This window comes from Peromyscus californicus, unplaced genomic scaffold, assembly GCF_007827085.1.
Source record: "Peromyscus californicus insignis strain IS unplaced genomic scaffold, ASM782708v3 Scaffold_7__1_contigs__length_154581171, whole genome shotgun sequence".
Lineage (NCBI taxonomy): Eukaryota > Metazoa > Chordata > Mammalia > Rodentia > Cricetidae > Peromyscus > Peromyscus californicus.
In genome coordinates this window covers 54,583,558-54,727,736 of record NW_026294595.1, presented here as the reverse complement: position 1 = coordinate 54,727,736, position 144,179 = coordinate 54,583,558, and the positions used below count along the sequence as shown (strand labels likewise).

The 144,179-nt window shown below is 42.1% G+C and overlaps 1 protein-coding gene across 4 annotated transcripts; it reads left to right on the top strand.

Annotated features, from left to right (window-relative positions):
* The first annotated feature begins 43,285 nt into the window (after positions 1-43,285).
* On the top strand, positions 43,286-142,312 carry Sestd1 (SEC14 and spectrin domain containing 1). Of its 4 annotated transcripts, none has more exons than XM_052723010.1 (18): positions 43,286-43,386; positions 82,254-82,333; positions 85,356-85,464; positions 93,076-93,166; positions 96,055-96,168; positions 101,439-101,552; positions 103,036-103,133; positions 105,798-105,853; positions 108,527-108,738; positions 115,599-115,721; positions 123,034-123,228; positions 123,702-123,816; positions 126,057-126,216; positions 130,238-130,319; positions 131,039-131,161; positions 131,859-132,050; positions 134,874-134,995; positions 136,288-142,312. In XM_052723010.1, the coding sequence occupies exons 2-18, from the start codon at positions 82,279-82,281 to the stop codon at positions 136,415-136,417; spliced, it is 2,091 nt and encodes a 696-aa protein (XP_052578970.1). In that variant the 5' UTR covers positions 43,286-43,386; positions 82,254-82,278; the 3' UTR covers positions 136,418-142,312. The 4 variants fall into 4 exon arrangements, with proteins under 4 accessions (XP_052578970.1, XP_052578972.1, XP_052578971.1 ...); XM_052723012.1 differs by lacking the exon at positions 43,286-43,386 and adding an exon at positions 43,683-44,799; XM_052723011.1 differs by lacking the exon at positions 43,286-43,386 and adding an exon at positions 45,226-46,014.
* The last annotated feature ends 1,867 nt before the right edge of the window (positions 142,313-144,179 follow it).

The following is a 144,179-nucleotide window of genomic DNA, read 5'->3' as shown; positions in this document are numbered from 1 at the left end:
TTGATAAAGGCATCCCCATCCCATTTAGTTCTGAGTGCTCCAAAGTCTCTCCCCTCTCCATGTGGCTCAGTCGTGAATCTCTGTGTTGGTTCCCATCTACTGTAAGAATAAGCTTCTCTGATGAGGACGGAGTGACTCACTGATACATGGGTGTAGCACTATGTTATTGGAAGTCATTTTATTGATATTCTCCTTTAGCATAATAATAGTATTAAGCTTTCCCCTAGTCCTGTGACCTATCTAGTCTTGGGTTTTTGCAACTTTAACAGTGTGAGTTATGGGTTCCATCTCATGGAGTGGGCCTTAAATTCAATTTTAAAAAGTGATTGGTTACTCCCTTAACGTTTATACCTCTACTGCACCAGTGTATTTTCAGGTCTGTCAGGGTTGTACATCACAGGGTTTGTAGCTGGGGGATATTGATGGATACTTTTCTCCTCTGGTAGCATACAGAGTTCTTTCCAGCATCATGAATGCTAATCAGTAGGGGTGAAACTTCTAGTTGGGCACTAGCTCGATTTCTTGAGGTTGATGATATAAGTAAGTGGTATTTTCAACAATGGGGACTTACCATCAGGGTTTTTTAGACTAACTGGTAGCCTTTCCAATAGGCTATTGGTTTGTATAGGTTGTGATGTTTGGGGGTGGGGGGTGGGGCTCTGTGGGACTCCTTTGGCTAGTGATTCAACAAGGTATAACCCACTGCTGGCACTGGAAGTTTGTTTTACATAAGTGATCTTAAAATGAAGTTACATTGTCATTTCAATGGAAGAAGAAAACACTAATTATAAATAGCTGTGGAATTGAGCCAACACACCATTTTCATTTTGGAGCACATAGGTTTACATTGTATAGCAGTATCTTCCAAATTGAAACATGCCCAGGGAAAGGGGGGCACTTGTGAGATGCAGGAAATAAACAATTTCATATATCTGGGAAAGCTGAAACTTAAAAGCTTCATGAGGGACCCTCCCTTGGGTTAGAGAAGCAGTAACTAAATACAAGGGGAGGAGACTCTGACCAGCAAAGCTGCCAAGAGGAGATTCTTGGACCTGTCCAGATGACTGTAGCCCTGCCTTCGGGAGGCAGCTGCCACGTGTTATCATCCATGTTGGAGCTTTTCAGTGATGCAGCTGCTTTTGAGTCATCTCTGCTCTTGTAAATAGCCTCTCACCCATACTCTTCCTAGTAACCCCCAAAGTCCCACTCTTCCAAAACCTTTGACTTTACTATGAGGCCTCAACCCTACCTAAGGAACTACAGGCAGCTAAGGAATGCTGAGAGCAGGGGGAAAATAGTCTTCCCTAGCAGGAACACACCAATTGGTTATCCAATACCAAATAGTAAGCCCTGAAAGCATACAAGTAATATTATACAGACTGAGCAGGGTCTATTTATGTATTTAGAAACAGATATGTATATATACATACAGATATGTATATAACAAAAATTAATGAAAAAAAGAGTCTAGGAATTTGAAAGAGAAGAGTATTTGGGATGGTTTGGAGAGAAGAAAGGATGAATTATATTATACTTAAAAAAAATAAATTATAAAAAAAGAATATCAAAGAACCTGGGAGAAGGAGGGTCTCATTGCTCCACTGAATTGGATTTGGTACAATTGTTACTTTGGTCTCTCATGGAGATATATGACCAATCAGTCCTCCTCTCTCTCCTGATATACCTTTATTGGACTACATAATGACGTTTCTAATTACCTTCAGAATGCCTTCCACAGGTGGCTCAGCTTACCTTCATTTCTACTGCTTTCGGCCACACTACTCTTTGAAGACTGTTCTTGGGTCAGGCACTTACGATACTTATTGGTCCAACCAGCTATGACAAGGAGAATATGGAGACCAGTGACCTCAAGGGTATTTCCCCTGAGCTCAAAGTTAGAGATAGGGCAGCTTCCTCCAAATACAGTTTAAGGGAAGGCTGAATACAATGCTTAATTGGTATAATACCAGCCCCTGAACTGCAAAAGCCTGAGTAGGGCTTATGAGATGAAGCAACAAACATTTTTTGCCTTGTAGAGAATAGGTCCTGTTTGGACCAGCACAAGAATTCATCACAGGAAAGACAAGCGTCTGCTGGTGCAGCCGACCCTGACAGTTGGCACATTCCTAGTAGACTCACAGTTTTAAGGACCCAGGAAAAGCTGCTCTAGGACCCCATCTTCTTTCCTGCTCCCGTCCTCCTCTTCTCTCTCTCTTTTGCCCACTTATTTCCCATTTTTTCCTTCTTCCTACTGTACTTAGAACAGTACTTGACAGTATCTTATTTAAAGATTTTATACACTTGCATATTCCCCTTCTTACAGTTATCAAATTTTGTTTACAACTTTTTTCATTATTGGGCAATATTTTTTCTCCCCCCCCTTTTTCTTTCTAACCACACTTTTTTTTCTCATTTCATTTATAACAGTCTTGTCTCTTCTTCTTTTGCTTTTATTATTTTATTAACCCTGCTTCACATCTGCTTCCCATCTGTTCCCCTCTTTCCCTTACCCCCTTCTGTGATCTCATTCATTTACTGTTTCTCATTAAATCTGAATAATTTTTAACTTCACATAACACATTATATTAATTTTGCCATTTTCTGCTGTATAGCTATTGGTGATGTGTTTGTGGGATTTATTTGATTTTAAATGTGTTTCTATATCGTGTTTGGCTTGGTGGGGGTGTTAGCACAGCACTTTGTCTTCTCCTTTTCAGTGGTACTGTGGGTTGAGTCCTTAAGCATAGGCTGCTCATTAGGAAGAGGATATCCAAGCCAACAGATGCACGCATTGCAATGACAAACCCACAAAACCTGTGAAAAGGCTAGGGTACTGTGAGTCCTCCAAATGACCGTAACTCTTCAACCACTGAACTCAAGGATACTGGCTCCAAGACAGATAAATTGTGAGAGGCAAATTTCAAAGGGTTACTAGTGAACATGATCAGTGACCTGGAGGGGACTACAGGCAAGCAGATGATGATGTAAGGAAGTTAAGCTAGGATCCAAAGGGGAATGCCACCAAAGCAGATGAAATATATATTCCAAAGAAAAATGACAACAACAACAAAACTGGAAATTCTAGAAAAGCTGGATAAATTCCTAGACTCATAAGATCTACCAAAATTGAATCCATAGGACACTGAAAAATGTAAATAGAAACAGAAGAGACATCAAGATTTAAACAGTGACAGAGACTCCAAACAAAGAAAATCCCAGAACAGACAGATTCATAGCCAAATTATTTCAGACCTTTAAAGAAGAGCTAACATCGATGCTCCTCAAATTATTCCACAAAATAGAAAGGGAAGGAACACCACCAAACTCATTCTATGAAGTCAGTATTACCTTGGTACCTGTATTAGTCAGGGTTCTCCAGAATAACAGAATTTGTAGAATAAATGGGGGAGAGAGAGAGGTGTGTGTGGGGGGGTGTCCAACAATTCAGCAATGGCTGGTTATGACAGGAAAGTTCAAGAATTTAGTACGAGGCTGGATATCTCAGATGGTCTTCAGTATCTGGAATGCCAAAGAAGTAGGCTCTAATGCCAGTGAAGGAATGGACTTGCTAGCAAAGTAAGAGCAAGCAGACAAAGGGAAAATGCGTCCTCTGCCACGTCCAGCAGGTGTTCTCCAGATTGGAGCTGGATTAACAATCTGGATTAAAGGTGTGTCTTCCCGCCTCAAGGATCTGGATGAGAAGTAGATCTTCCCATTCCAAGTTAAGCAGAAATCCTTCACAGGTGCACCCTCTATTTGTTGGTTTTAGTTAATTGCCAGATGTAGTCAAGTTACAACCAAGAATAGCCATCACAATACCCAAACCAGACAAATACACAAACAACAAAACTACAAACAAATTCTCTGTTTCTTATAGATGCAAAAATTTTCAATGAAATACTCAAATAGAACTTGGCAATAAATTATGATCACCCACCTTGACCAAGTTTATTTATTCTAGGAATACAAGGATGGCTCAGCATATGCACATCAACAAATCTAATATAGCACATAAATAGACCCAGCCACAGAAAAATCAGAATGGTCTCAACAGATGCAGAAAAGACAATCAATGACATTCAGCACCCCTTCAAATAAAAGCTCTGGAGAAGTGAAGGCTAGAAGGAACATACCCCAACATTATAGAGTCTGTATGTGCCATTCCTAATGCCAGCACTGTTCTGAATGGGGAAAAAACTGAAATCACTCCCTCTAAAATCAGAAGCAAGAGAAGGGCACTCACTCCACTCTTACCCAATATAATTCTCACTGTCTTAGAGAAAGGAGGCAAGAGAAAAAAATAGAGGGGTATACATAAGAAAATAAGAAAACCCATCCTTTTGTGTAGATAACATGATCTTATGCTTAAGAGGCCCTGACGACTCCACCAGAAATTACCTAGATCTAACATTCACAGCAAAGTAGCAAGTCATAAAATTAATATGCAAAAATTAGCAGCTTTCCTTCATACCAATAGCAAACTTGCTAGAAAGAAATCATTTAAAAATTCCCATTGACAATTGCTTCAAACAACAACAAAAGCCCTAAAAACAAACTTAACCAAGAAGATGAAATATATTTACATCAAAATCTTTAAAACTCAAAGAAATTGAAGAAAATATTAGATGAAGGGAAGATCCATGCTCATATATAGCAGCTACTATAGAAATTGGAGTGGAGATTTCTCCCCCCAAAACAAAAAACAGAATAAGAAACCCTAAAAACAGAACTACCATGCAGTCCAGCTAAGTCAACATACCGTAGAGACATCTGCAGATCCATATCTGCTGTTGCATTGTTCACAATAGCCAAGATATGGACCCACCATAGATGTCCATGAACATAAAAATGGATAAAGAAAATGTGGTTCATATAGACAAAGGAATTTTATTCTGCTGTAAAGAAGAATGAAAGTACATTCACAGGGAAATGGATGAAATTAGATATCATGTTTGGCGAAATCAGCTAAACTAAGATAGACAATATCACATATTCCCTTATTTGCAGAGTCTGTACTTTAAATATATTTATATATTTGTGTATAACACATAGAAGTAGAGCGCTGGAAGAAAAAATCTAAAGAGAGGATTAAGGAAACAAGCAAAGGCAAGGGGAATAAAAAGACAAAGTATTATGTGTTTTCATTGCTGTGGGATAATGCTTTGTACACTGGTTTAATAAAATACTGTTGACCAGTAGCCAGGCAGGAAGTATAGGTGGGGCGAGCAGACAAGGAGGTTTCTGGGAAAGAAAGAGCGGAGTCAGGACTTACCAGCCAGACACAGAGGAAGCAAGATGACAGGCAGAACTGAGAAAAGGTACCAAGCCACCTGGCTAAATATAGATAAGAATTATGGGTTAATTTAAGTGTAAGTGCTAGTCAGTATTAAGCCTGAGCTAATGGCCAAACAGTTATAATTAATATAAGCTTCTGAGTGATTATTTTATAAGAGAGCCATGGGACTGTGGGGGCCTAGAGGGACAGGAGAAACCTTCAGACTACATTTCATATATGAAAAAATACATTTGCTGCACCCAGCCTGCAGAGCCTGCACCAGGGCCTCTGCACTTATATTATGGCCTCCAGTTTGGTGTTTTTATGGGATTCCTGAGTGAATGAATGGGTCTCCAGTTCTTGGGGATTTTCTTATGCTATTTTCCTTCTGTTTACTTGTTTGTCCAACTTTGATATGATAGATTTTGTTTCATCTTATTGTATTTTTTATATTAAAAAAATGAATGAATGAATGGATGGATGGATGGATGGATGGATGAAAGAACACCTAGCTGGAAAAGGGAAAATAAATGTTCTCTAATGGAGTGACACTGGATATATCAACTGCTCCAGAACAGGCCTCATGTTTAGGAGTAGTCAATCAACATATAATGGACTCTGTAGGGTTTGTTGTTGTTGTTGTTTTTGTGTGTGTTTGTGTGTGTGGCTTTTATTTGGTTACAGCTTGATGGTTTTGTTCATTTGTTTTTTGTTTACTTTTGGGGGTATTTTTTTCTAGTTGTAAGGGTTGTTGTATTGGTTTTTGTTTGTCTTCTGAGAAAGAACTTCTGAGAAAGTTGAGTGGGTGGGGAGGGGGAGAGGATCTGGAAGGACTTGGGGGAGGGGAAGAAAATTGTCAAAATATATTTAAGTTTAAATATTGCTTTAAACAATAAAAATTTAATAGAAGAGGAAAATACATGTGCATATACACACATAACTGAGAGGAGGAGGGGAGGAATGGGGGAGAGCATTGGTGGGTGCAAATAGGAACAATGATGTCTGAGTATAAACACTGCTGTGATGAAACATTAATTTATACATGGAGAGAATCTATTTTAGAATAAAAAACTAAAATAAAGAGTAGGCCATCTTATTTTATAGGTCTTTTATTGATGATGAAACCTGTACACACATTGAACATCAAAACAGGCAGAGATGAACTGCTCTCCATGATAAAAACAGAAATGCATATAGATTTGGGGGATTTAGGAAGGATAACCCAAAAGACAGAGGGACTTGAAAAACCAGAAGTAAAATCAGGATCTAGGTGTCTTTTGTTCCAATTTAACATATTATTTTCCTTTGGTTTATTTTCTTGGATTTTTGAGACAGGATTTCTTTCTGCAGCTTTGGAGCCTGTCCTGGAACTCACTCTGTAGCCCAGGCTGGCCTCCAACTCACAGAGATCTACCTGACTCTGCCTCTCAAGTGCTGGGATTAAAGGCATGTGCCACCTCTGCCCGGCTTTTTTTCTTCCAACTTTTCCTCTCATATACGTGCGTGCGTGTGTGTGTGTGTGTGTGTGTGTGTGTGTGTGTGTGTGTGTGGTGCCTATGTATATGCATGTTCACACGTGTAAGGGTGCACATATGTGCAGTTGTGTGTAGAGTTCCAAGGTTTACATTGGGAGTCTTCCTCCATTGTTACCCATCTTACTCTTTGCATCAGGGTGTATCAGTTGAGCTCAGATCTCACTGATAGGACTATTCTAGCTAGACAGCTTGCTCTGGGGCACAGGTATTACAAGAGATCTACCCCCAGGAATTCTGGGGCTCTGACCTTCAGTCCTCACATTTGCACGTTTTACCCAATGAACATTTTCCTCAGCCCTTTCTTGGTTTTTCTATGTAGTTGGAAAACGACGGTATCACAATAACTTCTGGTTGTCCTCTAAGTTTCAACCTTTTGGTGGTGAGAAGGCCCTGATTTTTATCTGCATGAATGAATACATGATTGGAGACTCAGACGGACATACTCAGCTTCCACTGCAGCTAGAATGCAGTTCAGAGGAATCTAAGCAGAAGGGTCATGTGTCATCTCTGCGAATCAGTCCTCAGATATAACACATGCACACTTGGCCTTTGTCCTTCTTCTCTGTTTATCCTGCTGCCTGGAGCCCAAAACGTTCTGGAGTCATCTCTTAGGTTGAGTCCTTCCAAAGTTCAACACTAAAGTATAATGTCTGTTTTGTTACTGCCCCAGCCCTGATCTGCCTAATGGACTTATGTTTGATGGAGAAATAAGCTTCTGTCCATTTTAACACTGTTTGTTATTTAGAAGTTTTTCTCACATATATTTTAACTTAATCTTAGGTATATAGGCTTGTGAACTTTGCTGTAGTTCAGCCTTTTCACTTAACACAGTATCATCTTTTATCCCTAGATAATCATTGTAGCCATAATTTATTTATTTATTGCTTTTACATCTGAACCACAGTTTCCCCTCCCTCCTCTTCTCCCAGTTCCTCCCCACCCCCCCCAACCCACTCCTCCTCTGTTTCTCTTCAGAAAAGAGCAGACCCCCCCATGGATACCGGCCAGCCATGGTATATCAAGTTGCATTGAGAGTAGGCACCTCCTCTTCTTTTAAGGCTGGAGGAGGCAACCTGGTAGAAGGAAAGAGTTCCAAAAGCCAGTAAAAAGAGTTGGAGACAATCCTGCTCCCACTGTTAGGAGTCCCACAAGAGAACCAAGCGACACAACTGTAACATATATGCAGTCTCTGTGAGCCCCTATTAAGCCCAGGTTAGTTGATTCTATGGGTTTTCTCTGGCTCCTACAATCAATCCTTCCTCTTCCTGTTCCACAGGATTCCCTGAGCTCCGCCTAACATTTGGCTGTGGGTCTCTGCAGCTGTTTCCATCAGTTGCTGGATAAAGGCTCCCTGGTGACAATTAGGTATAGCCATAATTTTTAATGACTGTTTACAGCTTCATCTCATAAATATGCTATAATGTATATAAACAACTTCTAATTATTTAATGTTTTGCTTAATATTGATTCATTTATTTAGCTCTAAAAGCATTTTACATTTAATATGACTATCACTACTTGAAAAAGTGTATCAAGACAATTAATATCCATTTGTGATGACACTATTCAATAAGCTTTGTACCCCTTTCTAATACTGACTTTATCTTATTTAATATTCTTATAGAGTTGATTTATGAGTTACTTACTGTATTCAACGAACTTACCTATTATTATGCCAGTACTCAATTTATTTTACTTATGATACCCATGAAATGACCCTAAGAGCAAATACATTAAAATATTTATAACTCTATTGTTAAACTCTGACCAGTCTATTTTACCCAGGCATTTCATAACTACAGATTCCTTTCTAGAGTTGGGTCTGTCTTTCAAAAGCAATGCCCAAAAACAATGATGCGTTGCTTTCTCTCTAACTGGTAGTTATGTCAAAGCCCCATCAAATGCATTGTTTCATTTGAATCCTGAATTGTACTGTTATGACATCATTCAGAATAGCCACATTCAGCTTCTTAGTCTCCCCAAATTGAAAACCAGAGGATTAAAAAAAAAAAATTAGACTTCGTTGTACTGAAATCATTCCGCAGTACTCTCAAGGAGACAGCTGTCAACTCCGCTGGCTACAGCCCCAGTGTTGGCTTGCGATTATGGACAGGGTTCTGCAGTCAGGTCAGAACCGTTAGCCTCATGCTAACTGTGGTTGCAGCTGTCTCCAGTCACGCTGAGCATGGTCCAGCACCACCATCCATCAGAGCACCGCTCCGTGCCTGCTTTAAAAGCAAATCCCTATAAAGTAGGACAAGTAATTGAGGCTTCGTAATCTTTCAGCATGGGGCCTCAACTCTCCTCTTAACTCAATGGGATGTGCTTGGAGAGAGGCGAGAAGTGTTTGGAGGAATAATAAATCATGAGAGAGACAGTCTACAGAGGTTTAGCTTTTGCTTCTGACAACAGAGTGATACACCACCCTCAGAGTTCAACGAGCTCTTCGCAACAGAAGTTCTTCTGTCCTTCAGTTGTTTCTCTACCAATGAGGTATGGTTCAAGTGTGATTGGACAAAAATGCAAGCAATTTATAAGATAATGTATTTTTTTAGGGAAGCTTGGGTGCCAACTAGACCAGCTGGATGTTTTCCGCGTCTAAGTCATAGCCATACAAATGTGCTGTATAATGTTATCAAGGGGATGCGAAATGGAAGTCTTCTAAGGTGAGGTATATAGATAGCCTTTATAAATTCCATACAAGCTAACTTTTGTATCAAGGCAATGCAAGACAGAAAAGGGAATTAAAGGAAATAAAGACAGGATTGGAAAGAAGTCATCAAGGGCACTTTTGAGGTCTGAAACAGCTCCGGTCAAGCTGGCTCAGACAAGGAATTTCCCTGAGAAAACAGTTAGACACACAGCAGAAAGGTCACTGGAAATGACTTTCCCAGTTTGGTGCCGTCAGAACACATGGCCACAAACAGAGATACATGTGCTGGAAACATGCTGTCCGTGCTCCTTGGTTAGGGAAATGCTGCTAAGTACATTGCTACACTACGGGACTTCTCTGAGCCTTGAGTAGAGCAAACAGATTGGTTGTCTCTAAGGAAGGATCTAGAATGCAGCAGTTTCTCAAACATATTTAGCACCTCGTGGGGGAACCTATTTCCATCTCCTAGAATATCTGTTTGGAGGAGAGCTCAGAAGTGTGTGGTTACTCTGACTTTGAGGGTGGGGTAGAATGCATGCCGGGAGGGTGAGCCAATGCTTTCTGTTCCAGTGCTCTTCAGGCAGGAAGCTTAGGTCTGGACTGTGGTGCCTCCATGAGATATTAACTGTTTGTGAGAAACTGCAATAGCTTTTTAACATCCAAAGAGAAAAACTCATCTGGAAACAGGAGAAAGAACTGAGAATTCCATTATAAAGTTGTTAATTCATTCCATTTGTAAAATCGTCGCATTTTTAAACTTAAAAGAAGCCCGCTTTAGCCAGTTCTCGGACTTTACAGATGAGGAAATTGAGTGGTTTGCCCAAGGTCACCCAATTAGTGAGAAATCTAATGCAAGACAAGACCTGCTTGTGATAACAATCCTATCCCATTCTCATAATCCCCACACAACGGGACAGTTATTTCTTTTTTAAACACATAAAAGGAAAACATGAACGGTCTTCCTTCACTTACCCCTTCACCTCACACTCCTCTCAGAGATGACAGTTTTACGTTGCTTTTTATTTTGTGAGGAAATCCGTACTATTCAGATTTTGTTCAATACTCTATTATTTCCCTCTCAATTTATTAAGCACTTAGCAAGTCCTGTCTGTGTGCTGGCATTATGAATCTGAGTCTGTTTCCAAAGTGCTCAGTGTGGTGAGGGAGGGAGCAGGGTCTGTGACGGGTGTCATGCCACAACTAGATAAGGAACACAGGAGCCCTGTGGCTTGAACTGTGAGAAATCAGGGGATGAAGGGCTGTGGTTCCTAGAAGGCATAAAACCTTAAATAAGAGACTTTTTAAAAGAAATTTATTATTATTTATGTGTGTATGTCTATGTGTGGGTACACCACTTGTGTGCCCCCTAAGAGTGGAAAAGGGGGTCAGATCCCCTGCAGCTGTAATTACAGGTGATTCTTAGCAGCCCATGGGTGCTGGGAATCAAACTCGTGTCCTCTGAAGAGCAGCAAGTGCTCTTAACCACTGAGCCATCTCTCTGGATCCTCAAACAAAAATCTTAAACTAAAGGGGAGTAGACAAATAACAGTCTGTGGTTGTAAGAGCCCCAAGCAGAAGCATAAAGCAACCATGTGTGGTAGAAGCAAGGCAGGGAAACATGTCTGGAGGCACAGCCATCAGCTTTACTGTATCTTGGTGAAGGCATGGGTCCCACATATTTAAAAAAAAGATCCAACTGGAAGTAATTGGAGACAGGAACAGAATGAAAGAAGAGAGGCTATGGAGATGGTCCAAGGAGAATATGAGGAGAACCTGAAATACAATATGGGAGCAGGAAAGGGTCCAGAAGGTCAAGAGCTCACAAAGAACAGGAACAAAAGCAAGGAGCCTCTCCTCAGGAGGCAGATGACCAGCCCAGCACAGGAGGTGAAAGCAGCAGGGGAGACTAGATTGGTAGGAGGAATGTTTTGGAGGTGATTTTATAGGAATTGCTATTGGACTAGGGGGTATGGGCATAGATGAGGTGAAGAACTGATGTTGACTTCAGATTTCTGAGTACATGATGGCATCCTGTTCTGAGCTGTAGAGATGTGGGAGGCACAAGAGTAGCAGGAAAGACATTTCAGACTTGGTAAGGGTGACATTCAAGAGACTAGCAAGTTGACCATTGGAGATACAAGTGTCAGGAGCGGAGAGACGGGGATGGAAACGTTCCTATGGAAAGCCTCAACATATAGCACAGCTAGTATATTTAAGGCATGGGACACACATGCTTTCCTCTCTTCAAAGGATACACAGAAATAGAGAGAAAGAGAGAGAGAGAAAGAGAGAGAGAGAAGAGAGAGAGAGAGGAGAGAGAGAGAGAGAGAGAGAGAGAGAGAGAGAGAGAGAGAGAGAGAGAGAGAGAGAGAGAGAGAGAGAGAGCTCTAAGTACTTGCTACTGAGGGCAGGAAAGGAAGACAGCCAGCAAGGAGACCCAAGAATGGTCCACGATATCGACTTCAAAGGAAAGCTGAAGGTCTACTGGATATATGGCCTAGCAACTTAGAAACGAGAAAGAAATTAGGGATTACAGAAAACGGAGATTATAAAACACAGACGACAGAAGTGGTATGAAGAGCAGCAGTGGGGAAGCCCAGAGGGGGATGGAGTCGCAGGAAACTAGGCAAGAAGGTCAGGATGTTTCGAACGTTTTCTCCTACAAAGCCCATCTTAAGTGGTATGTCATCCCATCCATGCTGCCCTGGATGCTAAGGTTTCTGCTGGGGGTCCAGCATGTTTGCCTTTGTACATCGGTTGATCTCAGAGGTCTTGACTACCGAGGCTTGGCTTTTCCCGTCTTTGTGGGGTCTGAATATTGTACTCCTCCTCCGATCCTCCCTCCCTGACAGCTTTCGTGCACTTGATTAATCTACTGGTAACACTTGATTCATTTGGTTTTTCACTTCCAACAACCCCATTTCATTAATGTTGCTCACTCGCTCTCCTGTGTGGCTGACTTCCTTATGTGCATCCTGAAGTGATTTCCTTGCCTCATTCATCTACTTGTTGACTGTTGTTGACTATTTTTAGTAGCGGCATTGGATCTCTGTCCGCCATGTCTACTATTGGAGGACCTTTGGATTCAGTACTTGAGAGTTATGAGCTCTTGGATGCATCCTGTTGTGTGTTTCTCAGAGTTCTATGTTGTGAGTAGCACACCTGTGGTGTAGATATCTGTTCAGCTTTAATTGGACATCTTCTTAATGAGCAGCAAACTCTTGAGGGCTCTGTCCCCAGTGCCACTCCAAAAAGAGAAAACAACCACAGTGATAACAACAACTAGAACGAGATAAAGAAATAGACAAAATAAAGACAATGAATATACCACCAATTACTATAGAACAACACGAAGAAAAAACAATTTAGAGTATTATAAGGGCCGCTCTCCTTTGTCAAATTGACTGCAGCTGGAATTAACTAAATCCAAGCACTTAGGTGCACCTGTGTGGCTTTTTTTTTTCTTAATTAAATCATTTGAAATGGGAAGACTCACTTTTAATGTGGATCTTTTGAGATGGGAAAATTCATCGCTAATTTGGGTCACACCTTCTGCTGGTAGCCTGTATAAAAGACATGGAAGAAGGAAGCTTGCTCATTCTTTGCCTGCTTCTTCTCACTCTTTCTGTCAAGTCCATTCCTTCCCTCGCATTAGAGCCGACTTCTTCAGGATTTTGGTGTATACTGAAGACCACCTGAGACATCCAGCTTCATGGACTGAACAACCACTGGAGTCTTGAACTTTTCCTTGCTAGACAGTCATTGTTGGACATTGGACAGGCAGTATCACAGCCTGTAAGCCACTCTAATAAGTCATATATATATATATATATATATATATATATATATATATATACATACATACATATATATTTCATACTATAAATTCTATTCTAGAGAACCATGACTAATACAACTATGCTATGAAATAAAAAATTTAGTCCAAAAGTATTAGATGAATAAAATAAAGAGAACATGGAAAGGAGAAATAAGGTTAAATAAAAGGAAGGAAAGAGCCGGGCGGCGGCGGTGCACGCCTTTAATCCCAGCACTCGGGAGGCAGAGCCAGGCGGATCTCTGTGAGTTCGAGGCCAGCCTGGGCTACCAAGTGAGTTCCAGGACAGGCGCAAAGCTACACAGAGAAATCCTGTCTCGAAAAACCAAAAAAAAAAAGGAAGGAAAGAGAAGAAGAAATGGAAAAAATGTTATGAAGCAGGAAAGTCATTAAAAAAATCTGGTTGTCTTATAAAAATGCATAAAATTATTAAATAGATTAATTAGATAAATATAAGAAACAGAATTAAAAAATTAAAAGATAAAATCATTTTTACCAGAATAAAGTTGGTTTTCTTTAAGACTTGCTCCTGTTACACTGATCTTACCTCAGTGGACGGCCCACACCCAGGACTATATGTGCAACACAAATTAGAGCCTGTGAGTTCTTTAAAAGAGAGGGGAGAGAGAGAGAGAGAGAGAGAGAGAGAGAGAGAGAGAGAGACAGAGAAACACAAAGTTGGGGATGGGGTAAAGATGTGGGAGGAGTTAGGGGAAGAGTCTGGCTGAATATAATCACTGTACATTGTATGAAGTTCTCAAAGATTTAATAAACTATTATAAAATAGCAATTTCAAAAGTACTATTACATGTACTAAAAAGGGAGACATGCAGGGATAAAGACAAAGAAAAGCGAATAAGGAAAGTCACATTTAGCAGTTTCTTCCTGGGTTCTCCACAACTGGACTCTGACAGATGGGGCATGGCTGGAAGGCTAAGTGAATTTGGAGGCTTGCTTTTCTTCTATTTAGCTAGCGCTGGGTTTCTCTGATGCCCGACAGAGCTCAGTCTTCAGCTCACTAGCTTCCGTTCTTGGCATTCTAGGATCTTCTGCTGGCCACACTTGGCTCTGAAGTCCCAAACTCCATTGACACGCCCCCAAGTTTGCAACTCCTGAGGTGACTAGTGTGCAAACAGAAGGTGCCTCCAGGATATGTTGAGTGGACAAGCAAACCCAGCATTGTTACCTGTGATGATGGACTGGTCTTCACCTTTTAAAGCCAGCTCTGGATGGAGGAGGAAACTGTGGACGGCAGATCCTCAGATGGAGCTTTGAAGTTCTCAGGCCTGGCAGCAGCAGACTTTGCAGCAGGTAGGTGTTTCCAGAGGTTGGGCTACTTGTTGACCTCAGGCTCAGCACTGTCAGACTCAGCAGGTAGCCTCAGGTGACGCATCTACCATGAAGGACAGGGTTCTCACCTACATTACCAGCCAAGAGCCCCAGCAGAAGCACTCAACTCTTTCCCTTTCCATGTCCACCTTCCACATCTGTCTCGTACTCAGAGACTGTGGTAGTTTGACCCCAGGCTCAATGACTTGGATAGCTCAGTCTTAACTAAAATGCTCTCTCTCATGAAAGCACTTCATGACAACCCTCTGAGTCATGAGGAATATAAATAGACATCCTCTCCACTTCTAACTCATCATGGCAGAGGAGTCACCAGCTCACTAAAACCCCTGGCTGGATTTGAATCTCCCAAGGACTGTGCACTGGTGGGTAGCACTGCTGATCTTCTGACTTGTCTTCTGGAGAGGCTACTGTGTACCATTCCTTCCTCATCACCCCTCTGCTAGTTAGTTGTCCATGGTTCAGTCTGTACCTGCTTCCTCCTTTCCACAGGGTTGCCCTTCTCTGTCTCTGTACTCTTCAGCTGTCCTGTGATTTCTGATGCTCTTCCAATCCCTTCTCTCTGGAACAGAGACAATTCTTTGTCTTCTTAATGGCTTTTATTCACCATGTAACACATAGGCATCTTCTAATTGCTATTATACCTCATAATTCAACAGTGTAACTTATTGATGAGTTTATTAACCTGCATTATGGTCTTGAAGGTAGCAAGAACAAGTGAATGCCTGAAATCTGTGTCAGAAGGATGTGTGTGTGTGTGTGTGTGTGTGTGTGTGTGTGTGTGTGTGTGTGTGTGACCTTATCCTAACCAGAATGTATCTGGTTTATCTTAAGCTATATCAGAGTCAGGCACATTCCTGACCCCAGGGTCCAGCTGTAAGCTCCACATATCACTCTAATGGTTTTGTCTATTTATAGTTTGCTGGGAAACTAAGTGGGAAAAACTGGCTAGGGTTATTCTGGTATAGTCATGGCAGTTGTAGCACGGGCAACTCAAGATGACTGGAGTCATGTCAAGCTGAATCCAAGGATGCTCATAACAGAGAAATGCATCAAAGGGAAGGGCTTGTACAGAGATCTAAAAATGGGAACTTACCTGATGCATTTGAGGTCCAGCAGGGACCAAGGCAGAATGGGTGAGATGGAATAAAAGCAGATGACAAAGAGCCATTCAGGCCATTGTATTTAAAACCTTGATGTGTATTTAGTGAGATGGACAGTGATGGTCATGTCTCATTTCTCTTTTTTTTTTTTTTTTTTAAAGCCAATGCTGCTGTGTAGAGAATGGACTATCAGGAACATGGGGAAGGGAGTGAGCAATAAGGAACCCCCATCATGACCCAGAAAAGACATGATGAGGCTCAGACCAGGGCCACAGTTATAAGAATGGAGATAAGTAGAAACTGTCAAGATATCTTCTGATATCATATATTCATCAATCATGCATGGGGTATCTACTGTTTGCCAAGTTGTATTATAATTTCTAGTAGGTGGAAATGGTTAGTGTCATGACTACATTATGCCAGCAATAGAGGTATACATTTTTATGTTTTTGCACACTGTCAGAATTTATTGGATAATAATAAATCTACAGGCTCTGTCAACTTCACTGGCTTCAGCTCACCAGCAGTACTGGTTTCTCTCGGTAGATATAGCCACTGACAACCACAGTTCTTTTATTCCAGTTGTAGTTACCAATTTTAACTAACACATCACACACACATAGAGTTGTGTGACTTTTCCTAGGGAGGTGTGAACAAATGTCTCTTCACCCCAAAGAGGCACAGACAGAGACGTAAGAAACTGTTCGGTGTATCTTAGTTACTGTTCTATTGCTCTGCAGAGACAGCATGGCTAACTAAGCCGCTCTTGTAAAAGGAAGCATTTACTTGGAGGCTTGCTTACAGTCTCACCATTATCATCATGGTGAGGAGCAGAAAGCTATGGTGCTGAAGCAGTTGTTGAGAGCTTTACATCCTGATCCACAGGCAGAGAGAAAGGCACTGGGTGCAGCCTGGGCTTTTGGAACCTCAAAACCCACCCCAAGCAACATACCTCCTCCAACAAGGCCACACCTACCCCAACAAGGCCACACCTCCCAATCCTTCCCAACAGTCCCCATCACCTGGGGACTAAAAGTACAAATATATGAGCTTGGGGGGTGAGGAGGGGCATTCTCATTCAAACCACCACACCACACACGTCTAACTTTGTGAACTAGGGAGGTTACTGGGGTCACAAAAGCCCACCCCTGCATGGGTGATGATTCATGAAGGCTACATCCCCGGAGCTTCCTGCTTGACTTGCAGGCATCATGCATGGCTCCGACTTGGCCAATCGAAAGCTTCTCCTTATCACAACAATTTTACTGCTTACATAGCATTGTGCGGAGGGTGGGGCTTTGTGAATCTTGTAACTTTTCATAGCACCATAAGGCTTGTAAATTTTGTTTTATTTCCTGGACCCCTGTTTTCTTTACTTCAGGAATCTAATGACCGTCCCTCCTCCTCCCTCCCTCCAGAAGGGACTGTTTCAACTGGGAGACTTGCTTTTTCTCCCATTTAGGTTAGTGCTGAGTTTTTCTGACGCCTGATAGCGCTCAGCCTTCAGTTCAATAGTCTCCAGAGTTTGTGTTCAAGGATCCTCTACTAACCACACTTAGCTCTGAAGCCCCAAACTCCACTGGCACACCCCTGTGTTTGCAAACCTTGGGGTGACTAGTGTTCAAACAGAGGGGTACCTTCTAAATGTGGAGCTACACAACACACACAAATATGGGCAGGTGTGTGTATGCCACAGAGTCGAAGCAGCAGTGTTCAGAAGGCTGAAACTTGGTGAAGGCCAGAGCAAGCCAGAGCTCATGCTGATAGAGGACACTGAAGTGTCTTTGGGAGTGACAGGGTTGTCTCTGCTCTTAGATTAGTTTTGGTTTTGGGGTGCGGTGGAACTCTAAAGTCCTGGGAAAGTCAACAGTCCCCAAAGCAACCCTGAGACAGTGGCTTTAGGGTCCTTGGGAATTTGAAATATGAAATTCATGGACCACAGAGAGGGTTTTAGATGGAACTTAAGAGGGAGGGAGGAGGAGAGAAAGGAAGAGAGATTAGGGTGGGAGGGAGGGAGAGGGAGGGAGGGAGGGAGGGGGAGAGAGAGAGAGAGAGAGAGAGAGAGAGAGAGAGAGAGAGAGAGAGAGAGAACTGTATCAATAGGAATCCTAGGAAATAGGACACCTTCAAGCTGCTAGTCTAAAGACATTGTGAAGGATTTCTGGCAGAAACCAGGCTAAGGCATGAGAAGGGGATGAGCCGCTGAGTCCAACTGGCCAGTGAATGAGTGTCCATGGCTCCGGTTCCAGTCATGTTCTCACATAACAACCTGTAGCATGAATTCTAAGTGGTCTTAATAACAAAAACCCAGAGTCAGATATCAGAGTGAAAGCTGATAGATCAGAGAGGCAGAGCAGCCAGCCACTAGAAAGACTTCTTACCTCTAGAAATCCTCAGACTGAAAGGGCCGAGCTCCTGTCTCAACCCCACCTTATCACTTCCTCTCTCCACCCAGTCATATCACTTCCTGTTTCCTCCTCCCAAGTGTTGAGATTAAAGACTTATGCCTCCCAAGTACTGGGATCAAAGGCATGAGATCCCAAGTGCTGGGATTGAAGGTGTGTGCCACCACTGCCTGGCCTCTCTAGTGGCTAGCTCCGCCCTCTGATATCCAGGCAAGATTTGTTAGAGCACAAACAAAATATTACCACATAAACCTCCAGAGAGGGGCTCCTTAGCATAAGAAATGACAAAACTCTCTTTTGGCATTCCTGACTCCAAAAAAGACATTCACCCAACTGCTGTCTTGGGGGGGAGGGGTTTCCCCTACCTTACGTGACCATTTTCTACCTCCTGTTCTCATCAATACAAATGCAAAGAGACTCACTGCAGCTGGTAGCACAAGATTTTAATCAAGAAACCAGTAAGAGCTGTTGGAAGTGTGTAAAGCTCTCAAGGGGAGTACAGGGCTGGCTTAAGGAAATGCATAGTTGGTCCAAGGCACAAAGGGCAGTTCACATGGGGGAATCATACTGAGCTAAGTCTCAGGGGCCACGGTATGATAACTGGTTGCCTGCCAATTCCATGATAAATGCATTGGCTGCTCTGCTGGAGGGCCAGTGGGTGACGCCATAACTCAACAATATAAAGGGCCCCTTTGTGTGTATGATTAACAGGGAGGGTCATATCACTATCTGAAGTGTTCTGGTGTGTTCAACAAGTTCATGGGCATGATCTTTTTTTTTTTTTCTGGTATGTTTTTGACATGCTCAAATACCCATGCATTATGAGCTTAATTTGGTAAGTTTGTAGGTGGTAGTTGCATAATTAACTTTAGTTGCATAACTAAGCTAGTTACACATCTGTATGTTGGTTTGTAGGGGATAGATAGTGATTATTTATTTGCACAAAGAAGACTTGGCACCATTTTTTCCCTAAGCATTTTCATCTAAAACGTAGCAAACAGGTGTTCTGTAAGACAGAGTCATCAAGGCAAGGCATTGATTGAAAGTTTTGTGTTTGAAAGTCTTTGTTCATGCGTGATAAGCATTTTCAAATTCTTATACAATAGGAGTGATTTGGAGTGGAACATAGTCTCCACAGGTCAGATTCTAGACAGGAAACTTATTCCAAAAGGGTGGATATAGAAATAGGAGAGAAATGAGAAATACTGATTTGCAAGGAGGAGAGTATAAGAAAGATGTATATGGAGGTGGTGAAATGTAAAATTGTTACACAGTGATAAGTTGAATTAATTAGAAGTCTGTTTCAATAAGTGTATTGATCAGGCAAGGAAGGATATTGTTCTCTTCAGAGAATCTGATACTACCTATTCCCACTTGTACCTCAGCATCATTTTTTTTTTTCCATTCCAAGTAAAACGACGTGCTCTTCCCCCATTTCATATACCTAAGACTTCTGGTTTCAGTGTGGGGGTCATTTCAAAACCCCTGGGAAGGGAAGGGCTGAAGTGGAACACAGAGAGGACATGAAGAGGGAAGTGTGGAGAAGGAAGGGACCAAGCGTGCTTGCAGACACACCTCCCACAGACGCTGGGCCAGCATGCACAGATGAGCCAACAAAAATGAAACTGCATTTCAATCAGAGACTAAAGGGGAAGTGATGCATCTGTTATAACGAAGGCTAACAACTGCCACATTTGAAATGTGCAGAGCGCTAATCTGCCCGTGCTGCCATTACAGAGTGCCATAGGATGGTGGCTTGAACCCCAGATCTCCCATTCCCACAGTTTTGGAGGCCAGAAGTGAGAGGAGGTATTATAGAGTTAAGTTTTTCCTGAGCCTCTCTTGGCTTACAAGAGGTCTGCTTGCTCACTGTATCCTTAGTTCCTCTCTATGTAGAGTCCCTGGGCTTACTATGTATTAGATTAGGGTCTTCCCTATGACATTGTTTAAGCACCCCCCTTAAAGCTCCAATCATTAAATACTGTCATATCTTGAGAACTTCAAGGTCTAAGTTGCAGAAGAGTAAGGATTGCACAGCCCATGTGGTACCTGGAAGGACTATGAGAATGTCACCTGAAATCTGGGAGAATCCCTTTGGGGAATCTCCACATTACCCAGGAAATCAAGGTCCCTTCTTGGGGTTTTTAGTCTTGTTAATGTAAGAACTTAACAACAAATCTAATAGGAAACTTGTAGACAATTTTATTAGGAGTTTAAAAGAAAGATTCCCAAATAGGCAAGCTCTAAATCTCAGCTGCTGCTGGAGGAGGGAGATGGAAAAGAGCAGGAGAGAACTCCATATCCTTTGATTGAGGCTGGCATGAAGGTCAGCCCCAGCAGACAAGCAGCCAGGAGGGAAGCTTTTGAGGAAGAGTGAAGCCCAAAGGGTTAGGGAGAGCATATTTAGAAAAGAGAAAGATCCTGGTGGGGCATGGTGGTGCACACCTTAATACCAGTACTGTGAGGCAGAGACAAATGGACCTCTGAGAGTTCAAGGCTAACTTAGTCTACATACCAAGTTCCAGGTCAGCCAGGACTACATTGAGAGACCCTGTCACACACAGGAAGGAAGGAAGGAAGGAAGGAAGGAAGGAAGGAAGGAAGGAAGGAAGGGAGGGAGGGAGGGAGGGAGGGAGGGAGGGAGGGAGGGAGGGAGGAAGGGAGTGAGTTATGATTTTTCTTTAAAAAGCTGCATGGCTGCAACTCTGTAAGGGATTTCCCTGGGGTCAGGCATTCTGAGAAGGAAAAGTACATTATTGAATTAAACAGAGAATTATTTCTCCCAGCTCTTTAACCTGGTTTATGGTGGGTCTGCTTATCCAAAGTGTCATGTCTCTACATACACCAGAGATTTCATTGACCAGAAGGAAGAAGTTTTCCCTTAATGCTACTGTGATGAGAAAGACAGACAGAGGGATGAGAAATTCAAGGACAGCACAGGCTTTTTTCAGGAAAAGCATGCCTGTGGAGAGACCTGTAGCTCATTGCCTGCTTCCAAGCTGGGAGTTATAGGGCAGAAAAGGGGAAGAGGGAAGGGAGCTAAAATCTTTCCTGTTTGGGTCTGTGGTTAGCCATTCCTAGGGGTGGCTTGGGAAACAATGTGACTGGTGAGCTGAAGCATGTCAGGTGATCAATGAACTGTAGCTGGAGTTTTCTCCAGTCCTGCCTGGCCCAGGTCAGAACAAATCTCTCTCACCCGCCAGTCCTGCAGCCGCTCAGACCCACACAGAGACTTATATTGCTTATAAATTGTATGGCTGTGGCAGGCTTCTTGTTATCTAGTTCTTCTATCTTAAATTAACCCATTTCTATAAATCTATACCTTGCCACATGGCTCATGGCTTACCAGTATCTTACATGTTGGAACTCATGGTGGCGGCTGGCAGCGTCTCCTGACTCAGCCGTCCTGTTCCCAGAATTCTCTTCTCTCTTTGTCCCACCTATACTTCCTGCCTGGCTACTGATCAATCAGTATTTTATTTATTAACCAATCAGAGCAACACATTTAACATACAGAACATCCCACAGCAATGAACATCCCCTGTGATCAGCCCTTGCTGGTGGTCAGTGGGGGTAGAGAGCAAGAATCTAGAAAAACCGGTTACTTCAGCTCTGGGAATCAAGTTACTTTAGGGGAATTGTCACTGTTTAACCAAAATGGAGAACGATCACAAATTGACGTGAGCATAGCTAATAATACCTACCCAATTAATGTTTTTATATTTATTTATTTATTTATTTATTTATTTATTTATTTATTTATTTATTTATTTATTTTGTGCTCACGTGTGTATGTATGTGTGTACACATATTTGTAGACCACAGCATGTGTGGAGTTCAGAGTACAACTTGTGGAAGTCAGTTCTCTCCTTCTAGCATTGTGGGCTTTGGAAGGTCAAACTTAGGTTGTCAGTCTCCAACATCGTCGATGACAAATTCCTTTACCTTCTAAGTCAAACTCTCTGACCTGAATATATCCCAGCACTCGGGTAGCAGAGGCAGGCGGATCTCTGAGTTTGAGGCCAGCCTGGTCTACAGAGCTAGTTCCAGGACAGCCAGGGCTACACAGAGAAACCTTGTCTGGAAAAAAAAAAATCCAAAAATCCAAAAAACAAAAAACAAAAACAAAAAAGGAAACAAAACAAAAAACTTTACAGAGTCCTAGAGTCCATGTTGGAGTCTAACTTACAACTTAAAAAATAATACCAACAAACTAACAAAGCATGAAAGTAAAATATTGCAATTTTAATAAAATTGCAGCAATGATACAATAAACTTTTGGGCCATTGCCTTTTAAATATTAGGAAACAAAATAAGCCGGGAACAGTGAGCCTTTGGGTCTTGAGCTGTAACCAGAGGCTTTGCAGGTAAAGTCCTTGGGTTAATTAGCTCCCTCCATGGTTCTGTAAACAGACCAAAGATACAGCTAGAATCTGAACTCTGTCATATTGTACAGGAATCTATGTATAAATCATGGAAAGCTTATGCATAATTCCTCTCATGATGCAAGGTGTTCATGCATGCTAAGCACGCACTCCACTACTGGGCTTCTCCCAGCACTAACTCTAGCTCTCTGAGATAAACCATTTCAGAAATAAAATGAAAGGAACCTTTTCTACACCTTTGATTTAAAATTTTTTTCCACGTTTGAGAATAGTTGTCTGTTCACATTAAAGATTAGGTGATGAAAGGGGCTGGAGGGATGTTAATTATCAACAAAAACCCAAAGCAGTAAAGTGCATTTAAGATTCTGGAAGAGACTGTTTCACATTTCTTATCAAATTTTACTCACTGTAGAGCCCAGGGAACTTCAGTTTGGGCTAAGTTCTTAGGAATAGGAGTCAAAAATCTATGACATTTCATGGAATGTAAATGTTTGTTTGAATATTATACTTCCTAAAAAATCTTTCTTTCATGTACAAATAAATATTTATCTCCTCAAAATGGTAACTTTCTCTTCCCCTCCCCCTACTGAAGGAAATATGGACCAGAGGATAACAAAAATCTCGTAATCTGATTTCACACCTTCAGGAATTTCAGTCTCATCCCTGTCATCTGCTACTGCTTATTATTTAGGATATGATGCTATCTTTTATTAATTTCATGATGGGCAGTGCTGTCAATCAATGCGATTATCCCAGTTTTTGCAAGTTGTGTGTTCTAAATAAGTAATTTGCTATTTCACATAATTTAAAAATGATATGCTATTACCAATAGCCACCAAGTAGAACGGCTTCATTTTAAATCCCTTTTGCAGCAGTTTATTGAAGATTTGAGGGTCTTTTGCAAGCAAATGTGTGTGTGTGTGTGATCAATTTGACCTTTTACAAGCATAATTACCAAATAACTAACAATGATAAGTGGTTGTAATCTGAGTTACTTTAATCATTAGAAGTCACCATATTTTTTTTTTTTACTAACCCTCAACTATATGCATATTCTATAACATATTAGATAGGCTTATTTAGGGGCTGAAAAGATGGCTCAGTGGTTTAGAGCACTTGTTACTCTTGCAGAAGACCTTGGTTCAACTCTCAGCACCCACGTGGTAACTCCACTTCAACGATATTCAATGCCTTCTTCTGACCTCTGTGGACACTAGACACATACATACATAGAGGCAAAACATTCATTCTGTAAGATAAAATAAATATTTTGGGAAAAAGATATACCTATTTGTTTATTTCATCCCTTTAACACATACTAACCTGGTGTCTAGTATGTACCAAGAACTGTCATCATGGGATATGCGTTCCTAACTGAAATAAAGCAATACTACAATGTATGTGAATATGTTACAAACCACTGAAAATAATAAAACTGTAAGATGAATTGCTAAAAGGTCTTATTAATAAAAAAACCCCAGAGCCAGATACTGGGGTGAAAGCAGAGAGACCAGAGGAATAGGACAGCCACAGCCAACCTCACCTCACCAACTCCTCAGCCTCCAAAGAGACCTACTTCCTGTATACCCACACCTATATGCCTTTCCATCCCTGCCATCTCACTTCCCCTATCTGCCCAGCTATATCACTTCCTCTTCCTGCCCAGCTGTCACTTCCTGTCTGTCTGTACAGACCTCCAGACCTTTATGGTTAACTAGTGTTAGAATTTAAGGCATGTGCCACCATGCCTGGCTCTGTTCCCAGTGTGGCCTTGAACTCACAGAGATCAAGATGGATCTCTACCTCCCAAATGCTATGATTAAAGGCCTGTGTTAAGATTGCCTGACTTCTATGTTTAATATAGTGGCTGGCTTTTTCCTCTGATCCTCAGATAAGCTTTATTAGGGTGGACAATATATTGGGGGACACAATATATCACCACATAAAACTAAGAAAGGAATTAAAAAATATGTTTGCAGGCAAAAGGGTGCAGTTTTTTAAAGGATGGTCAATGAAGACAACATCTAAACAAGTCTTGAAGGAGGTAAGGGAAAGAAATATGAATGTCTAAGGAGACTGAGATGACCACCATTTTAGCTTGTTTAGGGCTCTGGGAGTTTTCTAGAATGAAAGACTTTTAGTGCTTATCACAAGCAGGCCAAAACAGATAGATACATAATCACTTTAGGAGCATTTAAGAGAGAAACCCCAAAGAAGAAAGAGCCTGAGTTAGGAGCCTGGGGTCAGGAACTAGGGAGGATGCCAGTGGACCTAAAGGGAGAGGTCAGAGGCTGGAAGAAAAGTCACATTGTGCAGGCCTTGTCATGCATGTGTTGGAAGTCCACCTAGATCCTGTCCTGGGACTGACGCAGACACTCCCAGCTGCTGGCACAAAGTGTCTTTCAATGGTACTTGTTCTTGGCTGGGAAACCCTCTCTTCCAGGGTACATCTCTTTCAAACAGCAGCCGTGACCAATGGCTGGTTAATTCGGAACTACAAAGGCCTTGTCCCCACCCTTATTTTGCTTCCCTTACAACTGATTGAGGCCTCATTTGTAACTGACTGCATTTCAGCTTTTCTCTCTGCAGCACATTTTTGTAGGTAGATCTCTCAAGAGCACGCCCTGGTCCAGATGCAGCCATCAACCTTAATGTCTGTGTCTAGGGAACTCGGCAAAAATGGCCTGGAAGGGAATTTTGAGAGAGATGATGTATCGGACCTTTGATGAGTTCTGAAGACACTGAACCCTGTAATAGATTTTTTTTCTCTCATAGGAAAACGTTAGTTTTATCCTAGTCCCCTTCAGGATATTTTTCTGAGCCTCACTACAATTATTGTACAGGAAGGAGAGAAACGGGCAGTAACCCAGCTGGAAAGTTTAGGTCTGCTGATTCGTTGGCATTTCCCCCTTGTGCCTGAAAATGTGGGCAGGTAGACAAAGCCTTCGGCTGATGCAGCCAAGTTCTTGTGTTCCTGGATCGGTTGCGTCATACATCAGATTCCTTTGTGTTGCTGGGACTTCAGTTGTTTTCTATCAAGTAGCTACATCAAACAACAGCCAGCAAGAACGGTTTCCTTCCATTCATCTACAAGCCACGTTTTTGAAAATGTTCAATCAAAAATGGCTTACCCCGGCCTACCTCAGAGCTTCATTTCCTGTAGAACCAGCACTTGTAGGGAGTGGCTGGCAAGAGGGCCGAAGGAATGGCAAATGAGAGAACGGTCGTCTAGTGCTTTCTAGTCTTCCATCCCAGCTCAAATATCCAACTGTCTGGGAGATGATCAGCTGCAGTGACCATGTCAAGCATTTTCATATTTGGGGCTTTGGTGAGGACTGTTCAGGCAGACAGTAGACTCCAAATTCATGATCCCTGGAGAAGAATGAACAGGAAGGCATTAAGTGAGTGGCTGCACCCTCCTCTTGTGTGTGGCAGAAGGCATCCTTTATCCCTTGGTTCTTATAACAAAGCCTCATAACGTAAAAGCCTCCCTGATGTACAGGGTGGTTTTTCAAATATATATATATATATATAAATTCTTCTTTTTTTTGTGGTTTTTCGAGACAGGGTTTCTCTGTGTAGCTTTGCACCTTTCCTGGAACTTGCTTTGTAGACCAGGCTAGCCTCGAACTCACAGAGATCCACCTGCCTCTGTCTCCTGAGTGCTGGGATTAAAGGCGTGCGCCACCACCGCCCGACATGAATTCTTATATGGTGAAAATTTTCTAGAAATTAGAAGTTAATTGCGTTTATTGTTTGTGTGTACAAGATTAGCTGTGCACACTGAGAAAAAAATCCTTGTACTTTACAATGTGTTTATAAAGCCACGGGAAATATACTGCTGTGAGAATAAGCAGATAGATCTGAATTTATTGTCAATCTAAAGTCAGTCCACGTGTAGATAACATTTCTAGACCCTGGAAGGAGTCAACCCTATAAAATAATGAGATTCAAAAGGAGAAACCAGTTTGAAAATTTTCTTTCACTTAATTTTTATAAATGGACAGTGGTATGGACCCAATTCTGGGACTCACTAAACAGTTTCATATATTTTAATAGGTAACTCAATCTTCACAGCAGTGACATGTTATCTATTAGATGTGGCTGGGAGCTGAGCTGTCTCTCAGAGTACTGCTCATATGCATTAGTGATGTGAGCCAAACTTGAGAACTAGAAAGAACCAGAGGCTATTTCTCACTTATTTTTAACAAGAAATAAACTCTATACACATTCAAAGTTTTGAAATGCATTGATGCAATACATATGTAAAGGGCTTTTGTTCTTTTAAAATTCAAATACAGCCGGGCGGTGGTGGCTCATGCCTTTAATCCCAGCACTCGGGAGGCAGAGCCAGGCGGATCTCTGTGAGTTCGAGGCCAGCCTGGACTACCAAGTGAGTTCCAGGAAAGGCGCAAAGCTACACAGAGAAACCCTGTCTTGAAAAACCAAAAAATAAAAAAATAAAAAAATAAAAAAAAAATTCAAATACAGCTATACACTCCCAAACACACCAGCTAACAGACCCTGTGATGTGCAGAGCTTGGTGTATTTGGGATGTTCTGTTTTCACTGATGAATGAGTGAAGCTAAATGAATGACCAGTGAACCTGAAAACAACAGAGGATTATCTTCTGTTGCCATATGTCAAAGAAGCTTAAAAAATACATTAAAGCCCATAGTGCCCACCAATGATGAGCATGAGCAGGTTTGGATTTCTATTGTCATAGTTCAATTCCACATGTCCACAATTTTATAATAGAAATCTGAGCTCAGCAAGCAAAATCAGATATTATTTAAATAATCATACTCTTTTCATTAGAATGAAAATCAAAATAATTGCTAAATATTAGAGTTTCACATTACTTTGTCAATACAAAACAGCTGGGTGTGGTGATACAATCTGTAATCCCAGCACTCAGGAGGCAGAGGCAGGTGGAACTCCGTGAGTTTGAGGCCAGCCTGATCTACAGAATGCGTTCCAATATAGCCAAGGCTGTGTAGAGAGACCCATTCTAAAAACACTAAAAAAATAAATGCTAATAATTAAATTCGTCATTTTCCTTTTATTTCAGAAATTAAGATATCCTTTTAGCTACCAAATTCAGATGATTCTCTGTCCATGGTCTCCTGTATCTGGGTTATCATCAGACAGGTTCCATTTTGTCTTCCTTATCTGGACTCTTTTCAACCAACTCTTTTCTATTTTACTGTATGTTCTTTAGGAAATAAGAAGTTGTATTAGAGTTTCTTTACCAAAACTTAGCTATTAACGAACCATGCTACCTACCACGTGCACCAACTTAACCTTCACACATGCATGCACACTTGCACACACGTATATGTACAATCTTTGTGTGTAACAACTTAACCCTCACAAAAATCCTTCTTATACAGCTGAGAACATGATACAGGGAAATGAAAAATCTCACTTAAGCTTGTGGGTCAGCCAGCTTCTCCTAATCAGTTTGTCCCGAAGTCCCAGTGAATGACTCTGTCTCGACAAACAAGGAAGATGGTTACTAAGGAGTGACACCTGCAAGTGGCCTCCATACTTATGCATACACATGTTCCCACATATTAACACACAGGCATGCACGCGCACACACACACATCACACAAAATCTTGAGTACAACCATACTGTTAATAGTTATACATGTTACACAAAATATGTTTACATAAAGAGCACCCATATTTAAAAATTCTTAAGTATTTGCATAGACCCAGTCTTGGGGTGTAAACACACTGACCCCAAAGAGCCAAAGACTGTGACAAATCTCTCTATTTGAAGGAATAAATGTTAGTTTAACACCACAGAGAAATAGACTGGGAACCAGAAACAGAGCACGACAATGTCAGTACCATTAAAAGAGACAAGTTTTGAGAGGTAAATCAAGGGTCCCCAAACCAGAAACAATTACATTCAGCTATTGAACAGCATAAAGCTTCACATGTCAATATCTGCAAGTGAGCACGGCTGACAAAAAGAAAATCGATATTCTTGGTATGTAGGGAGCTGACACCCATCAAGGGAAAAGCAACATTCTAATAGAAAAGCTATGAAAGCACCGGAAAGACATTAAGAAAATGAAATCCAAATAAAAATGTCAATAAATGCATTCATTTCTAATTCACAAAATGCAAATTAGGAGGAAGAAATCTTTGCCTATTCATTTAGAAAATATTTCCTTTTAAATACAGTTGTAAGTGCTAATGGGAATATCAGTTGGAACAGAGTATTTGTAAAGTAGTTTGTGCACATAAAGAGATTTGTAACTGTTCTTAAATTTGACATCGCAATCTCACCTCTAAGAGTATTTATTTAGGAAATAACCAAAACCACAAAGTATTATACACAAATGTGTTTATTACAGCATAATATCTGAGAGAAAAATGAGTCAACTGTAATATTCACCAATATTTAAAAATTGCAGTTCATTTATAAAACACTGTATGGTCATTAAAATTTATATGCAAAGATTATTTGTATGCAGAAAAGTGTTCGTGGAACACAATCAAATGTTAAAAGCAAGATACAACATTCTATCTAAGGCATGAGACAATTTTCTAAAAATGGGCCTGTATTCACAGCTCATGTTTTTTTATATATCTGCAAGATGAGATTCCTGGTGGATTTTATTCTTTATATTTAGAAGGTCTTTGGAAGCGTCTGCAATGAAAAGCTAAGAATCTTACAGTGAGGATCAATATTATAAAAGCAACGAAAGGAAGAACATCAAAAGAAATGCACATTCACCTGTTGGAGTCGACACTTTTGGGGACAGCCACCTTGATTATAGGACAGCACACACCTAGCCCCCTTCCTCTGCCTGCTATGTCATTTGCCTCCTAAAAGGACCATCATTCATTCACTTCACCATCTCTCATACCTGACTGTTCTCTTCTTTCTTTTTTTTTTTTTTTTTTTTTTGGTTTTTCGAGACAGGGTTTCTCTGTGTAGCTTTGCGCCTTTCCTGGTACTCGCTTTGGAGACCAAGCTGGCCTCGAACTCACAGAGATCCGCCTGCCTCTGCCTCCCGAGTGCTGGGATTAAAGGCGTGCGCCACCACCGCCCGGCCGACTGTTCTCTTCTTAATTCACCTAACTCTCTCTCTTTTTCTTCCTTTCTTTCTTTCTCTCTTTCTTTCTTTCTTTCTTCCTTCCTTCCTTCCTTCCTTCCTTCCTTCCTTCCTTCCTTCCTTCCTTCCTTTCTTTCTTTCTTTCTTTCTTTCTTTCTTTCTTTCTTTCTTTCTTTCTTTCTTTTATAATTCAAAACCTAAAGCTGTCTAGATGGTCTTCCTTCAGCGGTACCTCAAACTCAGTCTCTGTCTTCTTACTAGAGTATTGACTGTACCCAGGCATGGTGATTCATGTCTGTAATTCTAGCACTTGGGAAGCTGAGGCAGGGAGGTTTCCAACTGGAAGCCAGCCTGAACTACACAGTAAGTTCAAGGCCAGCTTTGGATACATCCCATAAAATAAGAGGGGGGGGGGAATGGTTATTTCTAAACTTGAAAGAAACATAGAAGAAGAAGAAGAAGAAGAAGAAGAAGAAGAAGAAGAAGAAGAAGAAGAAGAAGAAGAAGAAGAAGAAGGAAGTGACATCTTGATTTGCACTTGTAATGATTACTCTCAATTGTCACCTTGATGGAATCTAGTATCATCTAGGAGACAATCTGCAGGCATGCCTACGAAAGCTTGCCTTGATTGGGTTAGTTGGCATGGGAAGACTCACCTACTATGGGTCACACCATTTTCTGGACTGAGACTCTAGAGTTAATAAAACAAGTAAAAGAAAACTAGGCCCAGGCACCGCTGACCCTCTGTCTCTCTGCTTCCTGACAACAGGTGCAATGTGGCCATCCAGTTTCCTGCTTCTGCCACCATGCCTTCCCCATCGTGACGGAATGTGTCTACTCACACTGCGAGACAATTGCTTCTTGTCAGGTATTTTGTCTGGCAATGGAAACAGTAACTGACGTAGTTCTATGGAGATAAAATCCAAAGCCCTCTCAAGGGACTGCAAGCCTCCCATGACTCCACATTGTATTTATTTCATTCTAGCTTTAGTGGCTGTCTTGGTTCTGTTGGCCTTATGGAACTGTTCCTGAGGTCCTCACTACACCAATTGTGGTATTCCCCTCTGATCATATCCTCCTCTGTGTCAAATGATGTCATGGTCCACTTCATCTAGTGGGTCAACATACAACCTCTTTCCAGGAAAACTCAAGTGCAAGAGCTTTGTAGAAGCAATGACTCCTCACTTTCCCATAGTGTTCTGGTCCCTATGGTATACATGTTTTCATTGCTAAGTAGACTACAAACATCTAGAGCTCAGGGAATATAGCTTAACTTTTGATCTCCACTTATTTTAGAGAATAATAAAAATCTAATAAATGTTTGTTGACTATGGGGGCAAAGGAATGAATGGTATCTCAACTTGCTTTCTATTGCTGTGATTAAACACCATGACCAAAAGCAACTTGGGGATGAAATGGTTTGTTTGGCTTGCAGACTACAGTCCATCATCAGGGGAGGCTGAATCAGGAACTCAAGGCAGGAATCTGAATGCAGAAACTGGAGCAGAGACCATGGAGGAGTGTTGCTTCCTGTCTTGCTCAGTCTGCTTTCTTATACCACCGTAGACCACCCGCCCAGGGCTAGCACTGTTTCCAGTGAGCTAGGCTCCTTCAGAATTAATTATTAATTAAGAAAATGTCCTACAGACTTGCTACAGGCCAATCTGGTAGACACATTTTCTCAGTTGAGGTTTCTTCTTCTCAGTGATCCCAGCTTGTGTCAAGTTCACACAAGAAAAAGCCAACCAGCACAAAGGCTAGCCACATCAAGTCCAATATGTAGAGAAGAGAGGGAGAAATCTCACTGCCTGTGATAATTAAATTGCTATCTTTAAAAAGAACCACTTCAGTTGAGGTAGTAGGAGTAGATGGTTGGAGAACAAATAATCATTTCCAGTCGGGATATTGCTCCACCCCAGTCTAAGGAAACTGTCACTGAATTGAGGGAGAAAAGAACATCTTAGCTTGAAAGAAGAAAAATAAAAAGTCAAAGAAACCAAATACGTTTGTAAACACAGAGGAAAAATAGCACCCATAGGACAAATTTGATGTCATATGATAAGACTGGTTTAGTCCTTTTTCAGCTTACAGACATTTCAATGGTCTCTGGGCTTACACATTAAGTTTATGTTATTAACTAAGATGAAAAACTGTTACTGGCTCTGCCATTTTTCCAACCCCCCTTTGTGTGTCCCTCAAAGAACATAGTTATCGGAATAACCTAAGATTGGTCTCAGGGTCAGTGTGCAGAAGCCTCAGGCAGTTTTATCCTTTGCTTGCATGATTGGCATTAGCCATGTGGAGCAAATGTCTTTTCCCTGTCTCATTCTGATTATCTTCCCTGGCTACTTTCAACTTTTTGATTTTTACATGTTTTATCTGCTTATTTTGTGTTGCATATTGTGTAATATTCTTCTGCTCTGTTTTCCAATTTGTTAATATTTATGTTTAGCTGTCCCCAGAATGTTTTAGACATATGTTTTTTATAATCTATACACTTCTAATTTTTAGTTTCTAAAAGCTTTGTCTAGACTGTTTTCAAATGTGCCACATCTTAGAGGGACACCTCATTGGTTGCTCATTTTTCATGTTTCCACCTTTTACTTATTTCAATGTTTTGTAAGAGTTACTTCACGTTCTTTGCATGATAACTACAATATTGGAAATTCCTGTTGGATTAAATCTAATGTTTATTTTGATTCCCTCATGCATTGCTTGCTGATTAGAAACCATGTTTAGTTGACATTAGTCTTTATGAATCCTAGAGAACTGTACTGAGGATGTGTTTTTCCAAATCCTTGCCTCTGTGTAGAGCAATGCTCTCTGGGACTTCTGTGGCCCATTTCTAAGTCTGGGGCTTTATGGGGTACCTGCTTTCCATTAATCCCCACCAGGCTCCTTTTTGGGGTGCAAATCAGTCTACCCTGGTAGATTGTGTCCCTTCTTCAGTTTTTCCTACAGTTTGTATGATCTTAGAAGCATGTGAAATTTTTTGTTTTGGAGCGAAAGAGATTTTCTTGTGTTTCCTTTCCAATCCTTCTCTCTTCTCCTATTTCATCATAATTATGCTTCCTAACTTTGCCAAGAAGGTTTATGTTGTTACTTGCAATGTTCCTTCTCAGTCTCAAAGTACTTGCTGTCATGGTTAATTCCATCTATGTATGTATGTATGTATGTATGTATGTATGTATGTATGTATGTATCTATCTATCTATCTATCTATCTATCTATCTATCTATCTATCTGTCTACCTACCTACTTACCTACCTACCTACCTATCTATCTAAACAGGATGTCTCTACATAACTGTCCTGGAACTCACTATGTAGACCAGGCTGGCTTCCACCTCACAGACATCCACCTACCTCTGCGTCATAAATGCTGGGATTAAAGGCATGTGTTACCATGCCTGGCTGGTGATGGTTATTTTAAGCATCAAACTTGCCTGGCTTATGGTTGCCTGCTAGTTAGTCTTTTTTTTTTTTTCTAGATGTTTCTGTAAGAGTGGACTTTGAGTAAAGCAGACTGAGTGGGCTTCACCCAATTAATGGAAGACTTGAATGGCATAGAAGTCTGTCTTCAGTAAGCAAGAAAGAATTCAGAAGGCTTAAACTCACTATGGCCTCTTCATGGCTGTCTACAACAGCTCGCTCGCCCATCTGCATGTGTTGGTCTTCTCAGCTGCCGTAACCACAGAAGCCAGTCCTTACAATCAACTTGTTTCTCTGCAAAGCCCGGACCATCTGCTCCTTGTGTTAGCAGTGTTTTACGGTGCTGGTCACCGCTTCTTTTGGAAGACACTTTGTTTTGTGGTGTTCCGGGAGTATTCTCCAACCTCATTGGCTGCTGCTTCTCAGTCTCACTTTCTCTCCTCATCTTCTCAGTCACCAAGTCCCAGAGCTGAGTGCTTGGACCGTTCTCAGCTCTTGTTGCTGAATCTCATGATGTTAACATTGCTTACTCACTGATAGACCAAAAAATTCCAGTGACTGTTCCTAGTCCCAACCTCTTATCTTTAGATTCATACAGACAGCTGTATGCATGTTCTCTGGTATGCATGTCAAAGCTAACATTTCTGAAACAAAGCCACCGAATTCTGTCTCTCCCCTAGACTGAATGCCCTCACCATCTTCTCCATAGAGAGTTGGATACTACTATTCTAAATGCTTAGGCCCCAAACACTGCCCTTATCTCTAGGTTTTTTCTTTTCTTTCCTCTTCTCTTCTTCTTTCTTTCCTTCCTTCCTTCCTTCCTTCCTTCCTTCCTTCCTTCCTTCCTTCTCTCTCTCTCTCTCTCTCTCTCTCTCTCTCTCTCTCTCTCTCTCTCTCCTTTCTTTATCTCTTTTTTCCTCCACATCCTATATACAGGCTGTCAGGAAATCCTGATACTTTTTCTTTGACATAAAACCAGAGTCTGACCACTTCCTGCCACCCTTGTTGCTACTGCAAAGGCCAAGTGTGTTCAAGTTTGTCTTGAGTAGTAGCTCTCCCTTCTCATCTTTCCCCTGTTTCTGGGCTTCTACTCCAATGACATTTATTCTGACTGTACAGAATGGTCTCTAAGACGATAAACCCACCCATCACCCCTCTACCTCCGACTAGTCGGTTTTTGACTTGCCCAGAGGTGAGGACTCTGTTTATAATTGTCCATGAGGCCATTTCCTGTCTATTTTCCTTCCTCCCACTTCCTCTACCTGCTGCCCTGGGGTGGTGTTCTCTCTGCTCTTATGGTTTATGGCTGTGGTTATGGTTGTATTCTTCCCACAGATGAATGTTCTCAGTGCACAGCCCTCACTGTCTCCAGGCTTTGTTCAATGCCTCCTTTTTGGGGGAAACTTCCCAGATCATAGCATCTTATCTTTCATTCTCTATCTGGTCCTCCTCTGGTTTTCTTCACAGCATTCTTATAATTGGCCATTTGAGTTTTTGAAAATGTATTTTCTGTTTCCCCCTCACCACAGTGCGAGTTCTTGATGTCGGGTTTTTAATTTCAGTTTGTGTGGTATTCTCAATCCTGAACACAATTCACCAACAATGAGCACTCCATAAATACATGTTGAAGAAATGAAAAAAGATAGCTATGAATATTCATTACTATAGTAAAGAAAGAGACATTCTCTCTGATTGTTTGGGAGTTATAATTTGTGCAATAAATTTAGAGATTATACGTCTTCCCATAAGCTATCAACCTGTCACTCACAGCATATGCATTTAGTCCCTAAATCTTCTTTGATTTCAGTCATTTGAATAACATGCCTGGGTTCTGCAGGTTGTTTTCAAGCCTGGATCAAAAGCACTTCTCATTTTGATCATCCCTGTAAGGGTTCTTCATTCAGCCCCAGCAAGAACACTCAGCATTCTCCCTGAGATACCGCTGTCTTCACTGCTTCCCAGCCTCTCTATCCATGCTCTATTTTTCTCAGTCTAGATATCTCTGACTCTTTCTTTTTTATTCAGTTGAAGTTCAGAGCCGCTGCAAACCTTCCACCAGACACCTGGCAGTGACTCATGTCTGGGTCCTGGGAACACTTTGTGTGGAGTTGAGTTACAACTCCAGCATGTATCATGTTGCACTCGGTGTGTGTTTGGGCTGCTGTCTCTCAGTCAGACAGAGAGCAAAGTCATGCCATCCTCATTTCTGTTCCCAGGTTTCCAAAACATCGGAGCACTCTATTTTCAGTCGCATGAACAAAGACATCTTTGAATTTACTTTCCTTATGCTTCTTTCTCGCATGCATTTTCCTAAATGCAGTTGGTTTGACCAGAACATAGAATCTTGGGATAGCTGTAGAGGTGAACACATCTTTCTTTTTTTTTGAACACATTCTTCTTGGAAGGAGGTAGAGGACAGTATTTTCAGACAAGACCTCTAAGCTAAGCAACAGCAACAGATCTCACCCTACATTTGGTGCTATAGTTTATATAGAGAAGTCTAGATAAAGAAAATGCAAGATTTTAAATTGGACATGGTTGTCTGCAGTTCCAGCTCTAGGGAGGCTGAGGTGGAAAAATTATGATGAGTCAAGGCGAGGCTGGGCTGTGTAATAAGATCCTGTCTTGAGAATTTTTTTCTTCATCATTGTGAATGATGATAGGATATATTGTTGGTGTTTTTGAAAAGTTTTTTTTTATATTAAAAGTTAAGGTTTACAATAAAACGGTTAAGTAGAGTGCATGTAGTAGCTCCTGTTTTATGTGTTCCCAAAGAAAAGCACTCTTTCTTCTTTCTTTCTCCAAATTGAACACAGCATCCACAAGGCATGAACCTAATTTGTGTTTTGATTACACTGATGCACAGTGCCAGAATCAAGTAACCCCACACCCTAAGAAGTGGCTCTAACCCAGGATGACACAATCTGTATTTGTCCCATTGCCAACTTAAAAAAGAAAGAAATGGCTTAAAGGCCCTTTGTTACATAATAATGTTGTATTCAGAGGGAGAGGGAAAGTTAGACTAATACAAAAGGCAATTCTTCCCATTTTCCACTTTATCCAACCCACCAAATCAATTCTTCGTGTCTGTATTGACAGCACTTCCCGCGACTTCTCTCCATGCCATAGAACTTCCCATGGGCTGCCATTCAGCTGCTGGCCACGGTTTTATGCACCTCTCCAGGGCAGCTGGAAAGAGCCGACACATGGGAAGAAGCCTGCTGATGGGTGGAGATTATTTCCAAATGTGTTTTGACCCTGTTTTACTAAAAAAAAAAGGGGGGGTGGGGAGGGGAACCCCACAGAATTATAAAAACAAAACAAAAACAAAAGAAAGAAAGGAAGGAAGAAAGGAAGAAGGAAGGAAGGAAGGGGAGAAAAGAAAAGATAGATAAACAAAAGAGTCATTTCTGACCACCAGAGAATTAAAGTAAAAGGGGCCATTTGAGGCCCCAGCCTCAGGCTTTCCCAGTCCGGAGCAGAACACAAGGGTTTGAGCTCTGCAGCAAATATTCTTGACCTTTCTATGCAGGCTGAGGGCTGTAACACATTAGGAAAACAAGAGGGACCCAACTGTGTGATGTGGACTAAGCTCGTCTTTAACCTTCCTTCCTCATGTACTAACAGCTAAGACCTGGCCCTACACTGAATTAGCATGTGCCAGAAGTGTAACTTGAAGAACACCTTTCCAATGAGACAATGTTTCACTATGCACATTGATGATCAAGTCTTCCACATCTTCAGTGGTGAATAAAACATGTTTAAAATTTTTAGACATATTTCAAAAACTAAAAGCAGTCTGATGCAGTATGATGAGGTAAAAAGGTGCTTTTTTTTCTTTTTACAATTGTCAGAAGCTGATATAAGGTGTTTTTTTTTTCTAGAGTAGGGTTTTAAGAGTGCATCAGCAAATCAGAAAAACAAGTACTTACGTACAGGATCTTAATATAAAATAATAAGACTGGAAATGATTTACATTATCAGTCTAGTAGTTGATTGAATATCTGAAATATTTCACACAAATCATCTGCTTAGTGATGTCTGCATAGAGAAGCACACATCTGGCCCTGGCAGGGTACTTGTCTGGTAACTCTTTCTCTCTTTATGGAAATATTCCTAGCTCCTCAGGGCTAAATTTCCTTGCATGGTGAGAGATATTTTCTCCACCCTCCCCAAGCCATTTTTGTTCTACCAGCCACAGTGTTTGGCCATTCACCAAAACAATATATCAGCGACTTCACAAGCCAGAGGGTAAGCATCAGTTGGTCCTCGGAGCTTGGCCCTTGATATCTAAAACAGGCTGCTTTGCTAGAGGACAGACGGACAGACAGACTGCAGACACATCTGAGGGGACAGACTTGACAGAAGCAGTGAGAGACAGGGTGACTTTTCTCGAGTCTCCGAGATCACCAGAGATGCATTTCTTCCCTTAGGGCTCTGAGTTGCCCCATGATTATTCTAGAACTCCTTCATCCTTCTACTTGAATCCAGTGTAAACCAGTTTGTCACATGTGGAATTTGAACTCAGAGACAGCCATTTCAACATACACTGAACACTTAGTACTTATTGGAAGAAATTCTACGGGGGATGAGAGATGTACCACCATTGGCCTCATTCATTTGCTATAGCCTACTATTCAATTAATGCATTATATGTTGTCAGAAGTCTTTGTAACAATTTACTTGAACATTTGGATCATCATTTGGCATCCTTTGTTAATGTACAGCTAAAGCTTATATTAATTGAGAGTGAAGGGAAATTATTCATTGAAATTACAGGTTTTTCCTGTCTGAAATAATTGATGACTAAGGGGGATACTTTGTATTATGCCTAAGTTATTAACATGTGCTTACATACATCTAGATGAAAACACACATATCTCTATACTTCCTGTTCAGATCAAAGTAGCAGGAGGTCTGGATTCTAGGCTGTGATATTTTGTTCACTGACTCTGGAGTTGGGTTTGTTGCTTAACCTCTCTGTGTTCCATGAAAAACAGGACATTGGAATAGAGGAGGTTTCCAGCTATAAAAAAAATCCTATGACCTCATGACTAGAAAAATAAGTCAGTTTAGTTTTAAAATGTTTTGATGATTAGCAACAGCAACACCAGATATTACTTTTTACTGTTTCATTTGGCTTGTTTATAAAACAAAACAAAACAAAATAAAGCCAGTTGACACACGTAGAGACAAGCTTACATTGGTCTTAGGAAAACTTCCGTGGGGTGAAGGTCTCCAGTCATTGGTTTACATGATGAGGCCAGAAGAGGGTAAAACAAGCCAACGAGCTCCTCCAACTTAAAAGTTAGATTCACAGAGATTCGGCATTATGAAAGAATATTTAAAAAGATGACCTGATTTTTATACCTGTCTCATTGAATGAGAGAAATTCTGATCTGGATATTAAAATGTCAAACCTAAAAATGATAAAATTAGACACTCCATCATTTTTGTAAAGCTATTAAACATTTTTCTTTAAAAAATTTAATGATATATTAAATGTGCACTATTACAATTTATGCCATCTAGTTCAGCAATTTTCTTTTCCTTTCCTTTTCTTCAGAACTGAGGAATTGAGTCTAGGACTTTAGGTAATTGAAGCTAGCCAAGTGCTCTACAACTGAGTAGCATGCTCATTCCTGCTTGGACAGTTCCCAAATTTTGATTTTTACTTGTTAAAAAAGTTCCTAAGGTTCTGTTTTTTGTTTGTCCCTAAAGGCCAGTTATAGGAATCAGGCCTTAAGTCCAGTGCACAGCGGGACCTCCCTCATAGCTTGTTTGGTTCTTGTTTAGTTTGTGTGAAGAAGGCTCAGAGCCAGGCTTTGGATGCTCAGTCCCATATTTCCTGACATCTGCTCCCATGGCACCTGCCTCGTGAGGACTCCCCAACTGCCTGGATCCCTCTGTTTCTACCCTGTCTCCATGTTTATCTTATCTTTATCCCAGGCCCTCCCAAGCACATAGTGTCTCCTCCTCCACCGTGGAACCTTCTCAGTGAGTTCTTCCCTGGCCTAGTTATAACAAATGTACTCCACTCCCTGTATTTTTTATTTGTTACATTGCTTATCCACCATGCATAGTCTTCTGATATGTCATGTGCTTTTCTTACTTATTGTGCTTATGGTCTGTACCCCCACTGAAAACATGATTCCCAAAGCAAAGTTTTTGTTGTGTCTGTACTGTAACCCCAGTATCTAAGGCAAAGTGGGTGCCTAATAAATAGTGTGGATGAGTGAGAACAGACGCTCTCTGCTTAGTCACACTGTGGCTGACCTTAACTCCTGTCCAATAGTGCTAAGTCAGGGCTCTTCGTGATCCTGGCTACTCTCGTTTTTGTTTTTGTTTTGTTTTTCAAGACAAGGTTTCTCTGTGTAGCTTTGGAGCCTGTCCTGGAACTCGCTCTGTAGACCTGTAGACCAGGCTGGCCTCGAACTCACAGGGATCCACCTGCCTCTGCCTCCCTAGTGCTGGGATTAAAGGCGTGCGCCACCACTGCCCAGGAATCTTGGCTACCTTTGTATCTCTTTTTCCATTAATCTTCGCCAGCTGATTGCTTGATTGGACCAACTTTTTTTGGACTAAACTTTTCCCCCCAGGTCATTTTTTGAAAAAGTGTGACCTGCCTCCTCATTACACCCAGGAGAAATCAGTAATAATTAGGGAACACACATATAGCCCAAGAATACTTCCTGGGCACATCCCTTCAGCAAGGGCTAGCTATGGGAAGTATAATTTCTCCAGAAAGTCAGTTTTAGTGCTAGTGGTGTAAGGGGTGTTTTGAAAACTGCCTGTAGCCAGGTTTCTCCGGTCCCCACCAGCCCCACAGCCGCTTATATAATCACTTAGAGGCTTAATATTAACTGTAAATTATATGGTCTATGGAAGGCCTCTTGCTAGCTAGCTCTTATATCTTAAATTAACCCATTTCTGTTAATCTATGTTTTGCCATGTGTTCCTGGGCTTACCGGTCCACTGGCATGTTTTTCCTTAGGTGGCAGGCTGGCATCTCTCTAGACTCTGTCTTTCTCTTATCTGTCTCTCTCCTTGGATTTCCTGCCTGTCTCTAAGCTTCCTTGCCACAGGCCAATGCAGCTTTATTTATTAACTAATGGGAACAACATATATTCACAGTGTATAGAAAGACATCCCCCAGCAACTGCCCAATGCTCCAAAGCTCCAGTAAAAAGGCATTAATAATAATAGTCTGCCTTACCTTGATGAATTCTAAAGAGACCCAAACATACCATGCATGGAACATTCTCATAAAAAGTGGTTTCTGACATTAGTTTGTTAGAAAAAGGAAACAAGATGAGTTTAAGAATCCACATCCTTTAAAATGATATTTAAATGCAGCTTTAAGAAGCCCCAGGGAAATTGTACAGGAAAACATGAAATTTAGAAACGTTTTACTTAAAGTGCCCTTCGGATTCTTTGTCCCTAACCTTGAATGTTCTTCTCCTTGCACACTGCTATCTACTTGGCAGGGGCTCTTCGTGCAGAACATCTAAAATGATATTTAAGAAGCACGAATGTAAAGATCTCCTCAGAGCTACAAAATGCAGTTTGGAGAAGATATGTTTTTAACCACTGTGTCTGTGGTAAAGACCTAAAAAGATTTGGGAATAATTTTGCTTCTTTTTAGTTGATGATACCTTGATATGTATGGATAGCACAGGGAGGTAGCAAAGCAGTCATGTGATGTCAAGCCTGGTTTTGAAATGCCATCATTCACAGGCGGAACTGGAGGTTCTGTTTTGGGCACAATTTAAGAGGCACTAACTAGATGGAGAAGGTGGGTGCAGTGTGAAAAAGGGGCACAGATGAAGGAGAACATGCTGTGATTGCTGTTAGCAAATGTTCCCAAGGCTACATGCAGAAGAACCTGGATAGTCTGTTCCCAGAAACATACTTTAGTTCTAGATTCAGGTTTGTGGACACTTTGATACACTTCATTTCATATTTTATCAGAATGACTTATAGTGCAATCATTGTTATTACTACTCCCTTTTAGGGCAGTCATCCTGGTAGCGTTTGTGCTTGTCCAAGGTCACAGAGCTAGGCAATTATAGATCTAGGAGCTGCCTACTCTACTTAGAACTAGAGTTAAGGCAGGTGATGTTTCTACCAATACCATTGTCTACCCACTACATTAATAGAAACACACAGTTCAGTTATACAGAGGGGGTGGCAGGACCTTTCAGAGAAAAATGACACTGGGTAGTGAGGGATGGTGACTGGGAACTCAAGCAAGGGATGGATACTTGTTTTGCAAGGGTCACTATAGTAATCGCCCCCCCCCACCCCCGTTACACACACACACACACACACACACACACACACACACACACACACACTCTCCAAGTGCTAATACAGAACCAAAAGAACTCCGGATGTGGGGCCTACTCAAAAGAAATGATGGAGCTAAGCTCATTTTATCCGCCACTGAGAGGTGCAGCATCTTCAGCCTGTAAATTCATAGTCTGGTATCTTTCATTTGGTTTTGTTCATTTCTCTTGTCCCTTATCAAGTAACTGGGTGATACAGCACGGAAGGGATGGGTAGGTAAAGTGTGCATGCAAAAGTCAGGGTGGTGTTGTAAGTGACAACACGTTCTTCTGTTATTAGGGTAAGCAAAGACTGTGAGCGGAGAAAACAGGTTTTAAAATGGTAAGCAGAGAGTCCCACGTAGTAAAGGGAGGAAAACCATCACACTGGAGTGCTGATTTTGTTGTAGTTCCTCTTCTTTAAATGGATTGATGCTTAGTACTTTTTTGTTGACTAGAAAATGACTTAACCTCAACAGTTAAAGGAGAACTTTCCTCGTGTTGTGCACTGTGTTATGTTCTGAGGAATGCGAAACGAGGGAGGTCAAATCTCCGTCCTTTTAGGGATCACATGATCCAGGAAGTAAAGACCACCAAAGAAAGAAATGCGAAAAGTGCTAAGGATAACCATAGGAATCAGGGGCTCTGTGAAAGTAGAGAGGAAAGAAGGTCTAATTTAGTGTGTGGGGTGAGGATTTGGGCTGGTGAAAGGATGGCTTGTGAGCCAGTGCTGGGAAGAGGAAGCCATGTGTTGTCTTTGGGGACAGTAGGCATTCACCTGGTTAAGCAAGGGGTAGGTTCCAAGCGGGAGGGACTACGGGAGCACAGCCTCCGAGCCTGTGGACTCTGTGTGGTGTGTGGATATGGAAGGAGATGGCACTTGAGTTGAAGAGGGAGAGGAATCAGATTCTAAAAGGGTTTGTCTACTGCCACACGCAACCTCTGAGGATTTTAGAGGCAGAAGTAGCAATGCTGGGCTCCGTTTTTTGGAAGGTTTGTTGGCAGTTGCATGGGACTCAGGCAGAAGAGAATCTGGAAAGCCGTGTGGCCCTCAGAGTGCTAAAAAGCAGGACTTCTTAAACCAAGTAGCAATAGATACAGATTGGCCCCCTAGAATTAAGCGGAAGGAATCTCTCTCGGATTTTCAGCCAGAGAGCTTAAATAGAGGAAAGTTGGGTGTCTATTTGGAATGGAAAGAGTTTCTCAACTGAGCAGGGTGATACTGGAGTGACAGTGTAGTTCTATGGAAGGCCTGGAATTGGGACCATGTGGCCATTGTGGTTTTGTGTGGATGACTCTTACGAATTGAATTCAGGAAATGACCTAAAAGTGACTTGTGCAATAAAATAAGAAAGAAGACTCTGAAGCAATCCTCATCAGAAAGCCCCATTTGTGAATTTTGGATCATCCAATTGAAAGATCCCCAGAGCCAAACAAAAGTCTGGAATCCCACCCAGCCCTTCCTGCCTGCAAACCCTTTTCCCTCCGGCTTCCCACCTTGGGTACATGGGACCACAGGCATCCCAGCACAAAGGGGTCACCTTAGACCAAGGGGGACCTCGGAGACCCCGGGAGTGGGGAGGTGGATGAAGCAGGAGGAAACAAACAAGGTGTCAGGGTCACTCCAGCTCCAGCCATACTTCCTGACCCCCGTCCCGGGGGCCGCTTCCACCACCCACGCGCTCGGGCTCCTCCCGGTGGGGACCACCGGACGTCAATCCCGGGCGCCCCGCCCCCTTCCGTGCCGGGCGGGGTCTCCGCGCCTCGGCCACCGGCGCACGCGAGGTCGCGCGGACGGGGCCGGGCCGCGGGTGCCGGGAGGTGGCCGGGCCACCCGCGCCGCCGCCCCCCAGCCTGACGCACGGAGGGCCGGGCAGCGATTTGCCGCGGGCCCGCCGCCCGGGCCGCTCCGCCCCCGGCCCGCCTCCCTCCCCGCCTCGCCCAGCTCTCCGCCCGCCGCGCCGGCGTCCCCGCGTCGTCCCCAGCGCCCGCCAGCCCGGCCCGCGCCAGCCAGGTGAGTGCGGCCGCGCGGGGCGGGGGGCGCAGGCCACGCGGGGCTGGGACGCGCGGGGCGCGGGCGGGAGGGCGGGCGCGGTCCCCCCCCCCCCCATTCTACGCCGCCGGCTGCTCCGCGCCCGCCGCAGACAAAGCGCCCGAGGTGCGAGCCCCGCGGGCCCTCCCCGCTCCCGCCGCCTCGGCCTCGGCCCGCACCCGTTGCGCCCGCGTCCTGGCGGGGTCCCCGGGCCCCGAATCCAGCAACAGGTTTGAGTGTCAGCCTGGATTCACGGGGTCCCCTCCTTCCTCGCGTGCGGGCATCCCGGGCAAGCCCCTGCGTCTCTGCGTCCTGGCCCGCTCCTTTGTGTGCGCTGGTGGCCGCCGGTGCGGGACGCGGGCTGCAGGGCCCGAGCTCAGGGGTCGTCCGGAGGACTCGGCTTCCTCGGGGCCTGCGGGCGGGTCACAGCCCTCCAAGCCCTAGATGGCCACAAAGGGAGGCCCGAGGTACTTGGCCAGGGTGCGGGGACAGTGTCCGCTAGAAGGAAGGCGAGCCGCAGTCTGCCTAGCTCTGGAGGGGATGGTGGGATTCACCCTGCCTGCGGCAGGGGCATGCAGACACTGACAACCCCGTGGCTCTCTGAGCTTTGACATCCTCTCACACATGGCCCTCACCCAGAGAAGTTGGGAGTGCTGCTGTGGGAATAACTAGGCAGCTGCTGTTTGACAGGTCCTAGCTGTCTTCAGGTTTTGTCTGTAATCCAGCATAACCCACCATGCCTGCTAGCAGTATGACAAGCCCTCACATTAAAATTGACACTCAGGGTACCCTCATGTTGGAAAATCCATGTGGTTTTCTTTGGTCGGATCAATTTTATTTTCTTAGTGGGATGGATTTACCCCCATCCAGGAAGAAATCTCAATAAAGAACAATTTATCTTTGTTTACAAACCTTGGGTCTTGTCACACCTCGCTGGTTTCATTGGTATGCTATTTTAGTATAACAATACTAAATAGAAGGAAAATATCTTCCTTTTGCTTTAGGCAATAAAATACTTTCTTTGTTCTAGCACCAGGAAGCCTTTATGCATAATACTTCTTGTGGACAGAACTTGGTGGCTGCTTTTACCCTATGACAACAAAAACTCCAAAGGAATTGCAGAGCATTTACACTTCTCTATGGATTGTTTTTATATCCCGAATTCCAGGAAATCATTTTGCTGAATATGTATTCAGACATTCCAGATGAAATTGAACCTTAAAAACTGGCCCTACTCTATGCATTTAAAGAGTTTGCCCGCATTTTAACCACCGTGGATGAGCACTGGAATAGTCCATGGAAGAGAATAGGATGCAATGACGGACCCAGCAATCTGAAAGCAGAATGCAGAACGTTATAATGAGGACAGAAAAGTTGGGTCTGCCTGGGTTTCAGGTGATTGGCAGGTGCCTAAAGGTGTTTTTAAACAGGCATTCTTACTGATGATGTATCTGAAAAGTCAGAAAAAAAAAAAATCACATTTTGATGTATGTATATGTATCCTATAAGGATTCCCTTAGAACAAACACAGTCTCTAAAGTTTATTCTTTTTAAGGAATGAGATTATAGCAGATTAATCTGCTTTGTACAGTGTCTTTGGAATAAGTTCACTTTATTAAAAACACCATTTGTGTGTAATATCTAACTTCAAAAAGCTTCTTCAGCTCTTGCAGGCAAACAGGAGTCATCTCTTGGGGGAAAGTAGGCCGTTTACTTAGTGTTCTCCTTAGCTTTTGTCAACTAGACTGAAACTAGAATTTCCTGGGAAGAGGGAATCTCAGTTAAGGACTTAACTTCCATCAGATTGGTCTACTGTAGGTGAGTCTGTGGGGGCTTTTTTTGATTGGACTGATGCTGTTGCCGGGCTGGTGGTCTTGGCTTATATAATAAGAAAGCAAACTGAGCAAGCCATGGAAGCAAGCCAGTAAGCAGCACTCCTCCATGGCCTCTGCTTCAGCTCCTGCCTTGAGTTCCTGCCCTGGCTTCCCTGATGATGGATTCACACCATGAAATTCACTCTTACAGTGTACAGTTTTGTAGTTTTTGTATATTCACAAGATTGTGTAAACATCACAGCTAATTCTAGGCAAGCACTACTATTCCATGTCTCTGTGGATTTGCCTTTTCTGGACATGCCTTAGGTGGAATTATGCGCTGTGTGGTCCTCAGTCCTTTCACTTAACATCATCAGTGTTCATCCATATTATAGTATGTACCATTTTTATGGGAGAATAATATTCCATTGTGTGGATATACCACAGTTTATTAATTCAGCTGCTGCACATTTGGGTTACTTTCACTGTTTTGTATAATGCTTCAGTGCATAGTCATTTTCAAATATTTTATCAACATATTTTTGTTTCTCTTGGGACTATACTTCTGTGTGGAATTTCTGGTCACATGGTGACCATAGCATTTTGAAGGACCGTTCCCAGAGCTGCTATATATTGGCATTCTTATCATCAATGTATGAAGGTTCTATTTTCTTCTATTAATTTGTTTTTGATGTGGTCTAGGTGATGACACTCAGAGTCTTGCACATGGAGGAACCTTACCAGCTGAGCTGTACCCCCACATACCCGAGGGTCCCCCTGTTCTGTATCTTCCCTGGTAAAGATTGTCTTTTTGATGAGTCCTGTCAATCCTAGTAGTTGCCAAGTGATGTGTTTTTTATTTTCATTTTACCTTTTTATGTTTCTATGGTGTTTGTGTATTTTCTTTGGAGAAATGTTTATAGCTTATGTCTTCACAGGTATTTCCATATTGGATCTCCAAATCATGCTAGAAGGTAGATTTTATGTAGTTTACTGGTAGGTGCAGAAAGATTCTATGCTTTGCTTGTTTTTAAACTTTACGGTTAGAGACGGGGTCTGAATGTGGACTTGTGTCTTTTGACTTCACTTCCTGCATTCTTCTACTTGGTGAGGCATGCAGAAATTACACTTTGCTTGGTTAATGAATGACAAAGTTGGGGGGAAAATTAAACCAGATAAAAGGAAGCAAGTGTATGAGCATACTGCTGCTGTGTTACCAGATTTTGTCATGCTTTTAAGAATAAATTGTTTTCTCCCATCCTAATAGAGGGAAGGTATGGTTTCCTTATCTCAGGTGGGGAAACAGAGTCGTGGTTGTATCTAGTATCTGCTTCTTCATGCCTGCCTGATCCTAGAGCCCTGTGTTCACTCTCTCAGCCAGTGTGGCTTCTATTTTCCTATTAATTTGTACCTCCAGGGCTAAGGTAATTGAACAGTTTTGTACAAAAAATAATGATGTTTCTGTGGGTCAAACTGGAATTCAGTTTTGTATTGGAGGGTACAGTTTCGCTTTGAAGTTTTAGTTCTTAGTCCAACTTTTCTGCACCCCTTAAAATTCTAATGTGTGGGGATGCCCAGCTCCTTAGAATCTAGGCAGGAACCATATATTATTCATTCTTCGTGGCAAATCCATTGGCAGTGTACCTGACACATAATCAGGGACTAATATTTGTCAAATGATTATAAATACATTTAGTCATTGGAAAAATGATAATATTTTTGAAGTATAAGATTTTGAAAATCTGGAGTGGATACAAATTAGAAGTTGACTGAACTCTCTCGTGTCTTACAGAAGTATCTGGTCTGTTTAAGAACATGGCGACTAGCATGCTTGTTTTCCAACTTAACTCAGTAGACATATGTAGTAGTTGGACCCTGGGTGTCTGTTGAATGAATGAAGAAAAGAATTAGAGTTGGTTATACTAACTAGAGCAGCTCTAGGAAAAGAATAGTTGGGTTCTGCTTTTAATTTGTATTTTTATTTATCAGACATGGAGCATGCTAATTATAAACCCAAAAGGATCATGGGAATATAGATTAGAAGCTGAATGTCTCTCCCTTCTCTTCCTGTCTCTTTACCCCTTTACCCTGCAGTCACATGTGTCTCAAGCAGTGTCTGTTAACAGTGGCACTCACATTTCTGTACCTCTGTCTTTGTACTTGTGTGTGTGTGTAAACACATGTCCACATGACCCACTACACATATATGTAACCTTGCATTCACAGGCAGCTTTTATTTCACAGATGGGATGATAGTACATGTATATTTTTGCTTTTCACATAAACATATCAAGACTTCTGCACTGTAGTCACACATGATAAGCATAGTAATAAGCATTGTACTCCCTTTTCAGTTTATCCTTGCCTGGTTTTGGTGTCCAGATTAAACAGAGCCTTCAGAGATTAGTGGGATGCCTTCCCTGTTTCTGAGCTCTGGGATAGATACAGATGCCTGTCTTGTCAGTATGTGTTAGCTATCACCTGATATCCACCTGCGTGGGACGGAGCACTCTGAGGTGACCTTTCTGATTTCCCCCCATTCGTTTTGGACTATCAGATTCCAGCATTTGCTTCCTGTTACACTTTATGAGTTAATGAAGGTAGATAATTAACTAAGTTAGCATATGTAGGGTTAGCGTGGCTGTCCTCACAGAGGTTAACATGAAGTCCTACATGCCTGTTTCCTGGCTGTGAATCATAGGCAGGCTTCTTTCTCCTCCAGAATCCCACTGTCTTATACAGTTCAGTACTTTCTACTCACAGGGTCTGACCATCTTAAATGAGACATGAGGTCATCTATGAGAAAGCCAAGTAGTTGCATGTAATACAAATTAAAAAGACTGCATAGTTTAGTTGCTAGAGTGCTTGCCTAACATGCTTCATGCCCCTGGTTCAAGCCCCAGTAGTACATAAATCAGGAGTGGTAGCACATGCCTGTAATACCAACACTTGGAGGTAGAGGCATAAAGTTCAGAAGTTCTGTCCTTAGCTGGAGAGGGAGTTTGAGGCTAGCCTGGCATACATGAAACCCTGTCTCAGACTTAAGGGGATAGAGTGATGGCACTTGGCTGGTTTCCAGAGTTAGAAGGAGTTATAAAAACTCCTAGGCTATTTAGGCTTTACTTTTGGCAGACAGTTCTTTCCCAACTCTGAGTCTTCTGAGGCAGGGTAGTAGGGGAAATGGTAGAGTGCACAGGCCTCTACTGTGGGTTAGCCTTGTGTTGTCTATTATCTGTTACCTGTTAGCTACTTGATTTCAGACAAGTGAGTGACATGTTGGCATTTGAATACTTTCTTTTGTCTTTCTTTTTTATCCCCAGTAGTTAGTGACAGACATTCAGGTCACTTGGATGAGTAAGATGAACCGTAGGCCTAAGTCAGAGTTGTAGTCCATATCACATTTGCTAACCATGGATACCTTGGATATGTCACCTACCTTCTCAAATCCTTACGAGCAGGAGAGCTGGTCTCTTCCTCACCTGTCAGTTCCTAGCCAGGTCTTGTCATTCATTACAGCTGTGCCCTCTGGGGGCGGGGAAAGAGGGAGTTAAGTGTGGAGTGTCCTGGAAACTGAAATACTGATGTACAAAAAGCCCATCCAGGGTCGAAGGAGACTACTTATTTATTAATGATTTCCACGAATAAAATACGGATAGAGGATTGTTAATGTGTCCTAATGTCTGTGCTTAGGAGCGGTCTTTTTTTTTTAATACTTTGTTTTGCTCATGATGGTTTTACCTACATAATTTATTACTTAGTACTCATTCCATTTTCCGCTGTGCCCAGGTAGGGGGGCTGGGGTAGAGATCCTAAAGGGAAACACAGTGTTCTCTGACAGTGGGCTGTGCATGTATTCGTGTTAAGACCCGGACAGGACAATTCCTGACAGCTGAGGATTTGCAGAAAGTGTAGCTCCTTGGAAAGACGTGGAGACAGTCTGCCTGAGACTTCCCATCTTCCCTGCACTTGCAGAGTCATTTAGAAAGGAGCCTGATCTTGTCAGCTGCTGTGTAAAGAGCTATTGATTCTATTCTTGAAAGATGGTAATATTGTTTTTCCTTTAATAGGGATTGCTAGAGCGTTTGCTTCTCTTTCAGTTTCATTGATTGGATATCTTGGCAAGCTTTGAGTTAGGGATATGCAAAACTAAAAATGGTATTGGAAGATCACAAATGAAATTGATGCCCAATAATCCCACAAAAGGACTCCTCCATGGGAAACTCCGTGGAGGCTGCAGCTAACGTCTGCTTAATGGGGGTGGAAACTGCAGTGTTTAGGTTAGAGAGAACTTTTGCCAGGGAGAGCTCAGATTGCGTCATGTAGACTTTCACTTACATTGAGGGAAGAGTTCATTGTCATCCTCCTCCTCCTCATGGTGGTGGTGGTGGTGGTGGTGGTGGTGGTGGTGGTGGTGGTGGTGGTGGTGGTAGTGGTAGTCGTCATCGTTGTCTTCCTCTTCCTCTTCTTGTAGAATGAAAAACCCATTGGAACTATGGGTAGGCATTAGAAGAGGTGAATCTTGTCTTCATAGAGCTTATTATTTAATTGGGAGGCAAGGAATGAAGATGCTAAGTATAAAGACAGGGCTGTCAAGCTTGTGTCTGTTCTTTGTAAAACCAGTGCTTTGGTAAAGTGTCAGCAGTCCCCTGAGGAACACTGACAGGAACAGTGCCACCCTTTGAAGAGGTGGTTGTGTGTCTTGGTTGTTTTATAGATGTTGCTTTGCTTTATGTAATAAGTCTCTTTCAAGAATTATTCTGTGTGGACTGGGTATCCAAACTGGCTCTGAAAGCCAAAGCTGGATTTGAAACCCACCCCGGGTGGCCCGGTAGGTCTTAATGCTGGACAACTTCTAGCCTTTGTCTCAGCACCAGCCTAGGTTCTTTGCTTTACATTTTTAATAGTTTATATAGTCTTACGTCCTTAGTCCTTTTCTGAGCAGAATGTGGTATAAATACATACACACGAACTCCATGGAGGAGGACAGGAAGGCAGATAGACTCGTATAGCAAGGGCCAGATATGGTGAATAGGTTTTGTTTCATGGGCCAATGTGGTGGGAACACTACTGTGGTCACTGAGCAGGGCTGTGGTCATGGGTGGGAGCCCTGGCATCGTGAGCCTTGGTACTTGCTGTCCCTGGTGTAGATAAGATACACAGCATGCTAAAAACACCATAGGTGGGTGGCTTTTAAGTTTAGATTTTTCAGGGAGAGAGGCCAGTTTGAAGAAGCAGGGGACAACATGCTGGATTGGCAAGCAGCCCCACCCAGCCAGGATCCATGTACATTTAAGGAGACGCAATGTTGGTGGGAAAGACTCACCAGATAGCGGAGGAAAGTGGAGGGTTTCTTTTCATTTCTGAATTTGGATTTCTAATCTCTCCCACTCCCTACATTATTTTCACAGTTTGTCTTAGTGCAAGTCCTTTTTATTATAAAAAGCTAATTGTGATTTCAATAGGTAATACGGCCTACATTTCAGTTTATAAGAGGCAAGCAGGCATGTGTAGAAGACTTACTTTTGTTCTCCTTCCTTGAATCCTTTCCTTTGTGAAGTGGCCGGTCTTAGGTTCATGTGCCCTTCCAGAAGTATCTGTTTTATATCCATGTGCTTTCTTATCCTTTTGACATAAAGGACACCTCAGTCCCTGTGCCCACACTCTCTTCCAGGACAGTGTGCACACTCTCTGACCTTGACTTCTTTTTCTCTCATGCCAGGACATGAAGAGCCTTGTTCTCCTCCCCCTTCCCTCTCCTCTCCTCTCCCCTCTTCTAGCACTCCCTCCTCCCTCCCTCTCCCCCTTTCTCCCCTCTCCCTCCTCACTCCTCCCTTCCCTTCTCCTCTCCTCTCTCCTTTCTTTTGCTAACAAGGTCTCCTGTAGCCCAGGCTTGTCTGGAACTCTGTGTAGCTGAAGATGACATTAAACTCCTAATCCCCCTGCCTCCACCCCCAAGGACTAAGATTAAGTGTATGAGCCACAGCACTTGGATTATTTATTTGTTTTTTTGAGACAGACCTTGCCATTTGCCCAGGCTGCCTTTGAGCTACACTGGGTCCTCTCTTAGCATCTTCTTAGAGAGGGGTGGGGGAGAGAAAGAAAGAGAAAGAGAGAGAGACAGAGAGAAATTGATTGATTGATATTATTATGTTTGCTGCTGGAGATCAAACTCAGCACCTCATGCAGGACAAGTGTATGCCTAGCCTCACGTGGGTGAGTGCCCTGACACTGAGCCTATCCGTAGCCTCTTGTTCTGGAATAGTTTTAGATGTATTATACAAGGTATCCCTCTCATGCACCTCACCTAGTTCCAGTTTCCTCCGACTTTATCTTAGAATAGCAGATTAGTCAAAACCAAACATCATCGGCATGTAACCAGTGACTAAATGACTCAACTTCAGGGTTTATCTGGACATCATCTGTTTTTCTACTTATTGTCGCCTTTCTGTTCAAGGACCCCTTAGAATACTAATAAAGTAGTAATTGCATTACTACTTTTCTCTCAGCTCAGCCTTGTGTTTTTGGATGACCCTAAGAGTTTTGAGAAGTACCAGTGAAATAATTCTATTAGAATACCCCAGAATGTGTGTGTGTGTGTGTGTGTGTGTGTGTGTGTGTGTGTGTGTGTGTGTGTGATATTTCCCTCACGACCACAGCAGTGCTGTGGGTATGTCCTGCTATTTCTGTAGTCCAGCCTGCCGCTTGTTTTCTGTAAGCCTGCCATGTAACAGGCACTCGGTGATTGAGGAAGTTATAGTGGTTAAGACTGGGTTCTGGAGCTTGATCACCTCTGTCCAAACCCTAGCTCTGCCCCACAATGTCATCTTGGGTTTCTTTTCCCTGGAAAAAGAGTTGTGGGAGGATTAAATGAGAAAATGTGTGAGATGCCTAGGGAAGCATCTGGTGTGATTCTGATGCTAGATGCATGCTTATTATTATTAAACTTTTACTGTTTTGGTTGTTAGAATGATACTGTTATCATTCCTGTTTTGTTATTTCACAGATAATGGAGAGGGAAGGTGTATGTCAGAGTAGTTCTAGAAACTGGAACTTAGGTCTCTACTAGTCACTTTAGAGGAGGAGCGCTGATAGAGTGAAGATATGGATTCCAAGGGGATTTGTTAGATTGCTTGACAGGATGCGGTCTGGGCAGCCCAGCAGTGGCTGTCTCATAGTCATTCAGTACATGACATGGATGGCTGAGCAGTCCATTCTAGCACTTGAGCCTGGAGGCTTCCTAGAGAGCTGCTGGTCCTCAGTCTGTGTTGGAATCCCAAAGAAGTTGGTTCTAATAGCGTGAAAGCAATGCCACAGCAACAGGACAGATGAACTTGTCACCAAGAGTGAGATGAGAGCAAGCAGGCAAAGAGCAGTGTCCTTCCGGATCCTTCTCCAGGATGTGCTGCCTGGAGTTAGGTTGGGTCCCTTACAGCATTGTGGAGGTGGCTTGTGGTGCAGTTGATTCTAGATATAGTCAAGTAGACAACTGAGATTAGCCACTAGGAGATTCTTGGCACTTGCAGTTCTAATCTCTGGAGATAATTGCCGAGTTTCCCTTCATGGAAGTAGTAGTTTGAATATTGGCTAGGGGTATCTGAGAAGAGTGGTGTTACTGTGCTAATTTTATAAACAAATTATTTGATCTTTGTCCGTCTGTTGGTCACTTCTTTTGTTATGAATTAGTTTTAACATCTCTTCAAAGTGAAGTATTTTAGAGTTTAGAATTTGCTTATGCCTATAATCCTAGCACTTGGAAGACTGAGGCAGGAGGATTGCCACTGAGTTCAAGGGAAGCCAGAGAGGCATATCGAGTTACAGTTACAGGCTGGCCTGGGCTATTTAGTGAGACCCTGTCTTGGACAAACAAGCCATCAAACAAGCATAAGCTTTGGTTCAGATGTTGACTTTTCAGAACTCATTTGTTCCTCGTTAGCTGGGAAGTGACAGGAAACTGTTGAGGTGAGGAATAGCTTGGGAAAGACTAAAATACTGTAGTTGCAGGGCAGACCAGCTGAACATTGGGATTCCAAATTGCCAGCCTCCTGACCTGGCCAGCTTGGTGACTGGGGATGCTTAGAGTTTTAGGAGGAGCGGCCCCGCTGCTTTGCAGCTTTGTGATGATTGACCACGAAGGAAGGTGCCCAGAGAGGGCTGGGAGCTCAGAACACATCAGCCCGATGTAATTCATAACATGCAGATTTATTTTGCATAATAATCAGGCATGAAATAAAAGCCATTTGCATATATAACCATGATTAGCAGTAACAGCCACTTGTAGAAGTTTGCCTTCTCTGTCGTGTGCTCCAGCATGTCTGACCACTGCCAGTCAGTTGGGGCTGATACTTCTACTGTCCAGTAGCGTCATCACTAACCTGCCTTCCTCCCCTACTTCCCATTTCTTAAAAACCAGAGCAGAGCCTGCTTGCCCAGCTTGCTGTAGTTCGGGTGTCTGCTTTTGTTTCCTTCTGCAGCCCTGGGCATTCTGGGCGAAGCTTGGATCTAACATATTTGTTAAAGGCCCATGTGTCAGAAGCTGGAGCCTGGCCTGGTGGTATTGACAGGTGGTGGAAACCTTAAGAGCTGGGGCTGGTGGTGGGTTCTTTGGGTCATTGGAGGCAAGTCCCAAAGGGGTCTGGGAACTCTCTTTTTCTGCCTGGTGTTAAGGGGAACAACTCGACTCTGCTTACCTGCCATAATGCCCCACCCCACCCACTGTACCTCCAAGTAGTAGCGCTTCAGTAGTGGGCTCCAGCCTCCAGCCTAACACAGACGAGCCTTTTCTCCTGACAACCTGCTGCCCCTAGGGTTTGTTAGAGAGATGGGCAGCTGGTTAGTTCTCAGCTGGCTGGGGTTAGCATGATCAGGCCTTTGCTGTTTCTGTGTTTTTTTGTGTGTTGGAGAGTCTGTGAGGTAAGCCTAGCACATTATGTGTGCCTCCTACTTGATCCTCACAGGATGGACACTCCAGCACTCTGGAACACATTATTGGCACTTAGGTGACGGTGTAGTTACAAACGTGGCCACCATGCTGAGGAAAGGAAAGGGATGGTAGACTAGGAGGGGAGGTAAACACTTCAGTGGAATCTGAGTCTGTTCTGAAGCCGAGTGACTCAGCCAAAGGGAAACACCCGTTGCCGTCAAGCCCGGCTGAATCCAAGAGTCAGAATTTCTCTTAGTTGCCTTAAAATACAGTTCAATCCCGTTTAAGTCTTTTTGTCCCAATTTGAGAGGACAGACTACAGGCTACTGGGGGCTGGCGATACCATCAACACGGATGCCCTAGAGCACTTAGGAGACAAGAGTAAGCTTTAATGGCAGCTGAGGGGACCAGCGCAGAGTTTACAAATGTTGGTGGGGCTTGGATTGTCTTTATCCAGACAAGAGCTTCCGTGTTAACTATCTCCTCTCTGTGGGAAAGGTGGCAAAGCCCCTTCAGGATCTGGGTTTGTAGCAAGGAGGAAGGTACTATCAGTGCTTGGTGATTTAGGATTTGTATCCCACTTACATCCTAAATACTAGAACTACCAGGTTAGAAACGGGGCTGGAGGGTGTGATAGGCCCTGGGGCAGCTGAGTTAAGTAGATGAGAGAGAGCACTTGGCTTCTGTTCTGTACACACAGTTTCTGTTACAATGTCCTTTGGGTGAGTGTTTTTGTACCTTGGGACTATTCAAGTTCAGCAGTTACTCATATGTTAGTGTGAGTCATCTTCGCAGATATTTGTTTTTTTTTTCTTTTTTTTCCTAATACTTCCTTGAGATCAGATATTTTAGAAAAAAGAATGTTGGTAGGACAGAAACTTTCATAATTTACATCTGTTTTTATTTGTTCAGGCTGCTATTTTTATCTAGTTTGTTTGTTCAGGCTATATGCTGGATGCGTTATAAGCAATACAGGTTTATTTTGGATGCTTCTAAAGGTAGGAAGGTCTGAGATAAGGCAGTGTCACATTTGGTTTCTGATGGGATTTGTAGATGGCCATCTCTTTGTCGTGGCCTTGCCTGGAGGAAGGCAGGAAGAGGCTTTTTGGGATCTCTCATGTTTTGTGGCGTTGAGAACTGAACTCAGGATCTCATACACACAAGACCAGGTGCCTTACCTCCACACTCTATGCTTGCCCTTCTTTGCATTTTAAAACGTGAGATAGTCTCAGTAAGTTGCCTAGGCTGGCCTTGAGCTTGCTTTGCAGCCCAAGTAGGCATTAAAGTCGAGGTCTTCCTGTCTTTGCTTCCTCTGTGCTTGGGCGCAGGTCGTGTGATTTGGACATCTCTCCCAGGGGGGTGCTAGTCCTGTCCTCACAACCTAGTCAACTCCAAGAGGCCCATCGCCCAGGACCCTCACTTTGAGGGTTAGGACTTTTGAGGGACCCTAGCATTCCCTGTATAGCACATCTGTTGTGTAGGCTGGTGCCAGGCCCTGCAGCTGCTTTGGTGACATTTGAGTGCCAAGCTCAGGCTGATGAGGGAAGCATTAGTAACACACCCACCTGTGTGTGTTCATTACTCTATCAGGCGATTCAGTGATTCAAGTCATAGAAGAACTGAAATGGCAGTGCTAAGGATTGAACTCAGGGCTTTGTGCATGAAAATATGTGTTCTGCCTCTTAACAGCACTTCTAACACCACAAAGAAACTTAAAAAAAAAAAAAAGACAAAAACCCTGATCTTATCCTATTCAATATAAACAATGCCTACCTAACCAGCAAGAAATACTTGCTGAAATGAGGTTTATAATGGGAGCCCAGTTCTTACATCACACATAAGCTCAGAGTTGGAGCGAGGCCGACTGCAGGGTAGGTTCCCAGTGAATTGTACCTTCACCCCCCTTTGGTCACCGTCTTCCTGAGAATTATTTGAAAACTGCTCCTTGGCTTTGAAACAGTTGAAAATGTATCTCCCTTTCATCTTTGTTACTGATTTCTGGCTTGTTACATTGTGATCAGAGAGTACATTCAGTCTGATGTCAGTTGTTTTATGGTTCCTGAGGCTTGCTCTATTGCCTGGGGTCGTCTTGGGATGTCGTCCATGGACATTTTGAAAGATATGCACAGAGGTACATTCTGCTATTTGATATACTGTCCCATACATGTTGGTTAGGAATTGTTGGTTGATCCGGGACTGTTGGGCTCTATATTGTTTGTTGTTGGTTTTCTGTTTATGAACTTTTGAGGGGCCAGGGGCAGGGTGACAGAGGGTGGGGGGAGGAAGAGTGAGGGGGAAGAAATGGGGTACAGGAGGGGAGGAAGAAAGGGAGGGAGGCTGACAGTTGAGTGTCCAGCTGTGACTGTGGGCTACCTTCTCGGTTCTGTTTTTCCTGAGTTTTCCAGCTTTGCTGTTTGTCGGACACACGTTCGGGTGTGCTGTTTCTTAATGGAGTAGCCCTCATTCGGTGATGGACTTCTCTGTCTGATGGTCCCATTGCTCTGAAGTCAGCTTTCGACGTTGTTAGAGCTTGTCCTGTATTCCTTTGGCTTCTATTTACATGATTAATCATTTTATCTTCTTTTACTTTCGGCCTGCCTCTGTAGTTACTCTGTGGTGAGCTTGAGTTGGGGTAGGTGGTGTGTGTTCTAATCTCGTTTATTCAGGAGGCTGAGGCAGAATCAGTTTGAGGTGTGCCTGAGCTGCAGAGTAAGTTCCAGGCCAACTTAGATCTTGTCTCAAACTAAGAAGAAGAAAGAAATGAGGCTTGCTTCTAGGTCAGTGATAGAGTGATTGCCTAGTGTGCCTGAGGCCCTGGATTCAATCCCCAGTTCCATAAATTGTGATGGTTGTTACAGGCAGCGTACAGTTGGGTCATGTTTCTTGAATATAGTCTCAGTATATTTGGATTATTTACACCTAGTGTATTTGCTGTTAGGGCGGAAGTCTGTATTGTTGGTTTGTTTGTTTTGTTTTCTGTTCCTAGTTGGTGCAGAGAGGCCGAAGCTGGAGCTCAGCTCAGGTCTTTTCATCCAGACCTGGACTCCGGCCCATGGAATGGTGATGCCCCACATTGAAGGGTGTTTTCTACCTCAGTAAACCTAATCTAGAAATTTCCCTCATAGACATGCCCAGAGATTTTGTCTCTCAGGTGATTCTAGATGTAGTCAGTGTTCATCGTCAGAGCATGAACTTCCTGTAGCCCACTGTCACTGTTGACCGGTGTGGTGAGATACGAAGCCTTACCCGCGTCGTCCTCTCTCGGCCTTTGCTGTCTTCTGACAGAACTCCCGGCAGCCCGAACGACTGAGGGGAGGAAAGACGCCTCCATGCTCACGGTTTCAGATTCTCCTCCATGTGGCAGGCAGAGCTTGGAGGAGATCCAGGTGTCAGGGGCATCCCACAGCAGCTCTTCACATCATCGTGGGGACCAGGAGACAGAGCGGCAGGACCTGGAGGCTGGACTCGATGTCCTACTTCTACCAGCAAAGTCCTGCCTCCTCAAGAGAGCCCTCCCCAACCAATAGCACCCTATGCTTTAAAATATTTCCCGTGCGCAGACCACTCTGCTTTAATTGTCAAACACAAGGACAGAAAAAGTGTATTCACCAATGTTTTTGCTCATCACATTGTTTCCTCATAAGGTACGGTTCCCTCTTTGGTTAACACAAATTTCTTTGACCCATTCTTTTAAACTATGTCTGTTGTTGACACATTTCTTCAGCTTCCTTTCATCTCTGAATCTCTTAATTTTTCCCTTGAGCTCAACGTATTTTTTGTTGAGTATAGGTGTTTGGGTTGACAACCTGTTTTTTTTTTTTCTTCAGCATTTAAATCATATTGTGCTGCTGGCTCCTTCTGCCTACATGGTGTCTGAAGAGAGGCCTGCTGTCACTTGAATTGTTTTTCAGAACACCGGGGAAGATCCCATTTTTCTCTGAATGCGTTCTTTGTCCTTGGTTTTCAGAAGATTGATTATGCTGTGGCGTGAGGCAGATGTTTTGGGTTCTGTCCTCTTTAGGTTTCACTTAACTTCTTGAACCTGTGCGTGTGTATCTGTCTCTTGCCAAATGGAAAGCCTTGTGATTTCTCCTAGTACATTTTTACCCGACCTTCCCTTTCCCTCACTCCTGGGAGCAGGCTGACGTGGGCGATTTTTGTTTTGGCCCCTTGGATCCTTAGAGATCGGCTCTTCTGTTTTCTCCCTGTTGTGTGCGGTGCCCTACCCTCTCACTGAGATCAGTCTCACCTGTCCAGGTGTCACAACACTGCGTGATGGCCCAGCCGTGATGTCACTATTCAGTACTGTCAGTTCAGTAGCTCCTCTCATTTTCATGATTCTTCACTCTTTTTTTCATTGCGATTTAGTCTATTTAACTTGCCATGTTTCCCAGTTGACTTCAAGCTCCCCATCCTCCTGCCTCAGCCTCCAGACTTCTGGGATTACAGACACTGTAGGTTGTGCACTGTGTCCAGCTCCCCTTTCACTTCCTTGGAGCTTTTGTTTCTTTATTAAGATTTTATGTTTCTTTAGTGAGACTTTGTTTTTCTCATTTGTTTTAGCCATGGTCAAAATGGATGGTTGGAGTTTTTGTTTGTTTGTTTGTTAGACCAGACACGTCTTAGGGTTTCTATTTCTATGAAGAGACACCATGACCGTGGCAACTCTTATTAAAGGAAAAACATTTAATTGGGGTGGCTTGCATTTTCAGGGGTTTAGTCCATTGTCATCCTGGTGCAACATGGTAGCTTTCAGGCAGACATGGTGCTAGAGAAGTAGCCCAGTGCCCTACATCTTGGTTTGCAGGCTACTCACTGGGAGTAGCTTGAGCATAGGAGACCTCAAAGCCCACCCCCACAGTGACACACTTCCTCCAACAAGGCCACACCTCCTAATAGTGCCTCTCCCTTTGGGGGCCATTTTCTTTCAAACCACCACAAGGTCTTGCTGTGTTGCCAGGCTGGTCATCCAACTCCTGGGTCCAGATGATCTCTTTGCCTCAGACTTCCAATTACTGACATCACAGCTGTGTACCACCATGCCCGGCACTGAGGCTGCATTAGTCTTTGATGGAATTCTAATGTGGTCCTCATGTGGGTTTCACCTGCACATGGGGTGGGGATAAAGGGACATGGGGAAGATGAGACTCTTGGATCTCTGTGGCCTTCTGCAGGTGGGGTAAGGCTGAGTGCAATGTTTCCTGTCCTGTCTGGCTGGGGTGCAGCGTAATTACTGTCTGAAGTTTGCTGCCCTGCTGCACTGCCTGTCCTTGTCCGGCCCAAGGCTGCAGTTGTGTTGGTAGCCCTTCTGTTGGGGTTTTCATTGATAGCTGTTCACCTTTGCGGCTGAGATGCGGTGAAGGGACAGGAACTCTGTTGAACGCATGGTAGGTTGTTCTTGGGGTCTCATGGTCCCCAGACAGGCTCTTGTCTGTTCCTTTCACTGACTCCTTATGCTTGTTTTGGTAAATGTCTTGTGCATTTATTTGTACCCAGGAAGAGGAAGAGGAAAAGGGAAAAAAAAATACTTCCATACTCTTTTGGGAGGACCACCATGCCACTCCTTTAAAAACCCTGTGCAGTGACACTTTCTTTGCATGTAGACTAATGTTGTCAGGGTTTCTCAGTCAGATGTTCACCCCTTGACAGTTAATACTTTAATATTTGAATGTATTAATTCTTAGAATTGGCCAATAATTTTGAATGCATTGTGGTCAGCTTGTGTAGACAGTTGTTGAAAACTCCCTCTATAACTCTAATGTGGAGTCTGGTTAAAATATAAGTGAACACCCATGGCTTTTGCTGCTCAAAACTTCTGTCTTGGAATGCTTCCATTTGCAGCCTTTAAGTTTTGTTTTTTAAAGTCTTTGTCTTTAAAATTTTTGCTTTGAAAATTCAATTGGGCTTTATAGTGGTTAGTATTGTCAAATTGATAAAATCTAGAGCTATCTGGGAGACAGGCTTCTGAGCAGGCCTTTAGGGGGTTGTCTTGGTTGCATACATGGAGATGGGAAGCCCTGCCCCCTGTGGGTGACAGCATTCCCTGACTTAGATCCCGACTGGAAAGGTGGAGAAAGGAAGCTGAGCAGCAGGGTGCATTGATCCCGAAGTGGGAACAGCTGCTTCCAGCTCTGCCCTTTGACTTCCCTGCCATGATGTCATACCCCGAACTGTGAGCTAAAATAAACTCTGTCTTTGTTAAGTTTCTTTGATCAGAGTATTTTTATCCCAGAAACAGGAAAGGAAACCAAGACACACATCCGGCAAATGGCTTACTTACCTTGTGGAAAGCGTTATATGAAATAGTATTTGTTTTGCAAAGAGAAAACATCAGTTTATGAAATTAGATATCCATATTAATTATTTCTCTTGTTCTTGTGACAAAATACCTTTCACAGACAACTCAGGGAGAGCCGGGGTATTTTGGCTTACAGTTGCAGGGTCCAACTGTCACCGCAGGAGGCCAGGCTGCTTTGGCACAGAAGAAGGGTGCAGAATGCTGCTGCCCATCTCACGTGCCCTGTGCCTGCAGTCCTGAGCCAAAGCCCAGGGAACGGTGCTGCCCATTTGAGTGGGATGTCCCTCTCCATTGAACCTGATGTAAGCGTTCCCTCACAGACATGCCCATAGTGATTCTAAATTCCATCAAGTGGCCAGTCAGTATTATAACCATCGTCATGTTTTTAGGCAACTCAAAAATGATAAAATCCTATATTAATTTTTCAAAGATATGTTTTAATTCCTTTGTGTTTTTAAAAAGGTACTTATAGGAACAGAACAGACACTGTAAAGTTCTGTATATATTATTTAAATGAAGTCAACTATCGTTTTCCTTGTTTGCTATTTGTTTTGAGACAGGGCTCTCACTATAGACCATGCTGTCTTGGATCTTGCAGTGAGCCCAGGCTCTACTTGGGCTCTTCCTGCCTCACCTTCCTGGTTGTTTGGATTACAGGGTACATCACCAGGTGCAACTGAAATTCGTAGTTCTCTTTTTTTAAAGATCCTTTCTCATGTAGTTTAGACTAACCGCCACTGTACTCTGTGACCCAGAGGCCTTAAGTGCTACATTCTCCTGTCCCTGCCCCCAAGTGCTAGGATTATAGATGTGTAACACCATGACCAACTCCAAGGCAGTCTTAATCTATTTAGGATTTCTCTTTGGTCCAAACAATAACATACACAGCTACTGAGACTAAGAATCTCTGGTTGCAGACAAGGAATTGGCAGTTGACCTTGGTAATGGTTGGTAAGGGGCACTCTTCAGGGTCTTGTGTTAGGACTCTAGGCGGGTGGCTTTGTTTTCTAGTAGTGGTAGGAAAGGTGGTTCAGCCTGAGGAAAGAAGGGGAAGTCAGAGGAAGACAGAGAAAAGAGGCCAATTAATAGAGAACATGGAGATAAAAATAGGAGACAGATAAGAATTCAATTAACTTCTGTGACGGTGCCTTTCCTCTGAGGAAGGAGTTTGCGTTCTATTTCTCTCGTTTGGGCATGCATATTTAGCTCAGGTCTTTGTGTATGACCTCTAGAAGTAAGATGCAGGCAGAATTATAAAATGATACTAACTTGCCTCTACTTAGTCATTCATCAAACATTAGGTTTCCAGTTTCTGAAGGAAACCAAGGCTGAGAGCCTACTACCACCAAGGGGCTGGTGCATTGTAGTAGATGACGGAGGCTTTACTGGATTGTTGTCAAATTCTCACCAGCTTTTGTTTTTCTAACAGTAGTAGATGCTGTGTGTTTTCTTTATTGTGTATTTTTACAGAATCGAAGCCTTTTCTATGTGTTAGTTAACTATGTTACCATGTTAGTTAACTATGTGGTATAGTTATGTACTATCTACAATATCATTTCAAAATTTCAAAAAATCCCTGATTGGATCTCCATCTTTGTGATGGGAGTATGGTTGCCAGCTTCATGGACTCTTGTCTTAGTGTGTGGAGGCTGAGTCTCTGTACCTCCAGACACTGAGGGGAGGGTCTGAGGTTTCATGGCACTGGAAACAGGCCTATCGCTGTGTTAGGCATATGTGGTCTAATTATCCACACTTGTCGTAGACTGTAAACACTTCCGTAATTCCTATAGAAAGCAAAGTAAAGCCTTATTAAAACTTGCCATTAACAAAAGTCTCTAGTTCCCTAGACAGGGCTCAGCAGATAAGCCCAGGGACCTGGATTCCATTCATGAGACCCACATGGCGGAAGGAGAGCCGACTCCCACGGTTGTCCTTTGACTTCTAGGTGTGCATGTGGCATGCGCTCTCTTCCTGCCCCAAGTAAACACATGTAATAAAGCCTCCAAACTAACTCAGCTGTTTGCCTTACACTCATTGTGTTCGGTCTGTGTTGTAAATCTCAGGACTCATGGGGAGAGGCAGACATATTGATAAGTGAGGTTGGCTTAGTCCCTTTGCTGCTGAAGCAGAGACATTTAGTGGATGCTCAATGCCACATCGACTCTGATAGGAACACATGGGAAGGACAAGGTGGGTAAAGATGAATCCTACAAGTCAAACTGGTCATCAGCAAGCTTGAGAGCTGTCAGGAAGCCTCCCAGGACAGGGCTAATGTCTGGGCTCAGGGTTTTACACACTTAGGTTGTACAGGATTTTTTTCCCAGAGAAGTTTTAACTTGGATCATTGTGTCACTAATAGCTTAAGAATGTCTGCTTTAAGACTGAAGTAATTCCGTTTCTCCTGTATTATATGCAGTGGAAAGAAGGGCAGCTAACACTGCTAATGCTCCCTTTGACTGCTTTTCTGATAAAAGATTATACATAATGGGTTTGGTTTTAGAACCAAGACAGTACGATTAAGGACTGGATTTTTAATAGAACTGAATTTAGAGTCTGGAGTCTCATCTCTTAAAGCACCTTGACAAAAAGATGGTGGTTGTTCTTAAATAGAAAGTGCAACTGCCTTCGGTTTTTATGTCATTTTACTCACCGTGCTCATTTCCACCTCACCTCAGTTCATGATTTAAAAGGCCGTGAGCCACAGTGTCTGTGCTGGCTAGTTCTGTGTCAGCTTCACACAAGCTAGAGTCATTTGGGAAGAGGGAACCTCAGTTGAGAAAATGTCCCTACCAGATTGGCCCATGGGCAAAAGTCTATGGTACATTTTCTTAGTTAGTGATTGATGAGGAGGGCCCAGCCAGTTGTGGGAGGTGCTACCTCCAGGCAGATGTTCCTGGGTTCTATACTAAAGCATGGTGAGCAAGCCACAAGGAGCAGCCAGTAAGCAGCACTCCTCCATGGCCTTTGCATCAGGTCCTGCCTCCAGGCTCCTGCCTTAAGTTCCTGCCCTGACTTCCCTCAGAGATGGGAGTATGACTCAAGAGCCTCCACAGCAATGGACACCCTAAGACAGTGTCCTTTACCATAAAACTATGGAAATTAAATGTAAAATTTGCATCAGATAAAACGTTAAGTGTGGGACTTGTCGTTCTTACACTACTTAGTGAGCAGAAGCATGTGCCATTTCTCTTGGCGATGTATCTTTGACTTACAAGTTTTCAAAAAAATTCTTAGCTTTCTTCATTTTTCAGCAAAACATTATTGGGCCTTCTTAATGTCTTTATTCTTTACTGTGTGCTCTCTGCATGTGTGTATGTGTACATACAATTCCTCATATTACTGAACACTATCTGAGGACTTTTTATATTGAGTAATTCAACTATGAGCTCACTTTAGAGGAGGCCGCCCATCTGCCCTCACACTTCTCAGGGAACGCTGTACTGCTGAGGCAAAAGGCAAGGCTTTAAGGGCAGATAGGGATTCCTCAGAGCAACCGAGCCATGTAGAAGAAAGTGTTGCAGCAAGATGGCGGCAGAGCCCAGGGTATCAGTGCAGAGGTGGGATCTGTGTGTTGCTGGTGAGAGGCACACAGCTGAAGAGTCAGGGTCATGATCCCACAGAACTGCCTTGTGACAGTCCAGTGGAGGTTCGACCACTTCACACCGGGCACAGCAGTAAGGGGACAGATTGTTTTGCAGCTGCATGAAGCTTGATTGAAAGGGGTGTGCAGTCAGGAGGTCCACCAGAGGCTGTCCAGTCAGGAGGCAGCAGTGCTGTTGAGAAGGTGGAGACGCAGCCTGTGTGGCCTCGATTGTGTGGAAGGCACAGCAAACAATACCTTGGACTTTTCCATTAGATTTTATGATGTGTGTGAATGTATGTGTGTGCTGTGGAATAATATGGGGAAACTTCTGAATACTGGAGTTTTACTTAAATTGCCTTCATCTTGAAATAATTTAGGGTTTAACAGAACAGTAACCAAAAAGAATCTGAAGAATTCTTATATACAGTCTTTACCTTATGGTCTCCTAATATCAGCTCCATATCTGCATTTAATTTTTCCTGTGCTGGAACTAAACCCCACGGCTGTGCACATGCTAGGTAAGTGCTCTACCCATGAACTGTATCTCTTGGTCTTGTCTTCTTTTTCCCATTTTAGTTTTCAGTTAGCATACAGAGTAACAGATTTCCTTGTGACGTTTTCTTGCATATTTAGTTTTGGTTACCCCCCTCCCTGTTGTCCCCCACTCTCTACCTGGACTCTTCAGTTCCCAGAATTCTCCTTTCATATTGCACGTGTTCTGTTACCTTCCCCACAAGTCTTCCTCAGAGACCCCTTTTGACCTTTCATGGGGCCATTCCTAAGTTTCCTGTCCTCTACTCACACTAACATCCACTTACATACCCATACCCATACCACTTAAACCCACACATACATATGTAAATGCACATGTATATACACACATGCACACACATGCTTACTCACTAGAAGCTAGGGTTTATACATGAGAGAGAATGCAATATGGTTTACCTCAAGTAATATTTTCCAGTTCCATTCATGTTCCTGTGGATTTCATTTTTCATTATAGTGGATAAGATTCCATTGTGTGTCTGTGTCAATTTTCACTGTTCATCTGTTGATGGACATCTAGGCCGATCCAATTTCCTTGCTATTATGCATGGACAGCAGTGAAGGTGGACATGCAGGTATCTCTGTGGCAGGTGTAGACTCCTTTGAGTATGCTGGGAGCGCGATTACGGGGTCATGTTGTTGTTCTATTTTGGTTTTGTAGAACCCTCCAGGCTGATCTCCAGGGTGGCCACCCCAGCGTCCGCTCCCACCAGCAGTGACTAAGGGCTCCTCTTCGCCACATTCCCAGAGCCGTTCCTTGTCGTTTGTGTTCTTGATGAAAACCATCTGACAAGAGAGAAAGAATCTCAAAGTAGTCTTAATTTGCGTTTCTCTAATTGCTAAGGAGGTTGAACAGTTGAAAATTTGGCCATCAGTATTCTTTCTTTTGAGATTCATCTGTTTAGCTCATTGGTGCATGCGTGCGCATGTATGTCTCTGTGTGTGTGTGTGTGTGTGTGTGTGTGTGTGTGTGTGTGTGTGTGTGTGTGTGTACACGCACGCGCATGGTCACGTGCATTCACGTACTTGCATGTATGCATGTATATGGGGCCCAGAGGTCAACACTGGGCGTCCTCCTCGTTCACTCCCTACCTTATTTTTGAAGCTGGAACTCATTGATTGATTGGCTGGACAGTGAGTCCCGGCATTCCCCTCTCTCTTTCTCCTCAGTGCTGGGATTGCAGGTGTGTGCCATGAGCCTGGCTTTTTACTTTTACTTTTTTAATGATCAAAAAATTGCCTGGCGATGTTGTAGGGCCAAGCTTCACCGCACAGGTTTGGAAATCCAACGTGCTCCGACTGTGGAGAACATATCTGAGAGGAAATTGTAGGACTCCAGTGGAAGTGGGGTTGGAACCTGGAGGCACCCTGGCGCTTGTCACCTCAGTTCCTTAGGAACCCATGAAGATCTGAACTCAGGACCTCATGCTGGCAGGGCAAGTCTTGACGGACTGAGCCGCCTCCCAGACCCCAGGCCTCGGTGTTCTGAGACAGGATCTTGTTATGTAGCCAAGGCTGGCAGCAAACATTCGGTCCCTTGCTCATACCTCCTGAGTGGTGGGGTCACAGGCGTGTGCCACTATACCCAGCACTGTATTTACTCTTCATTAAGCAACAAAGGGATATTATTTCTCTCCGAGCCACTTGAGAGCAATTTGTATATATTGTATTTCTTTACTCCTAAATATTTTAGTACATACCTTTCCAGAAATACAAACTTGGGCATTTTCTTATATAATCATAATATAATGTAAAATCAGGGAATTATTATGGATAACATAAAGGTTTTGTTCAAATTAGTGTGTCCTTTTGAGTCAGAGACGAACCTTATTTTCTTGGCTCTGTTTTATGTTCAGTACTGCTTTGGTGTCATGCTCTCTTCCTTTAATCAGAACACTCTCAGTCTGTGTTGCACAGACATTTTGGGAGAACACTCGCCAGCTCCCTTTTAACACACCTCACCACCGAGGTGGGTGGGATACTTCCTCATCGTTAGATATGGGTTGTGTACTTTGGCTGTGGTTCTGCAGCAGTGATGCCCCATGTCTTATCAGGAGGCCTATGCCGGTGTATTGTTCCGTTACTGGTCATGTGCACTCATCTCTTGGTTCTGGCGATGCCTGCCAGGTTTTCCCACTGTCGGGTGACTGTCCCTTCATAATTAATAACCCTACCTTGTGGGATGGTATTTTGAGTCTGCAAATATCAGAGTTCTCATATTTTTACTTATGAGTTTGAACATACAGTCATGATTCTTACCTGGATTGTTCGGTGTCCTTTTGACAAGGGCTCATAAATCTTTTAGCATTTACATTCTGGCAGGCATACCACAGTCTCCCATACATGCCTTATCCACCTTTGGGATCTGCTAGAGTTTCAAGGAATCCTATTTCATTTCATTTCAAGGAAATGCTATTTAGAAATCAGGATGTGGGCGCTTGCATTATTGTTACAGAGAGAATTGCTTTTAGGCCCTTATATTAATCAGAGTTCTCTGAGAAACCAAACCAACAGGAGATCTGTACGTCTGTCTATACCTGTGCCTGTGTTTATTTCATTGTCTGTTTCTGTGTATTGATGGAGGCTTGAGAATTGCAAGGTGAGTGTGGGCCAGCTCTCAGGGTGTGCTGATGCACTTCAGCGGTGATCAGGCAGGAAGGGCTGACCTCGTAGAGCAGGTGTGAAGGCTGTATACCTGCTGCAGAGGGGCTCTTAACTGGGGTTAGAATTTTTTGCCTATTAATATTCAGGATTTCAACTGGTTACATGAGGCCGACTCATTATGGAAAGCAAACTCATTTACTGTACAAATTAGATTGTTAATGTTATCCTAAAATACCCATGCAGAAACCCAGAATAATGTTTAATCAAGCAGGTGGCACTCAGTTTCTGGGTCACAATTAGCACATGAAGTAACCATCAGTGCTTTCAGTGGACCGGGCTGGGGTACCCTGCTCCCCCAATCTGTCTCTGTACATCAAAAACTGTATTTGTTTTCCCTAATCCAGCCATCACTGAGGATCCTGGGAATCCCCTCCTCCTTCCCCTCTTTGACAGTAAGACACCTGGCTCCTCTCTTCCATGACCTCCTTATGGGCTCAACCCTAGAACACACAGCCGGCAATGTGTGCTGCACCCATGTATTGGAACCCAGTGTGATCCTGTAGCTCTCATGCTTACAGCCTGAGAATATGTCTGAAAAGGAGCTTAAGAGAAGCTTGGTTCCGTGCGCCTCCCCCTTGAGTGTCAGTCAGTCTGTCACCTGAACTTCAGCTGTGACTGCTCTTCTGCTGGATTCCATCCCAGAGGTTCGCATCCACTCACCTCGCTGGTGTTCCTATGTTCTCCACTTTTTGTCAGTGGTTTCTCTTTTGTACCGTCTCTCTTTACACAAATGGAGCAGATGAATGAGCGTCGTGTTTCCTTAGATCTGCTAAACATACTTAGGTTTTTCCTACTGTGCAGTGCTTACAGGCTGGCCGTATTGTAATCTTTATTTCATGTGTATATGTGTTTGGCCTGCATGTATATCTCTGCATCACATGGGTGCAGTGTCCACCGAGGCCAGAAGCGATTGTCAGAACCCTTAGAGCTGGAGTTACAGATGGCTGTGACCACCATGTGGGTGTTGGGAATTGAACCCAGGTCCTCTGTAAGAGCAATGATGGCTCTTCACCACTGTATTGTCCTTGCAGCCCCTCCTGTTTTAGCATGTGAAATGTTAATACATTTTAAAAGGCTGATACAGAGGGCTGGAGACGGCAGCATTGGGCACCCTTCTGCTGCTGCTGCATTCCAGCTGTTCCCCCTTACCCCACCCTCCCCGCCTCCTCAGCAGTTTCTCTAGCTGCTCCCTTGTGTCGTTTTGCGCCAATGGAGCCGATAGATGTGTATCATTGTTCATTTTTTGTTTTGTTTTTAAATGTAGCCAGTGTTTTTATTTTTTAGATGAAATGTCTTTATTTTTTCCTTTTATTGAAAATAGTTTCTTTTTTCACATAATATATCCTATTACGGTTTCCCCCACCTCTACTCCTCCCAATTTCTTCCCACCTCTCCCCGCTGCCAGATCCACTTCCTTTCTGTCTCTCATTAGAAAAGAACAGGCTTCTTAGGGATAATAGTAAAGTATAACAAAATAGGATATAATAAGGTAGAATGAAAACCATCACATCAGGGTTGGACAAGACAAGCAAACAGGAGGAAAACAGCCTGAGAGAAGGCCCAGGCACCAGAGAGCCACTCCTCCCTTTATTTACTAAACAGACTTAGGTTTTCCCTGCTGGGGGGTGCTTATTGTCTAGCTTTAGACCTATGTGCCAGTCCATTGTGGTGTCCTTATTTATTTATTTATTTATTTATTTATTTATTTATTTATTTATTTTTTATTTTCTTATCTTTTGTTAGGAGAAGGTCTCACTGTGGTCCTCAGTGGCTTGGAACTCATTTTGTAGGCCAGGGTGGCCTTGAACTTATAGAGATCTGCCTGCTTCTTCCTTTACTTCTAGGATTAAAGGCAGGTGCCATCAAGCCTGGCTCCATTGTGTAATTTCATCCACTCTTAGTTCAGCCAGTCTTCTGTCTATGTGAACATAGGCTATTTCCAGTTGGACTTTCCGATCATGAATAGTGCAGAAACAGAGTCTTAGGTAACAGGTCTTCTACTGTGGTTGAAAACTTATTCCTTCCACTTCTTATTTTAATATTGTGCTTTTTCCTTTTGTCTTTTCTATATGCACCTTGCATATTTCCTTTTTTTTAAATGAAGCTGGTTTGAAGTTTAAGACATGTTTTATTATTTATTTACTTATTTTTAAATTACCTGTCCATCTGTCCATGCACATGAACGTAGTACTTTCAGAGGCCAGAAGAGGGGATCTGATCCCCTGGGGCTGGAGTTAGAGGCAGCTGTGAGCTGCCAGACATGGATGTTGGGACTAGAACTCCACTCTCTGGAACAATAGTATCCGCTCTTAACCTCTCTCCATCTTTCCAGCCCCACGAAATGTCTTCAGTACAGGTTTAAAGATGAGGGCTAGGAGATGGCTTAGTGATGAAGAGCACTGCTCACGCAGAGGACTGGGGTCCAGTTCTTAGCATTCAAGCTTCCACATAGTGTCCTACCACCTCCGTAACACTGAGGGTTTGACACCTTTCAAGGGCACCGGGTTGTCACATGTGCACATACACATATTCGGGGAAAAACACTCATGAAATAAAAACAAACCTTTTAAATGTGGTTAGTAACAGGGGAGGGGGGAAGAGACCTGTAAGAGGGCAGTAGTGCGTGTCAAAGTGAGAGTGTGCTGCTCGAGACAAACGTGCTGTAATAACAGCTGAACAGGTCGTTTTGTTGGCTTTGGAAGTTCCATTGCTGAAAGAATCGAAAAGATGAGAAAGTTCCAGTTGACTTTTGCGTTTTCTTTTGTGTGGATTGTGTTATCTGACAGTTTCACACGGGTATCTAGTGTATTCATACTGCTCTCTTCTTTCTCTTCCATCCCTGTCCACTCCCCAGTTCCTTTCATGGAACACGGTTGTGGGTTTTGTTTTGTGACCCATTTAGTTTAAGCAGGCCATCTGTGTGACCACCAGGTTGCCTTTTATTTAGTTTTTATTTGAGTATATTTAGTAACTTAGTCTGCCTTCAGTGCCAATAAGACCTTTCCATTTTATTCTACTTCTTGGCTGTGGTCAGTCATCTCATTGCTTTTTGCCATTGCTTTTAGACTTAAAATTTCTGATCGAAGATGTATCTTTTCATGTCCCCAAAATGTTTGTTTAAAGAGAGAGAATTCCATTTGGCATGATTATTAAGGCCTTTTACTCTGTTCTTACTAAGTTTTTAGCAGTTTGCATGTTCTAATTTTATTTTTATACTAGTTTATTGTAAATGAAAATACAGTCTTCATATAAATGAAGATGGCTTCTGGCTGTGTTTGTAAACAGGACAGTTTCTTTAGTAGACTGACTTAAGGTTGCTCTCATTGCCAGTGTAAGTAAATATGGTTGTTTCTCTTACCTCCTTTGGAGAGGAGTCTCCCTCCCTCCCTCTCTCTTTTTTCTTACAATAAATGGAAGCACATAGTAATGGAGGCAGAAGTAGGACCAAAGGAGGGAGAGAGCTAGCGTGCACTCGCTTTCTCTCTTGCTGTCTCATAGGGATGGAATCACACAGTTATGGAGGCTGAACTGCCCCAGGGTCTGCTGTCTGCAAGCTGGAGACTCAGGAAAGCCTGTGCTGTGCCTTCCAGTCTGACACTAAAAGCTTGAGAACTCAGAACAGCAATGTTGTAAGTTCTAGGTCAAGGGTAGAAGAATGAGGTGAGAAGAATGGCTCGCCAGGCCATTGGACAGACAGTTCTGCTTTTTCTTCCTTTTGGGTTCTGTTTGGGCCTTCAGTCTGTTGAGTGACTCTTCTTATGAAGGAGAGAGCAGTGTGCTTTGACTAGTCCTCAGTGCAGATGCTAATGTCTCGAGAAGCATTCTTGAGCATGTAAGACATCATGTTTAGCAGGCACTGACATCCTCTGGTCAAGTTGGTACCTACACACCTTTGAAGCTTTGCCCTCCTGAGTCTGCTGCTGGCCAGTCTTGATAATGCTGCTACTGTCACAACTGTTCTTCAGGGAGTTTTCACCTAGGGTGGCCCTGCCATTCTGGATGATTCTGGTTAGTGCCAGGTCTTCTGTTACTGTCTTCTTTCTTCTGCACGACTTTTCTTTTCTCTTAGATCCACTCTCATTCTCTAGGGGCTAAGGGAAAATCCTTAGAACTATCTCCACAGAAACATGGTTTGCGTTTTCTACCTTAATTAAAGTTAGTAGTTGTCCTGGGGTTGTAGTGAAGGTGCAGACCTAGTGTGGCTTTACTTGTACTCGTTAGTCTGTCCAGACTGTGAAAGACATATTGGGAGATGCAGACTTGCATGGTCACCAATATCTTGCTTAATTTATGAATTGTGAAACTGTGTCACATGATACTTTTCCTCCTACTGAGAACAGAGTGGGGATCTGATTCCATAACACAGTTTATAGTAGCAGCTAGCATTCCCTATGGATGAACTTTGTGTGCTTTTTCTTATGAAGACTAGTCCTCAGGGATTTCAGCCTTCCCCTTTAATAAAGTCAAGCCCACTTTTACTGCTCACCCTTTGTGATAACAGGTAGAACCATCACAATGGTTTCTCTTTTTTTGCTATGGTTTCACAAACCCCCAAATAGAACTTCTCACTTCCCAACACACAGAGGGTATCTTAGTTAAAAACATCGTACAACCCCTCAGCACAGAAGCATGAAAGAAGTATGATGTCTAGTCTAGGCCAGAATAGTGGTAAGGCTTTTCATGTCTGCAACACACACACACACACACACACACACACACACACATACACACACACACACACACACACACACACACACACACACACACACACAGTGTCTTTTATGCCAACAGAAGTTGCCTGGCAACTCATGATGTAGCGTACACATTTCCATTGAGGGTTGGGTACCATGAGTAGACTGCTGCCGTAAGTGGTTGACAGATGCCATGGTAGATTCCCAGGCATAGAGAAGATCACAGGGGAGGGAGTCAAGAAGAGTGATTGTTTTAGCTTTGGTCCTCTTCTTTATTTAAGCCTTGAAGTCTGTGTGAGTGAGTTTGAGCTAAAAGGGGGATATAATAGAAGAATTCTGTCATACTATTGTAGTAAGCTGAGTGGGAGGCACAGTCAGGATTTGACTCCTGTCACTTGGCTCCAGATCTGATCTAGTTGTCACCCTGTTCCTGTCTAGGAACAGAATGCAGCAGTTAGGGCTCAGCTGGTACTGCAGTCCCTAAAGCGGAAGTGCTGTCTGGTCCCACCTGCTGAACTGGTATCTTCTGTAGTGAGGCAGTGATACTTGGAAAGAGTCCCCTGAGTCTTCAATTACTTTGCGGCACTGTTGATCGAATCCAGGGCCTCATGCATTCTAATTGAGCTACATCCCCTGTCCTTTCTTTAACACACACACACACACACACACACACACACACACACACACACACACACACACACACTGGTCCAGGAACCTTAGATTACTCTTTGTATAGTAAATAATTGCTATGTTTTTTATAAAAAAAAAAAAGATTTTGCATGTTGCGTGGTCCTATAGTAGATATATGTGTAATTTCTGTTGTCAGCCATCTTGTATGTAGAGTTGTAGTTAGTTATAGTAGTTATGGTGCTTGATAACCAAAGTGAGCTTTATTGCTTCAAATATTGGGAGGTACTTGCCAGTAAAAGTTTTTCTTTTTAACCATCCAGAGGGACCCTAGATTTCCCTCTGCAGTTCTTTTGTGGATAACAGATCAGATTATTTTGCCAAGTGGCAATGGGGTGACAGAGTCAGAAACCATCTCAATGTTGCCAGGAAAAGCTACAAGTTGCAAAGCATTCTAGGTATTAAAGTAAAAAAGTGAGATGGGGGTCATGATAATTACTGTAATAAAAGCTAAGGTATAATTTCAGGAAATGGAAAATGTGCATGTTAAATAATGATTTGTGTGTGTGTGTTGAAATATAGATAATGAAAACTCAATGTGTACACAGTGAAATCAAGTAATCCATTTCCAGAAGCCCAAAGTTAGAGTTGGCTCAGCATAAAGAGGGCTTTATAAAGTGTCTCTCTTCATTCATGATCCTAATGGGCCAGGGCCCAAGCTGTTTCAGCAAATATCCCTGAACTATGTAATTTAATATTCTGTTCAAAGCAAATACACACTCTATTCATAGTGCTTGGGCTAGTTTAAAATTATCTAAGTTTATTTTCCTTTACTTCCTAATTATTATGCTAAATGGCACCAAAATGAGAGAGCTGCTGTGATTATGAACAGGGAGAACAGTCAACAAGTACTTCCTATGCACTGGCCGAGTGTGGGCCGTCCTCCTAGGCCAGCAGGTAGGTCATTCAGACAGTAGAGCCACACCTGCTTTGATCTCACAAAGAGTAACTGCTTTGTTTTTATTGACCACATAGGCAGGAGAGATTGCTAGTCCATTCAGAACATGTCCTTAAATATCAATATCCACCATGCACACAGTTTGGAAATCTATTTGTCTGACTCAAACTATAACATTTATGACATTTGTTGATACTTCACTTAGTAGATCCACCTGCTTGTCTGACCAGCCACTACTTCCTGTCTACATATCACAGCGAATAGGTACTGTGGACATAATATTTTGCTTTTCCTAGTAATTAATCACCTGAAAAGAAGTATGCATGGTGGTGGTGATAGAGAGGGTGGCGCCTGAGAAGATGACTAGCCGCAAAGTGAGAAAGGCGGAGAAGTTAGAGGGCCAAGAAGACGGCAGAGCTGGAGTTCTGTGCACTGCCCGGCTGCCTCCCACCCATGTCTTCCACTCTGCCCATGGAGGTGATCAGAATAGGTCTCTTCCCTCCTCGGCGATCCTGAATGGGGTTCACATGCTTAGTCTTTGCTCACGAAGACCTTTAGATTACCACGGTGAATGTGAGAACACTGTAAGGGCGCATGCAGTCTGTTTCCGAATCCTCTTGATATTTTTGTTTGTTTGAGACAGTTTTGGTGTATAGCTCAGCCTGTCCTCAAACTCAGTCCTCCCGCCTCCACCCTCTGAATGCTGGGATGATAGCCATGTGCTGCCATATCTGGCTTCTCTGTTGATTTTGAAATGTAAAAATAAAATGCTAACAGGGAAGTGCTGTTTAAAGGATTATGGCTCCTTTTTCCACAATGTTCGTGTGTTTAAAGATTTGGATTGGGCATTTATCAGGGGCATCTTTAAATATAAAGAAACACAGGGGAAAAAGAAAGCAGTTTTACCCATCATCCACTTTGAACAATTGTTGACAAGTGGTCAGTCCTAATCCAAGTGTATGTCCCTTTCCAGATCCCAGTGCTGTGGTGACTCAGTGTCCACCAAAGTGGACTTAATCTCCTTTGTGGAGGTGATAGGCAGTATGCTTCGGGAGGTGACGGATACAGACAGAGGCTGCTGACCTTGTGAATGGGACTAGCACTCTTACCAAAGGACTCCAGGTTAAAGGGAACAAACACTCATTTTTGCTCCTCTGTCCTGCCTTATGGAGATGTAGTGTTTCTCCCTTTGCCCTTCCATCCTGTGAGGATACCCAAACAGTGCCGTCTGTGAACACCTTCACCAGGTTCTGAACTGCCTGGAACCTTGATCTTAATTTCCCCATTTCCAGAAGAGATAAAGGACTCTTTAGAAAACATGACCTTAGTGTCATCCAAAGTATATGCAGTATTGAAAGGACTTTGTCTTTGCTGCTGAAGCTCTTGGTAGCCTCCTGCTCTGATCACAACAGAGTTGGGATGAATCGCTAAGCATTTGCAACACTGAGCGGACTTCTGGGAGCATGTTGCTTATATATTTTTAGTTTTTGTTTTTTACTCCTTAAATGCACATCATTTGTATCTAGATTTTTCCTGACTTAAAATGGATACTTCTGTTTGTGTAAATTTCTTGACAGCCTTAGCAAGGTAAAATTTATATACCATGAAATCCAGCCATTTTAATTGCACACATTTCAGTGAAATGATGCAAAGGTGGTCATAGATGATCCACTGGTTCCACTTCTGTGGGTTGTGATCTGTTCATTTGTGTGACCTAAACAAATTATTCCTCTGGCCCTCCTTTTCTCCTCTGATAAAATGCGGTGTTTGTAGATACTGGTAGAATCACCGATGAAGGATTCTTGGGCCATTGCAGATTGTCTGGACATGTGTTATTTATATCATGGCTGTGATGGTGGGAATGCCCTGACTGTGGCCTCAGTGGAGTCAGTGGTGGTAACTAGCCATGAATGGAGGAAGGAAAATTTAGCTATAGGTAGTAAGCAGTGTTCATTGAGCAATTACTATTCTATATGCCAGATTATATATACATAAATAAATAAACGCACCGATCTTCAATCCTGTGAGCTAGTTTCAGTAATTATGTCCATAAAAGTGGAGAATTCTCTGGGGCTGGAGAGATGGCTCAGGGGTTAAGAGCACTGGCTGCTTTTGCAGAGGACCTGGGTTCAGTTCTCAGCGCCCATATGGTGGCTCCCAGCCATCTGTAACCCTAGTTCCAGGGTGTTGGGTGCAGTCTTCTGCCTGCAGGCATACACACACTGTCCATACATACATGTAGGCAGAACAGTCACATACATAAAATAAAAATTAAAAATAGTTTTGATGAGGGGGCAGCTTTTAAGGTAAGGGTAATCCTTTTTATATTATGTAAATAAACACTCCAAAAATGTCAATGCATATTATAGGTAATATTTTATTTGAACAAAAGTACTCTTCCCTTTGTGATATCTGACAAACAAGTAACAGGATTAAAGCTAATTTATGTCCTTACTGTTTGTAATTTGGGGCCTTGAAACACATCTGGCTGAACCTCCCTTGAAATGTATTAGGATCATCAGTGTCTAGGTAAATGAGATTTAGTCTGAGTTTAGCCTGATGGAATGCGTATGTATCTTTGTTGAGGCTAGAAAACCAAACAACAGCAATAAACCAAGCACTTCTTTCTAGAAGCAAGGCCAGGGGAGAAGAGAGATGATCATAGCCCAGAGAAATTCTGACCCGGCCAGGCCAGGACCACCTGCAGCAGGTGAAGGGAGGTTGGAATCTGGAAGTCAGAGGGTGGAGGAGGATCTTCATAGATCCACGTGTTGAAAGACAGCCATTGTTCACTTAAAGTCTTTCCAGAGAATTGTTGTTCTTTCCTTTGAAACTGTCACTGTTGTTTTAGAACTAGGTTCCTAATCACCACGGCACCTGTGATAACAGAGGTCACATGACAGTTCCACTGTGTCATCCTGATGCTGAGCAGAGCTTGTGCCTACACTGTGTCCTGTGTGGGATGGTGAGCCAGGCAGGGAAGCAGTGAGCCTGTGCCTGTGTTTGCTCTCGTTTCAAAGACAGTCGAAACTATTCCTAACCTGCTTTTAAGGAGAGCTATGTTTCAATATTTTCCTGGAAATACAAGGCTAAGGAGCCTGTGTTCTGGTTTTGTTCTTCTCCATTATGTGTCTACATGATGTAGATTTATTAGAGATGATTTAGTTAGCCTCAGGCAATCCTAATGGGTTTTCTCTGGTTGTTAAAAAACACTCTTCAAAGAATCTAACTGAATTTTCCTAGCAGACCGGTTGATTTATCCTTATTGAAAGAAGAGTTCCAGTACCCCGCACATATCATCAATTACAATCTCTTTTGAAGTGTAATTTGCCGAGTCTTGATTAAAAGGCCTGTAATTGTCCTGTCCTGCTGCTCGGGACATGCTCTGCTGCCCTCTAATGGCTGCCCATTGATGGCGTTATTGACTTCTCTGGCCACCTTCAGAATTAGCCTCTAGGTATCCAGTGACTCCCGTGAGCTGCTGAGTCTGTGGGTCTGTGGGAGGCTGTCTCGGTGGACAGACAGCTTGGTGGGGTGTGGGTGTGGCTGCCATGAGGATGGGGGCATTCAGTACTTAGGTTGATTTTGTGCAGGCTCAGGGTTGAGTGTTTTGTTGCATTATTTTACATCCTTTTGTTCAGTGGTCCATTGCCAATTCTGGTACTTCAGACTGCCAAGGGTATGTGGTACCTAGCCATGCCTCCAGCTAGTAACTTGTTACATAGCTGTGTCAGGGAGTGGGTGAGAAGATGCAGACCTAAGGATGCTTTTCTATGCTCTTGGGGAAGACAAGATGTCCACAGAACTACTCGATTGTCCTGCTCTTTCAGTTGAGATCTTGGAGATCAAGCTAGAGTGCGTGCAGTTATTAGGAGAAGTTGTCTCCGTGCGTTTCTGTCTCCCAGATTTTGTCACTTCTTGCTTTAGAAGGAACCCAGTGGCATTTAAAATTTTTGTCAAGAAATACATTAAAATATGACTTCATTACTTAAGATATTGAGAACCAAAATAGTACAGATACAGAGTACTTCCATGCCCACCCTCTCCTTGGTTGAAGTTGACGTGCAGCCAGGAGTGGATTTCTTTTTACCCTCACTGCCCTCCAAGGCTGTCTGTCCCTTTTTGTATAATAACCTTTTATTGATTTTATTTTTATCTAATAACTTGTGTTAGGAAGAGGCCTGCTTTAAATGACCACGTATGGAATAGGAGAAGCACAGTCTATGTTCCTCTTCTTATTTTCTGTTAAGCATGTTCTATTTTACTTGGCAAATTTTTAAAAACTCTATCTTCCTATCCCAGTTTTCAGTGTCATACCCTTGCTGGCTTTGTGGCTCATTCATATGTTTGGAGTGAGTAACCTTTTCTTATGAAAAATAATGCTTGTGTTTGCCCCTGTGGAGAGAGCAGGAGCTGGTGCCCCCGTCTTATCGAATAACTCACTCTGGAGGGTCCTTATATTTTATAAGAGTTTTTCTTTATTTTCTGTACTTTATACATAATTTAACTCTTCCACAAGGCATTAACATAACCTAGAGAAGCAAATTAAAAAAATGGTTCTGTAAACACTTGAAAAGCTAAGCCATAACAACTTAAAAAAGAGATTTGTATGTTTTGTGTGTGTGTGTGTGTGTGTGTGTGTGTGTGTGTGTGTGTGTGCCAGTGAATGCCACGGAGGGCATCAGATCCTTGGAGCTGCAATTACAGGGAGCTAAGCTGCCTGATGTGGGTGCTGGGGATTGAACCTGGGTCTTCTAGAAGAGCAGCAAGACTCTCGATGACTGAGCCGGCTCTCTGGCCCCTCGGCTGTTACTTGAAGATGAAGGTCGCGGTACAGTCACCGTTTTTGTGGCTCATTTCCTTAGTGGCAGCAGTGGAGGGACTGGTAGGAGGAGGCTGTCTCCACGACTTCACATTTTATACTTCGTTGTATTTGATTGTGACCCCTGTACACTCAAATGTGTGTTTCTCATTGCCTTGTCATTTTCAACGTGAACCAAAGCTAACAAAAAGCTGTTGGCTAAAAAGCATTAGTACTTTGCCACACTGTAAAGGAGATTCAGCTGCCTCTGAGGAGAAAGGGAAAAAACAGAAGGCTGCCTTGGGACCAGCCTGCCAGAGGGAGCCTGAAACATAAGATGGAAATTTACGTTTAATCCTTGAGCACAGGAAAACTCAGTGGTTAACAACTAAACTTTGGTATTAATTGGCATAAAATCCATAACCTGGCTTGCAAAGCTCCAGAATCACAGTATGTATTCCCAGGGTCTCCTGTAGTCAATGTTTCTTGTGCCTAGTGGGGTCTCAGGAGTCCAGATAGTCTTGTCTCCTGGAAGACCTAGGTTCAGTTCCCAGCACCCACATCAGGCAGCTGATAGCTCCTTGTAACTGTAGCTCCAAGGGCCTTGCCCTCCATATATTGACTGATTTTTTTTTTTAATTTTTTATTTTATGTGCCTGAGTGTTTTGCCTGTGTGTTTATCTTTGCACCACCTATGTGCCTGGTGTTCATGGAGGCCAGAAGAGAGCATCTGATCCCGGACTGGAGTTACAAACCATTGTGAGCTGCTTAGGGGTGCTGGGAACCAAACCCAGGTCTTCTGGAGCCAGTACTCTTGACCACTGAGCCAGCTCTCCAGTCCTGACAACAGACTTCCTAAATAAAACAGGAAGTGATGAGAGCCGCTGTCTGCTAAGTGCTGAATTGCAGTGTTGTTCCCTGGTTCAGTCACAGTCCCCTTGACTGAAAGAGAACCCCCCACTCCTGCTGACCTAAGCAGAACAAAAGAATTTACTGGAAAAGTGTTGTACAGTGCATGGAACTGATGAGAAGGATGGAAAAACAGACTTCCGAACCAGAAGGAATTAAAGGTGGCTCAGAACTTGGGCTTGCAACCAGATAGGAACGACCTGGTTAGGAAGCCAGCTGTACTGCATGACTGAGGGGCCTTGAGGCTGAGCTTGCCCTGTGGGAGCATCTTAGGGATGGTCTGTCTGTCTCAGCAGCTCTCTGTTTCTAGCTCTCAGAGAGGTCAAACTTACTTCTTGTAGTAGGTGTTATTTTCGATTCTTATGGTTTTGTATCATGTGCATACGTATAACTGTCATTACCACATACTTCTGACACTAAATATAAGGGTTTTTCTCTCATAATCAGTTCTCTAAGCACTGTCTACTGTCCACAATTTGGCATCAATTTGGCATGAAGTTCTAGAGTTAGTGTCAAACTCCTAAGTTTAAAGGCTGAATTTCACTTAACTGACCTCAATTTGGATGCCAGTAGCAGGATTGGGTCTTAGGCTACTTCTGCTTATAGGCTCCAGATAAAGCTTCACAGGACCTCCCTAGGTTTGCTAATTCACTAGAAGGACTCAGGTCCCAGGAAAGCTGTTTCCTTGATATATAGTGGACATAGCCCAGGAATAGCCAGTAGATGACACACATGTGGTAGAGTATGGAGGGGTTCAGAACCACAGCCTTGTCCGGTGTGCTGACTTCTCTGTACCCTGTGTGTCCGCTGCCTGACCCACAGATGCCTTATTGTGTGCTCATGACTGATGAAATTATGGGATACTGGTGATTGATTCTGTTTCTCTTCCCCCTCCCCCCTCAGAGTTTTGGAGAGTGTGGTGGCTGTTCAGGCGTCCCCTTGAACTCATGGAGGCTCCACCATAATTTGCTCTATTAGCATGGGGTATTTAGGAAGGGGCACTTTAGCAGTGACAAAAACACTCCCTTCTATCACTCAGGAAATTCCAAGGACAAAGACTGTTTTGCTGTATATCTGTTATTTGCATCCCGTCTAGACAAGTTTGGTGTTTAATTGCCTAGAAGTCACTGTATATTTTCAGAGTTGTTGATTGGTAAGCTGATGGCATATTAGGAAAGTGGCCTTGATGGAACCAGACTGCCTGAGTCCCAGTTTCCACACTCACCAGCTGTATGATGTTGGAGCAGCTAGCTCTTACCTCAGAAATGCTGGGAACATTAAGTCAATACTAGAAGTCATTACAGGGCACAGTTTGTAATAAACACTTGAGTGCAAGGTACATGTTAATTAACGTAATCATTATTAGTGTCATTGTCAAACCTCAGGTTAGGGCCCCAAGGTGATCACGGGGTAGGCTCTAGGATGTGAACACAAGTTTCCTGCGTTCTTGATTAGCTGATAACAACTGATCAAACGCAGTATTGATTTAGAAACATGAAATGCTATAAATTTTCTAGCAGAATGTAAAACTGTGAGCTCGTGTGAACTCCTTTGTGGTAGCTGGGCTAATACAGAATTACACCGAGAAGAACAATTGAAAATAGTGTTTAAGGAGTAAAACTTAAAGGTACATGAAGTAGTTTGACAAGTTGTTTTCTTTGTAGGCAGGTGGGAACAGCGGTGGTATTTTTTGTTTTGGTTTTTCTCTTAACCACAAAGCCTGTAAAATACTTCACTGGCTTACTTAGGCTTGCTTAATTAGCCATTATCAGATGACTGTATAGATATTTCTTTTTTAAATATGGTTTTTTTTTTTTAAAAAAGAGTGTGTTTTTTGCAGGACAAGGCTGCAACCTGAGTGTTTTGTTCAGCCAACAGCACAGTGGCTGAAATGGGATGGGCTCGTGGCAGGTCCTTGCAGGACACGTAATCCAAACAGTCAGATTTTCTACTCTGGAAACTTGTTTTGAAGAGAGCAGCTCTCACTGGGTTCTCACTCTCCAGGACCCGGCTGCCCTGTGCTGGATGGGGTGAGCTGCCATGCAGGAGGGAAGGATGGACAGTGATGGAGACTTCTCTCGCAGACTTGCTGCTTAGTTTAAGAGGGCAGTAAAGCTGAGCCTTAGCTTTTTTTTTTCTTTTTAAAGGTCCTGCTCTCCTCAAATTCTGTCTAGTAGTATGGAGGGCTGGCCAGGTCTCAGAATGCCTGCCCTGCCAAAGCCTCCATTTAAGGAAAACTGCTCTGCTCCCAGCACTGACTAGTGAGTGTTCCCTTTTTGTAGGTAGTCATAAACCCTGGCTGTGACTGAATAGACTCTGGAAAACCAAACAGTAACTGTGGCTTGCCCTAGAGGATGAACTCAGCCCAGCACTCAGGAGGCTAACAGGAGGAATGGTATAGGTCCAGGCTAGCCTGGGGTACATAATGAGTTCTTGTCTCAAACAAAACCAACAGTAGTCACTACAAAGCAAAAGAAATGAACTCAGCCAATAAATAGACCCCCCCCCCCCACCCCTGGAGCATTTAAGACTGAAATGTGGAAAGATAAAGTGAGTAAATAAGACTTTGTTGAGTTGCACCTTGAAGTAAACAGAGGTTCCAGTCTGTCATGAGGTGTTAGGGAGGAAGACTGTGGGAAATTAGAGACTGTTGTTAGTACTGCGGCAGAGGGAACCAAGTATTAGGAACAAGCTGTGTAGTGTGGAAAGCAATGGAGGATTGACTGGCTACTTGATGGATTAATAAAATAATTGAAGTAAATTTTGAGCTGTTGCTGTCTACAGTCAGTATGCTGGCCCAGTGTTGCTCTGGAAAACATTTAAGCCATTGTTTTTCACCCCGCTGCAGCGGTGCCTACTAAGGAATGTTTGGCAATGTCTAGACTTAGGTTGGCTGTCACAGCTGGGGATTGGGGTGTCCCTGGTATGCTACTAAAATGTCTGCAGCTCCCTGAAAAAAGAAAAAAAAAGGCTTACCTGGATAAACCACCACGATAATTGTCGTGTTGCAGTTGACATTTCGCTCTGTTTTGCAGAGGCAAGGACTTTTGCTGGAGTGAAATGGAGGCCTCGGTGATCCTGCCCATCCTGAAGAAAAAGCTGGCCTTTCTTTCAGGTACGTGTGCTGCTCCGGAACTCTTCCATGTGTAAGCTTCCTTTGATTGGTTCAACGGATGCTGTAAAATTCCTTCTATAAAGGTTTGATTTTAGGGCATTTCTTTAATGAGTTGTTGTGATCCGTTGCTGCTGGTTCACCATGATCTGGTTTTTATTCTGTTCTGTGATTTGACTAAACTGAGTACTACTCTCATGAAATCACGACTTTTCACTTCTGAAGTAAAAATCTAGTAATTCGTGATCGTCGTCGACAGACAGCATTTCAGCAGCTGTTCCTGGAGTGACCAGTTCTGATCCCTTCTCTCTTGGCTTCTGACCTCTGTGTTCTCAGGAATGCTTTCACTGCCCCAGGAGAGTTAGAAAATGCCCCTTCTGCGTTCTCCTGCCTTGACTTTGCTTACAGTGATTAACGGAAGTGTCGTCCACTAAGATGACTTAGGGAGAAGATGGGGACCGTCTGTTCCTGTGAGAGGTGTGGTTCCTTCTGGCCCAGAGACTTTGGAATCTGAAGAGAGACTGTATGTAGGCTCCGTGGCCCTGCCGGTTTAGGGTTACTCGGATTATACGGTTTGCCCTTTTCTTTCCTATTTCCCTGAGCTCTTGTCTTTGTCTTGATAATTCTAATTTCTTTTTTAACCTCAGACATCTGGTGTGTCTTTGTAAGTTGACATAGTTTCCTGATGAAGGTTGTAAAGTTGACAAAACAAGATGCTGAATTCTATTGGTGTTGCTACTCCTAACTTAATATGTATTTTCTTTTTAAAATTTGTGGCATTTCTATCGTCTCCATACTATTCTGATATGGATGATATTATTATCATTTATATTTGTAGCCTTGTGAATTTCATAATGATTATTCAATAATGTGAGTTCTTACAACTGGAAGTATTGAGCAGGCTATAAGGTTTGGTGAATTGGCAGGCACCTGTGTAACCCCAGCACTCAGGAGGCTGAGGCAGGAGGATCAAGAGCTTGAGGCCAGCCTGTGCTATCGGAGTTCTGTCTCAAACAACAACACAAAAGCAGCCAAACAAACATACCAACTGCCTTGAAATGCTCGGGGTGCCAGCTGCCCTCCAGGAAGATGCTTCCGTACCCTTCTTCTCCGTATTGAGATGCCTGTCTTCCTACACTAGTCACTGTGGATGCTCTCTTTCTTCACACCAGTAACATGTCTGTGTCTTACAGCGTTTGTCTGCGTGCATTATCTGACCCTGTCCACCATAGCTGTCCTGAAGGTCTGTGTTTCTCCTGGCTTCTCACTCTTCCACTTCCACACCAGTGGTTTTTTTTCTAACGCCCAGTAAAAGCTGAGGGTGTGGGGTTCAGGGTGGTGTAGTCTTGAGGATTAAACTTGACCCTAAAGGAAGATCTCAAAGTGGTTTAGATGTCATCTACAGTCTAGGTGTGGACTCTTGTGCATTTAGTTTAAATGCGTGAGCAAAACTTACCAGTTGTGAAGAGCAAATGAAAGTTCCCTGGCCCACTCTTAAAATTTTATCTCTTGACCATTAGTAGTTAAAGTCAGTTATTCTCAAACTTTTTTTAAATAATAAAACTGTTTTCAAACCAGCAGCATTACCCAAGGGCCGCTATCATTTGGAAGTCACCTGTGTAATCCATTTAAAAAAAATAAAATAAAGCCTGTATTCTAATCACCAAAAATGCTATTGAGCCACTGTGTATGAGGTCGAATCTTCCAAAATTGTGGTTTATTGATGTTAGACAGAGTGGTTCAGTATCAACAGTTGCATAGAAAATAGCCCTTTACGGCTGCCTTGCCATGAATCACATTTCTGTCACTAATGGCAGTCCTCTTCACCTCGGGCTTTTCGGTTTTTAGTGATGAATTGCTAGAGATTTTACAGAATTGTTTTCTTCAGGATTTGCTGCTTTTTGGGCTTCTTAGACTACTGTAAACGTCAGTTGGTTCTGACAGTAGGCTTCAGTGTGAGTCAGGCAGAATTTTGAAAGACGGTAGTTAGGAATAAAAGTTCTAAAAGTTCCTTTGTTTCACTTGCAGGGCTGGGAATTGAACTCAGTGCCTTTACTATGCTCTATCCACAGTCCGTGGCTGTGTGAGGATCTCACTTTGTAATTCACACTGGTGTGGAGCTTGTCTTCCTGCCTTTGCCTCTTGAGTGCTGAGATTGCCGGCCCGAACATCAGGCATGAAAACATTCTAAAGTTACATTTTACACTTAGGCCTAACGGGACAAGGACTTAAGCTACTTGAGATTTCGTGTGCTCCACCCCTGGCTTTCTCCTGTACCCCCAGGTCCTGCTCCGTGTTCTCAGCTGTGTCTTCACTGCCGTCTAAACAGTCTGCAGTGGGCTGTCCTGCCTGGACACAGCAGTGACCGAGCGTGTTGTTTGCTCTTAATCAAATAATCACATAAGTATGTTATTCGCTGTTTATCTGTTGCGTAGGAGATGAGTCTTCCATTGCTTTCCATATTACACACAGATCCATGTTTCTTCTGTAAGTGAACTCAGGTCATCTGTCACCATGGGATGTTCTTTTAACTTGGTTTTAAAACTTCTATAAGTTTTCCCTCAAGTCTTTACTTACCACAGCTTTTTTTTTAAGTTCATTTTCTCTATTGTCTCAATCCCTTTTTATAGCATATTAATGCTATATGAAGACACTGTGTAGCAAATTAGTGACCGTAATTCATACTGACTTAAAGCTTTTTTTTTCAGATGCAAATTTGTTTGACTTGCAAGCGCTGATTGTACTAGGCACACAGGAAGTGTTTGATGAATTGATTCAATTAGCAGCCTAAATGGAAGAAAATTAAAATGATTTTGGTTTTGATGAAGATTTCATAGATGCATTTTCTTCTGAATTTTTATGGAGTTTTTGCCTTTACTATTATAAGCATTTATAAACTACAGATAGCCATTAGATATTTTCCAAACTGTGTCCCAAACTTGTAATTGTTTTAATAACATTGGATTAAAATGTTATTCATATGACTTTTTAATATCTGGTAAATCTTAATGTATCTTTTCTGTAGGAGGAAAGGACAGGCGCAGTGGACTCATCCTGACCATTCCGTTATGCCTGGAACAGACAAATATGGATGAGCTGAGTGTCACTTTGGACTATCTACTCAGCATTCCAAGGTGACTCTAAAGGTGTCTTTTTCTTCCATTTCAATATTGTTTCCTATTGATTCTTGCTGTTGGAGTATCGCATGCCTTTTCAGCAGTGAAATTACAGGTAAGGACTAGGAGCAGGAGCTGATGCCAGCACACAGATAAGATACTTTACTTCATGGCACACAGATTTCTAAACATGTACCTTCAACCTCTCAAGAACAGTTAGGCTCAGCACCTGTTTACCCTGGAGCTTCAGAAAGAAGAGAAATTGGGGGCTGGGGAGAGGGCTCAGTGGCTAAGAGCACTGCAAGATCTGAGTTCTAGTTCCTAGCACAGTCTTAAGAAGTTGGACCTAGCCCCTTGCGAGTCCACCTATAACCCGATAGATACTGTGAATGGCAGAGACAGGAGATTGCTAGGGTTTGGTGACTGCCAGTCAAGGTCCAGGCTCAGTTAAGTAATAGAGCAGGACACCTGATGTCCTCTTCTGGCCGCCATGTGCATATAGTATACACAACTGCATGGATGTTTAACTCTCCCCACACATGGGGGGTGGGGTAGGGAGAGAGAGGAAGAGAGGGTGAGAGAGAGAGGGAGAGAGGGAGAAACTTAATCTACATGAACTCATCTTTGTTTTATTTCATTAATTTGGTAATAATCTCTAAAATGAGTGAAGGCTGTTAGTCTTCAAATATTTTTATTTTAAAAATACAAAAATGTATATATAATTTAAGTTATAGGTCCTCGAGTTTTTAATTTTCATAGTTATGAATAAAGAAAAGTCTCAAACATTCCTCTCTGCTTAAGTCTACCCGTCACCTCAGAATCAAAGCAGGGGCTGGAGAGATGGCTGGGCAGTTAAGAATGTTTGCTGCCCTTCACTGTTTGCAGCTCCCAGCACCCACATTAGGTGTCTCAGAAACACCTGTAACTCTGAGGGATCGACTTCCTCTTCTGGCCTTTGAAGACAGGCGGCCCACCTCTTCTGCTCTGCCGTCCACAGCATGCACAGCTCTTATGGTAGGCTCCTGTCAAGGCGGGCTCCACACTACACCGCCTCTGCCCTCTGGTGGTTATCCCATGGTTCTGGGGTCTCCACTGCAGTCAAGGCTGCACCTTCCCGGTGGCCTCTCTCGGCCTCTCACAGTACTAAGCCTCAGCTTCTTTCCAGCTTTCTCTCTGCAGCTTTTGTCAAAAGCAGCTCCACATGGGAGACTCTTCAGCTTCCAGTTGAAGATGCAGCCTTGGCCCTCTCTGGCCCACAGCTTTTGTGTACTGACCTTGATGAAATACTCCCCAGAGGATTTTAATCACAGCTGGTTCTTTTAGCTTCAGCTAGCCAGTACCTATCGTCTCCGTAAAGCCAAGGTCTCACTTCAATCCTGCTGCTCTTTAGTTAACTATAGCTGATCCTTCAGCCCCAGCTGGCCAGAGCCGGTAGAGTCTTTGAGGGACCCTCAGACTTCCCTCTAGAACTTTACAAGCCAGGTCTGCATTGTGTTCAGTATTATCTTGCAATTCCCAGAATAGTTTATTAATCTCTGAGCACTCCGTGACTTTTCTAGCCCCCAGAATCTTTCCACAGACCTTCCAAAAGACAGTATGGTCAGGTCCATTGCCACACTTGGAACCAACAGAGGAACAGTGCCTGCTGGCCTGCTCCCAGGTTCATGTTGAACTACCTTTCTTATATACTTGGTGCCAATTTCTCTCCTAGTTTGTTTCTGTTACTGTGGTAAATACCATGACCAAAGCACCTTGGGGAGGAAAGGGGCTTTTGACATGTAGATCACAGTTCATCATCTTGGGAAGCCAAGGCAGGAACTCAGGGTAGGAGCCTGAAGCAGAAACCACCAGGGCACTGCTTGATGGCCTGCTCCCAGGCCCGTGTTGAACCACGTTTTATCCAGCCCAGGCTCTCCTGCCTGGGGAGGGCACTGCTTGATGGCCTGTTCCCAGGCCCGTGTTGAACCACCGTTCTTATCCAGCCCAGGCTCTCCTGCCTGGGGAGGGCACTGCCCACAGGCCAGTCGGATCCAGGCCGTTCTTCAACTGAGGTTCCCTCTCCTCGTGGGTGTCGGGTGGACAACAGAACTGACTGGGGCACAGACCCACTTCCAGTGTGGTGCCTCCTTCAGTGAGCTGATGCTGCTGGCCTTTCAGTGTTAGAGAAGCATGAGTCTTCAGGTAAAGGCTTCTGTCTTCTCCTCCTTTTCTTTGAAGGAAAGTGACCAGACCCGTAGTCAGTGCATTCACAGAGTGGCCTTGCTGATCTGTGTTGCTAACCACCAATCTGTCAGTTGCCACTGAGTGATAAACCCCTTGGTTTAGTAACTGAGATGAGGTAGACTCACAGCTGTATAAATCATGAAAATAGTCCCAGATGGACCGTTGGGGCCAGCTTTTCTGTTTGATGGTTGAGGGGACTGAAAGTAACAGACTTGGTTTTGTCAGGCTCACACAGCTAGTCAGTCATAGAGCAGGGCTAGAATGTGCTGTTTCTCACACTGATTCAAAAGGGGATTTTCTTGTTTGTTGTTATTTTTTGTTTGTTTCTTCAAATTAGTACAAATCAGCATAGCTGCAATTTCTATGAAGTCTAGTTTGGAGGTTCAAATGAGATGCCAGAAGTATCGTAGGTGAAAGGCCTGGTGCAATGGCTCAGTGCATACAGATGCCCGCTAGTTCACACCCAGGACCCGTGTGGGAGAGGGAGGAACCGAGGGCTGCAGGGCGGTTTCTGCATAAAGATGCCTGCAAGTTTATACTCAGGACCCGTGTGGGAGAGGGAGGAACTGAGGGCTGCAGGGCGGTTTCTGCATAAAGATGCCCGCTAGTTCACACTCAGGACCCGTGTGGTAGAAGGAGAGACCGAGGGCTACAGGGCAGTTTCAGACTTTCACATGTGCTAACCCCCACACAATAAATAAATAAACAAGTAAATAAAATGTAGTAAAAGTAAGCAAGGCAGGATTAGAGGCCTACATACTACTTTTCCATGAATGTGCCTCCAACACTGCCACATGTCTTTGAGGCTGAGTTCCAAAAGATACATTCACCTGTGATGAGGCTGCTCTGCGGATTTGTGCAGTCACACTCAGCCCACTGGGAAGCTACCCTCCAAGAGGCTTGGGTAGCCACGGCTGAGTGAAGGCACAGCAAATCAGCTCACGTCTCCTGACTTGTGTTCACCCAGGAGTGTGCACCTAGGAAGTCAAGTGATGGAAGGCAAAACGGGCGGAGAGTTAACCAGCTTAGTCTCTCTCTTGTCTCTCTCAGGCATAATGTATTACAAATTTAGTGATGTGCTAAAGGTAGTTCTTCAATTTTTACAAGCATTATTTAGTTCTTTTGAAGTTTTCCAAGGTTTATGCAGTTTCACTAATAATGAATAGCTTCATATCAGTTTCTGCCTTTGTCTTTCTGGGGGCTTCCTTTTCTTCAGAACTCTGCGTCCACCTATGTGGGCTAGTAGGACCTGCTAACTGACTGTTCTCAGGGATTCACATTTGTCAAAAAACTAAATAGATGTAAAAGTTGTGAGCACAGTAGTTGTTTGGAGCAAGCTTGTGGCTGCTTTGAACTTTGTTTTAAAACTTTAATTACAGTAGACCTCAGGTTTGACCTGTGGAGGGGGATTGGGTGGTAGATATGGAGAGAATACCATGCATCTAAGGAAACAATAGGTAGTTATTCAGCCATTTAATTCTCCTGAGAGGAACTCTGTTCCCTCTCTCCCACCTTATGAGGGAACTCAAGCATGGAAAGGGTTAGCATAGTCAGCTTGTCCAGAACCCTGTGGCAAACCCGAGCTGGAGACAGAGTTGGAGCCCAGCAGGTGGACCCCTGCCTGCCAGGAACCACTGTGCTCCACGGCCACGTCTCTCCTCACTGTGCGTAGCCATCTCTGTTAGGATCACAGTCATGGCTTCATAATTTCTAGTAAATACTCATGAAACTTGGACCTGTCACAACTGATAATTGACATGAAAATAACTGAATATCATATTCTAAAAGAAATCCTGGATATCTTGTAAAATTTTAGAGTTTTTCTTTCAACGGTATGTTAGGCAGTACTTCAAATCATGCTATTTTCTAGTTCAAAAAGAACTTGCTGACTGTGTGACAAGAGTGTCAGGGTTTGAAACCACAGGAGCTATCTTCTGGGCTCACAATTTAGGTCTTTCATAAAATGCTCCCAAGGAATTGTTCATGTAATTCCTGATAGAAATTCAACATCTGTTAAAACTAGCTTGTACATTTCTCAAATTTTGATAATTTTAAAAGTCCGAGTTCTGATTTTTAAATCAGCTTTTTCTAGTTGTGGAAACACTCTGTTGTAGAAGAAACTTCTGAAGGAAGGGGCTTCAGGAGGTAGCGCAAGGCACATAGCCATTGAGGCTGTAAGTCTCCATTGCTTGGTGACTGTGTGAGAGCCTGCAGGGGTGCCTCAGTTTTACAGGTGTTGAGTAAGCAGGGAATCAAGCGGACCAGTTGTCAGCACTCCCTAAGGACCAGCACACAAATGCCACAGACACATCCTCAGTGTGTCAGGCGTCCCTGTGCTGAGACAGCAAACACAAAAAGGAGAGACCGTGGGAGCTTACAGGACAGTGAGGTAACACTTTACCAAGATGATAGAAATGAGTGTCAGCCCCCAAAGTACTTGATGAAAGAATATTGTCGGGGGCAGAGGCCCTGAGACAGGAGTAGGTTCAGCATTCTTGTGGGTACCCCAGCCAGAGAAGTGTGGCTGGTGCACTTTGGAAGAGTAACAAAGTGCTCGGACACGGGTTAGAGGAGAGGCTGGGTCCATGGAGACAGTGGTCGGGACACATCTCAGCATAGGAACAGAGCTGCTGTGTTCTCAGCCATTTTCAGACAAGTCCTCACACATTTTCCAAGGCCTTCTAATCTCGCAGCATTGAGCTAGGAGTTAACGGTCTTAGAAGATGAACATTCTGATATTCTGCAAGCATGTCCTCTGATGAAGATGAATTCTACACACAGCATTATAATAAAAGCACACTCAAACCAGTGCTGATATGTATCAGCAGAACTTTGAGCAAAAGAAGAGCCCTAAGATAAAATCAAGAAATAGTTATAAGCATCAGGGCACTGACCCTAGAAATCCTTCAAAAGGCTTTCATGGGTCAGAGGTGAGGGTGTTTGGTATCCACATTTCTTTTACAGAGCTGTTTTAAACCAGCCTTGTGACCCTTGAAAGGTCCTGATGAGTTAGGGTCTTAAATTTTTTTCTTTTTATTTATTGCGTGGTATCTTACAGAACCCTAGACCTGTGAACATGCCCTTTGTAAAGCATTTGAAATACCACTTGGTTGGCAGTTTTGAAATAGTATCTCTGGGTTGTATATATTTTCATTTTTTAATCTTAGTGAAAAATGTAAGGAAATTAAAATTAAGGGTCTTTTTAAGCACTCTAAAAGATTTAGTGTTTTATCCTTTAAGATCGTTACAGATGGCATTTGCAGGCTTCATTACTTTCACAGTATTAACCTGAAGATAATTTATAATATGCATTGAAATATAAATGTGTTGTTTTTTAAAAAACATATTTAACAAATGATTGTGTGACCTACATCGCAGGGTTATAGATGATAATAAGAAAACAGCAAGTGTTGGGAATGGTGTGTGTCTTTGGGTGTCAGGCCCACACTGGAACCCTTTGTCTTGGCTCCATTCTTGCAGACTTCTCAGCATCAGGAGACCCTAAGTTCTTGCCTTCCTCCAGAGGCCACTTAGCATCCAGCTTTCCTGTCTTGGCTGGCCTTTCTGGGCTTGCAAAGCCACACTAAGTCATAGTGACCTTCATATATGTCTTGTTGGTAGGACCTCTAGGAATTTCTTCTTTACTTGCACCTACCAATGCCAATGGCTGTCTGGTTCTTCCCCTCCCCTGCAAGTGTTTAAGTGCTACTGTGAGCCTAGGCTCAGGCGTGTATTGCATCCCTCTTCCCTTCCACAGAAACGTCAAGAGGATCCCTCCCCCCCCCAATGTAGATCCCAGCATTGAATACTTAAAATTTTAAAACAAATCTCATTAACTTGTCATAAAATACCGTTTTAGTAAAGTATGCAATTCAGTGATTTGTAGTGTAGTCACAGGGTCGTGTGGTCACACTAACTCCAAATAGTTTTCATCTGTCCAAAAGAATCTCTCTACAGTAGCCGTCCCTCCCCGGTTTCTCTCACCACCTGCCTCATTCAGCCACTAAACTGCTCTGTGGATTTGTACAGGAGAATTAAACCACTTCTGGGGGCTCAAGTCTGGCTTTGGGGCATAATGTTTTGAAGGGTTAGCTGTATCATGGAACGTGTCAACTGCTGACCAGTGATTTTTGATGTGGCTGTACTGTTTCGTTTCCTGTTTAGTAGTTGATGGACACTGGGTTTCTCCTTTTTTTGCTATCAGAACTTGCGCTATTCTATTTATGTTCACGTTCTTGTGTGGTCATGTGCTTCAATTGGCATTATCTTTGGGGCACATCTCGGTTTATTTAACCCAGTTTCTGCCTTTGCCTACCAAGGATCCTGTTTCTCTTCCAAATACTGAGCTCTGTCTCCTCATTCTTGGAGTTCTCACTGCTTCTCAGGAGAACTAGACATGCTGTTTTGCTTGTCTAGTTAGATATATGCTAGAGTTAATATATGTTTAAATTAACTCTTGTGGCTAATGTGGATGCTGGGAGGGAACATGGAAGGGCCTCTGAAATCTCATAGACTGCCAGATTGAAATCCAGGGAAGGTCAGCTATTTACCTTTCTGATAATGGGTGTCATTGAAAGGACTCTGGGCTGGACTGCCTTCCCTTCCAAATCCTTGCTCTGGTCAGCAAGGCTGAAGTTTCTCCCTTGTACTGAGAGAGAGCAGTTGAGGCCCTTGCACTAAGGTGCATAATGATAACAGTGAGGGTAGCTGTGTAGTTTTGTCTTTGGGATGGAACTTTTCCACGTAGCAGCCATTACATTGCGTAAATATTTGAATAATTAAATACGATACAACACATTTTGCAATACTGAAGATAGCATTTTGCTGGCCAGATGACTAAGAATGAGAAAATCAAAGCAGCGATGGGTTAGAGGTGGTGCATTTAAGCTTTCAGTCAATTTGTAAAGCAAGTATGACCTCATCGTGTTAAATTTCCTGTGCACAAAGAAGCCAGTCTCCAGTGGTTTAGTCATAGCTTATTATTTTCCACCTGTTTTAAGCTGTTTCCTCACAAATCCTCAATTCTGGTGAGAAGTGTGCATAGGGCATGTGGCAGGTGGTAGTTACCTGGTTCTCTTTGATCCCATTTTACAGATAGAGAAATTGAGAAGCTGTTGGTACTGTTGAAATGGTACTTGGGTTTCATCATTTTTTAAGACCTTAAGTTACCATGTTTTAGAGTATTTTCCTTCCAAATTAGCTTGTGATTAATGCTTCCAGAAATGAGAAAAATAATGTTAGAAAATGGAAAGAATACTTGGGAGAATTTTATCCATTGATATTGTAGATTAGACCAGTCGAGGTGATTTGTACCCTACCTGCTATTAAAGATTTCCCCCTTCTTCTGTCAGGGTTATGAGGAGAGTCTGGACCTGGTTTAACACCCATGATTGTGTTTTGTTTCAGTGAGAAATGTAAGGCCCGAGGATTTACCGTGATCGTGGATGGCAGGAAGTCTCAGTGGAATGTGGTGAAGACAGTGGTCTTAATGCTGCAGGTGATTCTGTTTCCTTTGTCTGTTGGTCGGGAAATGCTGTTCCTTTTTCAGCAGGGTACCATGATGAAAACTGCAGTTACATATTATTTATCAGGCCATGCCCAGGCTTCTCAGCAGGGACTGAGTTCTGAAAAAAATATTCCCACACTACCAGTGGATTGCTTAAATTCCATTTTTTATATGTTTAAATTTATGTAGTAGTAGAGTTGAGCCCCACCTTGCTGTACAGGTTTTAAAGGCTGAAAATAGTATGGCATTTTGGAGTAGTCTGAACAAGAAAGCCTGTGGTTGTCATGTGTGCAGACCAAGAGCACAGGACTCATCTGGGTGCTCTGCTTTCGGGGTCACACTCCCTACCCTGGGCTACTTCTTGTTGGTTATACAGGAAGCAAGTCAAGTTTTACAGGTCAGTCTTACATGCTAGTAACTTCTTAAAACAAAAACAAACAAAAACCACAACAAAGAAACAACAATAAAAATGAAGGGTTTGTGATGATCATCCTAAGAATTTATAGCCCAGAAATTTATTTCCTAGCTGAGTCTTTAGGACATTAACAGTTCACATATTCACATTGAATAAACAGTTACTAAGTCTGCAGAGTCAGGGGTAGGGCATCTTGTCTTGTATTTCTTTGTGTCCCTCACACTGTTCTGTTGCTCTCTGGCATGTACAGAGGCACAGCCAACTCTTGTTATCTGCTGTAAGGCTACTGAAAATATTGTCATGTGACATGGGGACATTTAAAGGGGTGGATTGCTCTTGGGCACCCGGTCTTCTTTAGAAGTGTCCAGAAAAGGCAATATTTGAGCTATATAAAAGAAGTTTTCTGAATAAATGGAAGAAAATGAAAAGCCACCCCTGGCAGGGATTGTCACCTAGTGACACCCCCAGATGAAGCAAATTCAATGAAGTGAGTTGGTTGACTAATTTGGGGAAACTATAATTAATTCAGCGGGAGCAGGCAGCATGCGTTCAGTTCAGTGAGCACCAATGGCGTATAAGGGGGTCAGTGCACGTGGGTGGTGACTGGTTGCTCTTTTAGGGTCTGTGCAGAGAAATGGACTGAGCTTCTAAATCCTCCATTGGAGGATCCTGTGCAATGCTCCATCCTTTACTTAGGATGGTTGGGTCGAAAGGGTTTGAGGGTGGCAACAAAGGGAGAATTTTAGGCTTTAGCTTTAGTGTTGGAGGGAGCTTAGTGTGGCTCAAGTACATTATCTCGGTTTAGTCTCACGAAGGTGGGAGTTGGCACAGCCCAAGTACTGGGCCTCGGCTGTTCCCACGCGTCTGAAGTGATCCCCGATTATCTACCATTGCTCTATTTTTTTTTTAATTTTTTAAAATCTGTATGGGTGTTATACCTGCATGCATTGTCTGTGTATCACAACTGTGCCTGGTGACCGAGGAGACCAGAAGTACGTGTCAGATCCCCTGGAACTAGAGTTACAGACAGTTGTGAGCTGCCATGTCGGTGCTGGGAATTGAACCTGGGTCCTTTGAAAAAGTAGCCAGTGCTCCTCACTGCTGAACCAGCTCTCCAACCCCTATTGCTTCCTTCCTAAGGATATGACCTAAATGCTTCCTCATTAGGCTCTGTCTTGAGTTCAGAAAGTGTCCTCAGAGGACCAGTTTCTAAGATTGGTGCCCCATAGCAATCTCTCTGTCAAATGTGTGATAGCCTCCCCACCCCAGAGACCGGTCTGACTTCTCTGAAACAGTTGTTAAATTCCACTTAGGTAAGCCGTCCATTGACGGTGGTCTTGTGTTCTTCCTTTGATTGTGACACTCACCCGTCACAGGTGAGGACTTGGGACCGGCTAGGAACTGCACTTTGATCTGCGACAGTTGTGGAGGACAATCAGTTGACTTAATCCCTGCTGTGATTTCAATCCCTGATAGGTAATTTTTTTAGACATTTAGACTGACTCAAATATAACTTTTTCAGAATTCCCTTTGCCATTTTCTCCTAGTTAACTGTCTCTACTCAGGAAGTGACTTGCTGCTTTGATCTTAGGGGCTGGGGCCAGCTCTTTGGGAGCGCTCCCAGCTCCCTGAGAGCAGCTTTGCCTGTCACTAATGTCCTGAGAGAGGGACCCTGTTTCTCTTGCTTCTCATAGCTTTCCTATCCGGTGACTTTGAAATACAGATTTTTTCCATAGGTTTATAAATGAGTAAACCACACCCTAACCTTCCCAGCCTCTCTGATAAGGGTTTTGAAAACAGTTGAGTTTATCTTGCTTCCCTTAGCTACATCCTAATCATTACAGGAGCACCGGATTTCTGCTCATACTCCACCACAGAATTGAATAGTTGTATTTCCAAGTTAGACTTCTATGCAGCTTCCTAATTCATAAGAAGTACTTACTAAGTTAACTACCACTCCTGGTCATTTTAGAAAGTGTGAAATTGTGTTGTGTGAAAAAGTGCTTTTGTCTTCTTCTTCTTCCAGTTAATAATCACAAAGAATCCTGACTTTTTATGTAATGGCAGATAAGAAACTAACTTTGTGAGAAATGGATTTCTCATTTCCTGAAGAAATTCTTTATGATGGTGGTATTAGAAAACATTTATCCCATACCATAGAAAAACCAATTTTACTAGTTTCTTAGCTAAAATGTAAGTCTTGTGGTTTAATCTAACCATACTTCCAGCAAGGATACTGTGTATAACAAATGTAATTGACATGTATGGTGTGTTTAGAACTGTTTGAAAACTTTCCTAATAGCTTGTCTTTCGTTATTGCCATTTAGGTTTTGAGTTTGGAGAGTTTCTTCTGCTTTACTATTTGATTTCTAAGTATTGTAGCATCCTCTCAAGTGTTTAGAATTTGCACATTTAGTAAGTCATTTGCATGTGTAATTTGTACTTATTCTTCTATGTTTTGCAGAATGTTGTTCCAGCTGAGGTATCCCTTGTATGTGTAGTGAAGCCAGATGAATTCTGGGATAAGAAAGTCACACATTTTTGTTTTTGGAAAGAAAAGGATAGACTTGGCTTTGAGGTAAATATAATCTTTATGAAAACGGTTATGTTGCATCCTTGAAAGTAGAGTTTGCTGGTATTCCTGTGCATGATCTGTTAGTTACTTAAAGGTACTTGCTTTGTGCCTGCTGAACTGTAACTAGTCTACACTCAGCACTCATACACTTGTTGAATGAGAGTCTTTTTCATAAACTGTGAAAGTTTTATTTCCATCTGTACACTCTTTACTAACTCCTAGATAACTAGAATCTTTGTATTTAAGGTTTTCAATGATTATGAAGAGGAAATGTAGCAGTTACTAGGCTGCTCTAGACCTTAGAGTGGAGGTAGGAGTGTGTTGCCCGTGATCTGCCCTGTTTGTTTTCGGGGTTTTCTCACATGGAGTCCGCTGTATTTGTCTTTAATCTTTACGCTTCGGTCACTCTCTCCTTTTGACAACCTTCAGGATTCCACTTTGATTGGGTTTCAGCACTTCTCTTTCATATGTGTGGATCTTTCACTTGGCATCATTCTATTTGTAGTCTCTAGAGTTCTTCTATCTCCAGACTAGGTCCCTCATTAATTGTGAAAATTCTCTGGCACTTTGATTTGAAATATCTCTGTTCCCCTGATTTCTGTATTTCTGGAATTTAACTATGTCCATACTGGATGATTTGAAATTTTCTCACTTTTCTTATTTGATCTTTGCTTTATTTTAAACCCCATATCATCCTCTTCTTATTAGTTTTTTTTTTTTTTTTTAAAGTACTGGGGATTGAACTTAGGGTCTTGTGAATGGTAGACAAGTGCTCTGCTATGGAGCTATGTTCCCAGCCTAGTTTGGGTGTTTTCTCTTTTGGAGTTTTTTCAATTTTGATCCATTTTCAGGCTCTGTTTTTGGTTGTACTCAGTGTGTTGACGAGACCACTGGAAAGTTTCCTCATCTGTTGCCAAGGTTTTGCTGTGTAGCATCTCCATTTGATTCCTGCATCCCCAGCCTTCCATCCAAGTATTCACATTCGTGGATTTAAATCACATAGGAAAATATTTGAAAAAGTTCCTTCTGGGATCAGGAGATGGCTCCATTGCTAACACGCTTTCTGAGCAAGCATAAGGACCTGATTTCAATCTCTGAACCCAAGTGAAAAAGCCATACATGATGGCACATAATTCCAGTCCTTGGGAGATGGAAACAGACAGATTCCTGGGGCTGGTTAGTGACCTTGGTGACCTTGGTGCCAATGAGAGACCCCATGTTTAAACAAACAAACAAACAAACAAACAAACAAAAAAGGGGTGAATGGCACCCAGGATCCTGAGAAAGGGTATCTAAGGTTGTCCTCTGGCCTCTGCTTACATTCTACAAACATTCAAGCAGGCAGACAAGCAGGTACGCACGCACAGCTACACACACACAACCACCCCCCCAAAAAAAAACCACAAACAGATGCATGCACTTCTTTCTGGACTGAACATAGCCTTTATTCCTAAACCATACACTTTAACAATTCTTTATCCACCATTTGCATTTTATTAGGTATCCTAAGTAATCTAGGGTTGATTTAAAGAAGAAGGAGTTTTATGTGAGGTAATACAGATGCAGTAACACTGTACTTAGAGAACTTGAAAATCTTTAGATTTTGGTACTTGGGGTGGTATCCAAAAATCCAGCCCCCTTAAACCCTAAGTGACGTCTTTAGTGATCTCTATTTTTTGTCTTTGGTCATCTCATCCATCCCTGTCCATGACTTTTTGTTCTCCACATTATAGCTATCTTCATAGTTCCCGCTACCTGACACATTATCATTTGTGTCTCTTAATGTTTATATTGTTTGCTCTGAGTCTTGACTGTGGTGTTTCTTGTATGCTTTTCCATTTTATTCTGAATTGACTATTGGACGTTTTAAGACAGAAAAAGTCAAGGTAAATCGCATTTGTGTCTGCATGGTAACCCACTTATCTTCTTTGGGTGTTAGTGGGGAGGGAAAGTGTTGAGCTACAGTAGCCACGAGTTGGTTTGGCTCTTGGCTTTGTTTTATTCTTTTCCCCAGGGTACCGTAGGCTTCAGATTTCTCTGCAGTTCCTTTGGTTGGAGCAGTGCTCTTTCTGGCTTTCTACATACTAAGTAGAAACGAGCTGTTTCTCCTGCTTGTTCTCGCAACCTTGTCGTTAATCAGTGGATTTGACTGATATGTGGACTTAGTGGAGAGATGTTTGCTAGCCAACTAAAGGAAGATGGCTCTAGCTAGTACAGAGTATTCTAACAGTTTGTGTGGGAAACCACATCCCAAGAAGCTGAGGCCAAGAAAGCCTGAATGCTGTGGTTGGCACCAAGGAGAGCGAGCACTTCAGACTTGTAGTTCATAGCTAGGACCTGCAGGAAACATTGCCCTGCGAGCATGCAAAGTAAACAGGTGCCAGTTGTTCAGACTCAAACTGTGAGCAGAATAGGGAAAACCCAGTGCCTTTTATGAAAGCCTGTCACATCCTGCTTACACATTGGTGTCTGCTCCTGTGTGAATGAACTAGCATCTTGGAGGATAAAAGAAGAAACAGCTTTGGGCTGATGTCATAGATGTTTGACTTAAAATGGAAGAGTTTAATGAATGAAGCTTCTTGTATCAGTATATTTTCTCTTAGACACTGAAGAGATTCGGTTTTGATACTTACCCAGTAAATAAGTGCTTATTAAAAGCTTGATGTCCTAAAGAGATGGGATTAATTTCAAATGCTGGTTATTTTGCCACTAAACATATTCAACTTTAAAGGGAAGTTCAGCACCAGCTATTAAGTGGTACTTAGAGCTTAGAGATAGAATTAAATTCAACATTGATTCTTATTTAATTGAAAATTATTTTCCTTGGAGTCATTTCTGATAATTTGGGCTTTGATGAAAAAAAAAAAAGGCCTATGTCTTTGTAGATATTCTACTTATTTTTTAACAGTATAATTTTGTTACAAATACTGATGTTCTTACAAGCATAACCAAGTTCTTTGCTTTCTAGAATTAGATATAATATATCAAAGTTTCACTATCAGCTTTCCACAGCATTAATCAGCTGAGCAACTTGTGGTCCTGTCAATTGTTCCCACAGGCTTTCTCATTTTCTTTCCCATCCATGTGAATTTTTCCTTCTAGTGACCTCTCTCCCATTCACTTGGGCAGTACTGCTCACTGTCCACCAGATAGGCCTTGCCTTGCTGACTTCAGTGTTCCTCTGTCATCCTTCCGGTCTGAATCTATACCCACTTGCTCAGCTTCCTTTTCCCTAGCAGTGTGTTCATGTTCCTTTTGCCCCTCAGCAGCACCTCACCAATGACTGACCAATGTTGCTGGTCAGAGGATAGTGTCTGTGTATTAATGACAAGACTAGACCTGGCATTAATCCTGTCCTCAAATGGAAATACCAAAAATTAGAATGCTGCCCCCACCCCTTTTTAGCTGTAAACACTCATAATAATGAGTTAATTCAAATTTGTGTATATTAATTCAAATTTGTCTTCTACTCTGTTCTTATTACCTTTCTTGATGTCTGTCAGTGGTGAGATCCAGGACCAAAGGTGTCCTTTATGTTCCTTTGTCAAAGACACCCCTGGCCACATTTAGTCTTTTCAGTTTTGATAGAAGTTTATTAGAACTTTGTGGAGAGTTGGAATGTTATAGATCTAGAGCCAAATTACTTTGGGCCATCTTTAGCCCCCTGAATAGCTCGCCCCTGTGTCTGACCTACTGTCATTTCAACGACAGGTAAAGACCTTCAGAATGTATTAACAGCAGACCACTAGCTTCCACCAACCTGAAAGCTAAGAACATCATCAGAAAGCTTTGATTGAAATAGGCTTTACATGAACCACTTTCTTTCCTTCTGTGTCTATAAAGTCCAAGTAACTACTTCTACATAGGAACATGTTATTTGGGCAGCCTGAATGGGGCTGTGGTCACTAATAGTTCATGTACAGCTCAGAATAAATTGATTTTTTTACTCTTTGGAAGTGTCGTTAGCAGTGTTTTGTGTTTCTTGGAAATTGGTTTTATTTCTTCAGTTAGGTTTTTGTTTTGTTTTCATCTGCTGAGGTTTTCTTTGAGGACTGGTACAAGCATAGGAAGGGTTTGTGAATGGTGTCTCCTTCCTGGGAACGAATATGCAGTCCTCCTGGTGTCGGTTGTGGGGTCATGGGCCTTTCCATTAAGTGAAGCTTTTTAATCCTCCATTTCTTTTCTTTTCTTTTTTTTTTTTACACATTGTTTTCATTCTTGGGCAGACCAGCTTTCATCTTTTGCATCTTGGACAGATGCAGCATTTCCCATCATGAGCACATTGCAGTGAGCATCCTGCAGTATATTGGACACACGTTCACCATCTTTAGCCTTGATTTCCACAGTCACATTTCCCCAAGGCTGCTCTCCTCGCAGTGTGTTCCTTGATAATGAGATTCCCTTGTCGACCATTATCTTTTTTTTTTGTTAATAGTTGTGCCATTCAGTGTCTCAACCTCTCAGTTCTACTGCACTTTCTCCGTGTCCTTGCTGGAGCATTTGCATAGTGAGAGGCTTGCACTCTCTTGCTGTGTGCCTGCCCTCGGTCCCTCTTACAAAAGCTGCTGCCCTTGTTTGCCACCCTCTGTTGCTGATCTTCAAAACAACAACTTCATCCCTTAGCCTGAAGATCCCCATTTCTTTTAAGTTCACAGATTTAAACCATTCAATGTTTCAGTCCAGTGTATTTTTACTGACGTCTTTAGTCAGTGAAGATTTTTTCAGGACTCTTCGGTGCTGCCTAGTGGTCTCTGTCAGTGTTAGTGACCTGGGTGAGATAGTGTTCTTCTGCATCCTTTGTCAGCACCCTGACTCGTCTGGTCCTTTCACTGAGAAATGGTGTTTGGATGTCACAGTCTGGATGTACTATGTAGGTGTACATATTCTACAGGGTTTGCCTAGAAAATACTTCAGTATCATTTTAGTTCAACCAGCTAATTTTAAACTGTTATAAAAATTCTTTGTCAAATGATTTTATTAAGGAAAAGTTTTTTATTACCAATGGATTTTTAATATTGATAAGGTATTAAAATAGATTTATCTGAGGTGCTAGTATTTTTTTAAAAAATGTTGGTATTGTCAGAATTTTTTGGTAGATTTTAAAGCAGATAACCATAATTCATTGAATTGATTTGAAATGTTGTTGCATTAACTAAACAATGATAATTTGCTATTATTTTGAAGCAGTATTGCATGTTTTACCCTAATTCTGTTTCCTTATTTACCTTCAGAGACTTTAATAGTTTACTTAGTGTTTTTTCTTCTCTCCATAGGTTATTTTAGTGTCTGCCAATAAGCTGACTCGTTACATAGAGCCATGCCAGCTGACAGAAGACTTTGGTGGGAGTCTTACCTACGATCACATGGACTGGCTAAATAAGAGGCTGGTTGGTATATTATTATAAAACAAGATAGTCAAATGTCTCTACATGTGACTAACTTTCTCATTTTAATCAACTGAGATGTAAATTGTTTCTGTAAAAGTGAAGTAGCACATTGTGTGTGTCATAGTGTAGTGTTTGGAACCCACACTCTGTAGTCAGGGTCACTTGGCTAGAGTCCTGATGCTAGAAACTGGGTGTATGACCTTCCCTGATAGATTTAATTTCTCCATGTCTTAGTTTTCATATCTGTAGCACAGTGATCATAATAATAGTACTATCTTGTGCAATTGTGAGCAAGACAAAATGAATATGGACTGAAACATTTAGATCAGCCCGGCAGGGTACAGTAGCACTCTGTGTTAGCTGTACCATTGGATCAGGATTGGGAAGATGGCCCTTAAAGCAGAGTGACAGCAGCACAGTGTCTCGAGAGGTGGTCTTCATGACACAACCATTTCAGAAGATAGTCATCATGTGAGTTATCAGCCTGAGGTGCAGCGTGACAGACTAAGCTTGTCATTTCGGAAAGCTTCTCCTTGTCCAGACTTCTGAGGTGTGCTGCTCTGTGTCACACAGCATTGTTTTTTTGAATTGTGGAGAGAATGGTATCTAAAGTAGCTTCTTGAGACTGCATACTGACTTCAGGGAACTTTGGTTATCCCTGAATGAAGAGCCACTCCTGCCCTTTATCTAAACAGTGACACGTCTATCAGACAACTGTGTGTCTGTTTACCTGTGTTCAGATGTACCCAAATCCCTTCTCAGAAATACTTATGGACTCATGTTAAAATGATAAGTAATGTATCTTTATACTACATACTTGTCTGTAAACCTCTTGACCTTTACATATGATCAGTCTTGACTGGTGATAGAATAAGGTGAAGAAATAGTCTGTAACTAGAATTGGTGGCTATAACTGGTCTCAGTAACATTTGTGTAGTTGTGAAATTTTTTATTGGTACAGATGTTTCTCAAAGAAGGATAAGAATGGAAATAAATTATATTATTCATTATACATTATATTTATAAATTATAATATAGTAAATTATAAAAAATAAAGTTTGAATACTTTAATGCATTTAAATTTGAAAATTCCATTGCCATTAAAACTCTTCATTGCACCGGGCGGTGGTGGCGCACGCCTTTAATCCCAGCACTTGGGAGGCAGAGGCAGGTGGATCTTTGTGAGTTCGAGGCCAGCCTGGTCTACAGAGCGAGATCCAGGAAAGGCACAAAGCTACACAGAGAAACCCTGTCTCGAAAAACCAAAAAAAAAAACAGCAAAAAAAACACAACTCTTCATTGCTTGAGATGTGATTTTGTTTTGGGCCCTGTGCACTGTTGTGCTCTGGTGGTTGAATTTCACCATGTGACTTTGGGAAGGAAAAGAAATCCCACTGACTAATGCTGTTGCTGTGTACTGAAGTCCTTATTCAGTATTGATTTGAGATTATTCATGGTATGTCTGTACACTCTCCTGTTGCAGGTCTTTGAGAAGTTTACAAAGGAGTCTACATCATTACTGGATGAGCTGGCTCTGATTAACAATGGAAGTGATAAGGGGAATGAGCAGGAGAAAGAGAGGTAGGTGCGGTCATCTGGTGAAGGATGCCCATGCTGCTGGCTCAGGTTAAGAGGACCACAGTGAACAAAGCTCTACTCAGAACTGCCACACACAGCTAGTGAGCATCTGCTTGACACACACAGCGCTCCTTTGACTTAAGTTGGCTTTAAAAAAGCTACGTTCTGATGAGCCTGGCTGTTTTCCTTTTCCCTTGTCCTGGGAAGCGTTGTGTTATAAGAACATACTTTGAAAATGAAGCCACTTTCTACTCTTCTTGGTTTTGCCTTTTCCTGAGAACACCTGCAGCTCGAAATAAAATTCTTACAACTTTATTTAAGTTCATTAGAACCAAATATCTAACATATAGAATTCTTGTCCAGAAACTTGATAGTTGTAAGTTTAACGTAAAGAGTTCGACATTTCATCATACTTGACATAGTGGTTGAGTTGTATCATCCATCTGTAGCTTTCCAGACTTACTACCTTACCAGGGTGTTCATTGCTTTCTACAGCCTAGCCAGTTTTAACCTTTTGGTTAGTGGACCAAGTTCCTTTCTGCCTAAGGCTAAAGCACATTAAGAAATAAATCAGCCCTGAGCTTTTGATTGTCAGTGGTCACTAGAACTGTGCTTTCTCATCAGGAAGTTTGCAGGAATCAGCAAGCATTCTCATCTAGCTCCTTTGCATCTGACATGACCCTGTATTGGAACCTATGCATATGAATGTAAATATGGTCATGTGTCAGTCACCTGAAATAACACAGTCACATGGATGTAAGAGGATGATAATTTTACCAAATGTTGATTAAAATGAGTTCAGAATATAAAAACAAATACTTCGAATTTCAGTCTAATTAAGGATAGCATAAATAGTCCCAACTGTTAATGTCTTGTACATAGTCTATATTGTGTGGCTTCTCCCCTGGAGGCACAATGTCTCTTCATCCCAGACACAGCACCTGTGGCCCACTAGAGCCATGGTTCCACACAGTCTAGCTTAGTGAACCGATAATTTATTTAGGTCACTTATGAGAGCATGGGTGAGAGGTTACCTACAAGACAGTAGGCAACTTATAGGCAGCTGTATCACAAAGAAGAGACTCTCGGTCTAGCAGGTGTCAGCCCCTTGTATATCCAGCAGGTGGGGAGAGGCCTCCTGTGCTGTCTAATGCACCCCCCTCCTCTCTCATAGGGAATTTTAATGGGCCAGTCTTAGGACAGTCTCTTGATGGTAAACGTAGCTGCTGTGTTTCAAAACAGCAATTGGCATATCCTACTTGGGGAACAGAGTTCCACAACACCTTATAAAAGTGTAAATACATATATATGGCTAAGTATGTGATTTCTATATAGCTGTCACATACACTTTTATTTCTCAGGAAAGATGTGCATATGAAGAAGGTACCCATAGAAAATGAGTTAATGGACAGAATTTAATTCTGTATTCTATCCCTGCTGATGGCTGTAAACCTGGCCTAAGGGCTCCAAGGGAGCACAGCGTCAAAGAAGCCTGTCTAATTGCTTCTTTAGACCTCCCATGCTTATATGACAACAGTTCAGGGCCTTGTTCTCTTTCTCTAGTAAGAGTGTTTGAGAAAGACTTTGGGAAATGCTGACTTGTGTGTCCATATGAAGTATTAATAAAATCTCGTGTCTACCAGTTTCTTTCCACACTCAAATGTTATTGTTCAGTTTTTTTTCCATACTTAAGTAATAGAATCCCTTCTGTCTCTTGAATTTTTATCAACCTTCATTATGTTAGCCCTCAGGGAACATCTTGACTACCCAAGAGGTGAGGGCATAGATCAGTTAACAAATTACAGGATTTAGTTCAGCGTATAGCAGTATGGTCTTTGGCTATGATTTGCTAGCTCCTCTATCTTGAATTTTCTCTTTCTCACATGTTTCAGAAAGTGAACGCAGAAATCCAGCTGCCCAAGAAACAGGACCACAGTAGGGAAGGTGTGGAGCATACCTGTTAGGACACCACACATGCATGCATGTGTGTATTCATGTTAGTCATTTCTGCAGGTTGACTTTTTGCTAAACGTGTTTTAGCAGGTCTACTTGTTTTCTGGTTGGCTCTGTAGGGTGTGTTAGTTATATGATCAGGGACTGTGTCATCTTCATGAAGGGATAGTTTGACTTTTTCCTCTCCTTTTTGTATCCCTTTAATTCTCTTCCTTCACTGCTCTAGCTAGGACTGCAGATACTGTGTTGAATAAGAGTGAAGAGAGGAGGCCCTTGTCTGCTTGTGTCTGTTGAGGTTTCTGTCCTGAAGTCTGTGTGTTCTCTATTACACTTACTAATTATGTATGTTGAACCTTTCTTATATTTGCTGTGAAGCCAGCCCAACTTGGCAGTTAAGGATATAATCCTCTTAATGTGTTGTTGAATTTGGTTTGCAAATGTTATATTGAAGATTTTGGGCATTTATTTTCATCCAGGGAAATTGTTCTCTTTTGTTGTGTTCCTCTCTGGTTTTGGCTTCATAAGATGAGTTTGGTAGTAATCATTTCCTATGTTATAGAGCAGTTTGTGGAACGCTGGTGTTGGCTCTTTAATGATCTGGTAGAAGTTCGCATCGATCCTTCTGGAATACATGTATTATGTGTAAAACAATTTCTGAAGTAGCTTTATAGGAATATTATAGCATTTAAAAATGATTCTTTTGATGCCTGCCAGGTCTGTGGATTTAAACTTTCTTCCGTCTGTTGATCCTGAGACAGTCCTTCAGACAGGTAAAGTGAAAAACAAAACATTTATTAGTGGTAATAGTAGTATCTAGTAAAGTACTAGTCTGTTTAAAAAATTTATTCAGCATGTATGTGGTTAATATAGTAGAAATTTAAAGGGAACTTTTTCAAACTGCTTTGGGATTAACCTGATGGTGTTAGTTTAATATTTAAAAATTAGTAGTGACAAATTATCTCCTCCTTGAAATACTAGATTTATTTTCTGTTTTATAAAAAGGATTTTACAAAGTGTATTTAATTCTATCTCATTGGGTTGTTACGAGGATTATTGAATACTTGCTATGTGCTGTATTCTCTCAACAGTGTTTGAGATATATAATTCGTATTATTTTCTCTATTTTATACTTCAAGAAGTCAAGGCTTAGAGATGAAAAAATAACCTAAGTAAATCAGTTGTTCATAGTCAAGTAAGAAAACTTATCAGCACAGTTCAGAGGAGGTTCAAGTACAGAGGCCGTTGACAGAAGTTCGTGCTCATCTGTGTGGAACACTAAGCCCTCAGAAGTGGGCTGATGCCTCCTGCTCCATGCTGTGCACTGATGCCCCCTGCTCCATGCTGCGTGTGTGCTAGCCCCATGTCTGCAACAGAGAGCCATCAATTCTAGGAGAATGCATTAGAATCCTTTTAATATTTCTAATCTTCTCAAACATTAATAGCTTATCCTCCCAATCTTCCTGGGTTCAGGCACAGATCTAAGTTTTCTGTGTGATAACTCATTTATCCTTCAACACAATCTGGGAGGGAGCGCTTGTTTTACATCGTTTTCAGAAGGTGTGACACTGAAGCAGAAATAGTCACACTGGGCCTGGTGGCGCAGCTCCTAGGAGACAGGGTCAGGAAGGCAACAAGTTCAAGGTCTGCCTGATCCAGATGAGTTAAACGGAAGCTTGAGGGGCTTGTGGAGACCTCATCTCAGAGTCAGGAATGTAAAAAAAGGGCTGAAGGTGTGGCTCAGGAATGGCACACGTTCCCAGCAGGCACCGGGCTGCAGTCCTTCCTTGATGGCAGAGTTAATCATGCATATATGCAGCCAATAAACCCTCTAGTCAGAACCTGAGCCCAGGCAGTGAGGCAGCAGATTGTTTTCTGAAATAATCGTCCTAAGTGCTCTCTGGTAGAAATGCTAACATAACAGTTGTCAGGGTAGGAAAAAAAATGATGGATTCTGATATTAAAGATATATATGGGGCCGGGCGGTGGTGGCGCATGCCTTTAATCCCAGCACTCGGGAGGCAGAGGCAGGCGGATCTCTGTGAGTTCGAGGCCAGCCTGGGCTACCAAGTGAGTCCCAGGTAAAGGCGCAAAGCTACACAGAGAAACCCTGTCTCGAAAAACCAAAAAAAAAAAAAAAAAAAAAAAAAGATATATATGGAGCCCATGCAAACATTCAGATGTGTTTAAGTATTTGTACAGATTTTTAAAACAAATGTTTTTCCAATTATAAAATGCCAGGGATAATTTTTTTAAATCGGAATAGATTTGATATATTTATTCAGCTGTATTTCAGTTTTCAGTATGATATAGATTTTAGTTCCTTAGGGAGTAAAGGAATACTTACAATCTACACATTTTACATGCTTAGAAATTGCAATAGTTGGTCAGTAAAAGTACTATTTTATATGAATACTTAGTTCCATGAATTACTTGGCATTTTTGAAAGCATCTTATTTGAACTACAGATTTAAGAGCATTTCAATATTTCTGTATGTGCACTAAGTTTTGTTTTATGGACACTTAAAGTAGGCATTAAAAGTATATAATGGAGATTTAGAACAATCTAGTTTTTTTTTTTTTTTTTTTTAGAAATTGGTTATATCTGAAAGCCATAATAAAAATGCTTTCTATACTTTAAAAGCTATTTAAATTTAGGATACTTCCAAAATAAAGATGAGAAGAAGAAGATTTATAATGTCTACATTTTGATACCTGTGTAATAATCAGAATAGTTTTATCCTAGGCAAACAGTCTCTTTATTTTTAAAATTGTAAATATGCTCGTTATATATTCTTCTGTGTCAATTTCTCATGTATGGGTGGATTCCTGAGTGAGCTTGCTATAGGTAATTCTTCCACTACTATGGCATGTTCACTAGTCAGTCAGTATGTTATAGACGTTCCTGTAGAGATGATTCAGTATCATTTTGTACTGCTCATCAAACTTTTCTCCAGTTACTTTGATAATGCGTTTGCTTCACTGTCAACTTTTATTTTAAGTTCTGTGCTTGAGAGCGAGGATTTGAAGCGCTCTAACACATTTCGTGAATTAGTAATGGAAATTACAGAATATAATTTTGCTCTACAGAAAAAGAGGATTTATTGACACAATACCTTGAATAATTATTCCACCAAGAACCTGATAAATACAGATTTCCACATAGATTCTACATTTACTATGGTGTATAGGGTTTATATAGTTACACAATTGGCCATTTGTTTCAAATTTTTTCCTAGTATATATAAAATGATTATGTTCTCATCTGTATGTACATATGCAGTTTTCCTACTCATTGTGATATATAAAGTTTTAACTTTCATTTTATTCTGTATGAGAAGGCAGAGGAATAGGCTTTAAAATCAGGGACTATAATGTAGAAGATCGACGTGTAGGGATTGTATTTTTTTGTGGGCATTAATTACAAGTATCTTTCGTTTGTGAAGGGCATGAGTTGTTGTCTGAATTACAGCAGCGTCGGTTTAACGGCTCTGACGGAGGGGTCTCGTGGTCTCCTATGGACGACGAGCTGCTTGCGCAGCCACAGGTTATGAAGCTGTTGGACTCCCTCCGGGAGCAGTACACGCGCTACCAGGAAGTCTGCAGGCAGCGCAGTAAGCGCACGCAGTTAGAGGAGATCCAGCAGAAGGTGATGCAGGTAGGTGTCAGGCTGGGGCGCCTCATCCTTGGGAATCCAAGTGTCTTTTCCCTGATAATGTCTGTCATGTGACTGACCACACAGAGAACCTGACAGAATTCAAACTTGACTCATATCTTCATAGGGAGTGTCTGCATTAAAGTGACATTATTTCTACAGTGGTGGAATTGATCATTTAACTCACTAACAGAATGAACTTCAAAAACGCTAGTTTAAAACATAAATGGTCTCTATATTCATTTAATTCATAATACTTGAACATGGTTGTTTGATTCATTCTTAATTTCTAAAACTTACTAGACTGTTTACTATCACTGTAAAGTATTCTATCTTAGCAAAGTACTACAATGGTGTGGGTGATTCAAATATTACACTTATCCTTTTATGATATTAATAAAATGTTAAATGTACTTAATTATTAATTTTAGTTGCTTTTAGAATTGATTTTCATAAGAAATATGGCTGGAAATACCAAAAACAAGTGCTAGACATTTCTGTTCTTTAGATTATGGTGGATTCTTATCTACTAACAATTAAGAAAATTAATCTTTAAATAATTTTACTTAAAGGTACAAGCTGGAGGAGCTGGGAGAGCTGGCTCAGCAGTAAGAATGGAGCTCTCTCTCTCTTGCAGAGGATTTGCATTTAGGTGCCAGTCCCCACTTCAGGGGGCTCACAGTTCCTTGTAACTCTAGGTCCAGGAAATCTGATGCTGTGTGCTCTTCTGTCCTCCACTGGTACCTGTGCTTACTTACCTGTACATACCTATGCACAGACACACATGTACATGTAATTAAAAATAAAACAAACCTCTAAAAATAAGTAAATAAGTATAAGTACAAGCAGCTTGGAATGCTGCAGTGCAGTGTTGTTTTGAAATCTAGAGTCATTGGTTCTCGAGGTGAATATTAAGTGCTGCTTACGTGTCAGGCATGGTGCTGGATTTTATATGAGTTATAAAAGTAGGTTTCATTTTGTTGATAAACTTAAGGAGAAAAAGCATTAAGCATCACAAGTAAAGAGCCAGAGTACTTTAGGCATTTGCGGAGGGATCATTTCTGTGACTGCTATAGTCTGGGAGGGCCTAGTAGGTGGAAGTAGCAGTTGACTTTATTCTCTGAATGTGGACGATTTCACTGCACAGAAGAAAGGTTTATAGGAGACTTGGCATTTCGTTGTGGTTAGAGAATAGCATGATAAGGAAGGGGAGCTTGGGGTCTTGGGTTGCACTAGATTCCACAAAGCATCTTCTCAATAATTGAACCATGTATAGAACCACTTTTAGAAGGCTAGCGTTTGGAAAGAACCCAACACACTAATGGTAGTATATATTTACTAAACTAGACCTTACACAAGAGAGCCCAGCCTGCATTATAGTCCAGGACAGCAGCATCAGACAGAATAAACTCATAAGTGGTTTCATAACACCATGAGTAATAGGTTGGATACTTCCTGGAATGTGTGGCCCAAGGTAATTCTTTATCCAGTGTGGCACAGAGAAGCCAAAATGTTGGATGCCCTGCTGGAAACCATTAATGGACTTTCTTTGTAAAGGCTAAATATTTAGGCTTTATGGATCACATAGTGTTGTAATTACAGCTACATAGTCATCCTTTGTTGTAAAAAAGAATGTATAAGTATAGTATTTGTGTATGAATGTACATGGCCTATTTCCAGTAAAACTTGATTTTCAAAACAAGTGATGGGCCAGATTTGACCTGCAGGCTCCAGATTTGCTGACCTCTGACTAAATCAGTAAGATGTCCTAGGAAGAAAGATGTAAAAGAACAGTGTTGAATTCCAGGCAGAAAATTGAGGCTTTTATTTACTTTAATCCCATTTAAACCAAAAATGTCGGAGCATATGTTTAATTGTGACTATTTCTATGTACTCTTTAGTAAGTTAAAGCAGTCTACATTAAGCCCAAGTAAGCTTTAGCCTTTATGTTGGAATTATCTTTGACAACCACAGAGATGAAATGGCACAGTGGTTGGGACAACACTCAGATTCTGAACCCAGGTGGTCTGGATCTGACCTTTTCTGATTCTGAGCTGTTTGGCCTTGGAAGACTGTTCTATGCCCTAGTTTCTTCCTCCACAAACAGAACGGTTATGGCAGTCAAGACAGCAGCACGCCTATTTACATGAAGATTTAACTGATGATTTTAACCAGTTCTGGCTTTTGGGTTTATGCATAGGGATAAGATTCATCACCATGTATGCTTTGCTAAATAGATAAGAAAAAACAATAAGATTAACAAAGTAAATGTATTGACAAATGCATTTTTAAAACACCCAATTAAGAGATTAGAGAAGGGAGGTGATGGTGGTGGTGATGATGATGATGATTGTAGTAATGGTGATGATGTTTATGATGATGATGATGATAATATTTATAATGATGGTGATAAGGATGTGGATGATGGTATTTATAATGACTGTGATGATAGTTAACAGATCATTGTTATTTTAACAATGATAAATTTAACAGATAAATTTTATTGAGGCTCGGCTTTTTTCTTTTAAAGATAAGGTCTCACTTTGTAGCCTAGACAGGACTTGAAGTCGTGATTCTCCTGCCTCAAGCCTCAGCTTCCTAAATGCTGGGATTTTAGGCATGTGTGGCCATCCCCAGCTGTTTTCTTTATGAAGTTTGTAAATATGCTGCTGCACCAATGCTCAGCATGCAGTGTTGCCAAAGACCACAGCCTAAAGAAAGATCTAGTTTCCTTGCCAAAATGATTGTTTAAATGTAACTACAGTAACATGTGAATGATATGCTGAACACATGGCATATACCATAGTGTCTTACGGATTTGGGGGAAATCAGTTTATAGAAAGTTAATCGGAAACCTGCATGTCTGTTTAAGTCAGTGAAAACAGAATTGTCCACATGACTGTCATATCTTGGAGAACATGACGCATGAGCAATCAGTAGTGCTGATAAACGGTAGCGAAACAGTCATATGATAATTTTCGGTAACTCTGATAAACTGTGTGCTAAGTAGTCGTGTGATAATTTCTAGTCACTGTTTAGCTTGGCAGTGTCAGACTTCATGAGGAATGCAAATATTCTCCGTGCTGCTTCTGTGAAGTTAAAAATTCGATTTCGCATATTCCTGGGTGGCGACAGCACCACTTCACTGAAGAGGGCTGCGGTCTTCCCGTTACTCACCGCAGCCGGAGTTCTGCCAGTGCTGAAAGCCTGATTTTTGGAACAGTCCATGCACTTTTCTTCCATTCTAGAGAGACGCCGTAGGTACAAAGTAGGAACCCTCTCAGTTGCCTAAGTGCGCAGCTGGAGGCTGGGCTCTCAGTCCCTGTGCCCCTGCAGTCAGGTGCTTGGCATGCCCTCCTGCTGGGCTGACCTTGTGTGTGTCCTGATATTCCCTCAGGTACTCCAGCTATGAAAAAATGGTGGATTGCCATAGACATTTTTGGCTTGTGCAAATATTTGTCCTCATAGGTTTTAAGGACAAATCTCCAAGGTTAAACGTTGCATTTAAATGTATTAATAACTGTGTAAAGGGTCATATTGGTATAGATTGTGCACAGAACTGTTTTTGGAGTAAGTTAACATTCGTATCTGACTGAGTAAAGTGTGAATGAAAATTTTATAACACCATTTGTCAAGCCACCATCATTGATGCATTTAAATGGACTTGTTTATTGAGCATTGACCCCAACTTGAATAATTTTATTAGAAATTGTCATACAGTTACTGCATGTACACTATGAGGTTACATACTGAAGAAAACAGTTTCTGAGTGTGTTAAAGCTGTGTGTGTGTATTGGTCTTGTAATTGGGTTTCTGTGTCAATGAGATGTCTCCTTTATATGCATTTCATATTTAGAGTTATGGCATCTTCACGGTTCTACATTCGTAATCGCTTTTGTGTGCTGTACTAATACATCAGATGGACTAATGATGAAGAACAAAGGTTTGCTTTTTATAGTTATACAGGCTAGGAATTCCAGGGTCAAGAGGTGTGAGTCTGGTTGGGACCTTCATGCTGTGTAGAAGGCAAAAGGGCCAGAGTTTGAACGAGAAGGGGGACAGCACAGGAACACACGAGGTCAAGTTAGTCAGCAAGCCAAGAGCCTAACTGCACCCGTGTGAGTGAGTTCTGCCTCCACTCCCACTCGTTGAAAGGCTGTGTTCTTCACTTTAAATGTGGCGCACAGGACTGCTGTTGGGATGTGCCAGTCACTCCGTAAGACTAGCTGTGGTGGATTGGGTTTGCTACTCTTCACCTCTTTGCTTTCCTACCTGCCCTGCAGGCTAGCTCCTTCTGTCCTTTCAGGCTCTATGGTTTGTCTCTCATCTATATTTTCCATGAGGTTTATAGGTTTCTTAAGAAAGTACCTGTCTTAAGTGTTGTATCTACCACTAAAATATGGAACAGTAATGATTGTCTTATGTACACTGACTGGCATATCCTGAAAGTAACCCTGCACACTCTCTTCAAGGTAGGAAACAAAATCTTTCTAGTAGGAACAGAGCTGGAATTTCAACTCACACCTGTTCATGGCTCCTTTGTGAAAAAGATACTGGCTAGTGACGTGAAGCAGGTCCTCGAACCCTGCTCCTGCAGAGACAGCTCGGGTGAACGATTGAAGAAGGAACAGTGAGGATGTTGAGGAACAGACTTTTTAATTCTGAAATACACCTGCCAATAGCATTCACAATGAACTTGACAACAGAGTTCAGCCAAAAGAAAGCTCAATGGTTATTCCAGTGACTCAGCAGTAATGCTGTTTTATTGTTGAGCTTTGCATCCTAGTATTGAACTTTAAAGTAGAAGTTAATATAGTAAGGCAGTAGAATATAAGATAAAACCACAAAGAGAAATCATAGAAGATTCCATACCTGTAGTAAAAGACATTTCCAATGTATTCAGTCCCACTTATAAGGGTATGGAGAGCTTTCTTTTCTGATTGGCAGGAATTTTTCCACAATAGTTTGTGTATCTTGCAGATAACTGTGTTATTGGAAAACACAGTTAAAACTGATGATTCGGTGTTTCGGATAGAAGCAAATATTTTACAGGATTGTTTTATAATATATACCATTAGCCATTAGCATTTTTATCATTGAACAAGAAAATTCCAGTAGATGTTTTCCCAAGGAAATAAAAGAGAATTAGAAAAAATACTATATATGACTGCTGTGTAATTTTCATTATATAATCGCTTAGCATTGACTGTAAATGTCTTCATATGATCACCAACCCATATAACAACGGGATGTTGAACACAGATATAACAGTTATGTGAAGTGGTACATCTTCAGGTTAGTGGGTTGCTGGATGGGTGATTGATTGGACAGTTGGAGAAAGGCAGGCACAGAGGTAGCTTGCTTAAAAATGAGGTTTGTAAACTCATCTAAAATTATAGTGGTTGCCACATGGAAAATTACTACAGCATTATATTTTATGCTAAATGAAAACCACAGGTTAGAAATCACTTGGATCTTGGATCTTAAAGAGTTGGCTATAGCAAATACATCTAGAATGATACAGGAAAACGGCTTTCAAAATTAACAGAAGGAAATGCGTGTGATTTTCCTTGTGTTGTATGTTTATATAATTATAAAAAAGAATGCATAAACATTTAAAACTGAGTGTGTGTCAACCCTGTGTTAGCAGAATTGCACTGTGGGAGACAAGGCACTCTTCACTGTTGTGAGGCCATCCCAGCAAGGGATGGAGGCATGTGCTGTCACTTCGAGAGAACTGTCCAAAGTTTAGACACAGGTGTCACTGTCCCTGTAGTCTCAGATCCCCTGTTCTCACTTAGTGACAGGTGAAGCTTGATGGCACTCTTCCTGCTTAGCTTCTTTAGAATTCCTTAACAATGTCAGTGTCAGAAGAGTTAGCAAAACCTCCTGAGTGAGTCTGGCCCTTGCTGTATTCCCCGGAGCACCTGACAAAGATTGGAATATAACCAGCGTTACTTAGTAATGTCCTTCTACTAAAACACCCAGGGTCTGGTCTAAACTGTTAGTACCCAATGGAAGCTACAGCTTTGGGTATCATCAAGTTCAGTGTTTCAAGATGGACCTGACCCTGAGGGACATGGACTTTTGACACTAGAATGACTCTCCTATCGACCCCATATGGTTCTTAGCTCCTTCCACCTGCTGCTGGGACTCCACAGATGAGCACGGGTCCTGTCATCCTGGCAAACTGTAGATCCCCCAGTATTCTTTTGAACAGAGTTTGTGGAACTTCTCCCAAGAAGTCTGAATGTTTAGTTTATCCTACGAAGACACCTAGAGAGTATTCAAATAGTCTGATTCTGCAGTTTGTTACTACTGTGAGAAAGTAGTATTTTAACTTTGTCAATTAACTCTGTTTTTGGGCTTTTGCAAAAACATTCCACTGAGTCAAGACATGGATCTTTTGGTCCTAATTTTCAGTAATATATTGTTAGCTTGGACAAGCTACTTCTGAAACTCAATTTTCTAAAGTGCTAGCTAAAACCTTTGACTAATGTCATTCCTGATATCCTCCCAACTCTTATTTCCTGTAGTTCTGACTCGCTCACTCTAAGTAAAAGTTTAACCTTTAATAGAAGTACTCCAGTGTTGTTTGTCCCCCAGCCTGGCAGATGGTCGGGTAGCTTGAAAGCCAAGTGTTAGCTACAGTGTTCATTCTTCCAAATTCAGGTTTTTGGAAGTGATGTCCCACTATAAATACATAGTTCTAAATGAAACATTCACTACCAGTGAGATGCAGAGAATATGAATAATTTAAGGTATAAACCCTTGAGGAATTCAGGAATTTAGGGGAGGGAAACTAATCAGAATGAAATTTTCAGAGCATGTGGTTATCTTATCATCTCACCTTTCGTTTGTAGGTTGTGAACTGGCTTGAAGGGCCTGGATCTGAACAGCTGAGAGCGCAGTGGGGGATTGGTGACTCCATCAGGGCTTCCCAGGCCCTGCAACAAAAGCATGAGGAGATCGAAAGCCAGCACAGTGTGAGTCGCAGTGTGGCCTTCTGTGGGGGTCACCACTTCTTGGGTGGGACTGAATGCTCTGCATTGGGTTGCTCCAAATGTTGGTAGAGGACACAGAGTGCTTATGTTGAGTGCTTAGAGGTCTGAAAGTACATGTTGAGACTTAACACATCATCATTGATAGTTTGGTCTTAATTCCCATACAGTTCCATGATTTTGTTCTAGAAGCACAATTTGGATGACATTTAGTGTCAGGGAACAGGTGACCTGAAAATACAGAGCCTGGGACGGAGAGTTCTGGCTTTAGTTGTTGGTTCACCAAGTATTACTCACATAGAGTAACAGGATTCATTGTGACATCTTTACACGTGTATAGCAAATATTCTGATCATATTCACCTCCCTTTACAGCCCTCAGTTGTCCCCCATTTTCCCCATTCTCCTTCCTTTTCTAAGTGACACTCCTATTCTGTAGTCTTTGGAGTGAGGGGCCTTCCCTGCTCTACTGGGAACATACAATTGAACGCTGAGAGCCACACCACAGCCGCTGTGTTAAGTTCAACCATGGAGCTGAGGACATGCCATACAGAACATCTGTCCACTCTCTGTTGATTTAAAGATTTACTCCTGTATTTAGGAAGGTGACAATCAGGAAACCAGATATACATTGGGCAATCAATTAATCCCTAAACTGGTTGTAGATAATGATGGCTCAAAAGAATTTAAAATGTAAAACTTGGTAGGTGGAGGAGTCTAGTATTCCTTAGCTTCTGCTGTGGAGTAGTGAGCCTGGCCTCAATGAGAAAGTCATACCTGGCTTGTGAGGTGTGACTTTCTTGAATAAAATACTAAATATTAGAACCTTAAATATCATAAGTTATTATCAACCTCAAGCTGTGTTACTCATGTTGATTTTAAGTGGACTGAATATAAAATCGGAAAAATTGACGTTGACTCTGTTAATTTGCATCTCCTTAGACTGTCTTCAAAAACTGGCCGCAGTAATAATGTTGAACTCACACTCATAAGAAACTTAAAAATGAAATCCTGTAATTGAAAATGTGTGTGTTTTAATGCATTGCACAGCTTCCAACATGGCTCTCTCTTATATGGTTAAACAAAGTTGTAGTGGATGATTTATATTTAACATATAAGCCCTGTTCCTGGGGTTATAATCTTTTTAATTCTCTTGGTCCTTTTTAAATAATGTAATACTATCAAGTTGGTTTCGGGTTTTCTTTTATTTTTTGATAGGGATTTGGTTTGATAGAATTATGTGGATTATTCTGGAGTACAGTATTATAGTATAACTGGATTCTAAAATGTGTTCCCTTATTCTTTAGTTCTTGAAAACAATGTTTGTCATAGAGCATTCTAGACTTCATCTGAGCGGACTTACTGTGTAAGACTTTTAGTGAGGGTTTGTGATGTGAGGAACTTGAAGACAAGTATTTGTGTTTTGTCATTTTAAAAAGAAACCAAGAGAAACACCTGTAGGTAGAAAATGGATATATGCATACCATATGTAAGTTCACATTGGATTAAAAAGTACATTGTGTGTTCTGTGCAGTAAGGATAAATGTGCAGATTACACACATAGACATGCTTGTATAACATTGTCTTTAAATCACAAGGTCATTAAGTTACTTTAAAGAAGCAATGTGCTTATGAGATCTGTGTGCTTCAGGGTACTTTTGCATGTTGAAATGTATGTAGAACTTTTAAATTGGAAAGTCCACCAGCTAGTGGAGATATCTAAATGTAGATTGTTCCGACGCCACCACATTGTTTTCTAGATGCAGACTCTGTTGACATGCTTTACCAGCCCCCCAGTGGACATCTGTGTGCCTGAATGCAGTCCTTTCTATTTCTTCCATAGAGAAATCACTCAATTTAATGAAAAACTTAAGACAACATGTTCTTGTTTATGTCTTAATTCCTATGCTGTTAGTCCTTGGGGCCTTATGTAGGTAAATTGACATCTTCATTCATGGTCTTCAAGAAAAGAAACACTCGAGGGCCATTATAGATTCATTTCTTTAAGTCGTGTGGTATTTGGGATTCATTGTAAAACTGGCAGGTGTGGAAAGAGTGGGTGAGAGTCTGGATGAAATGGAGTCGGCCGCAGTTGATAACTGCTAAAGCTTGGTAGACATGGAGTTTCATTATTTTGTTCTCTTGCACTTTCATTTGATTTGAAAGTCTCCCTTGCAGGGTTTAGAAGGAGGATCGCACTGTTTTAGCCAATAGGTGGCGCTGCACTGTTGACTTGTGAATGGGTTGGTTGATAATAAATGTGCTAGCTTATGATATTTAAGGTTCTAATATTTGGTATTTTATTCAAGACTTTCTTAACTGGCTGTGGTATATAACACATACCTGTAATCCCAAGCAGAGGGTAGAGCATTCCCACAGTTTGAGGCCAATCTGGTCAACATAGCCTGTTATAGACTATCCAGGGCTACATACTTTGTGTCAAAACCAACCAACCAAAAACCCAAAAACAGAATTAAAACTCTATTTGTTCTTTGTAAATAAAATCCAACCATTGAGAGAATTTATTGGCATTTTTCAGGTCTTATGAAGTAATGGCAAAATTCTAGTACTGATAGATAACAAAGATAGAATTTGGAAAATTTTAATATACCATTTGCATTAAATTACTATGCTAAGCATTAAATTTCAAATTTTACATAAAAGCATAATGGAGAATTAAAACTAAAAACACAAATGTGTTTGGCTTTTAGGATTACTGTAAAGAAGAATGAGAGTCCTACCAACATGCAGTTCTTTGCAAGGGATTATGGGTTAGAAATTCATTCAGCTTTTTAATACAATAGGAAAAATAGTAAGAAGCAGGGTAATAGTTATAGGATTGATAACAAATTTTAAAATATTTTAATTGAAGTTGGGTGTGGTGTTGAATACTTGTAATCTTAGATCTTTAAGACGGGAGTTACAAGTTGGAAGCCAGTCCTTGTCTCAAAAACCACGAAAAACATAAAAAAAAGGAATTTTAGTTCAGTGAAAGTCTTTTAGATTTTGGTGGAGGCTAGTGTAGTAGAAAGCATAAGGTAAGATGTGGAATATAGTCTCTAAAGTCTTTGTGGTTTTCTGTCCGTGTCCTGGCCACAGAGGCCACATGTTCCTGCTCTGTGCCATCTAATAGGAATCAGCAACACAGGTTTGCTTAAGGAGTCAAGACATGTTTCATCTTGATATAGACGGTGTGGGAGTCACCTTGATAGCCTGACTTGGCAGTGTTTCATCTGCATCAGGATGCTGTTCCCTGGGAAAGCTAGCATAGATGCTCATCATCCCAGCTGTGCGCCTCTACCACACACACTGGTGGCTGGGGCCTGACTGTCTTAATATAAAGAAGACATTCAAGCTCATTGGCTGATTAAGTCTTAATTCAGGCCCTAACTTTTGTGCTTTTTGTATTTTCCTACACTTAATCATTTTCCATACAACAGAGTGCAAGCTAGATAGACTAGAGTGAATCAAAGGCAGTCTGCTTGCCTGAGGTCACATATGCCCCACGCCCCCTCTTTTCTAGGAAGAAACACTTGGATTCATTTTAAGTATGTATTATAGGTGAGCCAGGTCCTCCCTGACCCCCATCCCAGATAGGCTGATTTGTCTTTAGAACAACCTTAGTTATGTAAATGAGTAAAATTCCGAATCTCCAATCAATGTATTGATTTCTTGAAGCATACCAGTTCTTGTGTTATATTTACATCCCTGGCGAAGTTGCAGAACCTTATGTATATTATGAATTCATAAAGGAAAAAGAAAACACCTACGCAATGGTGATTCTTCATCATAGTGGGCATAACTTAAAGGGTGCTTTTAAAAACGTACACCCTGGAGCCCACCAAAGAGTTTAGACACTTTGATATGCACCAAGCCAACATGAGAAATTGTATTCGTGACTGCTAACACTTCAGCTTACTGCCTTGCTTAGAATCAGTGCAACTTCTTTTTCAGGAACTGGACACTTTTCTTCAAAATACTAACTAAATTTCCAAGTGCTATAAATAAGACAGTGAAGTTACTTCCTATTTAGGAACACGACAGCAATTTTTCTCCATGATATTTTTCACATTAAGACAGCCATTCTTGGGCTGGTGAGAAGGTGCCTGCTGTCAAGCCTGCTGACCTGAGTTTTGTCCTCTGTACCCACATGGTGGGAAGACAGAACCGACTCCAGAAGGTTGCCCCCACACACATGCTGCACGGTAGTGCCCACACATTCTCCCACATGCACACAACACACATACAGTGGAAATAAGATTTTGATAGCTATACTTTATCAGTCATTGTAATAACTCCATATTTTAAAAAATAGTTTAAAAACTAATTGTTTCTAAGATAATATAATAGTAAGGCAGTTTTTATCACCACCATTAATGGAACAGTAACTTGACCTCTACATTTCTGTCAGTTTAGACACGTAGGTCTTGGTTATATAGACTCTCATACATATTACTACTGTGTTCTTCTTAGTCATATTAACCAAAAATTATCTCCAGACATTGCCCAAATCATCCCATTACCCACTTAATTTAAGGTCAAATCTGCAATGTCTATTACATTTTGTATATTTATTCAATGTGTGTTAATTGAGCACATTGTTCTGAATTCTTGAGTTATAGTAAAGTCTTACCATACAGAATTTACATTCAAGTCAGGAGAGATGGGGAGTATAGAGCAATAGAGGTATGGTGTTGAAGAAAGGTCTCTCTAGGAGATGACATTTAGTACCCAAACCTTGAAATTTGGTGAAGGAGTAGTCCGAGCAAAGGACACGAGATGGAAAACGAGATGTGGGAAGCAGGCTGCTGCAGAAGCATGATGGAGGCAGGATGTTGTGTTGCCAGGGAACAGGGAGCAAAGTGTAGACAGAAGCTCCAGTGTTGTCCAGTGTTGAGGGGAAATCTACGGCAGGAGTGTGTGATGTCTTGAACGTGTGGAGAGGAACTCAAGCTACTACTGTACATGGTACTTGAAAGTTTGGGAGCATTTTTTTTTTTTTTGAGCATAGAGTTGTATGGAGCATAGAGTTAGAGATAATAAAAACAAAAGACTAGAAACTACTTAAATGAAGTCAGCAGGCATTTGATGAGATGTTAGTTCACAGGGTGGAGCCAGCAGTACTTGTTGGTGGAGGACTAAAGCGCTGGGAATTTTCTAGTGAATGTGACATGATTGGTTTCAGAAGAATGGAAGTAAAAAAATCTGATCAGGAGAACTTCAAAAGAGAATAGGAAGGGAGAGAAAATGAGTATTGAAAACTATAAAGGGAGATCCTGCGTGTGTGTGTGTGTGTGTGTGTGTGTGTGTGTGTGTGTGTGTGTGTGCGCGCGCGCATGCGCACATACATAAGCACATGTGTGATTTAACTTAAAACATTAAAATGTAATGAAAGTAATGATGATGAAAGTAATCCAGTTGAAAAAGCATTGATGGGCGATAGAGACAACATAACAGCAGAAGCAAAGCTGTGTCAGCAGCAGTGGACTGGCTACCGTGAGTAGCCAGTGGCTGCAGAACACTGGCTGCAGTGTGAGGCAGGGTGTAGGGCCCCAGAAGAGGGCAGACATTTTCAGGTAGGAAGATGAGAAACTTCCTGTTTCTCCCCAGTGAAGGAAGAAGTAAGATCTTAGGAGCTTTCTGTTCTTTCTCGTTCTTGCTTATAGTCAACAAGTGGGAGGTGAATGTAGGTACAGGTTGTGAAATCTGAAGAGATGCCATGAAAGGGAGAAGTGAGGGTCTGAGAAGGAAGTGGGAAGGCCAGTAAGATACACATAATGGGAAAGTGGAAAGTGGCGGAGGGGCACATCAGGAGAGTGCCAGGAGTGTGTGGGAAAAGAGGGGAGAATAATAACACAAAGAAATTTATTTTTGAAAATGACACTGCCGAATAAAACCTAATACTGTGTATGCTAATTTTTTAAATAATAAAAAAAAAATTGAGGTCTTTGATGAAAGCACAAAGCGGGAATTCCCACACGAATGGGAATGTCACAGCTCTGAAACCCTTTAGTACATACAAGTAATATATTAGTAATTATAAGCTGTTTTAAGTCTAAGAAGAGGCCAAATGTTTGGCTGCAAGTAATAAGGTTTTAAAAGAGAGCTAGAGAGGTAAGTCTTGAAAACACCAGTAGTCATGAGAATGGAGAAGAGTTGACCAGAGAGACACAGAAGCATTGCCAGGGTCCGATGATTAGTGACAACAGAAAAAAAAGAAAAATCTACCTACTTCCCGCCACTCGTTACCCAACTGTGTGGGGGGGGGGGGGGGCAAGCACTGAAAAATATGTCTGTATATTGCAGAAACATTGTGTGAGTGACTGTGATATTGGTGAGCTACATAATCTGTGGCACCTCATTGTAATATGTGTTCTGCTACTGACCCTCGTTGTATATATATATAGCACATGGCTATAGTACCATAGTGACGTGAGCTTGGTCTAGTCACAGTGGGCAGAGAAACCTGCTTGCAGGTTGTGAAATGTACGTCAGGTAGTCATAGTCTTTGACCTAGGAGAGAAGAAAGAACAAGAGGCTGCCAGGTTGTGGGCAGTAAACCTGTTAGTCATAGATTGGTGGACCCCATGGGACTGTAAGTGTGAGCCTGCTAAAGGAAGACAACTGGGGTCAGCCCTTGGAGGTCAGAGAACTGAATTCACGAAATTGAGGTTTAGGGAGCTGTGTAGTAGTAGGCAATCAGTTTTTGTGGTGTCTAAAATAGGTCAGTGAGATGAAGTGAGAATAGTATAGTTGAGAAAGGAAATCAGGGAGTCAAGGACACAAGTTCAAGAGTTGGTGTTTGTGTATGGTGTTGGTACATGGTGGAAACATCACTGAGAGAAAGCCAAGGCCTTTGCCACACCCACTGTGGATGGACTCGGGGGTGGGAGCTGGCAGGGAAAAATTCACCAGCATGTACTGAGAAGGTGGTGAGGTTTGGGGGAACAGACGAGAAACAGTGTGGGGATGATAATGAGGAGCCAGTCTACCTCTGAACTCACTCAAGGCTTGTGGGATGTTGAGTGACAAGGAAAGACTGCAGTGGGTTTGGGAAAACTTCAAGGCCCTGTGTTCCCTGAGTGTAAGCAGGCTTCACTGGAGCAGGGATTAAGGGGCCGTGTAGAAAGGCACAGGAGAGACTTCCAGGGAGCACAGTGGGAGGATTTGATGATAGGGAACTTATCCTCTGTTTAAATAATTCTGCCTTACAAACCTTTCTGTTTCTCTTCTTGAGAAATCATAAACAGTGCTCCAGGAGCTAATCTGACCTTCAGTTTGTAATGTCCCTGTTACAGGAGTGGTTTGCAGTGTATGTGGAGCTTAACCAGCAGATTGCAGCACTCTTGAACGCTGGGGACGAGGAAGATCTCGTGGAGTTGAAGTCTCTGCAGCAACAGCTTAGCGATGTTTGCTACCGACAGGCCAGTCAGCTAGAGTTCAGGCAAAATCTCCTACAGGCAGCTTTGGAATTTCATGGTGTGGCCCAAGATGTGAGTGCCTCTTCCGATTGCTTTCCATGTCTCCAAATGATGCAAACAATCTGTACAAAACTTTTGTAGGTTTGCATGCCCCATGGTTATTTTTCGGGGACAGTAATTTACTGGTGGAGGTAATGAGATAAAATTCTTCAGTTAAAAAAATTTTTTTATGATGCATGCAATTAAACCTATTGTCTAACTAAAGTGTTCTAAGCTATTACTTTACTTTGATGGTTTCTTGATAATATGTTTTATAACAGACAGAAATGGAGCCATCACTAACTTCTTGCATTCTGCTAACCTTCTTGGTGCATCTGTATGTCCCATCTTATAGATAACATGTATTCTGATTGCTCTTCCTTATCTTTTAACTGCATAGTCTCTTCAAGTGTATTTGTGATGACCTCATTAGATAAACCTCATTAATCATTGAAGACTTGAGATGCCGGTTACATCAGGGTTGTCTCTTTGTCCCTCTGCTTTAGTTATCTCAGCAGCTGGATGGCTTATTAGGTATGTTGTGCGTAGACGTAGCACCAGCTGATGGAGCATCGATTCAGCAAACTTTAAAACTGCTTGAAGAGAAGCTGAAAAGTGTTGGTAAGCAGATTTTAAAAATGCTGAAACCTACAGGTTCTTTGTAAAAAATATTACCATGGTTAGACAGTTAATTTATATACTGAACTAATTATCATTTGTAGGGAACACAGAAAACATAATATTGAAAGGTTTTATTCCCTTGAAGGGCTATAATTTATACTGAAACATTTATTTTCCATTGTGATTGGCCAGCCTGCCTTCCTCGGGCCTTTCGCCTTCCTGTTACTCAATCTAAAGAGCTATGTCTTGCATATTCCAGGGACAGATACTTGTCATGCACGCAGGAACTGTAATTAATTGTGACGTGTTTCATGATAAACCTTGCATGCCCTAGACTGTGTTTTATGCAATGATTTTTGTTGTTGCTATATTCTAACCACGAGAAAGAATAGTTGGTTTGATTCTGTGCATTGTATGTCCACACTGAGAGTTATCTTCAAGGGGAGTGTGGTCCAGTTTCATTAACCCCACTCTGTCACTTGGTATCAAGACCCTTTATATGGGTTTGCAGTAGCACACACAGTGCACTTCCTTAGTTGAAAGTCGGACTGAGAAGGGGGCACCTTACGAAAGGGGTGAATGGGGAAGATGCAGAACATGAAGGCGAGTTAGTAGAAAGTGATGATACATGACTGAACCAGAGTCATTCATTATGAAAACAACTTCAGGGAGTTAGTTTACAAAGCATTTTTGTATTGACATTTTACTTGCTTACATCCTTTGTTAAGTTAATGGATGGTATGCATAATACCTATTTAATATTTCATATGCCAAGTGTGATTTAAAGTATCACAAATTTTCCTGGACCATACTTTTCTTCAAAAGAGAACTCCTGTGCAAATGTCTAATTTGGAGTCCAGACATCTTGGATGGAACGTCCCATGGCATGTGAGCTGCAACGACCCTCCTCACAGTGGCCCTCCTCACAGTGGCCCTCCTCACAGTGGCCCTCCTCCTCACAGTGGCCCCCCTCCTCACAGTGGCCCTCCTCCTCACAGTGGCCCTCCTCCTCACAGTGGCCCCCCTCCTCACAGTGGCCCTCCTCCTCACAGTGGCCCTCCTCACAGTGGCCCTCCTCACAGTGGCCCTCCTCCTCACAGTGGCCCTCCTCCTCACAGTGGCCCTCCTCCTCACAGTGGCCCTCCTCCTCACAGTGGCCCTCCTCCTCACAGTGGCCCTCCTCCTCACAGTGGCCCTCCTCACAGTGGCCCTCCTCCTCACAGTGGCCCTCCTCCTCACAGTGGCCCTCCTCCTCACAGTGGCCCTCCTCCTCACAGTGGCCCTCCTCCTCACAGTGGCCCTCCTCCTCACAGTGGCCCTCCTCCTCACAGTGGCCCTCCTCCTCACAGTGGCCCTCCTCCTCACAGTGGCCCTCCTCCTCACAGTGGCCCTCCTCCTCACAGTGGCCCTCCTCCTCACAGTGGCCCTCCTCACAGTGGCCCCCCTCCTCACAGTGGCCCTCCTCACAGTGGCCCTCCTCACAGTGGCCCTCCTCCTCACAGTGGCCCTCCTCACAGTGGCCCTCCTCCTCACAGTGGCCCTCCTCCTCACAGTGGCCCTCCTCACAGTGGCCCTCCTCACAGTGGCCCTCCTCACAGTGGCCCTCCTCCTCACAGTGGCCCTCCTCACAGTGGCCCTCCTCACAGTGGCCCTCCTCCTCACAGTGGCCCTCCTCCTCACAGTGGCCCTCCCTCCTCACAGTGGCCCTCCTCCTCACAGTGGCCCTCCTCCTCACAGTGGCCCTCCTCACAGTGGCCCTCCTCCTCACAGTGGCCCTCCTCCTCACAGTGGCCTTCCTCCTCACAGTGGCCCTCCTCCTCACAGTGGCCCTCCTCCTCACAGTGTTCATCCTTTTACTTTGATTATACATTGTGAGCATTTTTGAAATCTTGCAAATCGTATGCATCTTTTTAAAAAATGTGCATCATTTCCCTAAAAATTGGAACACAAAAGGGAAAAATAGGAAATCATATTTGTTGAAATAGAGATCCCTATACTTTCAGTTTTTAAGAGTCGTCATCTATGCAGATTAGTGTTTCAAAGCTTCCCTTTGTGGAAAATTTGTCAACAGAAGAAAGCGTTCCGCTTTGAGCCCCATTTAAAGGTTCTGTTGCTTGAGGTAGTGAGAGGTCTGCGTCCTGGCATGTCAATATCTAAAGCATCTACATTGGCACCCGTGTCTAGCTACTGAAGAGGACATACCCTTGTTATGAGATTCAATCTGGTGTCATTTGTTTTAGATGTGGGATTGCAAGGCTTACGAGAAAAAGGTCAAGGTCTCCTGGATCAGATCTCCAATCAGGCTTCCTGGGCCTACGGAAAGGATGTAACTATTGAAAATAAAGAAAACGTGGACCACATACAAGGAGTGATGGAAGATATGCAGCTGAGAAAACAAAGGCAAAGTTTGAATGTTAATGTTAAATTCACCAAGATAGAATGCTACTAAGATAGAAGTTAAATACTCTATGTTTTGCATACAAAATCAAATCCCTTACTTGTTATATGCTACAGGTAGAGTAGGTTTGGGGTGAATATAATAATTATTATATATAATTGTTCTGACAACTAATGCCGATTCATTTGATGAAGAGACACCTTTCTCCCTTTTGCCTGGTTGTAGAGATTTTAGTTATACTCAGATATTCACACTAAAAGAAGACTGTTTTGAAAAGTGTGCTTTTCTGTTTTCCGTTAGAATTCTGTTAAACCTTACCCTGTTGTCTCTTCGTCTCATCTCTTATGTCACATATCCATTGTTGTGTTGGTTGTAGGATTAGACAACGGGCTGGCATTGATTTTTTTTTTTTTGCACTTGATAGACTAACAGGAACTTAAGGCTTTTTAGAGACTCAGTCTATAATGACAACCTGAAAGTGTTAGAAAGTACAAGATTAAAATTGCAGAGGCAAGAATGGGCACAGATGCGTACTCTGGCATGGTTGTATGGAATTTTGCGCACTTGGAAACTTAAGTCATGAGGAGAATTTCCCAGACATTTCCACTCTACACCATGAAGAGTCACAAGGCAGGAATCCCTGTTGCATCCTGTCCTGAACCTGCAGTGTCCTTACGGCAGGGTGTGATAGCTCTGTCAGCTTCTAGGGTGAGTCCTCATCTGGGCTCTGGCTTCTTACTCTAGCAATATTTGTTCTCCACCCTGGTTCTAGTTCCTCCTGTGGATGCTTAGCTCCCTCCAGTATGAAGTATAGTAAGTGATTGTACACGTAGAATTGTCACAGAAGGAGAGCGACGTGCTCTTCACCCACTGTCCTCCCAGCTCAGTCGTTTGCAGGTCTAACCTGTGCTCCTTACTTCCTCTAGGTTATTTTCTATCCCTCTTTGTTCTCCTTTCTGCCCTCCCTGCCTCTCTGCTTGTTCCAGTGTCAGTAACTTCTAATCTCTTTGAAAGTCAGTGACAACTGTGTCTTCCTTCAAAACACCCTCCTGGCTCTGTCCCTCCTGGTTTCCCTCTCTATTGCTAAAGTTGTGGCTTCCAGGCCGTGTGCTGTCACTCCCCTCTCTGAGTGTTCTCCCTGAGTCCGCCCTGCATGCTCATGTTTTCCTAGTTACCAAGACCTCCCTGACTTGGGTTGCCTCTGGAGGACCTCTAGCTAGATGTGCCACATTCTCCTCCAACTTACTGTGCCTGGATCAGATTCATCTTCTCCTAAACTTTACTCTCTCTTTCTTAGTTCAAGTTGCTGTGAGCTACCAAATTTAGAATTTATCTCTAAATTTAAATTTATCTCAGATGCCCAAGATTTCCTTTTTTCTACCTTGGGTCTTGCTGCTCATCAGGCTGTTGCAGACAAGAATAATCTACACAAGTACAAGGATTGGATGAAGCCTTTGACTCTTGTTTCTATTATTAGAATACTGAGGGTTTTCACACCTTATTTTTGTCACCCATCACTATTACTGAGTCCTACCCTAACATTCCACGCGTGTTTAAAGCCAAGTCAAGAGTGCGTTTTCATCCTTGAAAATGAAGCAGGCATCAAAACAGAACATTTTTGGCAATGAAATCTGGTCAGCATTTACTAAACAGTGTTTGTGGGGTGGGGGGGGGGGGGGCAGTCCTCACTTCAGATTATAAAAACGACAGCCAGATATCAGCCTCTGCAGCAGTAAAGTAAGACGGAATATTTCAGAGTGTTTCAACTGTTTTCTTAAAGAGACTTCCTCCATTGTCAGAGATCTCAAGGAGCTTCCTCATTACTCATCCGGAAGCAATTCTTCACATATTTGATGAACTTGGCTCCACTTTGGGAAGAGAACCCTTCTTTTCTGTACTTGCTTATATTCTTGCCTTAATGACGTCTACGGAACTAGGTCGTTTGGGTGTTTTTGTTTTGTTTTGTTTTTCCTCTTCTTTGTGTTTGTGTGTTTGGTTGGTTGGTGGTCGGTTGGCTTTCTTTGGATTCCTGGCCTCTTGATCTTGGTGTTGATGGTTTTGTCTTTTCCATTCTGGTTTGGTTCTTTTGCATTTTTGGCTGGAGGAGCTCATACAGATCCCTTCACTGCAGCTGCCTCTTCAGTTTACTTCTCCTCATCAAGCTTTACCTTTTTCTGTGGAACCTTGTTACCACTTCCAGGGGCAGATCCCTTCCCAGCCATCCTGCTCATCTCCATCCTCTGACTGGGTATCTTGCTCCGTGCTACTAGGTGCTGTCCACTCATGTGCACAGGCCCTGAATCACGCAGGAACCGGAAGACCACAGGTGGCGTCCTTCGAAGCACCCAGCTGATGGGTGTGTAAATCTTTTCATAGTTGCCACTGTCACTGTGACCCGACTGCCTTGTGATTCATCGCTTCTGCTTCAGCCACATGAAATTCATCTTTAGCCTCCGTGTCTAAACTGATTCATCATGATAACTGGTGGTCATTTCCACCGTTATTCATCTTAAAGTAATAATCTTTGTCAGCCTTTGGTTCACAACCAAAAGGATAGTTGTGGGGCCTTGAAGGTCTCATATCATCATGTCTTCCATGGGATGGAGGCTTGAATTTCGGTGAGAGAAGCTGGCCAGACATGACTGACTGTGGACTACTCTCCTCAGGACAGATGTGCAGGGTGGAATTGCACCAGGCCCATCTTTTGAGATGGAGTTGTATCCTTAGGACAGTGTAGGAGAACACCTTCCGCTCTGCATTCTTAGCATCCTGTAACTTCCCACAGGATTGCAGTTGCTTTTAGTTTCTTAAATAGCTTGTGGTTTTCATTCATCCATGACTTCTTTCTTTGTTCCTTGCTTTCTGTCTGGTGGATGCTCATGCTAGGCTGTGAGTCACTTGTTCCTCTCCACCCCCGCAAAATGTTTCACGTGGATATGTAACAGTTTTTACCATTTTACCAACTAAAATTCATTTCCCATAAACATTTTCTAATCTGACTCCTGTGTGTTTAGATGGTATAATTTAAACTGAGCCAAACTGTCTTGTTTTCCCAATGACACACAGTATGTATTGAGCTTAATATGGCAATCATCTTCATCATTAAGGTGTTTTACGTATTTTGCTTTAGATCTGAGAAATAATTATAATCATCTTCATCATTAAGGTGTTTTACGTATTTTGCTTTAGATCTGAGAAATAATTATTATTATTTCTCTTCTGTCACTTGTAGACTTACTTTAAATAAGCTGCATTGTAACATTAGGCTGTGACTGAGAAATCTGTATTTTAAAGTAGCCTGTTAGAAGCTGCTTCTGTGTTATCATTAGAGTTTCTTCAGGAACACTGACTCTAGAGCCTGGGGCCTAGTGGATTACCTGTTTCTCTTATGTGGGACTTTACAAGAGTCCAATTCCTGCCTCTCATACATGGAACTGCATGGGGACGAAGGAAATGGATCATATCTTAGTTATACCAAGACACTGTTTGTATATTATCTATGCAGAGCACAGTGAGATTAAAGCATGTTCTGCATTGTGTTTGTCTTAACTCAAAAGATATGTGGGTTATTTTTTCTTAAAGGGTATAGGTATACAGTTTTATTCAAAACTTAGTATTATCCTAGATAATATAATTTGACAAAATGTATTACATTTTCACGGAGCATCATCCTCTGAACTTTTATACTTTTATCTTTGAAGCTTGTTTAATAAAGTTGGTGATAGAGGTTTCTTTGGTTTTTGGTGGACCATTGAGTTTATGCTTTGCTTCAATATTTTGCAGAATCCATGCTATCCTCAAGAGGGTTTGTCATTCAGTATCATTCCAGGTATTTTGAGGTCTTGACGTAACATAGATAATAGATTAGATATTCATAAACTTCTGACAGTCAGTACAAAATAGTTGCAGTGCCATAGCATAGGACTAAGTTTCTTAGTGTACTGTTAGACATGCGTGTCAGATGACGATGCTGCTGCTCACAGAGGCCAGAATACTAAGCCGAGTTTGTGTTTGGTTTATTAGATGTGAGGACATGGTAGACGTGCGGAGGCTGAAGATGCTTCAGATGGTGCAGTTGTTTAAATGTGAAGAAGATGCTTCCCAGGTAAGGCCTGGTCAACCCCATAGGAAGTTAGCTTAGATTAAGTTCGTTGTGGGCTAATTGAGGAGGTTAAGTTCTCTTAACTACGGACAAAGTGGACTCCTGTGGTGCTAAGAAAGCCAGTTTATTACGTCTAGTCCTTCCGTCTCCTGTAGAGAATAAAGCTTGGTATTTCAGCTCGTTTACTGATCTCGTTACACTCACCCTGTCAGTGAAATCCTCTGTTGAACCTGAGACTGGGAATATTTATTAATTATTATTGTTGACGCGGTGTTAGTTCTGTCCTGGAATGAAGGCTGGTGAAGAACATTGCTTTCTATTCCACAAGGGAATTCTCAGTGCTGCATAAGCAACTTGATGTAATCATGTATTTAGTATCAGAAAATCTTGAAGGACAGAGATAAGTTATGATTTTAAGTCATAATGCACATCTGTAATGAGATGCCAGCAGAACTGTATTACAGGGACCCATTGCCCTATATCATGTGATACTAGCTGTACACTGAGCACATCTCCTCAGTAGGTCCTGCCTTGACATTTGAGACAGCAGTTTGAGAATCCAGAGAGATCATTAGTTCGTAGAGCATGGCATCAGATGAATGCTAAAACTGGGGTTATGATTAAAGAGCTAACTAATCACACAGAGGTCATTTTTGCACAGAGCTGGTGTTTCACCACAAGGAAAGAATTATGAGTCCAGTTTTATTCTGTGTGTTCCTTAGGCAGTAGAGTGGTTAAGTGAACTTCTGGATGCCCTGCTGAAGACCCACATCAGATTGGGCGATGATGCTCAGGAAACGAAGGTGTTACTGGAAAAACATCGAAAATTCGTTGATGTTGCACAGGTACAGACCTTGTCTTCTTTTCTTCAAGGACAGTGTGTGAATGACTTTCTGCAGATGATGGTGTAACATAACCTTCCAAGTCTAAGAAGGTCAGTTCTGTTACACAGAGCTGAGAAAATGCTAGCTGGTGTACCAAGACTGGGCCACGGGAACTCAAGAGGGTTTGGCTCCCAAGGGTAGGGTCTCTGGGCTCCTCTGCTTTGTATTATATCCTGTGCCATTTAGACTATCAGGCAGTTGACAGAATTACTGTGAGGTTCTTGTTAGTGACAGCAGGTTAGAAGCGGCATTCCCAGTGTGTCACTAGAATTGGCATAGTGATACAGAGTTGTTCTGGGATTGAGAGTATGTTTGTGTATTTTCCCTGATGCAGAATTCACACTGTCATACTTTACTTTCCTATATGTAGTGTAGGAAAGCTCACTTCACCTCTTCTCTGTGGTAATCAGAGAGCTGACACTCTTTTTGGCCAGCAGAATTTAGCCGGCTGAAATGGCGAGCACAGAATAAGGACAGAAGTTTAAAGAAACAACCTTGGGAGCTAACTCGACATGTTGCTGCATTTGTTAATTGTGTTTGCAGGTTGCTGACAGGCCACTGGATCCGTGTGGTACAGATGGACGGTGGTGCCACACAGTCTGCCTACCTCCTTCCTTCCGAATTGCTTGTGTTCTAACTCGCTGGGTTTCCTCCCTAGAGTACTTACGACTATGGCAGACAGCTGCTGCAGGCCACGGTCGTTCTCTGCCAGTCTTTGCGCTGTACTTCCCGGTCCTCAGGGGACACACTTCCTCGACTGAACAGAGTGTGGAAGCAGTTCACAGTAGCGTCTGAAGAGAGGGTGCATAGGTTGGAAATGGCTATTGCCTTTCACTCAAATGCTGAAAAGGTAGGCGGAATCTTAAACAGAATTATTTTGAGATTTTATATATTTTTTTTTTATGTGTGTGTGTGTGTTTGCCTGAATTTAAGTCTGTGCACCACATGCAGTGCAGTGCAGTGCCTGCAGAGGCCAGAAGAGGGTGTCAGATCCCCTGGGACTGCAGCTGCGGACGGTTTTGCATCATCATGTGGGTGCTAGAAATTGAGCCCAAGTCCTTTGGAAAAGTAGCCAGTGTTCTTAACCACTGAGACCTCTCCAGCCTCATTGTATTCTCTTTTAAAGTCTAAATAACAACAACAACAAAATGTTTCCTTGATGGTATTCATTGCAAATGTTTAAAATGTTAGTTGGAATAATGTAATTATATCATTAATCTATGTGTTACTGTTCATGTTCATTTTGTTGCTAAGGTTCATTGAATATGTATTATCTCAAAAATGTCTACACTAAGTCTCCTGAGTTGACTCCGCGCTAGAGTGCTTGGCCAGGGTATCCAGAGCTACAGGGGTCCTGGCTTCCTCTCTCCTTGCCCCTCCCAGGCCAGTCAAGGTCCAGGTCTCTCTCTGCACTCTGCTGTCACCTTGTCAGGCTCTTTCATTGGGCCAAGAAAGGAAACTATTTTGGAACTATGTAGTAATTGTCAGAAAGTTTTTAAAAGTTACTTGGTGATTTCATAATTCAGGGTAAAGGCTAGCCAAGTAAACTAATGAAACTTAAAAACAAAACGTTTGTTCCATGATTGTTTTTAAAGATTCATTCTAGAATTTATTTCTCCATAGTTTTATGTCATTAGTTAGAGAAGCCAATAATAAAAATAGTCGTGTTATTTGGGCAAATTTTTGTCAGAACCCATTTCTCTTCACAGTGGTGATGCTGAGTACATTCTCATTCAAGAAGGAAGTTTTATTAGGTAGTTAATTCTGTGTTGATCTCTTACAGTGGGAGTTTATATGCGGATTTAAAATAATGCAGTAATATGTGGAAAGCCTAAGTTATAGCCTCACCTCAGGATGAACAAATGTGACAGGGAGCCTCAAGAATTTGGAGCAAACAGATATGATATGACAGGGTACCTCAGGAACTGAGGGGTTTCATATTTGAAGCACACTGTTGAAAGTGATGTAGCTGATTCTCTCACCTGCTCGCTGAACTGTGCAGATTGGTGTTTTTGTTAAAATAGGCCCAATGACATTGAGTATGTTGGTCCATACCTATGTGTTGGTCCATACCTATAGTCACAGTACTCCAGAAACTGAAGCAGGAAGATCCCGAGTTCAAGGGTAGGCTGAGCAAGAGAGGCCCTAGTCAGACAATAGACAGACAAAGGCCTAATGAGGATGGAAAAAGTATAGAAGATTGCTGTGGGATGTCACTCTGTATGCTGTGAATGTGTCGCTCTGATTGGTTGATAAATAAAAAGCTGATTGGCCAGTAGTCAGGCAGGAAGTATAGGTGGGACAAACAGACAAGGAAAATTCTGAAAAAAAAAAAAAAAAGGCTGAGTCAGGAAATGCCAGCCTGCCATCTAGGGAGCAACATGTTATGGCACACAGGTAAAGCCATGGAGCATGTGACAACATATAGATTAACAAAAATGGGCTGAGTTTAAGTGTAAGAGTTAGTCAATGGTAGGCTGAGCTAATGGTCAAGAAATTTTAATTAATATAAGTTTTTAAATGATTATTTTATAAGTGGCTGTGGGGTCCATGGGGCTAGACAGGACCAGAAAAAACTTCAGCTACCGAAGATGGCTTGACTTGTTTATCTGCTGATGATTTCAGTGAGCATTTTCCATTATTATAAGCTATGCTACTCATCCAGAAAAAGTGTAGACCTTAAATGTTGTGCTTAATGGGCTTGTACAGGATGAGTGTGCCAGTGCAGAGCCTGAAGCCCCACCCCATCTTGGGGCCCAGTACCCTGCCTCTATCAAAAGAGAATCATTGAGTTTTCTAACCCAGAGATGACATTTTAGGAGACTATTTTTAAATGTGAGAGTATTTTTAAATTGAGAATTCTTTAAAAGGTATATAAAAATACATATAGTTACAAGATTTTAAAATAGAAAGTTGGTGTTTTTGTTTTGGGTTTTTTTGTTTGTTTGTTTATTTTTCATCCCTGGCCTTCTTCTTGCTTATAATGGCCCATTTTATTGAGCAAACTTAAATAAAGCTCTTTGTTGTCGTGTACTATTTCTCCTCTTAAGGTAAACATGAGCTCGACTATGACTGTAAGCAAATTGTACAACATAATAACTGAAAAATATCCTAATTTGAATCTAAATCTTGAGTTTTTAAATAAAAAAAGAGAATGAAATGTCTTTGAAATAGTAGAACTTTCTATGTTAGAGTTATAACCAGCGAAATCAGCAGATCTGCATGTCAGTTACGTTTGCACACACTATGTTGGTTGTGGTTTTACAGTTTCTTTGAGTTTTGAAGTCTATAAACTCCTTAAGAACAGAATCTGACATTCACACTCTGCTTTGCTAAGTAAACATCTCATTAAATGTTTAGTAAATGGTTGTCTAATAAGCTAGACACTATTTCTTAAGCATGAGTTCTATTCATTTTCCAAATAGCATTCCGTTATTTCTTTCCTAGAAATCACCAGAGATTTTTTTTGTACTCCTGATTATATATTGTTACCAGAGATATGCTTCATTTGTGATGAGAATTTCTTCACCAGCCATAGCTCAGTCTCGTGTAGTTCATGCTCACGGCAGGACACTAAGCATGGAACCAGAACACCTTCTTCAACTTACAGAGGTCAAGTGGGATTGATTCCCTTTACCGTTTTGATTGGTACTACCCCTTTTGTTTACTACAGATTTTGCAAGACTGTCCAGAAGAGCCTGAAGCAATTAATGATGAGGAGCAGTTTGAGGAAATTGAAGCCGTTGGGAAATCACTTTTGGATAGACTCACTGTCCCGGTGGTTTACCCCGATGGGTATGGTGCATGTTCTTATCATCTAAAAGTTAAATCATTCAGAGAAGAAAATCTGTTCTTCAGAAGGCTAAGCACTTTCATTTTGGTCCACATTTTCAACTCCTACAATAAATCAGTTTAACTTGAAAGAAGTTCAAATCCGGCTGTTGGCAGCAGTGATAGTTGGTGTTTGCTGATGTTCTTGACAACTTGTAGATGGACGATTGCAGATTAGTTTGAGACGTGGACTTCTAGCTTGAGCTGTGACAATGGGGAGTTGTGAGATTTTCGTCCTCATTCAGAATGGGGAGGGTCAGGAAGGGACTGAGATTTATGAGCTCCTAAGATACACCAATCAAGCAGCTTCATTGCTTAGACCAGATAGATCCAGGCCAGCGTGATTATTTGTGACTTAGAACTGAAGGAACGGAGACTCCAATTTAGTAAGAGGCCCAGCATTTTATAGTTTCCAGGTGTTGGAGATAGTCTCAGGTCTATCCGGCTCCAGACCTGTCTTCTTCTCTTGGGCCCTAAGGCATCCGAGACTTGTCGTATGGAAGGTCATCAGACCCTGATCTGCACCTTCTTTTCTATTTCCAATGTGGGACAACCTGATGTCAAAATCAACAAGCCAGGGAAAAAATCAAGAGTTTTTGGATTGCTGGAGATCTAGACCTTGTCACTGAGTCACTGAGAGGTAGTGCAAAGGAAGTTAATTCAAACAATAGAGAAGCCAAGCCATCAAATAGAAGCAAAGTATCCTTGCTTTGTGCTCACATGATGGAGGAGAATACCAAGGCTGGAGCCTAGTGTCTCCGCTCCTTTTGTTACTTCCTGGCAGTAACTGCGGCTCTCTGTGTTTTGGTTCCCACACTTGATAACAGGGTGGAGTAATTGTCCTTTTTCAGATCAAGGGTGGGACAGGGGGCATCTTGGAGCCAATATATAGAAAGAACTTAGATATGTGACACAAAGGACACACTGCAGTGTCACAAACTTCTAGTGAGTGTTTAGAATTCATATTGAAAAAAAAAATTAACAGTTTTTTCCCTTGGAAGAACATTACTCATAGTCTATACTGAGAAAAATCTCTAAGGATATCTGGATTTGAACTTTAAAAAGTGACTTAATGTCATATGATTTATCTGCAGCAAAAGAGAACAATCCCAGCAGACTGGGTTCCAGGTGCAAGTGAACAAGTTTCTGCTCATCGGCTATATCATATTTTATGATAACATTTGCTTTTATGCACTTGTTATACAGTTAAATGAATTTGTATTAACCTGTGTATTTTCCGTGTGTTCTGATTTTAGAACTGAACAATATTTTGGGAGTCCAAGTGACATGGCTTCTACTGCAGAACACATCAGAGACAGAATGAAACTGGTCAGTCTCAAAAGGCAGCAGCTGAGACATCCCGAAATGGTGACCTCAGAAAGCTAATGTCCCCAGCTCCCACAGATCTGCAGGTCATATGCCCACACATCTTTGCTGTTGGCATACTGCTGTGTTAGCCACAGCTCACTAAGATGAATTTCCCAGCAGGATAAGCCTCCTTTCTTCCCACAACACGTCTCTAAATGCTAACACCTCTCAGCTACCGAGGCATAATCACGTAACATGCTTTGATGCTATAGACTCCAGGTATCTTAGAAGAAGGAACTGTAAACACTGCGCTGAGTCCATGCTTTCACACTTGACCTGACTTGTCAGTTTGTAGATGAACAACTGATAATAAGCTTCTGAATGGTGCTAATCGGAGTTTAGGAATTCTCTGTAAAAACATGATTGCCCTTCCTCCCCAGGTGATGTAGAATATTTAGACCATAGTTAGACTGTTAGTGGATAGTGGTGTCCTCAAAATTTTACTTTATAATTCTTCAAATTTGATTATTTTTTATTGTCTATATGAAGAAAACCCTTCAGATCTTTGATATATCATATTAATTGAAAGACATTTTCCTATTGTATTCATAATGTATTAAAAGTTGTCTGTGCTTAATAAAAGTCTTCTCTAATTTGCTAGTTACATCCTAATTCTAAACACGAGTGCCTTACTAAAAGGGCATTCTTAGGGTTGTGAGGATGGGCTAATCATTTTGTTTTAATGGTGGCTGCATGTATTTTAGGCAGGAATTTCATATGTATGCATGTGTATATAATAAAAAATAAGCATGTTTATTGTGAAAAAATTAGACCTTTAAGAACATAATAATAGAAGACTATTTTTAATTTTTCTCTTAAAAAATGCTGTCCAAATTGTTAACTACCCTAAAGATGCCTGTCTTTGGGGAAGGAGGGCTGAGGACGAAGGTATGCTTAACTATTTCAATGTAATCTTTTATATCACAGTAATTACTCTGGAACTAAAGCAGAAATTGTTAATAATATTTAATATCTCATGATACTAGAGTCAAAAATCATCCTGAAGAAGTCTAGTCACAAAAACTGTACAGATCTTTAGAAATAAAATTTGTCATAAAATGGTAATGCTTTTATGTTTGTATTAAGTTATAAAATGTATATAATTTAACATTGTTAATTTTTATTTTAGAAGATTTTTTTAAGGTGAAAAAAACAACTGGATTTATGATTAGTACAGAATTATGCAAAGAATTGTATGCTGGTTTATTTTTGCGGTCTGTAGAGATGCTCACATACCCTCCTATGCTAAAGCCAGTTTTCTCCAGCCTCTTCTTCTCTGCCAGCCTTGAAGTCCATGTTCCTTGCCCATCCCTCCTCATCACTCCTTCTGCAGAACCTTTCAGTATCTATTACACCTCACTCTGCAGGAAGCTGTTCTTCTGAAAATCAACCTTAGTCTTCCAGTTACCAAATTGAATGTTTGTGCTCTCTGTTACTTCACCCCCCTTTCTCTCCATTTCTAGCCTCTCCCCCAAATCTGTTTCTTAAAGATGATATCTTCTGCTGTATCTGAGCGTAGTTCTAAACTCATTTAAAACAGGTCTGTTGTACATGCGCACTCTGCTGCTGTCCTCAGCTCTGGGTCATTAGGCACCCCATCCCCATCCTGCATTACATGTCTGATCTAAAATGCACAGCTTTCAGCTGCCTCCCTGCCCTTTCCACCTAAATGAAGGACATGTCGTACTTGCCTTTTCTTCCTGGAGTAGTTTTGATTAACGGTGCCACAATGTCCAGGGAAAAACTCAACTGCTCCCCCTGTCTCACACTGCCACTGCCTCTGAGACCATCCAGAAGTTCTTTCTATACTTGATAACCCTCCTTCAGGGCTTGCCTCCTGTGAGGAAGGAGCTCCTGTGACTCTCCAGTCTTTATGACGGTGCTAACCCTTTCCTGTTTTCATAAAGTCCTTCATGGGGCTGACTGTTGCCCCACATGTCTTGTGCCTAGACTCTTCCTGAGTGTCACATGCTCAGTCCTCCACCTGTGTCCCCTTGTAAGCATTAGACATAATCCCCTGTGCTCTGGGGTGTATTTAAACAGTGTCATGTTCTAGAGTTAGGACTGACTTGTAAATCTGCTTCTGTGGAATGTGTATGATGTTAGATCCTTAGACATGTAACTTTTAGATGTTTGTTTCTTATATTCAGTATCTGTTTCTTTTCCTGAGTTTCAGAGTCATCAGTGTTTTATTATGACTTTGTAATTATACCATCAGCTCATGGATGCATAATTCCAAATGAGTTAATTTTCATACACCTTAAGCTCTCTTTCCTGCAAAAAAGTAAAGTAAGACAAAATATGGGAATGCCGTGTGTGATTTGAATAATCATATACAACTAGATATACAGGGTGAGCACCGTCACTCTTCATTGGCACTTGTGCTGCCCCTTTCTGTGTGTGTGTGTCTTTGTAGACACACAAGAGTTAGGAATTAAGAACCCAGCAATGCCCCAGACCGACTTTCCCAACAGGTCACAGTTCTCTTAGAGGACACACGAAGGATGTGGTTTCAGTTTGTCTGAAATCTCAGGCCTTTGTTATGTTGATACTAACATCAACCTACAAGTGTAATTAAAAAGAAGTGCTTCTTTCTTACTGGTTCAGGGCCATAGCCCGTGCATTACTTTAGTCTCTCCTAGGGATTGACTGGCGCTAGCTGGGCAACCTTTGTTAGGTTGTGTCTGTTTGCCTTGTCTTCTTTCTTTCTTTCTTGTTTGTTTTTTGCTTGTGTCTTTGTTCCTGTGCAAACTCAGGAGACAGTGGCAGTTGGATGTCTTCTCTTCGTGCATGTCTGACTCAGCAGAGCTGTGATACAAAGATGACAGCTTCCTTTCGATCAGTTTGGCCTCGTTCCCAGTTCTCGTTGCTTTGACCCTGTTTTACAAGGGTGATTCATTAGGGATACTGGGGAAACTGCTCGGCCTGCTCACTGGGATTCAGTACTGCAGAGTTGAGTGGATCTCTTACTTTACTGGGATTTAAATCGGCTTGTGAACGTTACCTGCTCTCAATATGCTTGTCACGTCATTACTTTCAGCTGATGTGTGGTGTGCTGTTAGTATTGTTACTGTCATCTTCTCATTGAGAACATGTCAAGTTACTTTTTTGGTAGTGCTAAGCAAATCTTATTCTCTCATCTAAACCCCTTTGCATGCAGTGGTATGATTGTTAGGTTGGGTGACTGTGTCCACTGCACAGTATACATTGGTAGAGATCATTCAGTGTTCTTTTATATGCTATATAATTTTCCAGAAGAGATTTGGTATTCTTGTGTATGTCTCACATCCTACTGAGTCATAAGAAAAACATGATGGCTACTAAAACCTAAAGCTACTGTAGCTGGTGTAATTCTGTAGATCTTGAGTCTGTATAGAAGGGACAGGCAGAAATAAGCATCAGTAAATAGACTATCATCCACTTAAGCATCCAAAGACAAAGCTCTCTAGGATTTGAAAAGATGTGTGAAGATAGCCAAAACAGTTAACTGAATTAGCAAACTTATCAGTGTCAACTTTCAGTTCTAGAAGAGTCTCGATTGAGAGCAGAAAGTATTTTCTGATATGTAGCCAACAAGTATCTTGGTGAAACAAAATGAATAGCATTTGACGTTCCTTGACTTCTCAGAATCAATATATGTCAGTGAATATCCCTGAGACTATAAAATATGAAGTGCACAATTCATCAATTCCAGTAATGAAATATAATAATCTACAGAAGTATTGAAAACTGAAGGGGCATGTACACTGGAAGGCATCATTGCTATAATCCTGCAGAGTAGAAAATAGTGTTCCTTAATCTTGCCCTGTCTTAAGTGACATTCATGGAGTGGTGGAGAGGACACACTGTTTATTCCTTCTGCTGCATGCTTCTCTCACCTCTGCCCACTTCACCCCTGCCCTCTTCATCACTACCCCATCTCACCAGTGGATAAGGAAATGTGCATTTAGATTACATGCCTGAAGTATCGAGGGTGGGGCTGGTGCCCTCCTCAGTAGAATGAAGCCTTAAAGCTGACAGACTCTGCTGTGGGAAGATAAAACATTAAGATGGAGGACACGACACAAGTATCATCTATGTTGCGTCTGACAGGGCATGAGACAACGCCATTAACTCCACTAATTAACACAAGCCAAAGAAAGTCACGGTTGGAGTGTATTAAGAAGGAAACATGCTATAAAACCAAGAGTGTAAATCTGAGGCTATTTGTAGAATCTCCCAAAACTGAGGTAGACATGGCTTGAGACCACCATTAGTGCTGGTCTTGGGTAGAGAAGAGGCAATTTGACAGACTTAGTCAGTGATGATAATGGGGAATGACCAGTCCTGTAATAGAGGCTTAGAAATGAGGGTGTGCCATGACGGCGCCAGTCTGTGGATGTGATGCACAGTGTGACTTAATGCCCCTGCAGTAGTTTAAAGCAAACCTAAGACTTGAGAATAAACGCTAGTCTGTGCACTTCAGGACACAGCAGAACCTGTGCTCGGACATGAAGATCAAGAGCACAGGAAAGCCAGCGCTGAAACTAAATATTATGAAAGCTGGTGAGTAAATATTTCAAAGAATCAAGATTATTTTTGGGAGAGCTCTTTATGAGGCAAGATACAGTATATAATTCCTATATGTCATGATACAGGAATTCTAAACATATGGCTAAAAATAGTTACTGTCAGGCATCTGGAGCAGAGCTGTGAAGGGTTTCAAGTAGGACCTGTGGAACACCATTTCTGATGGGGCCATGTGCTCTGAGGCTAGTTCCCAGCAATCTTGGGGCCGAGTCCTTAGAGGGACCAGAGAGTTCGGCCTCTGGAGGATGAAGATGCCTGTCCTCTGAAGCCTCCTCACGCCTATGTGCTTTATTTTCCTGACTGATGTAGTTGATAAGATGGAGCACAAACCATTCTTACGGTTGTTTTTTCTCTGAAGAGTGTCTTCCTCTTAGCTCAGGTGGTAGTCTTCAGCCAGGCAAGTTGCTCTGAGTATTACATGAGGGTAGATATAGTTCTCCAAAAATGTGAGAGGATCCAAATATTACTCGGGCGGTTTTGAACCAGAGTAGATTTGGGAGCTGATTGCTCACCTCATACTCTGAAGAGAAGCTTAATTTTCTAAATTGGCACATAGAAGTATTTGTTGATAATATTTTTGTACGGGCATTTTTTGGGGGAGGGGGTAAATGTCAAACCTTCTGTTTCCCCAAGTTTTACTCTAAAACTGTTAAGTCTATAAAATTTTAAACAATGTCATAGTATCCTCACCACCTGGGCCTTAGTTACACTTGCTTTGTCATGTGTCCATCCGTCTGTCCAGCCATCCAGATTAATTTTTGAGGCATCTAAAATTGCAAACCTCTATATGCTTCCAGCTAAATACTTCAGCATACCCCTCACTAGCAAGGGTTCCAGACTTGCTTATAGCTTTCTTTTGGTATAAAATTTACATGCACAGAACATTCACATGCACTGTATTTTCATAAATCCATGGAGTACTATATAGAGGAAAACCTGCCATTCTAGAAAGCTGTCAAATGGCCCTTTTCATCAATCACTGACCCCCACATGACAAGCACTGCTCTTTTTCCTACTATAAGTTAGACTGTTCTGTTTTAGAACTTATCGTTATTAGCTTCAGACATCAATCACTCTCTTTGACAAGGCTTCTTCACTACCGTTATATTTGGGAGATTTTTCCGTGGGGTTGGTATATTACTAATTCACCCCTATTTTATTGCCGAGTATTGTGTCCCCATTTATATTACCACTTGTTTTTCTTATTGGCTAACTGGGCTGTGTGCAGGAGCAGCAATTATGAACAAAGCTGTAGTGATCATTCTTATGTACATCTGTGTGAATATAGTCATTTGTCTGCTCATGGGTAAATACTTAAAATTGCTGGCTCATAGGGGTGTTTTTTTTTTGTTTTTTTTTTTTTTTTTTTTTTTTTGGTTTTTCGAGACAGGGTTTCTCTGTGTAGCTTTGCGCCTTTCCTGGATCTCGCGCTGTAGACCAGGCTGGCCTCGAACTCACAGAGATCCACCTGGCTCTGCCTCCCGAGTGCTGGGATTAAAGGCGAGCGCCACCACCGCCCGGCCTCATAGGGGTGTTTTTAAAAAGAAACTACCATTCTTTTTCCCAATATGATTGTTCTGTACTCTGATTTTTATATTTGGAGTGTGTAAAAAGGTGTAAACTATTTTTCTGATTCCCATATTTAAATAGTAAGAGAAGTTGGGGTAGAAATGATAGCACTCACGTTTGAATGTGGTAGTTGGCATTTGAGGGAAGTAAAGAAGCCTGTCTGCCACAAAACAGCTCCCCAAGAGGTTCCTAAGATGTGAAATCTTAGAATTAGCTCCACTCTGTGAAAGGTTACACTCTAAGCATGCTAGTTTGGTAGCTAGAAGAAATGGCACTAGCTCAGTCATGTGACATTTCCCACCCACTTTCAGTAAGGGAAGTAAGAGCACCTTGTGAGGGAAGTGAGTGGATCAGGAGAAAGCAGAAAGATATACAAGAGTCAGTTCCTGGTGCCACAGCTTGAAAAAGACAACTGTATGCGGAAGTGCCCAGTGGTTGTCAGGAAAGCAGAAAAGAGGACAGCAAGAACTCTACCTCACAGTTTTACACAGCGGGTTGGTATGGTTTTGTAGACTTTTAACCTTTGAAGGGCATAATTTCCATCTTTTCAGCCCAGCTTTCTTTGTTTCATACTTGGGTGACTTTTTTCTACTGTGTACTGTCCTTCTCTTCTGTTCCATTACACAGAGTATTCGCCTGTGAAGTTATGCTCATACATATGTTTCCAGTACCCATGTTCAAATATACCAGTGTGTGATTTATCTAACCTTTCCTATAGGATTTTTAAGGGCTGGGAAATTTGGCTTCTATTGTATATCCTTATAATGTGCCCAAATTGTAAATATGCAATAAAAACCATAAAAATACAATGACAGCAGATTTTGATATGTATTTCTTTGCTATATTGTTATTGGACAAGTTTGATTTCTGTAAATAAAGGTTGTTCATAAAATCTAGGAAGAATTTAGTCATTACTGGTCTCTATAATGTAATCTGATGAGTTTTACATCTTTAACCCTATTTTAATTATTTCTTTAAATTTTTGAACAATATTTTCTAAAAATTTTTTATTTAAACAAAAGAAAAGGTAGATTGTTTGTTCTGGAATAATTTGAAATGCTAGAAAATAGGGGTTTCTCTCTACTTTAACAACCCAGCCACCTTTCCTGGGTGGCTTAGAGATGAAGCTCTCTTGCCCCCTACTGCATTACCAGGGTAGGTGTGTCATCAGAGGTAGATAGTGCTTATGTTTCTTCTCTTCCCACATGATTGGTGTGTGTGTGTGTGTGTGTGTGTGTGTGTGTGTGTGTGTGTGTGTGCGTGTGTCTGGAGATTGAGCCCAGGGCTTGGTGTGTTCTAGGCAACTACTATGACACTGATCTCCAGCCACAGAAATCAACTTTTTTATCCACCAAAATCATGTTTTTCTGTAAATAATTGCAGCTCCAGAATTGCTGCCATGAATTATTGATTTCAAAAATTTGGAAATTTGCCAATGAAGTACCTTTGAATTATAGTTCAAGATGTAAGCAAAATACAGCATACAGAGAATTTATATTAATAGTTATTTTCATCTTAAGTTAATTACAGTGTCCAAATCTCTAGATTTTTCTATTGAAGACTTGATATATCCATAAAGTTGTTTCAAACCCCTGAATGTTAAGAGCTCTTGCCTGTGGTCTATGTCCACAATAAAGAGAGC

Excerpts from the sequence above, each read along its gene's own strand:
- Sestd1 (XM_052723010.1), top strand. The coding sequence starts at position 82,279 with ATGGAGGCCTCGGTGATCCTGCCCATCCTGAAGAAAAAGCTGGCCTTT. Across the intron at positions 101,553-103,035 it reads ACTGGCTAAATAAGAGGCTG|GTCTTTGAGAAGTTTACAAA; the intron begins GTTGGTATATTA and ends CTCCTGTTGCAG. Across the intron at positions 105,854-108,526 it reads TGAGACAGTCCTTCAGACAG|GGCATGAGTTGTTGTCTGAA; the intron begins GTAAAGTGAAAA and ends TCGTTTGTGAAG.